Below are 144,179 nucleotides of genomic sequence, written 5' to 3'. Positions count from 1 at the left end.
AGTTTAATCTCACCAATCAGGTTATTCGTACGGGGATATCCCAGGTGCGTCATTCAGGGAGGAACACCATACGTTTACCCACCAATCAAATACAAGGGGCTGTCCCCGGCACATCACCCGGAAACGTCCTCCACCTGTCCACCAATCCAGTGCACGGGGCTGTCCCCGGCACATCCCCCGGAGACACCCTCCATCTATCTGTCAGTCCAATACAAGGGGAGGTCCCCGGCACATCACCAAACAGCTGTTAGTCAGCAAACACCGAACATCCCTGTACTCGCCGCACAACACACCGGGCACAACTCAGTACAACGGAGGTATGCCCCCCTCCTAACACAAACCTCACTTAAATTTACCAAGGCATGGAGATGGCCAGTCGCTCCCTCCCGGCGCCACCTCCCAAGGTTTATGAGAGTACACAACCCCCAGATATAAACCCTATTGTGATTACCTGACGTTTAAACAATAAGTGCCTCCTTCCCGGAAAATGAATGAACATCTCATACCCAGCACCATCCCCGTAATGGGTTACGAATGAAATCACCCTAACACAAACTATTCCTACACATTATACTGCACAAAATGGCAAAGATAGCACAACCCAACGGGGATATAAATGGTATATAAACCTCCATTGGAGGCAAAATATAGCGGGATGGCACCTAAATCCCGATCACACAAAGGATCAGTGAGGTGCATCCGGGACCCCCCTGCAGAAGGGGATGCCAAAAGCACCATCACCTCCTGTGTGATCCAGGGTAATTCCCCCCGAGGAAAACAAGACCTCGTTCCTCATTGAACCACAGAGGACGACCACACTCACAGCCAAAGTGGGGCTATCAAAAAAACACAGCTGACTGCCCTAACAGCCACCCCCCCATCCACAAAAATAACATCAAGCAAACCTTCAAAACCACTTTGAAAAGGAGACACCACTAAGTCCATTGTTCAATCCAAAAGCCTCCATAAAACATGATGGCTTACATTAATCCAATACAATTCTAGCCAGTATCTCCTAGTTCTTCCCCACATGGACCGACCCATCATTATAAATCAACACCAATAGTGTCCAATCAATAAGCAGAGGGGCCAGTTTTTCATCAGTGTCCAGATTGATCCACATTTGTAGTTTGCCGATGAGTCCATTTGTGTCATTCATTTCAAACTGGGAATGCAGTCCATTGTATTTGCAGCTATAAGCTGGAAGGCGTCCCTTGACTGATGATAGCTTTAATCCCATCGAACAAATGGAGAACACCACCAGGATCATAGCAGCCTTCTGATGCTGTCTCCGAGTCACAAATCATAATAGCCTCCTGATGTTGTTTCTGAATCACATCACCTGGTTAGTAATATATAACCCAAAAAGAATACATGTACGAAAACCTGAAAAATAATGCACAAGAATTAAAAACAAGCTACAAAAATAAAAATAATTTTAAAAAAACCTCCACCAAAAAACACGAAATAGATTAAAACGAACGACCATAACACATATCTATATGTACACAAATAGGACATTTTTTGCACACAAATAAGACAAAAATAGGACCAAAGGATCTCACAGGAAGGATCCGAATCCTAAATTCTCATTCAATCCCTGCGGCGCCAGGGTACCTAACCGATAGATCCATCGGCTTTCGACTTGGGCCAGAATTTTTCCCAGATCTCCTCCCCTGGGGCCCAGACTGACAAGATCTATCCCCTTCATGCTCATAAACCGGGGGTTGCAATCATGGAATTTTTTGCAGTGCCTCGGGATTGTCTTGAGACTCGAAATATCCTCCACCGTTCTAGCCCTCTCAATGTCCGAGATATGTTCTCGGACACGAACCCTTAACTCCCTAGTAGTGAGACCAATATATATCTTGCCACACGGACAAGTCGAGTGGTAGATCACCCCTTTAGACGTACATGAAATTAATTTTCTAATTTCGAAGGTTTTAGATCCATCGAAATTAGTGAACTTCTTGCTTTTGACACACTTGGTGCAAGCTTTACAACGGCCACACGGAAAAAAGCCCGTTAGATCGTTGCCAGTGCCTTGTCGCTTATTAGGCTCATAATGGCTATGTACCAAAAGGTCACGAATGTTTCTTGACCTTTTAGCAACTAAGGCAGGTTTGGCCGGTAAAATCCGCTTGAGGACTGAGTCAGTATGTAGAACGGCCCAATGCTTTTCTACAATCTGCTTGAATTCGAACCATTTATTGTGGTATCCCGTAATCAGACGTACCTGGTCCCTGCTGTCATTTCTCATTTTTGGATTATTATTATATAGTAAAGTATTTCGAGGCGTGTTCCTCGCTCTCACCAATCCCCTCCTGATTGTCTTTTGACCATAGCCACGTTGCAAAAACCTCCCAGCCAGTTCTTCCGATTGCGCCTCAAAGTCCGCCTCATTAGAACAAATGCAGCGGACCCGTAAAAATTGTCCGATGGGGATTCCCCTAATAGTAGAGGGCAAATGTGCAGACTGGGCGTGCAGCAGAGAATTCGTTGCTGTTTCCTTGCGGAAAACATTGGTGGTGATCTCCCCCTCAGGGCGGGAACGTATCTGCAAGTCCAGAAAATCCACTGATCTCCCATATTTAAAGGTGAGCTTAATGTTGACATTGTTCCGATTCAGGTCGGCCATGAGGGCATTGAGATCTGTGATGCTCCCCTCCCACACAAACCAGATGTCATCAATATATCTCATCCATTCCTGGATGAGATGACTCTGGGGGATGGGATTGCTCATAAAAATGTCCGTCTCCCATGCCCCCAGAAACAGGTTTGCATAGGAGGGGGCACAGCATGCCCCCATGGCAGTACCCTGTAGTTGCAGATACGTGCCCCGCCCAAAGACAAATACATTGTGCATGAGCACGAACTCCAACAGTTCGAGCAGCAACACAGTTAGCTTCCTATCCAGATTACTCGACTCAAGGTACCAGGCTACTGCTCTAACCCCGTCTGCGTGCCTAATTGAAGTATAAAGCGCCTCTACGTCGGCAGTAACCATAACACTATTGGGACCAAGCTGGAGGTTATCCAATCTATGTAAAGCCGCTGTGGTGTTCTTGATAAAGGATGGCAACTGGCTGACCAAAGGTTTGAGGTAATAATCGAGGACCTGAGTGACGACCTCACATAGACCCCCAATACCTGACACAATGGGTCTTCCCGGGGGGTCTTCGGGATCTTTATGCACTTTCGGCAATAAATATAGTTGTACTAAGTTGTGCCCGGTGTGTTGTGCGGCGAGTACGGGGATGTTCGGTGTTTGCTGACTAACAGCTGTTTGGTGATGTGGCGGGGACCTCCCCTTGTATTGGACTGACAGATAGATGGAGGGTGTCTCCTGGGGATGAGCCGGGGACAGCCCCGTGCACTGGATTGGTGGACAGGTGGAGGACGTTTCCAGGTGACGTGCCGGGGACAGCCCCTTGTATTTGATTGGTGGGTAAACCTATGGTGTTCCTCCCTGAATGATGCACCTGGGATATCCCCGTACGAATAACCTGATTGGTGAGATTAAACTTCAAGTAGTCTACGATGCCTGACCTTAGACACGCCCCCAGGAGGAAGCGGATGCGAAACGCGCATCGGGGTGGTCAAGGTGTAGCGTGCCACATGGCAGGGGAACAGCGAACCTATTCAGGTAATATGTATCGGGCAGTTTTGCTTATAATTCTGTGAGATGCTTCAGATATGGCTGGGGTGTCACTTGTATGGCAGATGCAGTGATCGGCAATTTTGTTCGGAGAGATTACTGTGTTGGTGGGATCTCTTGCCCCAGGCTTCATTGATTTAGTGTGAGGCCATGGGATATGGATTTTGTGCAATAGTCCCATTTTGAGTATCTGATGAAAGGGTCAGCTTTGGGCTGTGAGATATCCCCTATGTGTATGATTATCTGGGGATTAATGATCACCCATTTTTCACATTTCTCTTGCACTGTCACTTTAAAATTTTGAGCATTTATTGTGGGAATAGATGTAGATGTAATAGCAATTGTGCGATGTCACCATTTAATTATGATATAGACAATAAGGAAATGTCTGTCTGGTGACCATCTACAATCGTCTCATTAATTATAGTTGATACATTTGGTGTTTCCGTCGCTTACCTTTGACATCTTAGTTTGATCTGATTTTGAGGCACTGTTTTAACGTTTGTATTATTTATATGTTAATAAAGGTTTAATTTTAGTATTCAACACTTCGTGATCGTGACTAAGTATGGTTTAATAACTCATGGATTAGGACACCGCGCTAACTAGATATAGACACAATCAGAGGGGTGGGTAAACATATGACTAGAACTGTAGATGGAAAATAACCAGCAGTGGAGGCAGCCTGTATAGAAATGGCCGCAACAACCAGCAGAAATAACAACAGTAAAAAGGCGTAGCACAATGAGGGTATCAAAATGCTAATAAATAGATGTTCACAGAACCAGCAAAAATGCCTCCTATTGCCGCAGTATTAAATGTAAGAGAACAATAGCAAAAAGGGAATATAAATGTGTGGCAAATATATAAAAATAATAATTAGAAGACCGCAAACTTACTGGTTGTGGTATGACTGCAGTGGAGGTGCTGGCGCTGTATTGAGGTAGATAGGAGCGGGATCACCAGCGGTCCGGGTATCCGAAAATAGGAAGTCCGAAAAGGCAGCGTGGGGCGGCAGAGACACCTGCTGGTGTGGGGAGCGTCCTCCCTGGTAAGTGCTCAGCCGCCACGCGCCTGGAGCGCCGTTGGCCAGCACACGTGGGCCGGACAAAAGCCGCTACAAAGAGCGGTGAAAGAGAGGGGGAGCGGTGTATTCTGGGTGACGTCACCTAGATAGAAAGGTAAGGAGCAAAGGACGGATGCCGCACAGGACCGAAATGCCTGTGCGGCATCTGTCCTTTGCTCCTTACCTTTCTATCTAGGTGACGTCACCCAGAATACGCCGCTCCCCCTCTCTTTCACCGCTCTTTGTAGCGGCTTTTGTCCGGCCCACGTGTGCCGGCCAACGGCGCTCCAGGCGCGCGGCGGCTGAGCACTTACCAGGGAGGACGCTCCCCACACCAGCAGGTGTCTCTGCCGCCCCACGCTGCCTTTTCGGACTTCCTATTTTCGGATACCCGGACCGCTGGTGATCCCGCTCCTATCTACCTCAATACAGCGCCAACACCTCCACTGCAGTCATACCACAACCAGTAAGTTTGCGGTCTTCTAATTATTATTTTTATATATTTGCCACACATTTATATTCCCTTTTTGCTATTGTTCTCTTACATTTAATACTGCGGCAATAGGAGGCATTTTTGCTGGTTCTGTGAACATCTATTTATTAGCATTTTGATACCCTCATTGTGCTACGCCTTTTTACTGTTGTTATTTCTGCTGGTGGTTGCGGCCATTCCTATACAGGCTGCCTCCACTGCTGGTTATTTTCCATCTACAGTTCTAGTCATATGTTTACCCACCCCTCTGATTGTGTCTATATCTAGTTAGCGCGGTGTCCTAATCCATTTTTTATTTTTTCCTTTTACTACATGACAGATTTAGCACAGTAGCTGTCTAGGCACCTGCAGCTCTCTAGTGTATCCCCCTGGGAGCGCCGGTGTGTTTTAATCCTTTTGTGGTTTAATAACTCTACAGTCAATATGTTTTTATGGAATTTGGAGTGTGGCCCATCCGTTATCTAAGGAAATGGGTTGGTGCGTTATGTTCATCATGTGTAATACAGTGGGCCTGATTTTTTCCTGCATTCTCCCACACATAAAAAGGGAGATTTATATTGCCACTGAGTACATCTGCTTCAGTCCTGTTTGTGGCATATCTGTCAGCCACTTTCTGACACTGAAACTGTGTAGTGTAATACAGTGGGCCTGATTTTCCCAGCAGTCTCCTAGACCTATAAAGGGAAATTTAAATTCACAACAAGTTTACGTACACCTTCTACCTGGTTTTACAGTACCATATAATGGTTGTTAGTTTGGTTACATTTTTCCAAGAATGAGGAAGTCTGGTGGAAGAGGTCGTGGCCGTGGGCGGTCATTGCCAGCTGGTAATGATGGTAGTGATGGTGGTCTTGGAGCAATATAGCACCTAAGTCTCGAGTTGTTGAGCCAGCGTCATCGTCTGGCTACACAAGGCCTCGAACGCTCCCTTTTCTGGGAGTTGAAAAACCGCTTTTAAAGCCGGAGCAGCAGGAAAAAGTTTTGGCTTTCCTTGCTGACTCTGCCTCTAGCTCTTTCGCCTCCTCTTCGGAAAGTGCAAAATTTAAAAGCAGCGCGTCGTCAGTGGATGCTCCCGGTCAGGAACAAGTCGCTTCCTTGTGTCCTTCACCCAGAACAACAGTGAAGGATGTGTCAGGCGACACAACAGGTTACTCAATGGAGCTCTTTACACATACCGTGCCTGGGTTAGAAAGGGAAATTGTTAACAGGCCATGCCCATTACAAGATGAATCGGACATGGAGTGCACAGATGCACAGCCACAGCTATATTGTTATGCTGTTCCATTGACTCAGATCACAACATTGCCCTCGCAGTGTACTGAGCCAGAATCTGACCCTGATAAGACTATGGTGCCCCGTCCCGAACGCTATAGCACCTTACACGGTGACACACAGGAAGGTGCACAGGACATAGAAGAGGAGGTGATAGATGACCCAGTTGTTGACCCAGATTGGCAGCCATTGGGGGAACAGGGTGCCGCTGGCAGTAGCTCTGAAGCGGAGGAGGAGGAGCCGCAGCAGGCATCAACATCGCAACAGCTTTCATCTGGCAGGCCCGTATCTGGCCAAAAACGTGTGTCAAAACCAAAAACAGTTGTAGAACAGCGTGGCCATCCGGTTAAAGTAGCACAGTGTGCAATGCCTGAAAAGGTATTCGATAGTAGGAAGAGTGCAGTCTGGCAATTTTTTAACCAAGATCCGAATGATCAGTGCAAAGTGATCTGTAAGAAATGCTCAAGGACCTTTAGCAGAGGTCAGAATGTCAAAAGTTTAAATACAACTTGCATGCGTAGACATTTAACCACCATGCACTTGCAAGCCTGGACTAACTACCAAACGTCCCGTAACATTGTTGCACCCGCTCACAATGAAGCTAGTCAGCAACGCTACATTCCTTCCCTCACTGTAAGCCCACCGTTTACGACACCACCTGCAGCAAATGTGGAGGTATCGTCGCAAGGCCAAAGCAGTCAGGGAATCACCAGGTTCTTGGTAGGAAACACTGTATGTAGGCCAACAGCAAGAATACCATCACCAACCCTCTCTGTTATGGACCTGGTGGTTAGGTGCACCAGGAATGACCTGATAGTTAAACACGGAATCGGGACGAGCTCTGGGGAAATGGGAACTCTGCTGACCGCAAACCCTACTCCTATCAACACAACTAGAAATAGCCGTGGAGCGTGCCTGACTCTGCCTAGACGCCTCTTCACAGCCTAAGAGCTAACTACCCCTAAAGAAAGGAAACAAAGCCTCACTTGCCTCAGAGAAATTTCCCCAAAGGTAAAAGCAGCCCCCCACAAGTATTGACTGTGAGTTAAGAGGAAATCACAAACACAGGATGAAATAGGCTTTAGCAAAGAGAGGCCAGTCTAACTAAACAGATTGAGGATAGAAAAGGGATCTTTGCGGTCAACACAACAAACTACAAAAACCACGCACGCAGAGTGTGCAAAAAATATCCCCGCACCGACTCACGGTGCGGTGGTGCCACTCTGCACCCCCAGAGCTTCCAGCTAGCCAGGCAGTTTCATGATAGCAAGCTGGACTAGAACTTAGCAAGAAAAACCATAAGTAACAAATGAACAAGCTGGAACTTAGCTTTTGCTGGAGTAGACAGGTCCTCAGAAAGATCCAGGAGAGATCTGAACCAGTACTAGAACATTGACAGCTGGCATGGAGTAATGATCTGAGTGGAGTTAAATAGAGAATCCTAGCCTAGCCCTAAACGAGGGCAGCTGGGGAAGGAATCTCAGAACCAGCAGCTCCACTCACAGCCACCAGAGGGAGTCCAAGGACAGATCTCGCCGAAGTACCATTCATGACCACAGGAGGGAGTTCGAGAACGGAATTCACAACAGTACCCCCCCCTTGAGGAGGGGTCACCGAACCCTCACCAGAGCCCCCAGGCCGATCAGGACGAGCCAAATGAAAGGCACGAACTAAATCGGCAGCATGGACATCAGAGGCAACAACCCAGGAATTATCCTCCTGACCATAGCCCTTCAATTTACCAAGTACTGAAGTTTTCGTCTCGAAATATGAGAATCCAAAATCTTCTCCATCACATACTCCAACTCCCCCTCGACCAACACCGGAGCAGGAGGATCAACGGAGGGAACCATAGGCGCCACATATCTCTGCAGCAACGACCTATGGAACACATTATGGATGGCAAAAGAAGCAGGAAGGGCCAAACGAAATGATACAGGATTAAGAATTTCAGAAATCTTATAAGGACCAATGAAACGAGGCTTAAACTTAGGAGAAGAAACCTTCATAGGAACATAACGAGATGATAACCAAACCAAATCCCCAACACAAAGTCGGGGACCAACACAGCGACGGCGGTTAGCGAAACGTTGAGCCTTCTCTTGGGACAAGATCAAATTGTCCACCACATGAGTCCAAATTTGTTGCAACCTGTCCACCACAGAATCCACACTAGGACAGTCCGAAGGCTCAACCTGCCCTGAAGAAAAACGAGGATGAAAATCAGAATTACAAAAAAAAGGCGAAACCAAAGTAGCCGAACTGGCCCGATTATTAAGGGCGAACTCAGCCAATGGCAAGAAGGTCACCCAATCATCCTGATCCGCAGAAACAAAGCATCTCAGATAAGTTTCCAAAGTCTGATTGGTTCGTTCGGTTTGGCCATTTGTCTGAGGATGGAAAGCCGAAGAAAAAGACAAATCAATGCCCATTTTAGCACAAAAGGACCGCCAAAACCTTGAAACAAACTGGGAACCTCTGTCAGACACGATGTTCTCCGGAATGCCATGCAAACGAACCACATGCTGGAAAAACAATGGAACCAAATCAGAGGAAGAAGGCAATTTAGGCAAGGGTACCAAATGGACCATTTTAGAGAAGCGATCACAAACCACCCAGATGACCGACATCCTTTGAGAAACAGGAAGATCTGAAATAAAATCCATGGAAACATGCGTCCAGGGCCTTTTCGGGACCGGCAAGGGCAAAAGTAACCCACTGGCACGAGAACAGCAGGGCTTAGCCCGAGCACAAGTCCCACAAGACAGCACAAAAGAACGCACATCCCGCGACAAGGAAGGCCACCTAAAGTACCTAGCCACCAAATCTCTGGTACCAAAAATCCCAGGATGACCAGCCAACACCGAACAATGAACCTCAGAGATAACTCTATTAGTCCATCTATCAGGGACAAACAGTTTCTCCGCTGGACAACGGTCAGGTCTATCAGCCTGGAACTCCTGCAGCACCCGCCGCAAATCAGGGGAGATGGCAGACAGAACTACCCCCTCTCTGAGAATACCAGCTGGCCCAGGAACCATAGGAGAATCAGGCACAAAACTCCTTGAAAGGGCATCAGCCTTCACATTCTTAGAACCCGGAAGGTACGAAACCACAAAATTGAAACGGGAGAAAAACAGCGACCAACGAGCTTGTCTAGGATTCAACCGCTTGGCAGACTCGAGATAAGTCAGATTCTTGTGATCTGTCAAGACCACCAAGCGATGCTTGGCTCCTTCAAGCCAATGTCGCCACTCCTCGAATGCCCACTTCATAGCCAACAACTCCCGATTGCCAACATCATAATTACTCTCAGCAGGCGAAAACTTTCTCGAAAAGAAAGTGCATGGCTTCATTACAGAGCAATCAGAACTTCTCTGAGACAAAACAGCCCCTGCTCCAATTTCAGAAGCATCAACCTCGACCTGAAAAGGGAGCGAAACATCTGGCTGACACAACACAGGAGCCGAAGAGAAACGACGTTTCAACTCCTGAAAAGCCTCAACGGCCGCAGAGGACCAATTCACCACATCAGCACCCTTCTTGGTCAAATCAGTCAACGGTTTAACAACACTAGAAAAATTAGCGATGAAGCGACGGTAAAAATTGGCAAAGCCCAGAAATTTCTGAAGGCTCTTCACAGATGTAGGCCGAGTCCAATCATAAATAGCTTGGACTTTAACAGGATCCATCTCGATAGTAGAAGGGGAAAAAATGAAGCCCAAAAAGGAAACCTTCTGAACTCCAAAGAGACACTTAGATCCCTTCACAAACAAGGAATTAGCACGAAGGACCTGGAACACCATTCTGACCTGCTTCACATGGGACTCCCAATCATCCAAAAAGACCAAAATGTCATCCAAATATACGATCATGAATCTATCCAGATACTTTTGGAAGATGTCATGCATAAAGGACTGAAACACAGAGGGAGCATTAGAAAGGCCGAATGGCATCACCAGGTACTCAAAATGGCCCTCGGGCATATTAAATGCTGTTTTCCATTCATCGCCCTGTTTAATACGCACGAGATTATACGCCCCTCGAAGGTCTATCTTGGTGAACCAACTAGCCCCCTTAATCCGAGCAAATAAATCAGACAGTAGAGGCAACGGGTACTGAAATTTGACCGTGATTTTATTAAGAAGGCGGTAATCTATACAAGGTCTCAGAGAACCATCCTTCTTGGCCACAAAAAAGAACCCTGCTCCCAATGGTGACGACGACGGGCGGATATGCCCTTTCTCCAAGGACTCCTTTATATAACTCCGCATAGCGGCGTGTTCTGGCACAGACAAATTGAAAAGTCGTCCCTTAGGGAACTTGCTACCAGGAATCAAATTAATAGCACAATCACAATCCCTATGAGGAGGTAGGGTACTAGACTTGGGCTCATCAAATACATCCCGGTAATCCGACAAAAACTCAGGGACTTCAGAAGGAGTGGAGGAAGAAATTGACAACAATGAAACATCCCCATGTACCCTTGACAACCCCAACTGGACACCGACATTGATTTCCAATCCAATACTGGATTATGGACCTGTAGCCATGGCAAACCCAACACGACCACATCATGCAGATTATGCAACACCAAAAAGCGAATATCCTCCTGATGCGCAGGAGCCATGCACATGGTCAACTGGGTCCAGTACTGAGGCTTATTCTTGGCCAAAGGCGTAGCATCAATTCCCCTCAAAGGAATGGGATGCTGCAAGGGCTCCAAGAAAAAACCACAGCGCCTGGCAAACTCTAAGTCCATCAAATTCAGGGCAGCGCCTGAATCCACAAATGCCATAACAGAATAGGATGACAAAGAGCAAATCAGAGTAACGGACAAAAGAAATTTAGGCTGTACAGTACCAATGGTGACAGACCTAGCGAACCGCTTAGTGCGCTTAGGACAATCAGAGATAGCATGAGTGGAGTCACCACAGTAAAAACACAGCCCATTCTGACATCTATGTTCTTGCCGTTCAGCTCTGGTCAAAGTCCTATCACATTGCATAGGCTCAGGCCTCTGCTCAGAAGATACCGCCAAATGGTGCACAGTTTTGCGCTCACGTAAGCGCCGATCAATCTGTATGGCCAAGGACATTGATTCATTCAGACCAGCAGGCGTGGGGAACCCCACCATAACATCCTTAAGGGCTTCAGAAAGACCCTTTCTGAAAATTGCTGCCAGGGCACACTCATTCCACTGAGTAAGCACAGACCACTTTCTGAACTTCTGGCAATATACCTCCGCTTCATCCTGACCCTGACACAAAGCCAGCAAAATTTTCTCTGCCTGATCCACAGAATTCGGTTCATCATAAAGCAATCCCAGCGCCAGAAAAAACGCATCTACATTACGCAATGCAGGATCTCCTGGCGCCAGGGCGAATGCCCAGTCTTGAGGGTCGCCACGCAACAAAGAAATAATGATTTTCTCTTGCTGAATAGGGTCACCAGAAGAGCGGGGTTTCAGAGCAAGAAACAGTTTACAATTGTTTTTGAAATTCAGAAATTTAGATCTATCCCCAGAAAACAAATCAGGAATTGGAATTCTAGGCTCCAACATAGGATTCTGAACTACATAATCTTGAATGTTTTGTACCCTTGCACCGAGTTGATCTACACTAGAGGACAGACCTTGAATGTCCATATCCACACCTGAGTTCTGAACCACCCAGAGTTTAAGGGGAAAAGAAAGGCCAAACACACTGCAGAGAAAAAAAAAAATGGTCTCAGAACTTCTCTTTTCCCTCTATTGAGATGCATTAACACTTTGTGGGCCAGCTGTACTGTTATGGACCTGGTGGTTAGGTGCACCAGGAATGACCTGATAGTTAAACACGGAATCGGGACGAGCTCTGGGGAAATGGGAACTCTGCTGACCGCAAACCCTACTCCTATCAACACAACTAGAAATAGCCGTGGAGCGTGCCTGACTCTGCCTAGATGCCTCTTCACAGCCTAAGAGCTAACTACCCCTAAAGAAAGGAAACAAAGCCTCACTTGCCTCAGAGAAATTTCCCCAAAGGTAAAAGCAGCCCCCCACAAGTATTGACTGTGAGTTAAGAGGAAATCACAAACACAGGATGAAATAGGCTTTAGCAAAGAGAGGCCAGTCTAACTAAACAGATTGAGGATAGAAAAGGGATCTTTGCGGTCAACACAACAAACTACAAAAACCACGCAGAGTGTGCAAAAAATACCCCCGCACTGACTCACGGTGCGGTGGTGCCACTCTGCACCCCCAGAGCTTCCAGCTAGCCAGGCAGTTTCATGATAGCAAGCTGGACTAGAACTTAGCAAGAAAAACCATAAGTAACAAATGAACAAGCTGGAACTTAGCTTTTGCTGGAGTAGACAGGTCCTCAGAAAGATCCAGGAGAGATCTGAACCAGTACTAGAACATTGACAGCTGGCACGGAGTAACGATCTGAGTGGAGTTAAATAGAGAATCCTAGCCTAGCCCTAAACGAGGACAGCTGGGGAAGGAATCTCAGAACCAGCAGCTCCACTCACAGCCACCAGAGGGAGTCCAAGGACAGAACTCACCGAAGTACCATTCATGACCACAGGAGGGAGTTCGAGAACGGAATTCACAACACCTCTCTGTCTGCCATGTCCACCACCACCCCCGCTAGTTCCACCATATGCAGCTCTCCAGTCCAGCTCACCCTACAAGAGACTCTCGTTAGGAAAAGGAAGTACTCATCCTCTCATCCGCGTACACAGGGTTTGAACGCCCACATTGCTAGACTAATCTCGTTAGAGATGATGCCCTACCGGTTGGTTGAAAGCAAAGCTTTCAAAGCCCTGATGGCCTACGCAGTGCCACGCTATGACCGACCCAGTCGACACTTCTTTGCAAGAAAAGCCATCCCAGCCCTCCACCAGCATGTCAAAGACCGCATTGTCCATGCACTCAGGCAATCTGTCAGTAGAAAGGTGCACCTCACAACCGACGCATGGACCAGTAGGCATGGCCAGGGACATTACATGTCCATCACGGCACACTGGGTTAATGTGGTGGATGCAGGGTCCACAGGGGACAGCCATATTGGGACAGTTCTGCCTAGCCCACGGTCTAGGAAACAGTTGGCTGTAGGCGTTCGCCACCCCTCCTCCTCCTCGTCCTCCAGCAGAAGCGAGAGCTCGTCCACAGACCGCAGTCGCACGACCACTCCATCCGCATCTGCCAGTGTTGCACACAAGGTGTCCCATTATGGAACAGCTAGTGGTAAGTGTCAGCAGGCTGTGTTGAAAATGAAGTGTTTGGGCGACAATAAACACACCGCGGAAGTTCTGTCCTAGTTCTTGCAGCAAGAAACTCAGTCATGGCTGGGCAGTGTACATCTTGAGGTAGGCAAGGTAGTCAGAGATAACGGAAGGAATTTTATGGCTGCCATAGCCCTTTCACAACTGAAACACATTCCTTGCCTGGCTCACACCTTGAACCTGGTGGTGCAGTGCTTCCTGAAAAGTTATCCGGGGTTACCCACCCTGCTCCTGAAGGTGCGAAGACTTTGCTCACACATCCGCCATTCGCCCGTACACTCCAGCCGTATGCAGAACCATCAGTGATCTTTGAAGCTTCCCCAGCACCGCCTAATAATCGACGTTGCAACAAGGTGGAACTCCACACTGCACATGCTTCAGAGGCTGTGCGAACAGAGGCGTGCTGTTATGTATTTGTGGGAGGATACACGTACACGGGCAGGCAGTTGGATGGCAGACATGGAGTTGTCAGGTGTGCAGTGGTCGAAGCTACAAGACCTGTGTCAAGTCCTGTGTCAGTGTTTTGAGGAATGCACACGCCTGGTTAGTGCAGACGACGCCATCATAAGCATGAGCATCCCCCTAATGCGTCTGCTGATGCAAAGTTTGACGCACATAAAGGAGCAGGTGTCTGCAGCCAAGGACGAGGGAAGCCTTGATGACAGTCAGCCATTGTCTGCTCAGGGAAGTCTCCTGGACGAGGTGGTGGACGAAGAAGAGGAGGACGAGGAGGATGATGGGGATGAATATTTATGGGAGGAGGAAGCTTCTCAGGGGGCAATAGAAACTGGTGGCGTTGCAAGGTCAGGTACAGGGTTTTTGAGGGAGACAAGTGATGTTGATTTGCCAGAAAGTGCTCCTCAACCCAGCACAAGCAGTGAATTGACACCTGGAACATTGGCCCACATGGCGGATTATGCCTTGCGTATCCTAAAAAGGGACCCCCGCATTATCAAAATGATGACCGATGACGATTACTGGTTGGCCTGCCTCCTGGATCCACGCTATAAAGGGAATTGCAAAATATCATGCCACATGAGAACCTTGAGCAAATATTGGCTACCAAACAAGCAACTCTTGTAGAGCGCTTGGTTCAGGCATTCTCAGCACACAGCGGCGGTGATGGTTCTCACACGAGCTGCAGGGGGCAACATGGCAGAGGTGTTAGAGGTGCACAAATCAGAAGTGGCGTTGGACAGAGGGGTTTTATGACCAGGTTGTGGAGTGATTTCGCAGTGACCACAGACACGACAGGTACTGCAGCATCAATTCAAAGTGACAGGAGACAACATTTGTCCAGTATGGTTACTAACTATTTTTCCGCCCTTATCGATGTTCTCCCTCACACGTCATTCCTATTTGAATACTGGGCATCCAAAATAGACACCTGGCCTGAATTGGCAGAATATGCTTTACAGGAGCTTGCTTGCCCAGCTGCTAGTGTGCTTATCAGAAAGAGTATTCAGTGCTGCTGGTTCAATACTGACCGAAAAAAGGACTCGTCTGGCTACCCAAAATGTTGATGGTCTAACCTTCATTAAAATGAACCAATCATGGATTTCTAATTATTTTGCGCCACCTTTCCCTTCTGACACCTAGCTTTCCTGTAAAAAGGTCTTGCTTTTGGACTCGTCTTACTGACTGCTCCAATTTCTCCATTTGCAGCTGCTGTATGTCCACCATAGGCCATTTTTGCACCTCCCTAAATGGGCTGACTCCCCCCACGGGGCCGTGGTCACCACTTGGCGCAAGCACCCGTGCGAGTGCCGTTTGGCTGAACAGGTGGGTGTACCCACTTTTGGGCGACCGCACAGGGTCCCTCATATTACAATGAAGTGTCTCTGGCGGTGGTGGTGCACACCCAACGTCAGACACACCGTTGTAACATGAGGGGCCCTGGGCCAGTACTGCCACCCACGAGAGAGTGTTCCTCCCCCCAGCTCAAACAGTGCTCTACCACTTGCAAAATTACCTCTCACTGCTCCACCACTGTTTAGTCTGTGCTGTTAAATCCATCAATGGCACTGCCAATACCAATTTGTTGACATGATTGATGCTAGTAAAAATATTCAGGGGCCCTGTCCTACATTTACACCAGTTAATACTTTGCGCTAACTACCACTGTCTGCAAGTCAGCAGAGGAGCCCACCCCTGTACCTAGGTATGTCACCTGTTTATTTGTGAAATTTTTTTTTTGCCAGACATTAACCTCACTTTATTATTTTGGCCTACTAACTGTGTCAGACACTCCTTACAGTTGTCCTCCACTGAACAAAGCTAGGCCGCCTGCGTACTCCTGTAACCTATTTTTAACTGCATTTTGCCTATTACTTTTTTGGCCCTACTAACTGTGTCTGCCCCTCGGTGCAATCGTGCAATCGTCCTCCACTGAACACACCAATGCTGCCTGTGTACCCCTGTAACCTATTTAAACCTGCATAGAGCCTCCTTTTTTTATTTTAGGCCTAGTAAGTCTGCGCCACTCCTTCCAATTGTCCTCCGCTGACCACACCAATGCTGCCTGTGTACCCCTGTAACCTATTTAAACCTGCATAGAGCCTACTTTTTTATTTTAGGCCTAGTAAGTCTGTCTGCGGTCCCTCCTTCCAATCGTCCTCCGCTGACCACACCAATGCTGCCTGTGTACCCCTTTAACCTATTTAAACCTGCATAGAGCCTCCTTTTTCTATTTTAGGCCTAGTAAGTCAGTCTGCGGTCCCTCCTTCCAATCGTCCTCCGCTGACCACACCAATGCTGCTTGTGTACCCCTGTAACCTATTTAAACCTGCATAGAGCCTACTTTTTTTTATTTTAGGCCTAGTAAGTCTGCGCCACTCCTTCCAATTGTCCTCCACTGACCACAGCAATGCTGCCTGTGTACCCCTGTAACCTATTTAAACCTGCATAGAGCCTACTTTTTTATTTTAGGACTAGTAAGTCTGTCTGCGGTCCCTCCTTCCAATCGTCCTCCGCTGACCACACCAATGCTGCTTGTGTACCCCTGTAACCTATTTAAACCTGCATAGAGCCTACTTTTTTTATTTTAGGCCTAGTACGTCTGCGCCACTCCTTCCAATTGTCCTCCACTGACCACAGCAATGCTGCCTGTGTACCCCTGTAACCTATTTAAACCTGCATAGAGCCTACTTTTTTATTTTAGGACTAGTAAGTCTGTCTGCGGTCCCTCCTTCCAACCGTCCTCCGCTGACCACAGCAAAGCTGACTGTGTACCCCTGTAACCTATTTAAACCTGCAAAGAGCCTACTTTTTTTATTTTAGGCCTAGTAAGTCTGCGCCACTCCTTCTAATTTTCATCCGCTGACCACACCAATGCTGCCTGTGTACCCCTGTAACCTATTTAAACCTGCATAGAGCCTACTTTTTTATTTTAGGCCTAGTAAGCCTGTCTGCGGTCCCTCCTTCCAATCGTCCTCCGCTGACCACAGCAATGCTGCCTGTGTACCCCTGTAACCTATTTAAACCTGCATAGAGCCTACTTTTTTATTTTAGGCCTAGTAAGCCTGTCTGCGGTCCCTCCTTCCAATCGTCCTCCGCTGACCACACCAATGCTGCCTGTGTACCCCTGTAACCTTTTTTAAACTGCATTGAGCCAACTTTTTTGTTTAAGGCCTACTGCCTGTGTCTGTCTGCGCCACTCAATACAGCTGTCCTCCTCTGAAAAAAGCTGAGCTTCAATTGTCAGGTTTTCAGCCTATAGGAATTTGAAAACTGCATTGGGGCTACTAGTTTGGTTGGGCCTACTAACGGTGTCTGCCGCTCCTTGCTTTTCTCCTCCACTGAACAAAGCTGAGCTTCAATCTTCAGGCTTTCGGCCTATATCAGATATTTAACTGCATTTGGCCTACTAGTTTGGTTGGGGCCTACTAATGGTGTTTTCCGCTCCTTGGTGTTCTCCTCCACTGAACAAAGCTGAGCTTCAATCTTCAGGCTTTCGGCCAATATCAGATATGTAACTGCATTTGGCCTACTAGTTTGGTTGGGGCCTACTAACGGTGTCTGCCGCTCCTTGGTGTTCTCCTCCACTGAACAAAGCTGAGCTTCAATCTCCAGGCTTTTGGCCTATATCACATATTTAACTGCATTTGGCCTACTAGTTTGGTTGGGGCCTACTAACGGTGTCTTCCGCTCCTTGGTGTTCTCCTCCACTGAACAAAGCTGAGCTTCAATCTTCAGGCTTTCGGCCTATATCAGATATTTAACTGCATTGGGGCTACTAGTTTGGTTGGGGCCTACGAACGGTGTCTGCCGCTCCTTGGTGTTCTCCTCCCCTAAACAAAGCTGAGCTTCAATCTTCAGGCTTTTGGCCTATATCAGATATTTAACTGCATTGGGGCTACTAGTTTGGTTGGGGCCTACTAACGGTGTCTGCCGCTCTTTGGTGTTCTCCTCCACTGAACAAAGCAGTGCCGCCTGTTTACTCCTGTTACCAATTTTGAACTTTATTTGGCCCACTTTATTATTTGGGCCTACTAACTGTGTCTGCCTCTCATTACAGTTGTCCTTCACTGAACAAAGCAATGCCGCCTGGTTAGTCCTGTTACCAATTTTGAACTGCATTTAGCCTACTTTATTATTTGGGCCTATATCTGTGTTTCCTCCTCATCCTGCCCATTGCCCAGCCAGTGCTACATGACTCTGCTGGTACATTGACCCAGACCACTACATTCCCCTTGCACTCTACACAGCCAGAATCTGACCCTGCTGAAATTCAGGTTCCCCTTCCCGCATACTATACCACCTTACACGGGGACAAAGAGGAAGGCGCAGATGAAAGTTCAGGTTCCTTCATCAGGTGGGGAGGGCATATTCGTTGGCGACGTCACTGTCACATGGCCCCTCATAGTACGCAAAAGTGTCTCTGCCGGTGGGAGGCGCCCCCACTGTCAAACACAACGCCGTACTTTGAGGGGCCCTGTGCCAGTGCCAATGCGAACGAGTGGGCCCCCCTGCTTGCTCAGGATCACAGCACTTGCAAAGTTGAAATACTGACCTCTCTCTGCTCCACCGCCGTACGTAGTCCGCGTTTCCTGGGCCCACGAAAAACTTGAGCCAGCCCTACCCCCCCACAACTTTAGCCAAATGACCCCCAATTTTCAATGCCTAACTATTATTAGAAGGTAAATTAAGATTCACAAGCTTAAGTGACACAAATTGATGTTTTTGACATTAAAATGGGCACTGTAGGTGTTTTCCTGTCCTCCACTCACTCCCGACTTTGCTCCCCCTTTGACTTACATTGGGTTTCGTGTTTCGGTCGATCCCCGACTTTGCGCGATAATCGGACGATTTCACTCGACTCGACTATTGACAAAGTCGGGTTTCGCGATACCCGACTCAATCCTAAAAAAGTAAAAGTCGCTCAACTCTAGTCAGCACTATTTCTAACCTTAAGAATATGGGCATCGTGTTAAAGATAGTGCAGCAAGAAGGCACTCATGTGTTGGGCGCTTTCATGAGTTCCAAGTCCATGATGTGTTGGTTGTGAGGTAACACTCAAGGTTGCTTCCTCCGTCGCCTCCTGCCAACCACGGACAACAGAGAGGAGATCATTATCCTCGTCATCTCCTGACTGTTGCACGCGCATCACCTCTTTCTCCTCATCCTCCTCCATTTGTTCCTTGGCTTCTGCACCTTCACTGTTTGTCTGGTGCCATGAGCCTCCCTCGATCGCTGTAAGCCTCTCTCCCATGGCACCCGCCTGTGTGACAACAGTCCAGAAATTTGAGATATTGTTACTCCTTCCACATCTTCCTCTGTTTCCACTTCGTCCTCTGGGACCACCAACTCCTCACGCAGATTAATCAAAGTGTGCTCCAGCATGTAGATGACTGAAATAGTGATGCTGATGATGACATTATCAGTGCTAACCATCTTAGTAGCTATTTCAAAACTGTGGAGAAGGATCTCCACAAGCATGATTTGCATCACGTCTGTAATGTGCTGGCCCAGGAAATGCAAAAGGTCATACAGCACCAGGGCTCGTCACTGCTGACATAGTCACTGCAACATGTGCAGAGTGGAATTCCACCGTGTTGGAACATCACAAATCAGTTAACTGGTTGGCCAAAAGATCTCTGCAGTATTGCAAGTCGATGACCTGTGGGTTGCGATTCCCGTAACTGAGTACACATCAACTGTGCTTTCTGCAGCAGTGCATCCAGGTCGGGATAGTGGCAGAGAACTTGCTGTACCACCAGGTTGAGGACTTGAGCCATGCAAGGCACATGTGTGAGGTTGCCCCATCATAAGGCCGCTACCAGGTTTGCACTGTTATCGCACACAGCCTTCCCTGACTCCAGGTTCAGTGGAGACAGCCATTGCTCTAACTCGGCCTGGATAGCTGTCTACAACTCTTGAGCTGTATGACTGCAATCTCTGAGCCACATTTGACTTCCCCTGATGAAGCTGCATCCTGCAGCGATACGCGTGGGGCTTTCCCCACACTATTGGGTCCTGGGACCATTCTCTTCTGACTGTATGACGGCTGACGCCACACTCTGGACTGCCTGATACGGTGATGTTCCCTCATATTTAGTCTTTTGGCTTATTTCTCTGACATTGGTCTGCCCTTTTTCCTTCCACTGTGATGGTTTGAGTTGGCGACTTTATCTTATACGCTCCCTATATCACCTTAACAAGCTCGTCCCTCTGTGATACTGGTAGCGTTGCCTTTTATAGGGACTATATTTGGTATTTAAACTCCCCAATTTTTTTTTTTTTAGGGGATTTACACTTATCTCCTCTTGCTGCAATTTAGTAGGCTTATTGAGGCCCCCTTGTTAGCATTAGCCTTTTCATTTATATAGGGGCACTCCTGCACTATATGGTACTCTGGGGACGCCCAGAGTTTACCTGCTACCTTGCTCTGTGCACATAAGCCATTGTGCACGTAAGTCACCGTTTGTGCATATGTGTTGTGCTATTTATGCTACATCTTTGTATCTTACATTTACGAAAGTACCAGCAGTGTGTTGGTGGCGTGACTCACCATATATTATTGTATCTTTAGCTGTCTCCATATATTTACTCTGTATAGGACCATTTGTGTGTTGGTTGTATTTTAATATGTTTTTATTGGTGTTTTCTGTCTTCCTCATTAATTAATAAATAATTTTTTGTATTTTTTCAACTTAATTGTATTCTGGGTGTGCGCCCTATATGCATAGTCTCTTTTCTTGTTTGTTTGGTACAACTCTTGAGCTGTGTGACTGCAATCTCTGAGCCACATTAATTTTTACACTGCCAGATTGCAGTGAACCATGGCTGTGTATTACAGAGGGGAGATTCTAGCTGCACTCTTGGGATGTATATCTGATTATGGGAGAGGTTGAGGGCACAGATGGAGGCCCTAGAGAATGTGGAGGAGCCAGAATTAGTGGAGGAAGTGTTAGATACAGAGGTTTGTCTCACAAGCCTTGGGGATTCAAAGACTTGTGGAGCAGCCCATTGACCGACTGCCCTCACAGCCACCAGAGTCACCCAGTGCCCAGTCAGCGAGATGTAACGCTGCTGCCCATGTTTGCACGTCCAGGTGTAAGTGGTGAAATGCACCCTGGCGGACATAGGTTTTATCAGGGAATGAGTAATTTTTCCTGTGACCTGCTGGTGTATCACAGACACATCTTTCTTAGAGAAGTAATGGTGCCTGGGCAACTGGTACTGGGGGACTGCGACAGCCATCTTTCGGAAACCGACTATATCCACCAGGCGAAAAGGCAGCATTTCGGTGGCCAACAGATTAGAGATGGTGGCGTTCAGGCTCTTAGCTTTGGCATGTGTAGGAGTAAACATTCTTTTATTTGACTATGGAATTGAGGGCTGGCTGCTATGCTGAAAAAGGGTGAAGTAGGGTGAACAGGACAAACTTCTGGAATGTGAGTGTGGTGCAGGGAAGATGTTATGGTGGATTGAGAAAGATGTGTTGTACTAAGTGACACAAAAACAGCAGGCATCTCCACTTCCATAACAGCTGATGGACTCTCACTTACCCCGACTATAGCAGGTAAACGAGTGGATTTTCAGCAGCCGGAGACACTTGGCATAGTGACGGAGGAGGAAGAAGCAGCAGATGTGGTTGATGGAATGGCTGGTGATTGGTGAGGCCCGCTAGTCGACAATTAAGCGCAGTGAGATTCCCATGCTACATTCATGCATGTAGTCGTCAAATTATTGCAATTTTTGCCTCTATTGAGTTTTTTTGGCAAATTTTACAGATAACGTGAGTTGGGTCATCCTTTGCTGTCTCAAAAAAACCCCAGACTAGGCAACCATTGCCACTTTTGTGAATTGAACAGTCGAGACTGGTGCTAGCTACATCCAGAGTTGTGGCTGAGGATACAGTGCTTGCTGTGGTTGCTTTACTTCGTGTCTGCGCGGAAGCCGAAACATAAAATCTTCGTCTTCCTTTTCCACCTTCTCTTCTGAGCTACTCAGCTTTGTACCTCTTTGTTCACACCAAGTGGGATCTACAACCTCATTGTCATCCTCTCTGTTCTCACACTCCTCACCCTCAGAGTCACCTCCTCCTCTTCCGGTCCTGACACCACAATACAGTCTGCATGTGCCCCTTATCTGACTCTCATCAGGATGACCTCCACCCCCAGTGGTTAACATCTGGTGATGAGAGTCTGGATTATGCTCGGACCCTACTTCATCTGGCTCCAGATCAAACATGAAAAGATTTAGGGCATCGATGCAGATGCTTTTATCCTCTGTATTCTGTGAATCTTTAGAGCAGACCTCTGATGCCCATCAAATAGAATGTGTGAACAGTTCTTAAGAATGGCCCATCTGTGGTTCCACACAAACAGTTGGGAATTTGGAAATTTGTGATATGGGGGGAAACAAGGGTGATTGGGGTGCCACCTCTAAAGATTGTGCTGAGTATGATGTTAAAGTGGAGGAAAAGGAGGAGAGGCCACTTGATGCAGCGCTTGCCATCCACTGGAGCACATGCTCTTTCTGGCCCTCATCTACAAGGTGTACTGCTGTGCTGCTGCCAAAGAAAGGGAGTGGAGTAACACATAAAGTAACAGATGTTGTCAGTGGTCTTTGGATAAGACGACACGGTGTTTGTTCAATTTAGCTTTCATTAATATTAACACCTAACCCATGTACATGTTGAACACCAAGCCTATTCTCCCTTGAACGTTGACCTTGCTTTTTCCCACTAGTGTTGTATCTACCCTTCCCCTCTTCTAACCTGTTATTACACAATCTTAGGCCCTGTCAAATTCATGGTTTGTGGAACCACTGTGCCACGGACTGTGGAGAGCCTGGAGGGGCATGACTATGCGATCACCTGACTATTCACTAGAGCCACTGATGGTGAGGTTAGACTTGGCTCCCGATGAACGCCAGGTGCCACTCCAGGACAGACCAATGGTCGAACAGCAGCGTGACCCGAAGGACAGACTGGATGGGGCAGCAGGCAAAGCTTGTATCAGAGTGCAGCTGACCAAGTTCATATCAGAGTGCAACACACAGAGTTTGTGTCAGAGACAGAGTTTGTGTCAGAGTGCAGCGAGCAGGATTTGCTTCAGAGTGCAGCAGGCAGGATTTGCCTCAAAGTGCAGCAGGCAGGATTTGCTTCAGAGTGCAGCAGGCAGGATTTGCTTCAGAGTGCAGCAAGCAGGATTTGTACTTGGAGTACAATGGGCAGGATTTGTACTTGGAGTACAACAGGCAGGATTTGTACTTAGTGTGCAGCAGGCAGGACTTGCACTGGTATGCGACCTTACGCAATATACATTGAAACAGGAAAGTTGCTCAGGCACCTCCGCAGTGAGGAGGAAGCAATATATCATAGTGTTTCATAGCCATTGGCTGGGGAGGAAATAGAAAGTGCACGTGCTGGCCCTTTAAGAGGACAGGAGCTCACGCGTGCGAGACCTAAAGACATGGCTAGAGGAACGGCTGGAAAACATGCTGAGCATGGGGAGAAAAGAACCATCGGCAGCATGGATGAGTGAAGAGACACGCCGCCGACCCTGACTGTCAGAGCACGGACCCGGCTTGGTGCTAACAGTGCCCCACCTTTACGCCCCATCCTCTTCAAGCCATCAAGGAACTTCCGGAGAAGAATCGGAGCGTGAATATTCTCCTTAGGCTCCCAGGACCTTTCTTCAGGACCAAATCCCTTCCAGTCAATGAGGAAGAAGGTCTTGCCTCTCACCTTCTTCATGGCCAAGATGTTCTCCACTTCACAAACATCATTTGAGGCTGTTGACATGGGCTTGGTACTGGGATCCTTTAAGAAGGGACTCAGGATGTCAGTCTTCAATAGAGATACATGAAAGGAATTTGGAATCCGCAGAGAAGGAGGTAGTTTCAATTTATAGAACACCTCGTTGATTCGTGTCAACACCTCGATAAAACGAGGACCCAACTTGTAAGGAGGGATCTTCAGCCGGACGTACCTCAACGAAAGCCATACCTTGTCTCCAGGACGGAAGCACGAAGAATTCAGATGCCTCTTGTCTGCATGTCTCTTTATACGAGCTTGTAACGTGACTCTTGTGTCCTCCCACAACTTCACAAAATCCTTGGAAAGGACATCTGCTGCAGGGACATTAGAAGGAACCGTCACCGGGAGGGGAACCTCGAGTTGCTGACCAAACACAATGTAGAATACAGACTATCCCGAGGCTTCACCAACATGATTGTTGTACGAGAACTCAGCCCAGGGAGTAATTTCACCCAATCATTATGGTGGGCATTGATGAAGTGTCGCAGGTAGTTGCCCAGGACCTGGTTGACACGCTCCACTTGTCCATTGGACTGAGGGTGATAGGCCGAGGAGAAATCCAGGACAATATCCAGATGTTGACAGAGCACCCGCTAGTATCTGGAAGTAAACTGCGAACCTCGATCAGATATGATGGGGCGAGGAAATCCATGCAGGCGGAAAATATGCTTGATGAAGCTGTGGATGGGGAGAGCAGAAAGCAGGGTAAAATGCACCATTTTAGATAAGCGATCCACAACTACCCAGATGATGGTGCAACCTTTCGAAACTAGCAAATTTGTAATGAAGTCCATTGCTATGTGCTGCCAAGGAGTGGATGGTACAGGTAACAGCAGGAGAGAACCGGAAGGAAGTCATCTAGGAACTTTATTGGGGGCACAAGTTGGACAGGCAGCCACATAAGCATAGATCTCCTTCCTCATGGATGGCCACCAGTAATGACGAGAGATCAATTTTAATGTCTTCTTTTGTCCTGTGTGACCAGCCACCTTGGATTAGTGACCCCAAGACCAAACCCGATCCTTCTCAGATTCACCCACAAGGGTCTTTCCTGAAGGAATTTGCGACAGGTAGACAGGGGCGACCGTAACCATCTTAGAGGGTTCAATGATTAATTGACGATCCTCCTCTTTGTCCCCAGACAGAAATGAGCGAGAGAGGTCATCAGCTCTGACATTCCTGTCACCGGATCTGAAATGCAAAAGAAAGTTAAAGCGGGCAAAAAACAAAGACCACCTGGCTTCGTGAGGATTAAGTCTCTGAGGGGACTGTAGATATGCCAGGTTCGTATGGTCCATGTACATCACTACTGGATAAACTGCACCCTCCAGCAGGTATCGCCACTCTTCCAAAGCCCTCTTAACGGTGAGTAACTCCCGGTCACTGATGGAGTAGTTACATTCTGGAGTGGAGAAAGCCTTGGAGAAGAAGCTGCAGGACACGCGGCGACCCGAGGAGGACTTCTGAGTAAGCACAGCTCCGGCCCCTAATGAGGATGCGTTCACCTTCAGGAAAAACTGTTTATTCAGATCTGGACAATGCAGAACGAGTGCCGTGGAGAAGAACTATTTGAGAGAGTGGAAGGCCTCTTCATCCTTGGAGGACTAGTTCTTTGGATCATCTCCCTTTCGGGTCATAGCAGAGCTAAGAGCGGTCAGAGTGGAGAAGTGCGGAATAAATTGCCGATAGTAATTAGCAAAGCCAAGGAATCTTTGAATTGCTTTGACTCCCACAGGCATCGGACATTTAAGGATGGAAGAGACCTTCTCAGGATCCATCCTGAGTCCAGTATCTGAGACAATGTAACCCAAGAAAGGAAGAGATGACTGTTCAAAAACGCATTTCTCATACTTGGCGTAGAGTCGATTCTCCCTAAGATGCTGAAGAGCTTGCCAAACTGCTTTTCTGTGGAAGGCCAGATATGGGGAAAATACCAGAATATCGTCCAGGTACACCACAACGCAGGTATTAAGCAGGTCCCGGAAGATATCATTGACAAACTCTTGGAAAACTTGCTTGATAAAGGTCTGTTGACCGAAACGTCGCTACAGGAGGCAGAATAAATGTAAGCTCCTATTTTTTCACCATCCATTGTGGCGCTGTCTTTTTGTTTTTAAACTCTTGGAAAACGTCCGGTGCATTACTGAGACCAAAGGGCATCACTCGGTATGCATAATGTCCGTCCCTGGTGTTGAAAGCCATCTTCCATTCGTCTCCCCGGCAAATGCGGATCAGATTGTAGGCGCCCCTCAGATCTAATTTGATGAAGATTCTGGCACCTCTTAACTAGTCAAACAACTCAAGAATTAAGGGAAAAGGATATCTATTCTTCACCGTGATCTGGTTATTGACCTCGATAGTCAATATAGGGTCTGAGTGATCCATCCTTCTTAACAAAGAAGAACACATCACCAGCAGAAGAGGACTTCTAAATGAACACATGGGCCAAAATCTCCCAAATGCAGTCTGACATGGCTTGAGTCTCGGATGGGGACAGAGGGTAAATTTGAACCTGGAACTAAGTCAATAGAACAGTCATATAGATTGTGGGGCAGCAAAGTCTCTGCTTCCTTCTTGTCAAAAACATCTGCAAAGAGCCATTATGCAGACGGCAAACCGGGCAGTGTTGCTGGAGAAGGCGGGACCTTAGCTGGACGTACTGGAACCAGACATCTCTCATGACAGAAATTTCCCCAGCGGAGCTCCACTCCAATTGCCCAGTTCAACACAGGTTCGCATTGTCGTATCCATGGCAAACATAAGAGAAAGGAGTGAGACATGTGAGGAAGAACATAGAAGACTATCTTCTACACTATGTGTGAAGCATCCCAATACGGACCACTAGTAGCTCAGTAGCCAAACGAACCGCCTCCTGAAGTGTTCTTCCATCAACAGAAGTTATAGCCAGAGGGTTTTAAAGTGGAAGGACTGGAATTTGGAAGCGATCCACTACAGCATGGAGAACAAAGTTTCCCACTGCCCCGGAATCCACATACACAGTCTCAATAAACTGGGATTCACCAACGGTCATGCCCACAGTATGAGTCAGGGGTTGAGAGGAGACTTTTCTGTCTACTAAGGCCTCTCCTACCAAACCTAGACACTGGAGTTTTCCGGCTTTACTGGACAGGCGCAAATGAAGTGACCTGTGTCACCACAATACAGGCATTGGCCTTTAGAACAGCGATCCCTCTGTCGCTGACTGGCAAGAGCAAAGCGGTCGACCTGCATGGGCTCTCGTTATTCCAACCGAGCTCGGAAACCAGATTATTGAAGAGTACTAGTGATGAGCAAACGTGCTCGCCACTACTTGGTACTCTCCCGAGTATCGCTATTCTCGGTGTTCTCGGTGAGCACCGAGTATTTCCGGGATTATTCTGTGGAAGCTTTGGTCTCCGTCCTGCAATTCTGGCGCTCTTTAGAGCGCCAATGACAATGCAGGGATTGTCAGCCATGCACTGTAATGCCGCAGCCATCTTTGTTGTGGTATTACAGTGATTGGCTGGCCGCACAGCATCATCAGGTCTATAAGAGACCTGGCGCCGCCCTGCTCGCCGCATTCTGCTTCAGACTTAGCGAGTGTAGGGAGAGCTGCTGCTGAGATAGGGTCAGAATCGTCCTTTTAATAGTTAGTGTAGGTCTGCAACTGTTCAGTCCACAACTCCTGAGAAACCAGCAGTCCTTTTTAGGGCTAATTCGGGGGTCCAGAGATTGCAGTGCTAGGTAGGCAGGGGAGTCTATGTGCACATATCCACATCAGTGCAAGGCCTGCAGGCACTGTATGTGAGTACATAGCTCTCACTGCATACCTCCAAAAGCTCCATTACTGTCTGCTGCTGCTGCTTATGTAATATATACCTAGCTGCAGTTTTCTGTGGCTTTTTTGTCTTCACTTTATACCTGCTCCTATTATTCTAAAGCAATCCATAGCCCCTTATTTCAACATTTATTTGCTTGGTCACGCTGCCTATTACAGCCAGGTTATTGTAATCGAAGAACGTGCAAATCTACCTTTTTTTTTGTCCCAGGCACCAGATGTGAGTGTGCCAAAAAATCTTTTTTTTTGTGTGTTTCATAGCCAACTGGTTGACACAATTTAGTTGTGCCCCCAAAAATCAAGGCCACATTTAGATCAGTTTGTTATCTGAGGCTGACGGCTGGTGTATCTGTGGTGGAAAAATTGTAGCTTCGCAGGCATAAGTTTCATAGTTCTGTCTGCTAGCCTTGTTCCACTCTTTTTTTTTTTAATTTTCCAAAAACAAAAAAAAATGTATACTGTCTGTTATGGCAGGCTGAGGCCTGGTGTATCTGTGGTGGAAAAATCGTAGTTTCGCAGGCATAAGTTTCATAGTTCATTCTGTTAGCCTTGTTGTACTCATTTTTCATTTTTTGGCAAACTTCATCTACAACAAAAAAAAATTATACAGTCTGTTATCTGTGGCTGAGGCCTGGTGTATCTGTGATGGAAAAATTGTAGTTTCGCAGGCATATGTATCATATTTCTGTAGCTTAGACTTGTTCTACTTTTTTTTTTTTTTTCAAAATTCACCAAAAAAAAAATATATATTTTCAATTTTTGGCAAGTGTGTCTATGATGCCCATAGTATATTTTAAAAAAATGTATCCCCCTTGGGGAAATGTTTGTCAGCCCATGCACTGCGTGTAAGGGCATTACAAGTCTAGGAGACACACTCCTTTACATTGTGCCTATTTTTTCATGAGGCCTTCAGCAATGTCTCCTCATTCTCCACCACTAGATCACCAGGCTTAACGTCTTCTGTGCCACTACAGGCAGTCCAATTTTTGGCAAGGGTGTCTATGATGCCCATAGCATATTTTAAAAAAATATATCCTCCTTGGGGAAATGTTTGTCAGCCCATGCACTGCGTGTATGGGCATTACAAGTGTAGGAAACACACTCCTTTACATTGGGCTTAGTTTTTAATGAGGCCTTCATCAATGTTTCCTCATTCTCCACCACTAGATCTCCATGGTGAACATGTTGTATGCTGCTACAGCCATTCAATTTTTGGGCATGGGTGTCTATGATACCCCTAAATCATTTTTTAAAACTGTAACCCCTATGGGGAAATGTTTGTCAGCCCATGCACTTCATGTATGGGCATTGCAAGTCTAGGAGACCCGCTCCTTTAACCCCTTCATGACCCAGCCTATTTTGACCTTAATGACCTGGCCGATTTTTGCAATTCTGACCAGTGTCCCTTTATGAGGTAATAACTCAGGAACGCTTCAATGGATCCTAGCGGTTCTGAGACTGTTTTTTCGTGATATATTGGGCTTCTTGTTAGTGGTAAATATAGGTCGATAATTTTTGCATTTATTTGTGAAAAAAATGTAAATTTAGCGAAAAATTAGAAAATTTCGCAATTTTCAAATTTTGAATTTTTATTCTGTTAAACGAGAGAGTTATGTGACACAAAATAGTTAATAAATAACATTACCCACATGTCTACTTTACATCAGCACAATTTTGGAAACAACATTTTTTTTTTGCTAGGAAGTTATAAGGGTTAAAATTTGACCAGCGATTTCTCATTTTTACAACGAAATTTACAAAACCATTTTTTTTAGGGACCACCTCACATTTGAAGTCAGTTTGAAGGGTCTATATGGCTGAAAATACCCAAAAGAGACACCATTCTAAAAACTGCACCCCTCAAGGTGCTCAAAACCACATTCAAAAAGTTTATTAACCCTTCAGGTGCTTCACAGCAGCAGAAGCAACATGGAAGGAAAAAATGAACATTTAACTTTTTAGTCACAAAAATGATCTTTTAGCAACATTTTTTTTATTTTCCCAAGGGTAAAAAGAGAAACTGGAACCCAAAAGTTATTGAACAATATGTCCTGAGTACAATGATACCCCATATGGGGGGGAACCACAGTTTGGGCGCACAACAGGGCTCGGAAGGGAAGGAGCGCCATTTGACTTTTTCAATGAAAAATTGGCTCCAATCTTTAGCGGACACCATGTCGCGTTTGGAGAGCCCCTGTGTGCCTAAACATTGGAGCTCCCCTACAAGTAACCCCATTTTGGAAACTAGACCCCCCAAGGAGCTTATTTAGATGCATAGTGAGCACTTTGAACCCCCAGGTGATTCACAAATTGATCCGTAAAAATGAAAAAGTACCTTTTTTTCACAAAAAATTTATTTTAGCCTCAATTTTTTCATTTTTACATGGGCAACAGGATAAAATGGATCCTAAAATGTGTTGGGCAATTTCTACTGAGTACACTGATACCTCAACCCTAACCACAACCCTAACCCCAACACACCCCTAATCCTAACCATTACCCTAACCACAAGCCTAATCTTAACCCTATTTCCAACCCTAGCCCTAATTCCAACCCTAACCCTAAGGCTATGTGCCCATGTTGCGGATTCGTGTGAGATTTTTCCGCACCATTTTTGAAAAATCCGCAGGTAAAATGCACTGCGTTTTACCTGCAGATTTATAGCAGATTTCCAGCCTTTTTTTGTGCGGATTTCACCTGCGGATTCCTGTTGAGAAACAGGTGTAAAACGCTGCGGAATCCGCGCAAAGAATTGACATGCTGCGGAAAATACAATGCAGCGTATCCGCGTGGTATTTTCCACACCATGGGCACAGCGGATTTGGTTTTCCATAGGTTTACATGGTACTGTAAACCTGATGGAAAACTGCTACGAATCCGCAGTGGCCAATCCGCCGTGGATCCGCAGTCAAATCCGCACCGTGTGCACATAGCCTTAGGGTATGTGCCCACGCTGTGGATTCCATTGCGTAATTTTCCACAGCGGAATTGATAAATCTGCAGTGCAAAACCGCTGTGGTTTTTACTGCAGATTTATCGCGGTTTCTAGTGTGGTTTCCGCTGCGGGTTTACACCTGCAGTTTTCTATTGGAGCAGGTGTAAACCCGCAGCGGAATCCGCACAAAGAATTGACATGCTGCGGAATATAAACCGCTGCGTTTCCGCACGTTTCTGCACGTTTTTTTCCGCAGCATGTGCACTGCGGATTTAGTTGCCCATAGGTTTACATTGTACTGTAAACTTATGGGAAACCGCTGTGGACCCGCAGCTGCGGAAGCGCTGCGGTTCCGCGTTCCACAACGAAATTTGCAGCGTGTGCACATACCCTAATTCTAACCCTATCCCTATCCCTAATTCTAACCCTAACCCTAACCCTAGCCCTAACCCTAGTTCTAACCCTAACCCTAGTGTAAAAATAAAAGTAAATATATTTTCTTTATTTATATTATTGTCCCTACCTATGGGGGTGTTAAATATTAATTATTGAATTATCCTGTACCGAGCATATTGCTTCTTGCTGACGTTACAAAAGCTATTTATGTATATAGGAGCTCAGAGCATAAGTCCACTCCATATACAGGGTAACACGTGGTCTGTAGACCCATATATAAACACCTCTTAGGAGGGTGGTGGGGCCTTTTGTCACATGGGACTGTCACCTCCCATCTTCACCCTCATTCTCCATGGATGTCCGAGAAGGAAGGAACAACAGCTGTTAGCTGCCATCATGACCTTCAAACTTCACACAGAGAGACGACTTCCATTCCGAACTTGGGAAAGATGAGTACCAATGCTGATCTCTACACATGGACAATCTGTTCGTAACTATTTTTATCTGTTTTATGTTTTTTCTGCAAAGTGATTTTTCTATGGACAATCAATAAACCACTATACTTTTTATGAGAATATGACGACATTTTTCTTTTAAGAATAACGCACCTGGTTAAGTCCTGATTTAAATAAATGTGCAAAATAAGCATATTTAACATTGCCGAAGCCAGCCAGTTTTGATTTTTGTGCTATTTTTGCGTGGATTTCCTTCACCTTCCACAGGGGGGAACATAGAAGAAGCTAGATTTTGTGCAAGTTTTCAGGAATTCCACTTCAAAACTTCAAGTCACAAAGATCTCACAAGAAGAACCTACGAATTACAGAGACTAACGGGTGTCAGATGAATTGACAAGTAGTAGGAGTACTACAAGTGCCGGACGTGCTGAAAATAGCCGTGGTGAAGTGAAGTCCGGAGCCCAGCAAAAGAACTACAAGCTGAGATTTCAAGGTAAGACAAATGGATTTGATTAATTCTTATGCTAAATCAAGTCAGATAGAATTTGTAAGTTTGTACAGATCTAGTGTAGAAATATTTTGGCTTTCTTTATTTGCAGAATGCAAAATCGCTAATTTAAAGTTAGATTCTAAGCTAGTATCTAGGAAAAAAGAAAAAGAGCAACTAAAAAATATATTACATATGGTTAATGTATTTCATGAGTTTGTTACAGAGAATTCCAAAAAAGATTGTGTAGAAAGAATTTCTAAGGAAATGGAAATTAATGATGTCCCCAAGATTGACTGTATTGTAAAGCGTGAGGAAGAGGAAGAGGTGACGCACGTGTCTGTAATGACCACCCAAGGTGACTTTGTGCCTCATGATGAAAAACAAGATGGAGGACACGTAGGAGACATGACAACTGACAAAGATGATGTACGAGGGACAGATGTACAAGGGCCACTAAAAATAGAAGACGGCTCAGAGGCCCAACTCCAAACTAAATCTAGAAAGACTTGGTTAAAATTATGTAAAATCATTCCTGCATATGATGACAAAATCTATGTGTGCAGAAATTCAGAAATATTTGAAAGTTTTGCCGATAAGTATGATCTGACTAATCAGGAGAAAAATAAATTGTTTAAAATTTGGCTACCAGTAAGTTTCTCCAGAAAATTCTCATTAAAAATGCAGGATGAAGAATTCCATGAAGAAATGACTGATGTAGAAAGATTAAAAATTTTGATATTTTGTGGACTAAAAAAAAATTATCCAGATCTTGATATTCTTCTAAAATTGAGGATTGGCCGGAAAGAATGTACTTTTACATTCATGTCCATTTTTGAAAGGGTTTACAGACTGATCAGTACAAATTTGAATAAAAAATCAATGATAAATTGTTTTGTAAACAAATTTAGATTCCTAAATCCTGTATCTCGTGTTATTGCTTCACAGAAAGATTCTTTATAAGAATGTGCACAATCCCTTGAATTTTCTAGAAAACATGAGAATCTTGAAAGGAAAACAAATCAAAGTTTTTTAAATCAGACAGAATTATATCTCATGAGAAGCCAAGATCAAAATCTCCAAAACTGACCCAAAATCAAATCTATGAAGTACGAAGAAAATTACATATCTGCTACAAATCCTATGAGTCTTCCACTGAAGCTGCACTGAAAGGGTTAAAAGCTGGAGGATCAGATCTCCCTGTAAAGATGGCGGAAATTGACAAATGGAAACAAGTGGTGAGTATCCCAGCCGGTGCTCAGCTGAACACTCCATTATCTCAGCTCATAAGTCTAAAGATAAGTCTAAAGATGATCTTATTAAATAGTGCTTGCCAACGGATTATTGACAGAGAGGTAAATTTTGGGTTAGGAATTGGCTAAACAAATGTAATCAATTATATGATGTGTAGAGGAGTTATACAATGTATTATTTATTAATATGTAATTATTTTATACAATATAATTTTACAGATATATACATATATATTAATATAGTATACAGTAAATACTGTAGCATATTTGTAAAAGTAGAGATTATAGTAACTGTATTTATATATATATATATATATATATATATATATATATATATATATATATATATGTATAGAGAAATAATTAGAATTTATTCCAGTAATAATACTTAGAATTACATTAAATACATATATTAAATATATACATATGTAACATATTTAAATTATTTTGTTTCTGAATAAATATGAAATTAACCTTTATCTTTTGTTTTTCCTTAGAGCTTTCATTTCAAAACAGGAATTGAACAAAAAACCTTTTTACATGAATTTATGTCTTTATTCACAGGAAGTTATAATAACTGCATGATTGTATATATTTAACACTTAATAAAAAATAATACATAATTAATAAACTAAAAACTTATTTTTTTTCCTTCACTGCATGGCGTGACATGTTACACTTTCTTGTTTTAACTTAGAGCTATAAGAAGAAACTTTAGAAGTTCCAGGCCCTGTATCAGAAATAGCTGTGGAACAGATACCCTTGTTTCTTATAGATGAGTCTTATCTATAAGTTAGATAGAGTTAGATAGTATTTGGGGAATATTCAAATAAATATTAGAATACTAAATTTAATAGATTACAATGCGCATTGATTGATAATTAGGACACAATATTTTGGGTTAATATACATGTTTTTTGTATGTGAAATATATATTGTCAACTTTTATATGAGTCATAGTTTGAGTGACAGATGAGCAGCTGCTAAGTGCATTTAACGTAAGAGTGAAGTTAACGAAGGAGCGTGGAATGTGGAATGTGCTGTATGTGAGAGGCCTCATGACTTATGGTATGTGGAGAGAATGAAAAAAAAAAAAAAAAACCTTGTGTGTAAGAGAAATAAGAATCAGTTAAATTACAATGTTGAGATATATTTAAATATTATTTATTCTATATATATATTTCTTTAGTAATTATTTCTTGATTTAGTTAATAGTGAATAAGTGCAATTACACATCAATAAGGTTTATCAAGGAAAAATCTACATTTAGAATAATTTTTATAAATTATAATTTTATGATATCTAGTGTTTTTTTTAATTACATAAATGGATACCCATTTTCAAACAAATATATGGCACAAGCTGATCTGATAGTTATAAAATTGATTATTTTTAATTTTGTTTTTTACAAATTAAATTTTTTCATAAAATAATATTTTTTGATATTAAGGGGGAAATGTGTTTTTGATCCAGATTACATCATCACATTTCATCAATACCTCTTTTTCACATATTTTAATAAAAAAGAAATATTAATAAGGTATTATTGGGTACAATACAATAAGTATTATAAAAGTCATTTTTTCTCTAATGAAGGATATTATATGCAAAGTTGCATAATTTCAATATTTTGGTAATCCAAGGTTATGACAACATCTAGATTATGGAAATATTAAAGGGAATGTGTTATTGAGACATAACCTCTGCATTTATCATCAACATATAAAGGCCTTATTTTTATTTTTATTTTATTCTCATTTTCATTTTTCACTTTTCATTTTTCCTTCAATTTTTATTCTTAATTCTCATTTTTATTTTTCATTTTTCATTTTTTCTTCAATTTTTATTCTTAAATTTTATTTTTTATCTCAAGAAAAATAAAAATCAATATTTAATAAAGTAATGTCTAATACAAGAATATTGCTTTATCAAATATAATGATCATATGGTTTCATTATATAAGAAATGTTTCAATTCTGAGTTAAATACAACAATTCTTTCACTTATTCATTTATTCATATATATATCCTTATTTTGGTTCATGGCTACACATTCTTACATATTATTGGTTATAGTTTATTAATAAAGTTTTAGTAATATCAGCACTTGTTACATAAAAGACACACTGACATCTATGGGTTCAAAAAGAAATTACACCCATGACATAAAAATGTCCTTTTACATGAAGAATATGGCTAATAATATATTATCATTTATTATTATTATTTTATTTTTCCAAATATAAATTCCATATTAATATTCTGATAATAATTATATGGATATTATTGATTGCTATGGTAAGCTATGATGTTATAAGTTAGGAAAATTACCAGATTTGGTATAGAATAGGGAATGAAGACTTCAATCAAGATACCGAAAGTTACGTTAATAAAGACTTTTCATATTTTTATATTCAATTAAAAGTTACAAGAAGAAAAAAACGTTATCCAGAAGTTCCACAAGGTAACAATGCTATGATTTCTGAATAATAATAGACTGTGTCAAATACAATTCATGTCACCACTCACAACTACAGCATCCATCACTGACAAGTATGAGTATAGTATCCTACCTGCCAACCACGAAGGGGACGATGATGCTATGACGCTAAGATGAACTGTGTTATTACATTCCAGTGGTTTCCTATCACCTATAAGACTTCCATGAAAGCTGGCGAACAATCAGGTAATTGTCAGGACGCTACAACCCTGACATGTGTCCGGTGCACTAAGGACTGGTTATGGTGCTATGTTTAGCAGGGAAGAGTCAATGTATCCCTTGCTGTGCCGACCACAGATGTGACACCTGTTCCAAGACCACTGTGGATGATATGGAGATTCCAGATGATTTCCAAGGCGAGCCAATGTAAGTCCAGGTTTTTAAAGGTGACACTGCACAGATATTACAGCTACATCTCATCTATGAACTTTGTTTTCTTATCAACATTTAAATTTATGGACTTTGATTGACACATGACACACAGTCTCTACAACATCTACATGCTATCATCTATTTCAAAAGAATTATAATAAAGATTGTTTAAAAAGAACCAAGGAGAAGACATCAAGATGAAGACCAGATGACATCAGATGACATCAGACCTGAGATGCTTCAAGTAGATATAGGGAAGTATATATATATATTATATGAATATTAGTCACAGCTTACCATAACATGAATTTACATATCATTATTGTGATGCTGTAAGAATCAGGCTGCACTCAGATGTCATCCGAGTGCAGTCCCATTGGAGAGAGTGGATTCAAACAGGGACAACGGAGAGTGGACCCACTGGACCGTGACGACGAACCCCTCTCGGACGAGCTGACCAGGTGGACCGCCCCCTATACAGGGAGCGTTAGGGGCAGGCCCGTGAGGGACTATCGCCACGGAAGCTGGAGGGTCGACTGAGATAAGAAGGGTACACTGCAGGAACACAGGGACCGAAGGAAACAGCGGAGGAAACAGAGGGAATGGCAAGGAACTACTGAGACGAGGGAGAAGATGGGAATACTACAAAGACACGGAGGCTGACGAGACAATATGGAGACACAGAGGCTGACGGGAGCAAGGAAATGGTAAAGGAGCCGGGCAGGTACCGCAGAGAAACAGGAACTGAAGGAACAAAGCAGGAACACAGGAAAATCAGGCTGGTACTGCAGAGGAAGGAGGAGTCCCAAGGTCAGAGAGCTAGGAATGCACAGAGACCACAGGTGACCAGAAGCACTTGTAAACACAAATGATCATCAGGCACAGAGGAGCAGCAGGAAGCAGCTTATATACCAGCGTGAGAGCTACTTCCGGGTTACAGTCCTCCAGGATGACGGAGAGGACAGGAAGGAGCGCCAACAGAGGAATCAGATGTGCGCACGCGCAGAGCTGAATGCGCCGCGCACGCGCACCCGGCGAGCTGCAGAAGCCGGGGGCGAGCGCTGCATGACAGTACCCCCGTCTTTACGCCCCTCCTTTTTAAGACTTGAAAGAAACCGGGACAAAATGCGAGGGGCCTGAATGTTCTCACGAGGCTCCCAGGACCTCTCCTCAGGACCAAAACCTTTCCAGTCAACCAAAAACAAAGTTCTCCCTCTAAGTTTTTTCATGGCTAAAATGTCCCTAACTTCAAAGACATCATCCTCGGAAACAGGCGAAGGAGAACAAAGGTTAGAAGAATGAAACTGATTAAAAACTACGGGATTAAGGAGAGACACATGAAAGGAATTAGAAATACGCAGAGAGGCAGGCAACTTAAGTTTGTAAGAAACGTCATTAATACGAGACAAAACTTCGAATGGACCGATATAGCGAGGACCCAGCTTATGTGAAGGAATTTTGAGACGGATAAATTTAGAAGAAACCCAAACCTTGTCCCCAGGATGGAATATAGGAGAATCGAGGCGTCTTTTGTCCGCATGTCTCTTCATCCTGACTTGAGCCAACTCAAGGGCAGACTTGGTCTCCTGCCAGACCCTGGAGAACTCTCTAGACAGAAGATCAGCCGCTGGTACAGTAGAGACAGGAGGAACCGGAAGAGGAAGACCAGGATGTTGACCGTAGACGATAAAAAATGGAGATTTGTTAGTAGCTTCGCTGGAATGGTTATTGTAAGAAAACTCAGCCCATGGCAGCAAGTCAGACCAATCATTCTGATGGGAATTGGAAAAATGACGGAGATAAGTTACCAAGGTCTGATTAGTACGTTCCACCTGGCCATTGGACTGCGGATGGTAGGCCGAAGAAAAGTCAAGCGAAATGTTCATAGATTTGCAGAGAGATTTCCAGAAGCGGGCAGTGAATTGAACACCTCGGTCAGAAACAATATGTAAAGGAAGACCATGAAGACGAAAAATATGGTGAACAAAAATCTTTGCCAATTCGGGAGCAGAAGGCAAACCAGGTAGTGCAATGAAATGAGCCATCTTGGAGAAACGATCCATGACCACGAAGATGACGGTACAACCAGATGAAGAAGGCAGGTCAGTGATGAAGTCCATCGATAAATGTTGCCACGGAGTGGAGGGTACCGGTAAAGGATGCAAAAGCCCGGAAGGTAGCTGCCTGGGAATTTTATTCTTGGCACAGGAGGGACAAGAGGCGACAAAACTTTGGACGTCCTTGGACAACGTAGGCCACCAGTAATAGCGAGAGATCAGACGGAGGGTTTTTTTGAGACCAACATGTCCAGCTAATTTGGAGGCATGACCCCAAAGTAAGACGCGTTCTCTGTTCTTTTCAGCAACTAAGGTCTTACCCGGAGGCAACGAGGAAAGAGAGAGAGGAGCAACTGTGATGACTCTTGCAGGATCGATGATGTGCGCAGGTTCTTCCTCCATATCCACCGCCTGGAATGACCTAGACAGAGCGTCGGCTCTGGAGTTTTTATCTCCTGGCAGGAAACGAAGTTCGAAGTCAAACCTGGCGAAAAACAAGGCCCACCTGGCCTGCCGAGGATTTAGTCTTTGCGCAGAGCGGATATATGCCAGATTCTTGTGATCTGTGTAAATTACAAAACGATGTAAAGCCCCCTCCAAGAGGTACCGCCACTCCTCCAATGCCAACCTGATTGCCAAAAGTTCTTTATCACCGATAGAATAATTCTTTTCAGAGGAGGAGAAGATCTTAGAGAAAAAACCACAGGGCACAAGACGACCAGAAGAGGATTTCTGCGAGAGCACAGCTCCAGCTCCAATTGCAGAAGCATCTACTTCAAGGATGAAGGGTTTATTGGCCACAGGACGATGAAGAATAGGAGCGGAGGCGAAGGCCTGCTTGATGGACCGGAAAGCCTCTTCGGCCTCAGACGACCATAGATGAGGATTGGCACCCTTCCGAATCATGGAGGAGATTGGAGCAGAAAGAGAGGAAAAGTGAGGGATAAACTGCCGATAGTAGTTAGCAAATCCAAGAAATCGCTGAATTGCTTTCACTCCAAGAGGACGTGGCCAGTTGAGCACAGCAGAAACTTTTCCTGGATCCATACACAAACCAGCGTCGGAAATGATGAAACCCAAGAAGGGAAGAGATGACTGTTCGAAGACACATTTTTCCAGTTTTGCGTACAGCCGATTCTCTCTCAAACGCTGAAGTACTTGCCGTACATCTCTTCTGTGAGTAGACAGATCTGGAGAGAACACAAGGATATCGTCCAAGTACACTACAACACAGGTGTAAAGTAGATCCCGAAAAACATCATTTACAAACTCCTGGAAGACTGCGGGTGCGTTGCATAAACCGAATGGCATAACCAAATATTCATAATGACCATCTCTGGTATTAAACGCAGTCTTCCACTCGTCACCGGAACGGATACGGACCAAATTATAAGCTCCTCTGAGATCCAATTTGGTAAAGATTCGTGCTCCACGTAGACGATCAAAGAGTTCTGGTATGAGAGGAAGTGGGTACTTGTTCTTGATCGTGATAGTGTTGAGACCCCGATAGTCTATACATGGGCGAAGAGAACCGTCCTTCTTCTTGACGAAGAAGAACCCAGCTCCTGCAGGTGAGGAGGACTTTCGAATGAAGCCTCTGGCCAGATTCTCTTGGATATATTCGGACATGGCTTGAGTTTCGGTAGGAGACAATGGGTAAATACGTCCTCGAGGTGGAGTAGAACCAGGAACAAGGTCTATCGGGCAGTCATAAGAGCGGTGCGGCGGCAAGATCTCCGCCTCCTTCTTGTTAAAGACATCCGAGAAGGCGCAATAGGCTGGAGGAATTCCCGTGGATTCCGAAGCAGACCGAAAGGAGGACGCAGGCTTGACTGGAAGCAGGCACCTGTTCAGACAAGACTGTCCCCACCGTAGAACATCTCCAGTGCGCCAGTCCAGAGTGGGTTCGTGATCTCTCAGCCAAGGAAGACCCAAAAGGAAAGAATGAGACAATGAAGGTAAAACATAAAAGGCCAGTTTCTCACGATGAAGAGCTCCAATCTGAAGTTCAACTTCCTCCGTAACTAAGTTGACGGTCTCCCGCAAAGGCTGACCATCGACGGAAGCTATTTGTCTAGGAGTCTCCAAGGGTCTAACAGGTATCCCAAGCCTGTTAACAACCTCGAGCTGAATAAAGTTCCCAGCCGCTCCTGAATCAACATAAGCCTCCAGAGAAAAGTGACGGGAACCTAAATGTAGAATAACAGACAAAACCAGAGGTGGAGAGGAGTCATAACCACCTAGGAAGGCCTCTCTTACCTGTCCTAGGCGGAGGCGTTTCCCGACCTCTGAGGACAGGCGCGTAAGAGATGAGAGGCACTACCGCAGTAAAAACAGAGACCTTGTGCGAGTCTCTCCTTGCGGCGCTGCTCGGAAGACTCAAAGCGATCGACCTGCATGGGTTCAGGAGAAGATGAAGAAACCACCGGGGCTGTTTGAGAAAAAGAAGTCCCTCGAGCAATAGTGGTCTGGAGAAGAGGTCTCTTTTCTCTGGCAAGCTCGCGAGTGCGCTCCTGAAAGCGCAGATCAATGCGTATGGCCAAGGAGATAAGATCATCCAAAGAGGTGGGAGTGTCCCGTCCTGCCAGCTCATCCTTAATCCGTGAAGACAAACCACGCCAAAACGCTCCAACCAAAGCCTCATTATTCCACCCAAGGTCTGAAGACAGAGTCCGGAAACGGATGGCGTACTGAGCTACAGAGAGAGTGGCCTGGCTAAGGTTAAAGAGGGACTCTGTGGTAGAGACCAGACGTCCAGGTTCATCAAAAACCTTGCGGAAGGTATCCAGGAACGGATTGAGTTGGGAGACCAAAGGATCATTACGCTCCCAGAGGGGATTAACCCACGCCAAAGCCTCACCCTCCAAATGGGATACTATAAAAACAACCTTAGCTCGATCGGTGGGATAAAGTAGCGGAGACAATTCAAAATGCAACTGGCATTGAATAAGAAAGCCGCGGCACGCTTTAGGATCCCCACCATACCGAGGAGGTCTAGCAAGTCGGGGCGAGGGTTGTGGCGCAGAGACAGGAGTGGAGACAGAGGCCACATTCTGGAGGGCGAGAAGCCGATCATTAATAGAGGCCAAAAAATTTGAAATATGGGACTGAGTGTCCCATTGTAGACCTAGCTCCAGCTGAAGGGCAACCAACTGCGGAGCAATACCAGGATCAGAAGGCTGTAAAGCCGCTAGGCGAGACTCCATATTTTTTAAAAACGACATGATCCTAGTCTGGTTTTCACGCAAAAAGAGTAAGTCTTTTTGAGTAGCGGAAGCTCCAGCGGGGTCCATGGCCTGATGATACTGTGATGCTGTAAGAATCAGGCTGCACTCAGATGTCATCCGAGTGCAGTCCCATTGGAGAGAGTGGATTCAAACAGGGACAACGGAGAGTGGACCCACTGGACCGTGACGACGAACCCCTCTCGGACGAGCTGACCAGGTGGACCGCCCCCTATACAGGGAGCGTTAGGGGCAGGCCCGTGAGGGACTATCGCCACGGAAGCTGGAGGGTCGACTGAGATAAGAAGGGTACACTGCAGGAACACAGGGACCGAAGGAAACAGCGGAGGAAACAGAGGGAATGGCAAGGAACTACTGAGACGAGGGAGAAGATGGGAATACTACAAAGACACGGAGGCTGACGAGACAATATGGAGACACAGAGGCTGACGGGAGCAAGGAAATGGTAAAGGAGCCGGGCAGGTACCGCAGAGAAACAGGAACTGAAGGAACAAAGCAGGAACACAGGAAAATCAGGCTGGTACTGCAGAGGAAGGAGGAGTCCCAAGGTCAGAGAGCTAGGAATGCACAGAGACCACAGGTGACCAGAAGCACTTGTAAACACAAATGATCATCAGGCACAGAGGAGCAGCAGGAAGCAGCTTATATACCAGCGTGAGAGCTACTTCCGGGTTACAGTCCTCCAGGATGACGGAGAGGACAGGAAGGAGCGCCAACAGAGGAATCAGATGTGCGCACGCGCAGAGCTGAATGCGCCGCGCACGCGCACCCGGCGAGCTGCAGAAGCCGGGGGCGAGCGCTGCATGACAATTATATTATTGAATACGTAGAACAATATTATTATTATTATTGATATTATCAACACTAAATTATTTTGCCAAAGAAGAAGAAAAAGAAAGAAGATTTTATTAATATATTTTAATTTGAGGGTTTCAATCAATGTCTTTCACCCTCAAAAGGGGGAATTGTTAAATATTAATTATTGAATTATCCTGTACCAAGCATATTGCTTCTTGCTGACGTTACAAAAGCTATTTATGTATATTGGAGCTCAGAGCATAAGTCCACTCCATATACAGGGTAACACGTGGTCTGTAGACCCATATATAAACACCTCTTAGGAGGGTGGTGGGGCCTTTTGTCACATGGGACTGTCACCTCCCATCTTCACCCTCATTCTCCATGGATGTCCGAGAAGGAAGGAACAACAGCTGTTAGCTGCCATCATGACCTTCACATTTCACACAGAGAGACGGCTTCCATTCCGAACTTGGGAAAGATGAGTACCAATGCTGATCTCTACACATGGACAATCTGTTCGTAACTATTTTTATCTGTTTTATGTTTTTGCTGCAAAGTGATTTTTCTATGGACAATCAATAAACCACTATACTTTTTATGAGAATATGACGACATTTTTCTTTTAAGAATAACGCACCTGGTTAAGTCCTGATTTAAATAAATGTGCAAAATAAGCATATTTAACAGGGGGTGATAAACAGGGGGTTCATTTACTATTTTTTTTATTTTGATCACTGTGATAGGTTTTATCACAGTGATCAAAATGTACAAGGAACGAATCTGCCGGCTGGCAGATTCGGCGGGCGCACTGCGCATGGGCCTGCCATTTTGGAAGATGGTGGCGCCCATGGAGCAGACGCACGGACACCGGGAGGCTCGGGAAGTATGAGGGGGGGATCGGAGCACGGGGGGGATCGGAGCACGGGGGGGGCGGGATCGGAGCACGGGAGGAGCGGACAGGAGGACGGGGGATCGGAAAGGCAGACGGAGTGGAGCAGAGCACAGGACGGAGGACTGGGGAGGCGATCGGTGGCGGTGGGGGGGCAGATCAGGGTTTCTAGCCATGGCCGATTATATTGCAGCATCGGCCATGGCTGGATTGTAATATTTCACCATTTTCATAGGTGAAATATTACAAATCACTCTGATTGGCTGTTTCACTTTCAACAGCCAATCAGAGCAATCGTAGCCACGTGGGGGCAAAGCCACCCCCCCCCCCGGGCTAAAGTACCACTCCCCCTGTCCCTGCAGATCGGGTGAAATTGGAGTTAACCTTTTCACCCGATCTGCAGGGACGCGATCCCTCCATGACGCCACATAGGCATCACAGGTCGGATTGGCACCGACTTTCATGACGCCTACGTGGCGTCACAGATCGGGAAGGGGTTAAATTGGGCCTAGTTTTTAATGAGGCCTTCCTTAATCTCTCATCATTTTTCATCACTAGATCACCAAGGTTCACGTGTTCCGCGCTGCTACAGACAGTCAATTTTTTGGCAAGGGTGTCTATGAACCCCATTATATATTTTTTTTTAAATGTACGCCCCATGGGGGAATGTTTGTCAGCCCATGCACTTAGTGTATGGGCATTACGAGTCTAGGAGACCCGCTCCTTTGTAATGGGACAGTTTTTTATGAGGCCCTCCTCCATGTTTCTTCCTAGGGGAGATTGGGGTTCGTGCAAATTTGGGTCAAGGCGGCCATTGCATTCAATGCATAAGAAAACAGTATGGCAGGACCAACTGAAGAATGTGAAGTGGTTTTCCTGTGGCCATCCAGTACCTGGGTTCAAAGGCTTATTGGGGTGCATATGACTTGGTAGCTGGGCAGGCCTTGCAGTTAATACATAAGAAAACAGTATGTCAGGACCAACTGAATAATGTGAAGTGGGTTTTCCTGTGGCCATCCAGTACCTGGGTTCAAAGGCTTAGGCTAGGTTCACATTGCGCTAGGAAAATCCGTCTAACGGACACGTTTTTAAGCAATGAAAACGCAATATAACGGACATTGTAACGCACCCATAGACTTGCATTGTATGACGCATCGTGACGCATGCAAAAATTGGCATGCGTTTTCCACATTACTTTTTTTATGACGGACCTTCGAACGCGGCTTGCAGCGTTCTCGGGTCCGGTCAAGCTAACGCAAGACTAATGGAAGCGTCAATTCTGCCATTGAAGGCTATTGCAAACGCAGCCAGACGCAAATCATGCAAAATTTTTAAAAAAACCAGACGTTTGAATTGCGTTAATGAGGGTGGTCCATGTGGTCATGTGACAGGAAACATGATTTCAGCCATTTTTAGGAGACACTCTGCAACACATTGTCAACACGCCTGCAGCACAGTGAGTGTCTTGCAAGCGATCAGAGGCAATGTAAGTACAATTCTATGTATTATTATATATCTCTGTATACATCATTTGAGTGTGTAGTGCCCGTTGGATGTGTGTGTACTAAAAATGTATTGTTTTGTTTCTACACAGATGTCGGATAGTGAGGGAAGCAGCAGCAGCAGCAGTGTGTCTGTGGTATTCTCCTCCCAATCGGTAGGCTTTAACTTTAAAAAGCAACAATAATGTTGTGTGTCGCTCCAGTGTATTGAGGTAATAACGTGTAATAATGTTTTTATTGCAAATAGGAGTCTTCGGAGCCCGAACCTGTTAGGCCACCCCCCAAGAAACAGGCCAAGGTTACAAAGGTATATGCCACACATTTTGTGTATTTCTCCCATAAATTTATTGATACAAGAATTTTAATTTTTTTTGTTTTGTTTAACTACACCATAGGTTGTTGAACAAGGTCAACACAAGAAAAAAAAACAGCCTCACCGCCTGTCGTCGCCTCACCTACCAGCGGTAAATATCACGCTATTAATGTTCCTTTTTGACCCCCCCAAAAAACAAAAAAACGTCTCCCTATTTTTTTTTTTTTATTAAAAAATCTAACCTACTAATCAAACATAATACAAGAAACATATATCTAAACATATATCTAAAAACAACGTCTAAACCCCTGGTTAACAAACTGTAAAATCATATATGAAAAGTTTAAAGTGTTTTAAAAAAGGGTAAAATGTAGGATAAAATGAATAATAAAATATTTTTTTCCGATGAGATACTATTTCTATACAAACCAAACTGAACGTATACTTTGTAATATTACGTTTTGTGTTTACATAGTCCAAGCAGCCCACCAAAAAGAAAAGAAACATTGTTGTTGACGAAGAGCCCTTGGACATACACAATGAGACGCTGATCACTCTAGTGGAAGCCAATCCGTCCATATGGGACCAAAGTGACAGCTCCCACCACGATATAATTAAAAATAGGAAGCTGTGGGATAAAATCATATGCCATTTTGACCCACGATATATGGATAAGTCGGCATATTCTAAGAAAAAAATTGGTAAATATTTGCGCAAGTTATAACTTGCGGAATGTAAAGATTGCAAGCTGTCAAAATTTTTTTTTTTTTTTAATATTTTTTTACTTTAAAACCGATGCTGTCCATACCCGGTGGAGATCTATTAGAGATCATTTTGTAAGGGACTTCCGCAACAGCCAAAACACCCCCAGTGGATCTGGTGGCAAACGGGTCACCCCTTATGTGCATTATGACCAATTGCAGTTTCTACAAAAAACGATGTCACAGCGCTCGTAAGTAAAAAGCTTTGGGTGTGAGAGACTAACTAGTATTAATAATTATTTTTTCTTTTTTTTATGTGTTATAGAACGATATGCAGTACCGCTGCGCCTAGAGGGGCCGAGGAACCGGAGCCATCTCAACTGGATGGGCAGACGAGCGCTGAAGATGTGTCGGGCATGAGCGAGCCACGATCTATGGAGAGAAGTACTGTGGCTTCTGCTGTCAGTGCCCGTTTGCAAGCACAGCGCGGACGCAAGCGAGCATCCAAAAAAGATGAAGTTGATGACATAATTGTAGATGGACTCCAACGGGTAGAGGATCTGTGTCACAGTGAACACAGAGACCTGAGGCGGGAAATTACGGACTTGCAATCCCGCGAATCTGTATATGCAGCCAATGAGTGGAAGCTCCTGCTTTTGTCTTATGTGCCAGTAGTTCAAAATATCCCGGCGCACAGAAATATCATGTTTAGGCGAAGGCTAAATGACCTAGTTGAGGAATTTTTGAGCCCACAGGAACCCACTTCCTCGACATCAAGAAGCATGAACATGCCGGCCTACAACCCACAATACAGAGGCCAGGGTGAACCGAGCATGGAACAGCAGAGGCAATGTAGAAGTCGTACAGTTGGGCAGACAATACGCCCGCGCAATATCACAGTCTATAAGTACTGTTTCCTTTCACCAACCTGTTGCAATTACAGCGTTTACACTTTTTGGGTTAAATTTTAATTCACCAAAGTTTTTTGTGTATGGTTTTGTTCATCCCTATGGGATATCATATGTTAAAAATGTCTACCAACACTGAGGTTGGAATATTTTCTATGGTTTTTAGTAAACAGTTACTATAAAATGTCATATTCTTGTTTGACTTTAACTTTTTACACTACGGATATATAAAATCAAACAAAAAAAAATTGCAACACACATTTCACCAATATCAACAGATTTCAACATTTTTACACGTGTATGTCTTGCCATGGAACAAGGCCTTCATGTGTGAAGTAATTTGCAAATTTATCACGAATCCTCATAATTTCAACTGTAGACTGAACAGCAGTCGAATCTATGCTGATGAGGTTCGAATCACAGTCATCGGGGTCAATCAACTGGGGTTCATGCCTGGAAACAAAATTATGCAGACAGATGCATGCCTTCACTACATGGTCCACATTTTCAGGTTGCAGTTGCATGCAAGTTAGTAATATACGCCATTTTAAGGTCAAAATACCAAAGGCACACTCAACACAACGTCTTGCCAGGCTCAAGCGATAATTAAAAATGCGTCATGGTAGTTTAGACTACAGCTTGAGTACGGCTTTAATAGATTGCATTTGAAAAAACTGACCGTCACATCCAAACATAGATTAAGTGTGAACAGGTGCTGAACCTTAGAGTCACCAACTCCTATACAGTCAAGATAAAAAAGGCAGCACACTGCAGCGCTAACACATGCAAACATGAAACACAGAAATTGAACTGCATTACTGCACTAGAAATATGAAAAATGAGAGCGTTTAGCGCATAAAAAAGGCCAATTTTATGTGTATCTGGTAGCCACTTTACGGCATCTCTCTTATACCAGGTCCTACGCTTTCCTTCCTCGCTGAGAATAAACATCTCCATGTGAATGGGTACCTATGAAAACCTCACATAACACATAAAATTGGCCTTTTTTATGCGCTAAACGCTCTCATTTTTCATATTTCTAGTGCAGTAATGCAGTTCAATTTCTGTGTTTCATGTTTGCATGTGTTAGCGCTGCAGTGTGCTGCCTTTTTTGCTTGACTGTATAGGAGTTTTTGACTCTAAGGTTCAGCACCTGTTCACACTTAATCTATGTTTGGATGTGACGGTCAGTTTTTTCAAATTTATTATTTAGCCTTCTGACCGAGCACTCCGCCTCCTAGTCACAGGTGTCTTAATTGCAGCAGGTCCAGTACCCCTCCACAGAGAGAATGTTGTCTACGAAGAGTTTTTCATAGGTGCCCATTCACATGGAGACGTTTATTCTAGTCTATTCTGTCCTTTAAAATTGTTAGGATTTTAAAGGACAACTAATAAAAAGGCAAGTTAGAATGGAATGCTATAATTGCCTTAATGTACATAATAATGCCCCACTATACATTACATATTGTCTTTGTCTATAGAAGAATGTTACAAAAAATATAATTACCTCAGAGTCACCACTAAATGTTGCGCCGCACAAATGCTTTAACGGAAAGTGCTGCGATGATGATGTATCTCATCCTTCACATGCGAGAGCAGAACATCAAAGGTCTCAATGGACATCCGAAGATAGCGTTGAAATTTAAATGGATGATCCCAAAGCTGAACATACAGGGTGTGAAAGGCACCATATGCATTCCGTAACAAATTCACTTCATGGATCCAATATCTCCTTTGAGAAATACGCTTCCTCTGCCGAAGTCGCAACTGCATCAAGCGAAATCTAACGAGCTCAGACACAAACATATTGCTAGCAGAATTTCACTCAATGCCTTCAAAATGGAGAATGTGTATGCACCCACACCCGACGCAGACAAAAGGAACAAAAAAAAAAAAAAAAAAGAGAACAACTTTATTGACAGTGCCTAACGCAGACAAACGGATGCTTCGCGAACGGACATCAGAATGACCTAAACGCAGTCACGTGTGTGTTTTCAACAAATTTGGCTCTTTTCTGTACATGCGTTTAACGGATCCGTTTAATGGTATGTACTTAACGCAATGTGAACCTAGCCTTATTGGCGTGCATATGACTTGGTAGCAGGGCAGGCTTTGCAGTTAAGGCTTCTTTCACACTTCTGTTTTTACAATCTGCACAGGATCCGTCAAAATGTTGAAATGATGGATCCTGTGAAGATTGTAAAAAACGGGTGCACTGGGCCTGTTTTTCTGACGGACCCGTTGAGGCTATGTGCACCTGTTGTGTATCCGTCTTACACAGCACAACACAACCCAGGTTTAAAAATAATTTAAAAAATAAAAAATCGCAATATTCTTACCTTCCGGTGTCCCGCGCAGCGTTACCGATGCTCCCGGCAGCTGGCGTTCCCAGGAAGGGGAAGATGTTACACTTCTTTAAATACACAGATTATTTCACTGTGGTATTGATATGTTCTTAATGTTATGTGAAGTGTTGCCCACTCCTTAAGGGAATATGGGCTTGGGTATTATGCTTACAACCCCTAAGGAACTTATCTAAATGCGTGGTGAGCACTTTGACCCACCAAGTGCTTCATGGAAGTTTATACCGCAGAGCCATGAAAATAAAAATTATTTTTTCCACAAATATTATTTTTTAGCCCCCAGTTTTGTATTTTCCCAAGGGTAACAGGAGAAATTGGACCCCCAGTGTTCTTGTCCAATTTGTCTTGAGTACGCTGATACCCCATATGTGGGGGGGAACCACCGTTTGGGCGCATGGCAGAGCTCGGAAGTGAAGGAGCGCCGTTTGGAACGCAGACTTAGATGGATTGGTCTGCAGGCATCACGTTGCATTTGCAGAGCCCCTGATGTACCTAAACAGTGGAAACCCCCCATAAGTGACCCCATATTGGAAGCTAGACCCCCCAAGGAACTTGTATAGATGTGTTGTGAGAACTTTGAACCCCCAAATGTTTCACTACAGTTAATAACCCAGAGCCGTGAAAATAAAAAATCTTTTTTTTTCACAAAAATTATATTTTAGCCCCCAGTTTTTTATTTTCCCAAGGGTAACAGAAGAAATTGGACCCCAAAAGTTGTCCAATGTGTCCTGAGCACGCTGATACCCCATATGTTGGGGTAAACCCGATTGGGCGCACGGAAGAGCTTGGAAGGGAAGGAGCACTGTTTTACGTTTTCAACGCAGAATTGGCTGGAATTGAGATCGGACACCATGTCGCATTTGGAGAGCCCCTGATGTGCCTAAACAGTGGAAACCCCCCAATTCTAACTGAAACCCTAATCCAAACACATCCCTAACCCTAATCCCTAAGGTAACCCTAACCACACTCCTAACCCTGACACACCCCTAACCCTATTCCCAACCTTAATCCCAACCGTAAATGTAATCCAAACCCTAACTTTAGCCCCAACCCTAACCCTAGCCCCAACCTTAATCCTAGCCCTAACCCTAATGGGAAAATGGAAATAAATACATTTTTTAATTTTTTTAATTTTTCCCTAAGGGGGTGATGAAAGGGGGTTTGAATTACTTTTATAGCGGGTTTTTTAGCGGATTTTTATGATTGGCAGCCGTCACTCACTAAAAGACGCTTTTTATTGCAAAAAATAGTTTTTGCGTCTCCACATTTTGAGAGCTATAATTTTTCCATATTTTGGTCCACAGAGTCAAGTGAGGTCTTGTTTTTTGTGGGACGAGTTGACGTTTTTATTGGTACCATTTTTGGGCATGTGACATTTTTTGATCGCTTTTTATTCCAATTTTTGTGAGGCAGAATGACCAAAAATCAGCTGTTCATGAATTTCGGGGGGGGGGGGGGGGGTTTATACTGTTCCGCATTTTGGTAAAATTGGTAATGCAGTTTTATTCGAGCGATACCTCATTTATATCATTTTTTAATGGTTTGGCGCTTTTATACGATAAAAACTATTTCATATAAAAATTATTTTTGCATCGCTTTATTCTGAGGACTATAACTTTTTTATTTCTTCGCTGATGATGCTGTATGGCAGCTCGTTTTTTGTGGGAGAAGATGACGTTTTCAGCGGTACCATAGATATTTATATCCTTTTTTTAATCGCGTTATTCCACTTTTTGTTCGGCGGTATGATAATAAAGCGTTGTTTTTTGCCTCATTTTTTTTTGTGACGGTGTTCACTGAAGGGGTTAACTAGTGGGAAAGTTTTACAGGTCGGGTCGTTACGGACGCGGCGATACTAAATATGTGTACTTTTATTGTTTTTTTATTTAGATAAAGAAATGTATTTATTGGAACAATATATTTTTTTTCTTTATTTTTATTAATTTTTTTTTTTAGTTTTTTTTTTACACATGTAAATATATATATTTTTTACTTTTTTACATTGCCCCGGGGGGGGATATCACACTATAGCGTCAGATTGCTGATGACACTTTGCACAGCACTGTCAGATCAGCGATCTGACAGGCAGTGAAGGAGGCTTGCCTGCGCCTGCTCTGAGCAGGCGCTGGTAAGTCACCTCCCTGCAGGACCCGGAAGCAGCCCTGCGGCCATTTTTGATCCGGGGCCTGCAGGGAGGAGGTAGGAGACCCTCAGTGCAACGCCATCACATCGCGTTGCTCCAAGGGTCTCAGGGAAGCACGCAGGGAGCCCCCTCCCTGCGCGATGCTTCCCTATGCCACTGGAACACTGCGATCATGTTTGATCGCAGTGTTTTGGGGGTTAATGTGCCAGGGGCGGGCCGTGACCGCTCCTGGCACATAGTGCTGTGATAGTCAGCTGACACCTGGCCGCGATCGGCCGCGCTCACGGGGGGAGCGCGGCCGATCGCATATGACGAACTATCCCATCGGTGGTCATACGGGCCCACCCCACCTCGATGGGATAGTATGTCTAATGTCAGAAAGGGGTTAATACATAAGGAAACAGTATGGCAGGACCAACTGAAGAATGTGAAGTGGATTTTCCTGTGGCCATCCAGTACCTGGGTTCAAAGGCTTATTGGGGTGCATATAGCTTGATACCAGGGCAGGCCTTGCATACAATGCAAGACTTTTTCAGGAAGCCCTCCTGTACCTCTCGTAAAAGGGGTATTGGGTGCGTTGTAATTGCTGGCAGCCCAGCCACTCACAGCATAGGCAATAACAGCATAGGAGACCCACTGTTTAATAATGGCCCTTTAAGAATATTAATGCCGCCTGATGCCCCTCTAAAAATAGGCTCTGTGACTTTAAGAGTCCCTCCTTCATAAATGAAACAAGATGTGTCTCCTCATGTGTCACACAACACATGGCCAGCTAGGGTTGTTAAATGTTACAATGACATTTCCCAGTGAATGCATTTGTAGTGGTTGAAAGCAATGTTAAAGTTGAAAAATGCATCAAGAACGCTGCGTGTGAACTAAGCCCAAGTGGTGGAGGAACATTTTGGTCTGGGGTTAATTATTTTGCCTTATATATGTCATTAGCCTGGAAAGGATGTACCTTAACATATTTCCCAGCAAAATCCATTTTGGTTTAGTTTTTGTATGTTTTTTGGTGCATCTGTAAAAATGGCGTGAAACTGACAACATTGTTTACAGCTGTGACCTGGGAGCAGAGGCGTAGCTAGGGTTTTGGTTCAGGGGGGCAAAGCTTCTGAGTGGGCCCCTAACCAGGTAACCTTGATTACAACTCGGTGATGCCCCCTAATACTGGAGAAGTACCTCAGCAGATGACCGCGCTATTACTGAAGATAATCTCTATATAAAGACCAACATGGATATTACCGCCATATAGTTAGTGGTAGATACCAGTACTACAGAACATAGATCACAGCACAGTTACAGATAATGTCTTACCGCTGACGTTCTTTATGATGGAGTCGTCACTTTTCCCGTCTTTTTATCTGGCCCAGACCGACATGACAACTTCTTCCAGCAACGACTCGGCTGCAGAGAATACAACAATGACACATTTCACATCTCATATTCCAGCCATCACCATCTATTCCCAACCTGCACAAACTCCTCATCCTGCTGATACCCCAATACTGAGCCGCTGCTGCCGTATGTGTCCCTATTACTGCACCTGATACCCCAATACTGAGCCGCTGCTGCCGTATGTGTCCCTATTACTGCCCCTGATACCCCAATACTGAGCCGCTGCTGCTGTATGTGTCCCTATTACTGCACCTGATACCCCAATACTGAGCCGCTGCTGCTGTATGTGTCCCTATTACTGCACCTGATACCCCAATACTGAGCCGCTGCTGCCATATGTGTCCCTATTACTGCACCTGATACTCCAATACTGAGCCGCTGCTGCCATATGTGTCCCTATTACTGCCCCTGATACCCCAATACTGAGCCGCTGCTGCTGTATGTGTCCCTATTACTGCCCCTGATACCCCAATACTGAGCCGCTGCTGCTGTATGTGTCCCTATTACTGCATCTTATACCCCAATACTGAGCCGCTGCTGCCGTATGTGTCCCTATTACTGCCCCATACCCCAATACTGAGCCGCTGCTGCTGTATGTGTCCCTATTACTGCATCTTATACCCCAATACTGAGCCGCTGCTGCCGTATGTGTGCCTATTACTTCACCTGCTGTATGGTTCTGTTTGCCCTCTAAATTCTAAGGCACCCCTCTATAATATAGTAATGCCGGGTGCAAGTGCCCTAGAAAGCAGTGCCCACATTTTGCCCCCTAGAAAGTAATATTGCCCTGTGTGCCCCTTTGATAGTAACAGTAACCTGAGTTCCCCTATAACAATAAGTGCCCACTTTACATTTTATAATGTCCAGAGTCTCCCCCTGTACAGCTCCCCTATACACAGTATGATGCTCTCTTATACACAGTATACTGACCTCTTAGTAGGCTCCAAACTGTTTGATGGCTCCAACACTGTAATCCCCATACTGTATGATGCCCCTCTAGATGGCCTCCATATAGTATAATGCACCAGATCGTCCTCAATATATTATAATGGACCAGATAGTCCTCAATATAGTGTAATGCACCAGATAGTCCTCAATATAGTATAATGTACCAGATAGTCCTCAATATAGTATAATGCACTCCCCATAGGCAGACTCTATAGCACAAGGTAGCACCCCGCAGTCAGACCCTGTAGTATAAAGCAGCACCCCTATAGGCTGACCCTGTAGTATAAAGTAGCACCCCTAGTAGCACCCCTATAGGCAGACCCTGTAGTATAAGACAGCACCCCTATAGGCAGACTCTGTAGTATAAGGCAGCACCCCTATAGGCAGACCCTGTACTATAAGGCAGCACCTCCATAGGCAGACCCTGTAGTATAAGGCAGCACCCCTATAGGCAGACCCTGTACTATAAGGCAGCACCCCCATAGGCAGACCCTGTACTATAAGGCAGCACCACCATAGGCAGACCCTGTACTTTAAGGCAGCACCCCCATAGGCAGGCCCTGTACTATAAGGCAGCACCCCCATAGGCAGACCCTGTACTATAAGGCAGCACCCCCATATGCAGACCCTGTAGTATAAGGCAGACCCCCCATAGGCAGACCCTGTAGTATTAGGCAGACCCCCCATAGGCAGACCCTGTAGTATTAGGCAGACCCCCCATAGGCAGACCCTGTACTATAAGGCAGCACCCCCATAGGCAGACCCTGTACTATAAGGCAGCACCCCCATAGGCAGACCCTGTACTTTAAGGCATCACCCCCATAGGCAGGCCCTGTACTATAAGGCAGGACCCCCTTAGGCAGACCCTGTACTATAAGGCAGCACCCCCATATGCAGACCCTGTAGTATAAGGCAGACCCCCATAGGCAGACCCTGTAGTATTAGGCAGACCCCCCATAGGCAGACCCTGTAATATAAGACAGACCCCCCACAGGCAGACCCTGTAGTATTAGGCAGACCCCCCATAGGCAGACCGTGTAGTATTAGGCAGACCCCCGACATCGCCGTCAGACGCTGACAGCGGGATGATGGGGGAAGGAGCGCAGCGCTAAATGCCGGTATAGCTGACCCTGCGATGACAGGCGGGGGCCTACTGCTGGCACCGGGCGCCCCCGCCTGCTCAGGAGCCCAATAGTGGCAGAGCAGGGAGATCGATTCTCCCTGCTCTGCCGCAGAAGGTAACAGTTACAGTAGCGTAGCTTCGGGTGGGTCCCCTCTGACCACCGGGCCTGGGGCGCCCGCACCCTCTGCCCCCCCCCGGTAGCTACGCTACTGCCTGGGAGTCAGGAATGCTTCCAGGGGCGATCCCCATGATGTTCCCGTGTCATTACTGCAGTGTTTGCATCATTTTCAGTTGTTGTTAGACCCTAAAAGGACCCCCCGGGGGGATCGCGGTAAAAATACTCGGGTCTCCCATAGACTTACATTGGGCTCATTGCTCGGGCCGAGTACTCGAGTATTCCAACTTGCTCGACCCGAGCAACTGAACATTTTAGTGCTAGCTCATCACTACTTCTCAGCTGAGAATGTGCCAAACGGATCACACATGAACAGCACACGGATCAATGGAAGGAACTGTGGCCTGATGTCCCAACGCAAAAAATGCCACAATGTACGGGACGCTCTTGTGATCCATTGTACAGATCAGACACGTCCATTACGCTCTTGTCCGAGTAAGAAAAGCAGATCCCTATAGATTTGTAAAGGATCCACTGCACCTAATAGAAAAATGTATTTGGCTTTGTAGCATTTTTCATTGTTGACTTGAAATGGATACTATATACAAGCATAAAAGGGACAGACAGATGAAAAGCCATTTTAATAGGACAGAAATGGACAATTTTTCACACTGTGTCTGGACCTGACCGATATCTGGTCATTAGGTGTATGACCGTCATAGTCTGACAGTCCAATCCATAGATGGGGGGAGTCTGGAAGAAAGTCGCCATTAGTATTTCCTCTAAAGCCACTCCTTACCAGGAGGTAATAGGCATGGTGGCTGCTCCTCCTTTATGAAATCGTCTATACATCACAGAACAGATGTATTATTATTACACCTGGCTGAATCTCATGGGGCTTACAGCTACATACCATGCACTAACTCGATGGCCGATGCCCTCAACAAACATGGCTCCTGCAGCCTCAGGACGCACATTATAGATTCATGACGTGGCGGAAGTGACGTTATGCAGCGTGCTGGAAAGATGTCCGACGAAAAGCTGAGAAGAGATCTGATAGCTTTGGGCTTTACACCGGGGCCCATCACAGACGGCACCCGCAAAGTGTTGGAGAAGAAGCTTGTGAAGTTACGCGCCGAGGCGAAGAAAGAGCAAAACAGGAGGCGAAGCCGGCGCCAGGAGACCCCAAGTGACAGTGACGAGGGGGACGGTGACATCCCTGACAGCAGGTCCGTAGGGTCTAGCAGGCACACGAGCGACATCCAGGAGAGCAGGTCACAATATACCAGTGACATCCAGGAGAGCAGCTCTTTTGGATCTATTAGGTATACAAGTGACATCCCTGAGGGCAGGTCCTTAGGGTCTCACAGGTACACAAGTGACAACCCTGAGAGCAGGTCCTTAGGATCTCACAGGTACACAAGTGACAACCCTGAGAGCAGGTCCTTAGGACTTCACAGGTATACAAGTGACATCCCTGAGAGAAAGTCCTTAGGGTCTCACAGGTATACAAGTGACATCCCTGAGGGCAGGTCCTTAGGGTCTAGCAGGCACACGAGCGACATCCCTGAGAGCAGGTCCTTAGGATCTCACAGGTATACAAGTGACATCCCTGAGAGCAGGTCCTTAGGATCTCACAGGTATACAAGTGACATCCCTGAGAGCAGGTCCTTAGGGTCTCACAGGTATACAAGTGACATCCCTGAGAGCAGGTCCTTAGGATCTCATAGGTATACAAGTGACATTCCTGAGAGCAGGTCCTTAGGGTCTCACAGGTATACAAGTGACATCCCAGAGAGCAGGTCCTTAGGGTCTCACAGGTATACAAGTGACATCCCAGAGAGCAGGTCCTTAGGGTCTCACAGGTATACAAGTGACATCCCTGAGGGCAGGCCCTTAGGGTCTCACAGGTATACAAGTGACATCCCTGAGAGCAGGTCCTTTGGATCTTCTGATGGCAGGTCTTTAGGATCTCAGAAGTACACAAGTGATATCCTTGGCTTTTGTAGCTATCCAGTTGATGAGCTGAGGTACAGACACTTAGGTGACAGCAGCAGAGACACAAGTGCATATATCTCCAATAGTAGGACTGCTATTGATGCCCTGTCTCACAAGTCTCCTCTTGACCTACGGCAAGAAAATGCTTTACATCTGAAACCACTTTGGTCCAAAAATTTGGAGTATTACCTGTCAAGACTGTTGCGGGTGCTGTGTGTGATCCTGGTTCTGGTCTTCACTGGTATCCTAATTGTTAAGAGTGGCGTCTTGTCTACATCACAGGACAATGGCGGTAAGTTCAGTGGTGGAAAGAAACACGGTTTTGTACCCAGCAATGCTCATGTTTCCTTGCATGCAATTTTCATTTACAGAATGTTTAATTTACAGCCATGTAAGGTATGTAGCCCTTATAAAAATTGCACCATTTAATTACGGAGCTCGGGGCACCCTTGGTGTGGCCAAGAGACTGGGTGCATCGCTCTGCCCACTGCTTTAGCAGGCCCTCGCCTCTGTCACTGGTGATTGATAGTACTGGCTTGCCAGAGTGTTTTCTGCCGCCATTGCTTTCTCCAGGTAAGCTGCTATGGTCAGTCAGCATTGACGTAGGCAGGGGAATGCCAAACCAGGGGGCAGAAGGGTGCGCCAAGCAGCCTAATTAGCATATCTAAGTAAACTTCGCTTTCTGTAGAATGGAGACAGCAAGTGGAACATTAAGGGTGTTATTTGGGGCTATGAGCACAGTTTATACTGCCAGTTTGGACTCCCCTTAAAGAGGCTCCAGCGTTTTTCACAAGTAGTGCACAATGGAGCATTTGTCTAGGCCTGGTGTAGCCGCAGCACTAGAATCTCTCACACCCATAGGCCTGTGTTCTAGAAACAGACGCTTTAATCCAGTAACTGAACGATGGCTTGAAAACTAATTGTGACCACGATATCCAATGGAGCCGTATTTTCAGCGGTTCCCCTCTGGCTAGTCTGCCATCTTATGTCTCCCCACTGCTGCCCAGATGACATCACAGCGAATGTGACTGCTGCTGCCAATCACTACACTCAGGAGATCTGGAAGTTGCTTGATACCATGCAGTGAGTGACTCACAATTGGAATCCATTGGAAAAAAAAGCAAATAAATGTGAATTTGTACTGGAAACCACTGCTTGGAATAGCTCAGTGGACTGCAGTTTCCAAACGGCAGTATTTGCTTAACGCATAATTTTTTCTTAATTGTATGATTTTTTTTTTTTTTATCTGGATTCCTATGGGGACAAGCACTGCTCCAGCGATGTCGGTGCTGGCTGCCGGTGTTCACATGTTGTAACAATCAGCGGCTGCTGACTGGGTGCAGCTCTCACAAGACATCACTATGACTTAGTGCCAACATCGTTGGGACACCGCTGGTCCGGGAGGTGAGTATAGGCTGTTCTTATTTCACATGGGACATGGTTTCATTTAAGTAGGCGTTGTCCAAGAAAAGGGCATCATCTTTAAAGGGAATCTGTCAGCAGTTTTTTGCTTTGTAATCTGAGAGCAACCTGATGTAAGGGACCTTGATTTACACTGACATAACTTATGAGGCTGTGTCGCTGTTTCATTAAAGTCAGTGTTTTATCAGCAGGAGATTATCCCTACCGGACTAGGTGACAAGTGCTTCTTAGTCAACTGCTCTGTGTAACCCCTTCCCAACCAATGATTACAGCTTTCTGTTAATGTACAGTGTACACTGAAAGCTGTCAGTGCTGTACAGAGCCCCACATACCGAGAACTGCTAGATCTGTAGCAGGTTAGACAGTGATTGCATCAAAATGACATAAAAAAGATCAGAATTGGGGTCTCTGCACTCACTTCATGCTGCTCTTAGATTACATAGCAACAACCTGCTGGTAGATTCCCTTTAAAGGGTTAGCTAAATTGAGGTGTGAACATGGCCTACGTAGCAAACAGGCCTCTCCTCTAGCCGCCAGGCACCACTGACCTGGATGCTGGGCCAGAGACATAGGAATCGATCCGCTCATCTCTACTTAGTACTTTTCTGTTATGTTTTTGTCCTCCTTCAAACATCTGTTTTTTTTCGTAGATGCCACACGTAGCCATTCTAACCTATGAGGCTGCTCACATGTCTGTGTTTTTACATCAATGTCAGCTGCAGGCCCCTGATTGGCTGGTATTGGTACTGCGGTGCAGAGACATGGCCTCTGCGCCGCGGTACATTTCAATTGAATGTGCGTCCAAGGATGCACATTCTGCTGAAAGCTGAAACGAAGCAATGGTATTGGTGGCCCCTGGACCAGGCCACGACTGTTACAGGGAGCTGCGATTCCTTTGGGCCACTTGTTTCAGACTTCTGATGTAGACCGCTAGGGAAAGACAGCTAACTGCATGTGTTCATTGGCCAAATAACCATGTCTCTAAATCTTTTGGCATTTGAACGATGGGTGCCATTTTAGATGCATGCAGTTAGATACTTTTGCTTGCAGTTAACTTTGACCAAGGTTTCAGAGTTATGACTTGTTCACTATCCTCATTAGGAAAGGAAAGGTGATGCAAATTTTCCATCTTTATAAAAACCCAGCCTCCTCTAACCTTGTGCCAAAAAACTGCATCCATGGGTTCTTCTAAGCAGCTGCCTAATATACTGAAAATGAAAATTGTGCAGGCCCACAAATCAGGAATGGCTATAAAAGGATGGCAAAGTGTTTTCAAGTTGCCCTTTCCTCAGTTTGAAATGTAATTAAGAAATGGCAGTTACCTGCAACCAGGAGGTCAAGATAAGGTCTGGAAGACCAAGCATAATCTCAGTGGGAGCTGCTTGTAGGTTTGCTAGAGGGGCAAATCAGAACCAAGGCTGTGGAGTCTGAGTTGGTGTCCATTTTGGTGGAGTCGGTATAAAATGGACTGACTTAGACTCCTAAAGTATGTAATAAAATGGGTACAGGAGTTCAATGCAGTATGTGCTTGTGAAGAATATGGGAGATATAATTTCATGTTAATCATTTGTATCTTATCTGGCGTTCAGATGTATGAACACCTAGCTCAGCAGGGGGGGTGGTCAAGCCTCAGAAGACTGAGTGACAGATCTCACACCTTGAGTGAGCCAGCTAAGAGCAGGACAATCAGTTGTTTGCAATATCATCATGCTGGAGCTGCCAAAGAACATTCGTGAAACATAACTCCATAAGGCGTTATGGATATACTATACGTCCTAGCCATACATCGTGTATATATCAGAGATCTCCAGAACATGGTGAACGCCTTCCAGGGTCTTGATCCGTTCTAGCATGTCAGGGAGGGGAGATACGTACAATGGCTAATAGTAACCAGGCGGTCAAGATATGTTTAGTCTCATTACGTAGGGCCTGGTTGGATGCGATGTCGCCACAACCGCCTTCCTAGGACCATCCATCAGAGTTATGACTCATCTTAGATTTTGGAGTTTTTAGCTGCTACAGGCAAGGGAAGTGGATTTAGGTTTAGGGCAGGAAGGGAGTGACGCAAAGGAGATAAAGGCTAGTGTAAGGCCATGTGGTCTTTCTGTTATGCATGAAAGGGGGTCACATGGAGTAACGTGCTCTGAAAGACATAGGAGCCAGTTGGTGGCCCATGCCCACTACAGCCCATGATCCATCTGCTTATATCTTTAGTCCTACCGCTGGTTCATTGTTGTAATCAAGTGTGGTGGTATGTCAGTGACTGCGTGGGCCACATCCTCTCACTCCTCATGCTTCTGGGACCGTGTGGACAGTCGATGTCTGTGTGAGACTGCACCAAGCTGACTGTACATATCCTCAGGGGGTGCGGAAGGTCACGTTGGTGAGAGTGGGGAGACAGCATTACATGATCCATCTGACGTAATAGTAACATCAGGGAGGGTGGCGAGGAGATTTGGGAAAGTTATGAAATGATTTATAAATTCCTGTTCAATTTCTGATCTAAGGAGCTAGGACTTTAGTTGAGATGAATCTGTTCTACACTTTAGGCCTTCTTCACAAGTCCGTTTTGTATGTCAATATGCAGTCCATTTTTTACGGACCGCAAATAATGAGATGCGCACACCCATTGTATTCAATGTTGGTGCGCACATGTCAGATTTTTCAAAACCACAGTTTGTGTTTGTGTGAAAAACCGGTAGACACATCAGGTTTTTTGTCGCAGCACGGACAAAATGCGTGCTGCACACGTGCTCACTGATGACACATGGACGACATCCGTATGTCATCAGCATGACAAGTACCAGCGCCTGGAAACAAGCTGTATAGTTCACCTTGCTTCCTTGCGCTGACCGGCTGCTTAAGGCAGCTCTCATGATTGTCTCCTGGTCGCACTGATGTCAGCGCGACCAGGAGACATTGACATAAGTTGTACTCAGCAGCAGCTGTGTACCTCGTGTATAAAATAATTAAATTAAAAAAAAAAAAAATGCCGTGGGCTCCCACCGGTAAATGGCAAGTGGGAAGAGCAAGGCTAAGTGCCAGATTTGGCGCATCTTATGGATGCGCCATTTCTAGGGCAGCTGAGGGCTGATGTTGGTAGTCTGGCTGGGGGCAATACATCTGACCTTTTCCCAGGCTATTAATATCAACCCACAGCTGCCTAGCCTTTGCTGGTTTGAATTTAAAGGGGGATCCTGCATATTTTTTTTTTCTCTGGGGTCAACCATAAATTCACCGGGAAAGGCTAAGCAATCAGCTGTAAGTCGTTCACAATAGCCTGAAAACCTTTGAGGTAAAGCCCTTTGCCTCAGGTTATTAACATCAGCCTGCAGCCGTGGGCTTTCCCTCTGCTGGTTATGAAAATTGCACAGGAGCTCATGCTGTTTTTATTTAATTATTTATTTTACACAGCTATTGGTGAGTTCAACTCCCATCATTGTCTCCTGGTCAGACTGAGATCAGCGACCGAACTATGCCACTTATTCTGTGGCGCTGGTGCGTGTCACACGGATGGTGCATGGATATAACATACTGACACAAGGACAGTAAACATGGACAAACGGACTGCACATGGATGTCACATATGCACGCACGGACCACGGATCTTACCAGTACTGGTTTTTCCTGTGCATGAATCATCAGAATGTGTGAAAGAGGCCTTAAGTACATGCTCAGAAGTGAAGCATGTATGATGGAGTTGGAGTCAGCGGTTTGTCTTAGAGACTCCACAGCCCTGATCAGAATCCCTGATTGACTGCAAAAGACCTTCAGAAAGCTTTAGGAGACTCTGGAATTGAAAAGAGAATGGCTTCTACAAATGGATAATGGTCATAAACCCAAGTCCAGAATAGACTACCTCAAAAGGCGCAAGCTGAAGCTTTTACAATGGTCTTCACAGTCCCCTGATCTGAACATTATTGAAAATTTGTCGCCAGACCGCAAAATATCAGTGCATGCAAGATGACTCTAGAATCTCACAGAACTGGATGAATTTTCCAATGAAGAATGGATGAAAATCTCTCGAACAAGAATTGAAAGACTCCTGTCTGGCTATAAAAGTGTTTACAAGTTTTCATCCTTTAAAAATGAGGGCACAATTAGGTACTTACAATGCAGGGTTACACACACACACACACACACACACACACACACACACACACACACACACACACACACACACACACACACACACACACACACACACACACACACACACACACACACACCGGCAAAAATTAAGAGACCACTGCACGGTTTTATAAAAAATCAGCTTCTCTACATGTCTGACAGCCATTCCATTCCAGTGTCAGTTGAATTCCAATCAGTGCACCTTATTCTACTTAATGTGCTTCTGATTAGGAGATCACCTGAACCAAATCTTACTTAACAAATGAAAGTATAAAAACCCTGCTGTGTTGTTCTCAATCCTCTTGCAATAGGACAAGCTGGATGGCAAAACAAGTGCTAGTAATATCCCAAAAGTAATAGGAATGCAAAAATAACTTTTAACCATGCCAAAGGCGTTGAAAAGAAAAGTCTTGAGTGAGCAAAAGAAGGGCTCAGTTCTGGCTTTACTAGCAGAGGGACACTGTGAGCGTCATGTTACCCTCCAAGAACAGTTCATAACAGGCTCCTAGAGGCGGGACTCAAGTCATGTAAAGCTAGAAAAAAGCCTTTTGTCAATGAGAAGCAAAGGAGAGCCAAGCTGAAGTTTGCCAAAGACCATAAGGATTGGACCATAGAGGACTGGAGTAAGATAATCTGAGTCTAATTTTCAGCTTTGCCCAACACCTGGTCATCTAATGGTTAGACGGAGACCTGGAGAGGCGTACAAGGTACAGTGTCTTGCACCCACTGTGAAATTTGGTGATGATCTGGGGATGCTTCAGCAAGGCTGGAATTGGGCACGTTAATCTTTGCAAAGGACGTATAAATCAAGCTGCATACAAGGTTATCCTGGAAAAATAGTTGATTCCTTCTGCTCAGGCAATGTTCCCCAACCCTTAGGACAGTTTTTTCCTGCAGGACAAGGCGCCATGCCACACAGCTAGGTCAATCAATGTGGTGATGAAGGACAACCACATCAAATCCCTGTTATGGCCAGCCCAATCTCCAGTCCTGAACCCCATTGAAAACCTCTGGAATGTAATCAATAGTCACAAGCTATCAAACGAAGAACTGCTTAAATTTTGGGACCAGAAGTGGCATAAGGTCACCCAAAAGCAGTGTGAAAGACTGGTGGAAAGCATGCTAAAACGCATGAAAGCTGTGATTAAAAATCATGGTTAGTCCACAAAATATTGATTTATGAACTCTTCCTGAGTTAAAGAAATTGTCCACTACATTAAACTTTTTTTTTTTTTCATAAATCTTGCTATTATGTGCCACTGAAAACATCCACTGTCTTTATTTTAGCAATATTACCTTTTATCATGCTGTAGCAGCACATCTTCAGTGCTGGATCCAGCTCTCATGGGGTTAATCGACAACTTCCTTTCTCCTGACTTACTGTGCTCTAAGGCCGGCCTCACACTCAGCGTATGTAAATACGGTCCGTTTTTTGCGGCCGTAATACGCAGAAAAGTCCCCAAAATAGTGATCCATATGTCATCCGTAGGCAAGGTGTGTCAGCGTATTTTGCGCATGGCATCCTCCGTATGTAATCCGTATGGCATCCGTACTGCGATATTTTCTCGCAGGCTTGCAAAACCGACATCTAATGGATTTATGTGCTCAAATGTTCGTTAAAACATATATACAGTGTGTGTGTGTATATATATATATATATATATATATATATATATATATATATATATATATATATATATATATATATATATATATGTGTCTCAATGATATATATATATATATATATATTCTGTATTTATATTTAATTCAGCGTGAGATATGTGAAAATCCAATAATTCAATAGTCGGCTTTTCATTTCTCCTTCCCAAACCCGACAGGATATGAGACATGGTTTACATACAGTAAACCATCTCATATCCCCTTTTTTTTTTTTTTGCATATTCCACACTACTAATGTTAGTAGTGTGTATGTGCTAAATTTGGGCGCTGTAGCTGCTAAAATAAAGGGTTAAATGGCGGAAAAAATTGGCGTGAGCTCCCGCGCAATTTTCTCCGCCAGAGTGGTAAAGCCAGTGACTGAGGGCAGATATTAATAGCCTAGAGAGGGTGCATGGTTATTGGCCCCCACTGGCTGCAAACATCTGCCCCCAGCCACCCCAGAAAAGGCACATCTGGAAGATGCGCCTATTCTGGCACTTGGCCACTCTCTTCCCACTCCCATGTAGCGCTGGGATATGGGGTAATGAAGGGTTAATGTCACCTTGCTATTGTAAGGTGCCATTAAGCCAGATTAATAATGGAGAGGCGTCAATTGACACCTATCCATTATTAATCCAATTGTATGAAAGGGTTAAAAAAAACACACATTATTAAAAAGTATGTTAATTAAATAAACACACAGGTTGTTTTAATATTTTATTGCTCTCTCAATCCACCTGAAGACCCTCGCTCTGAAAAATAATAAACCAACAATATACATACCTTCAGATGATCTGTCACGTCCCACGAAGTAAATCCATCTGAAGGGGGTAAATCATTTTACAGCCAGGAGCTGTGCTAATGCACTCGCTCGTGCCTGTAAACCCCGGGTACTGAAAGGAAAGCAGGATGATCTGTACTTACCTTGAGTTGCGGTGATGCGCATTCTGCTGGATGTCCTCATGAACTGGAGCCTTGGAAAAGTTCCCACGCTCGAGTTCATATGAGGACATCCAGCAGAGGGCGCATCACCGCAACTCAAGGTAAGTACAGATCATCCTGCTTTCCTTTCAGTACCCGGGGTTTACAGGCACGAGCGAGTGCATTAGCACAGCTCCTGGCTGTAAAATGATTTAACCCCTTCAGATAGATTTACTTCGTGGGACGTGACAGATCATCTGAAGGTATGTATATTGTTGGTTTATTATTTTTCAGAGCGAGGGTCTTCAGGTGGATTGAGAGAGCAATAAAATATTAAAACAACCTGTGTGTTTATTTCATTAAAATACTTTTTAATAATGTGTGTGTTTTTTTAACCCTTTCATACAATTGAATTAATAATGGATAGGTGTCATAATTGACGCCTCTCCATTATTAATCTGGCTTAATGTCACCTTACAATAGCAAGGTGACATTAACCCTTCATTACCCCATATCCCACCACTACATGGGAGTGGGAAGAGAGTGCCAGAATAGACGCATCTTCCAGATGTGCCTTTTCTGGGGTGGCTGGGGGCAGATCTTTGTAGCCAGTGGGGGCCAATATCCATGGACCCTCTCTAGGCTATTAGTATCTGCCCTCAGTCACTGGCTTTACCACACTGGCGGAGAAAATTGCACGGGAGCCCACGCCAATTTTTTCCGCCATTTAACCCTTTATTTTAGCAGCTACAGCGCCCAAATTTTGCACATACACACTACTAACATTAGTAGTGTGGAATATGCAAAAAAAAAGGGATATGAGATGGTTTACTATATGTAAACCATGTCTCATATCCTGTCGGGTTTGGGAAGGAGAAATGAAAAGCCGGCAATTGAATTACCGGCTTTTTACTAACACCGCTGCGTATTTCTCGCAAGTCACACTGCTGGTCCGTGTGGAATCCGTATTTTTCTCGCCCCCATAGACTTTCATTGGCGATTTTTTTTTTTGCGCAATACGGTGACAAAGGCAGCATGCTGCGATTTTCTACGGCCGTACAAGACCGTATATTACAGATGCGTAATATACGGCAGATAAGAGCTGGACCATAGAGAATCATTGGGCCGTGTGTAATGCGTATTTTACGGATGTAGTTTATGCGCTCATACGTCCGTAAAACTCGCTAGTGTGAGGCCGGCCTTATACTACAAGTTCCAATGATGCATTGCACTCGCCTGTAAGGGTATGTTCACACGTTCCTGATTTCAATCCTTTTTTTTTGAGGACTAAAACCGCAGCTCTTGGCAGAAAACGCAGGTGCGTTTTTGGTGCGTTTTTTGGTGCGGTTTTTGATGCGGTTTTTTATGCAGTTTTCTCTGCAGATTGTCTGTGTTTGACACAAATAAAGCTTTAACTGCAGTGGGGGGGGGGGGGGAAAGAAATGATGTCATTTCCTTGTCCAACCCTTTTCTTCTTCCATCCTCCATTTTGGGACTAAACACCAAAATGAGTTGGACGTGTTTTGAATGACAGCGCTCCGCAGAGTGCTGAGCGTAGGCCAGATCACAGCCCGCGGATCCAGCTCTATCCAGCTATTTAAGTCTACGTTCACATTTGCGGTGTGCGCCGCAGCGTCGGGCGCCGCAGCGTCGCCGCATGCGTCATGCGCCCCTATATTTAACATGGGGGCGCATGGACATGCGTCGCACTTGCGTTTTGCGCCGCATGCGTCACTGCAGCGCACGCATCCGGGTGCAGAGGACGCAGCAAGTTGCATTTTTGCTGCGTCCAAAATCAATCAAAAAAAGACGCATGCGGCGCAAAACGCAGCGTTGTGCATGCGTTTTGCTGCGTTTTTGTTTGCGTTGTGTGTTGCGGCGCCGACGCTGCGGCGCACAACGCAAATGTGAACATAGCCTAAGTGCCACGTATTTAAGTGCCACGTATTTAAGTGCCACGTATTTAAGTGCCACGTATTTAAGTGCCACGTATTTAAGTGCCACGTATTTAAGTGCCACGTATTTAAGTGCCACGTATTTAAGTGCCACGTATTTAAGTGCCACGTATCACGTATTTAAGTGCCACGTACCACGTGCCACGTATCACGTATTTCAGTGCCACGTAAGTGCCACGTATCACGTATTTAAGTGCCACGTACCACGTATCACGTATTTCAGTGCCACGTATCACGTATTTAAGTGCCACGTATCACGTGCCACGTATCACGTATTTAAGTGCCACGTATCACACATATATATAACGTATAACACACTGACAGGAGCCATAGTTCCTGTCGGTGTGTCACTGCGCATGTGCGAGCGAGTTTACCGGCGGTCATTGACCCCGGCACTCTCGCTTAACGGCAGTGCTGCGTGGGAAAGTTCAACGCAGCTGTACTGCCGTTAACCGAGACGCCGGAGCCATTGAACTCCGGAACAGTACGCGATACACTGCTAGGAGCTTCGCTCCTGGCAGTGTATCGCCGGAGAGCAGCCGATCGGCGTGGGACACTCGTTTTATGGATTCTGCGGACAGGGAGTATGGATTTGATTTTTTATTTTGGGATTTTATCTAGGGGCTCGAGGGCTTCGCCTACCAGTGTGCTGTTGGTGAGTATATACTCTATGTTATGTGTTGTATGTACTGTACTGTGTGTCATGTATGTGTATTGTGTGTAGGTGTTTTGTGTAACTTTACAATTGTGCTAAGTCGCCGGACACAGGGACAACTCTCCCATCCTAATACCGGATGGGAGTAGTAGTCCCATACGGCGACTTAGCACAGTGGTGGCACTAGCGTCGCATGGGGACACACACGCAGACACACACACACACACATACACACACACATACCAAATCAATCAAACGGCCGACACGATCCCCATGCGACGGTACGCTTCCATGTCTCTCCGCCCAAGCACTTCCGCCCATGCACTTCCGGCCGCTTCCCCGCACTTCCTGCTGCAGCAGTTCTGCACCACAAACCGCAATAAAACCCGCAGATATATTTTTGATCTGCGGGTTTTACTGCGGGTTTGACCTCACAATGGAGGTCTATGGGTGCAGAACCGCTGCTGTTCTGCACAAAGAAGTGACATGGTCCTTCTTTTTTTCCCGCAGCTATTCAGCGCGGCTTTTTTTTGGAAATTCAGGATCGTGTGCACAGTGGTTCCCGTTTTCCATAGGGTACATTGTACTGTACCCTGCATGGAAAAAAGCTGCGGTAAAAAAACGCACTGTGTGAACATGGCCTAACTCTGTACCTGGCACATCCACTCCAAAACACATCCCAACCCCTCCCCCCTCTATCTTCAAAAAGATTTGTGATGTCATTTCTGTCCAACCTCCTCTTTTACATTTGTCCAACCCACACTCCATTACACACAGATAGATAGATAGATAACAAATAGATAGATAGATGAATACATACAGATATATCTATATCTATTTCCAGAGATATGTCCATATCCATGTTTCTAAACCCCATCACCCCTGGGGCTTTTTTGTTTTCGTTTATCGCTCCCCTTCTTTCCAGAGCCATAATTTTTCCGTCAATATGGCCATGTGAGGGCTTATCTTTTGCGGGACAAGTTCTACTTTTGAACGACACCATTGGTTTTAGCATGTCGTGTAACAGAAAATGTGAACAAAATTCAAAGTGTGATGAAATTGCAAAAGAAGTGCAATCACACACTTGTTTTTTGCTTGGCTTTTTTGCTAGGTTCACTAAATACTAAGGCTGTGTGCACACGTTGCGGATTTGATTGCAGATCCGCAGCGTTTTTTGCCGCACAGAATTGCATCAAATCCGCAGTGTAGTGCACAACCAATGTAAGTCTATGGGAGCTGCAGACTTGTTGTGCACATGCTGCGGAAAAAGCCGCACCGAAACGCATCTTTTTTTTTCCGCAGTATGTCACTCCTTTTGTGCCGAACTGCAGCGTTTATGCACCCATAGATTTGCATTGAGTCGGGCACATCCACAGCAATACCGCAGATATAAAAAAGATCTGCAGTTTAGATGCGGATGTGGGTTCGAGAAACGCTGCAGTTCGGGAGGAGGGAAGTGTGTGGGCGGTGACGGTGTGCGTGTATGTGTGTGCGGACGGGGTCTGCGGACTGTTCAGGTGTGTGCGGGGTCTGCGGGCTGTTCGGATGTGTGCGGCGCTGTTCAGGTGTATGCGGGGTCTGCTGACTGTTCAGGTGTATGCGGGGTCTGCGGGCTGTTCGGATGTGCGCGGCGCTGTGCGAGGCTGTTCAGGTTTGTGCGGGGTCTGTGGGCTGTTTGGATGTGTGCGGGCTGTTTGGATGTGTGCGGGCTGTTTGGATGTGTGCGGGACTGTTTGGATGTGTGCGGGACTGTTTGGATGTGTGCGGGGCTGTTTGGATGTGTGCGGGGCTGTTCGGGTGTGTGCGGGACTGTTCAGGTGTGTGCGGGGCAGTACGGGGGGGTCTTTTGGGGTGTGTGTGCGGGCATCATCCGATGGGACTACAAGTACGCAGCATCCAATCTGCAGCTAATTCGGATGTAATCCAGACAGTGAACACACACCCTACACTATCCATACATCTATCAATAGATCTATCTATCTATCTATCTATCTATCTATCTATCTATCTGTGTGTAATTGAGTGTGGGTTGGACAAATGTAAAAGAGGAGGTTGGACAATAATGACATCACAAATCTTTTTTCTTTTTTTTTTGTTCAATAGTACACCTTTATTTAGCTTTCAAAAACGCAAACAAAAACGCACAAAAAACATGCAAAAACTGCAACTAAAACCGCACCAAGAACTGCATCAAAACCACACAAAACACCTGCATCAAAACCGCGCAAAAAAAATGAAAAAAACGTGAACAAAATGCATCCAAAACGCAGCAGCGTTTTCTGCTAGGAGATGCAGATTTTGTGCAGAAAATTCTGCAACCAAATCTGCAACGTGTGCACACAGCATAAAACTGACCTGCCATTATGATTCTCCAGGTCATTACGAGTTCATAGACACCTAACATGTCTAGGTTATTTTTTATCTAAGTGGTGAAAAAAAATTCCAAAGTTTGCTAAAAAGAAATAAAATTATTGCGCCATTTTTTGATACCTGTAGCGTCTATATTTTCTGAGATATCGTGTCGGGTGAGGGCTAATTTTTTGCGCGCCGAGCTGACGTTTTTAATGATACCACTTTTGTGCAGATACGTTTTTTTGATCGGCCATTATTGCATTTTAATGCAATCTTGCGGCGACCAAAAAAACATAATTTTGTCTTTGATTTTTTTTTCTTGCTACGCCGTTTAGCGATCATGTACATTTTTTTTTGTTGTATTGAAAACAGCTGACATGTTGCGGCTTTGAAGTGGGCTCACCGCTGAAGCCCACCTCAAAGCGGGGGATACTGCCAGCTGACGTACTATTCCGTCAGCTGGCAGAAAGGGGTTAATGAACAATATGTTTCAGTTAAAAAAAAAAAAATAAAAAAAAAATAATGGCGTGGGCTCCCGCGAAATTTTCTGCACCAGAGGGGGAAAGCCGACGGCCAGGGGCCAATATTTGTAGCCTGCTATGAATATCCGCCCTCAGCTGTCTGCGTAGCCTTTACTGGCTATTATAATAGGGGGACCCCACAAAAAAAAATGACGTGGGGTCCCCCTATATTTTATAGCCAGAAAGGCTACGCAGACAGCGCTGATATTCATAGCCTAGAGAGGGGCCATGGGTATTGGTCCCCCCCCCCCCCCGGCTACAAATACCAGTCCGCAGCCGCCCCAGAAATGGTGCATCTGTAAGATGCGCCAATTCCGGCACTTAGCCCCTCTCTTCCCACTCCCGTGTAGCGGTGGGATATGGAGTAATAAGGGGTTAATGTCACCTTGCTATTTTACTCTGACTCTGAGTCTGGAAATTGACGTGACGTCGGCGGAAATTAGCGGTGGCTGCAGCCTGGGGGTCATGTGACCCGGACTCAGCTGCCGCCATAGCCGCCGCTCACAGGCGAAAACGGCAACAGAAGGTATTTATAAAATTAATTAGGGGCCTCGGGGGGGATACATTGGGGGGTTAACTGAAAGTAGTGGACAACCCCTTTAAAACATTAGTATTGTTGTTTCTAAATGATTATGACCTTGTTTTCCAGGTCACCACCTGACAGCACCATGGAGGACGTCCTTCTTATCCATAGTGGGACAGGAAACCACGAGAGTTTAAAAGGACCCTCCCCATTCCACCCTTCAGTGTTTTTCCTGTCCCACTGTGGATGGGAACAACGAGAGTTTGTCTGTCCCGTGCAGGGTGTGTGAGGATCGGGGGGGCTCGGCCTCTTCCTTCCCACTATCCGGTCTCTGCGTTGCTGACACCCGAGTAATAGGGTCCCTCAGCATCACCAGTGCAGCGCTGCTCCTGGTAAAAGAAGGTCGCTTCCCCCAGGGGGGGGGCTCTCGACCTCGGAGGATGTCCCCGATAGTACCTGTTGCTCGCACCTGCAAGGGTGCACCCTTCGCAAGCGATTCCGGAGTCGGAGGTACGCTGACAGCTCAGGACGCCGGCTGGAACATGGCGGCAAGTAACTTCCGGTTCGCCGGCCGCGCGTCACTTCCGGGTTGTGGCCGGGAACAGGAGCGGTCATCCTCTTCCTCCTGCGGCGGTATTTTGGGACAAGCAGCTTCGGATAAAGGTAGGTAGTGCGCAGCGATTGCAGCAGCGGTTAGAAGGGGAAAAAGTACTTATTTTCTTCTAATGATATTGATGAGCTTCTGGGGGCGGTGATACAAACTATGCAGGTTGAAGAGCCTTCAACTACCCAGTCCGTCCAGGATGAGATGTTCGGGGGCCTGCGGTCTCAGACATCAAAGGTCTTCCCCGTTAATGCACACATTCGGTAAGTCCCAGCCACCGGTCTCTCACTCGGCTCACAGTTAGCAGCTGTTAACCTCTTCATCACCTCTTCCCGCAGCTCAATGATATTGGAGGAGTGGGAAGAGGCAGAAAAAAGGATTTCTATTCCGAGAGACTTTAGGCTACGCCTCCCTTTTGACCATGAGGAGGTCAAGGATTGGGAGGATATACCGAAAATCGACATCCCTTTAGCGAAGGTGTCTAAAAGAACTGCCATACCATTCGAAGACTCCTCGAACTTAAAGGAGCCTATGGACAGGAAGGCTGATGGTCTCCTAAAGAGAGCAAGGGAAAGTTCGGCCGCAGTGATCCGCACAAATATAGCGGCAACATCTGTAGCGAGATCAATGCATCTATGGCTTGACGATTTGAAAGAACAGTTGTCAGCCAAAACCTCTAGGGAATCTATTGTAAATGCTATCCCTTTATTAAAACTAGCGACGGGGTTTCTGGCAGATGCTACTGCAGAGTCCGTGAGATTCACTGCTAGAAGCCAGTCATTATCAAATGCAGCCCGAAGGGCCATATGGTTAAAGAGTTGGTCAGGGGATGTCCATTCAAAAAATAAATTATGTTCCATTCCCTTTTCAGGAGTCAGAGTCTTCGGGCCTATATTAGATGACATTCTGGAAAAGGCTTCTAATGAAAAGAAGGGGTTTCCAGAAGAGAAAAAGAAAAAATTCCAGCCCTTTCGTAGGCCCTATTACAGTCAGAGATCAGACTATAGGGGTAAAGGTAAACAAGGGAAATGGAGCTACCAGAAAGGGGGAGATAGGAACCGAAGTAGAGATCCAGGTCCCTCAAATCCTAGATCAGAGTTCCGGAAAAAATGACGCCACCAGGATAGGGGGACGGTTGCTGAACTACCTGGGGGAGTGGGAGGAGATTACCAAAAGCCCGTGGGTCCTGCAGGTTATATCTCAGGGATACAGGATAGAATTTGAATCCCTTCCCCCAGAAAGATATTTTGTATCCAACGTCCGTCTCTCTTCAGCCTCTCCAATGTGGTCGGACGTACAGGATCTCCTCCGGATGGGGGCGATATCTCCTGTTCCTCCTCACCAAGTAGGAACAGGTCACTACTCGGGTCTCTTTTCCATAAAGAAACCTTCAGGAGAATCCCGAACCATTATAAATCTCAAGCCTCTAAACAGATGGCTACAGTACAAAAGGTTCAAGATGGAGTCCATCCGCTCCACAATTCCCCTTTTAGGAAAGGACGTGGTAATGTGCACTTTGGACTTAAAAAGTGCATATTACCACATACCAATATTCCCACATCATCAAAGATACCTAAGATTTGCAGTAGAAAAGGGAAGGGTCAATCTTCCATTATCAGTTCCGTTGCCTCCCATTTGGTTTAGCGTCGGCTCCAAGAGTTTTCACAAAACTCGTCATAGAAATCGTGTCTTATCTCAGGAAACGAGATATCACGATAATACCATATCTCGACGATTTCCTATTAGTAGCAGACTCGGTGGGGCAACTCAGGGTCGATTCTCAGTTGGTAATCTCCACACTGCAGAAGTTAGGTTGGGTGTTGAACTGGGAAAAATCACACCTAACTCCAAGATCAAGAAGACAGTTTTTAGGCGTAATACTGGATTCGAAGACCAGAAAGTCATTTCTTCCGGAGGGAAAGCGATCCGGCCTGATAAACAAAATTCGATGGTTCACAAGAAGTCGAGTGACAATAAGAGATGCAATGAAGATCCTAGGCAGCATGACAGCCTGTATCCCATGTGTCAGCTGGAGTCAATTCCATTCCCGTTAGTTACAAAAAGTGGTTCTAACATCATGGGACAGAAGACAGTCTTCGTTGGACAGAGAATTTCTACTATCCCACCGGGTCAGACAATCCCTACAATGGTGGATGGTGTCGGAAAACCTCCAGATGGGTGTCCCTTGGGTCCAAACTCCAGCAGTCACGGTAACTACGGACGCAAGTCAACAAGGTTGGGGTGGCCAGGTACTCGGAAGATACTACCAGGGACAATGGAATCTGGAAGACAGCAGCAATTCTTCAAACCACAGAGAGCTTCATGCGGTTTGGAGGGTCTTGCGTTCAGCCCAGACCTTGTTGAAAAACAAACACCTAAAAATCCTATCGGACAACGTGACGACGGTGGCTTTCCTTCGTCATCAGGGAGGTCCAAGGCACCCGAAACTACAGCACCTGGCGAATCAGATTTTCGCCTGGGCAGAGAGATCGGTACTTTCGATTTCAGCGGTCCACTTAGAAGGCTCAAGAAACCAGATTGCGGACTTACTGAGCAGAGAAAAATTATCACCCACAGAGTGGGAATTGAACAGCAAGATTTTCGATACCCTGTGTCGACGCTGGGGAACTCCGATAGTCGACCTATTCGCAACCAGAAGAAATGCAAAGGTAACATTTTATTCCTTGAACCCTCAGGAGAACCCGGCAGGGATAGATGCCCTCTCTGTCGTGGAGCAGGGGTCTGCTGTATGCCTTTCCCCCTCTGGCTTTAGTACCGAGGGCCCTCAGGAAGATATGCGAGGACAGAGCTCAAGTGATCTTGGTGGTTCCCTTCTGGCCCGGAAGAAGCTGGTTTCCTCTCCTAAGGAAACTAGTAGTAGACGACCCGTACCATATTCCAGAATTGAGGGACTTACTCTCCCAGGGTCCAGTCCTTCATCAGAACCCAGGAAATCTGCAATTAACTGCGTGGATCCTGAGCGGCAGATCCTAAAAGCTAGAGGCTTGTCAGAGGGAGTAATTTCTATCCTACTAGCAAGTAGAAAACCAGTGACTTCAATGATATATCTTAAAATCTGGAAAAAATTCTGCAGCTTTTGTGGAGATACAACAATCGATGTTGATTGCCCTAACATACCCAAAATTCTTGACTTCTTACAACAGGGTCTCAGGAAAGGGCTTAGACCGAGTACCTTAAGAGTTCAGATATCAGCCCTTAGCGTGTTTTATGATACCTCCCTGGCTGCCCACCCATGGATCGCTCGATTTTCTAAGGCAGTTATGAGGTTAAGACCCATAATTAGGAAAATTATTCCTCCCTGGGACCTTAACTTAGTCCTTAATGAATTATGTAAGGAGCCCTTTGATATAAAAAAGGATATAAGCATTACCAATCTTTCCCTAAAAACGGTTTTCTTGGTAGCCATCACTTCGGCCAAAAAGTTGGGGGAACTTCAGGCCCTGTCCATTCAGAACCCTTATCTACAGGTATTCGATGATAGGCTGGTATTAAGGCTTGACCCAGGATTCCTTCCCAAGGTGGCTTCAGTTTCAAACATAAACCAGGAAGTTATACTTCCGTCCTTTTGCCAGTTCCCTAGGAACCACAAAGAATCTTTCTTCCATAACCTAGATGTCAGGGAAACGGTACTGAAATACTTGGATATGACGAGGGCTTGGAGGCGAGATAGCAATCTCTTCATCCTCTACGGGGGTCCTAATAAGGGGAAAAAAGCCTCAAAATCCACAATAGCTAGGTGGATTAGATCCGCTATTAGCGTAGCCTATCAGGCACAGGGAAAGAATCCTCCAGAGGGCCTTAAAGCTCACTCATCCAGGGCTATGTCCGCGTCTTGGGCAGAGAAAGGGGGGGGCCTCGGTAGATCAAATTTGCAGAGCAGCATCTTGGTCTAATATTAGCACCTTTTCAAAACATTACAAATTAGACGTAGTCTCTTCCCAATTGGCTTTCGGCAGGAAGGTGCTTCAGGCAGTAGTCCCACCCTAGAACAGGAAGTTTCCTTTGGTACTTCTCCATGGTGCTGTCAGGTGGTGACCTGGAAAACGGTAATTAGTCTTACCGATAATTGTATTTCCAGGAATCCATCCTGACAGCACGGTTAGTTCCCTCCCTAATGTAAATATGTGATATACTTATGTGAAGTAACATTTGTATTAAATCTGTTATGTTTGAAATAAAATTTCTGTTTGCATCCATCCAGATGTGTTACTTTGGAAGATCACTGAAGGGTGGAATGGGGAGGGTCCTTTTAAACTCTCGTGGTTTCCTCTCCCACTATGGATAAGAAGGACGTCCTCCATGGTGCTGACAGGATGGATTCCTGGAAATACAATTATCGGTAAGACTAATTACCGTTTTCTTTGCATTATTTGAGATCTGCAAGCAATGCATTTTTTATTTTGAACATTTCTCATTTTCTGAAACTAAATACAAAATTTAGTTCTTGGAAATTCGAAGACATGTTGTCAGTAGAGTTTTTAGAATAAAATAATAATTTACATTTTACCCAGATATACCTAGAAAGATAAAAATCAGACAAACTGAAAATTTTGCAGTGGTCTCTTAATTTTTGTGTATGTATATGTGTATATATATATATATATATATATATATATATATATATATATATATATATATATATATATATATATATATATATATATATATATATATATATATATATATATATATATATATATATATATATATATATATATATATATATATATATATATATATATATACACATATACACACACATTATATATATATACACACACATGCATACATACATACACATATATATATACACACACACACACACACACACACACACACACACACACACACACACACACACACACACACACATATATATATACACATATATATATATACACACACACATATATACATATATATATATACACACACACACACACACACACACACACACACACACACACACACACACATATATATATACACACACACACACACACACACACACACACACACACACACACACACACACACACACACACACACACATATATATATATATATATATATATATATATATATATATATATATATACACACACATACATATATATATATATATATATATATATATATATATATATATATACACACACATACATATATATACACACACACACACACACACGTATATATATATACATACACACACACACATATTTATATATTTATATATATATATATATATATATATATATATATATATATGTATGTGTGTGTATATATATATACACACACATATATATATATATATATATATATATATATATATATATATATATATATATAAATATGTGTGTGTGTGTATGTATATATATATATACGTGTGTGTATGTATGTGTATGTGTGTGTATATATATATATATATATATATATATATATATATATATATATATATATATATATATATATATATATATATATATATATATATATATATATATATATATATATATATATATATACATACACACACACTCACCGGCCACTTTATTAGGTACACCATGCTAGTAACGGGTTGGACCCCCTTTTGCCTTCAGAACTGCCTCAATTCTTCATGGCATAGATTCAACAAGGTGCTGGAAGCATTCCTCAGAGATTTTGGTCCATATTGACATGATGGCATCACACAGTTGCCGCAGATTTGTCGGCTGCACATCCCAAAGATGCTCCATACAAGGCAGGATGGATCCATGCTTTCATGTTGTTTACGCCAAATTCTGACCCTACCATCCGAATGTCGCAGCAGAAATCGAGACTCATCAGACCAAGCAACGTTTTTCCAATCTTCTACTGTCCAATTTCGATGAGCTTGTACAAATTGTAGCCTCAGTTTCCTGTTCTTAGCTGAAAGGAGTGGTACCCGGTGTGGTCTTCTGCTGCTGTAGCCCATCTGCCTCAAAGTTCGACGCACTGTGCGTTCAGAGATGCTCTTAGGCCTACCTTGGTTGTAACGGGTGGCGATTTGAGTCACTGTTGCCTTTCTATCAGCTCGAACCAGTCTGCCCATTCTCCTCTGACCTCTGGCATCAACAAGGCATTTCCGCCCACAGAACTGCCGCTCACTGGATTTTTTTTCTTTTTCGGACCATTCTCTGTAAACCCTAGAGATGGTTGTGCGTGAAAATCCCAGTAGATCAGCAGTTTCTGAAATACTCAGACCAGCCCTTCTGGCACCAACAACCATGCCACGTTCAAAGGCACTCAAATCACCTTTCTTCCCCATACTGATGCTCGGTTTGAACTGCAGTAGATTGTCTTGACCATGTCTACATGCCTAAATGCACTGAGTTGCCGCCATGTGATTGGCTGATTAGAAATTAAGTGTTAACAAGAAGTTGGACAGGTGTACCTAATAAAGTGGCCGGTGAGTGTATATATATATATATATATATATATATATATATATATATATATATATATATATATATATATATATATATATATACAGTGTCATGGCCAAAAGTATTCACACCCCAGCAATTCTGTCAGATAATACTCAGTTTCTTCCTGAAAATGATTGCAAATACAAGTTCTTTGGTATTATCTTCATTTAATTTGTCTTAAATGAAAAAAACACAAAAAGAATTGTTTTAAAGCCAATTTGGATATAATTCCACACCAAACATAAAAAAAGGGGGTGGACAAAAGTATTGGCACTGTTCGAAAAATCATGTGATGCTTCTCTAATTTGTGTAATTAACAGCACCTGTAACTTACCTGTGGCACCTAACAAGTGTTGGCAATAACTAAATCACACTTGCAGACAGTTGACATGGATTAAAGTTGACTCAACCTCTGTCCTGTGTCCTTGTGTGTACCACATTGAGCATGGAGAAAAGAAAGAAGACCAAAGAACTGTCTGAGGACTTGAGAAACCAAATTGTGAGGAAGCATGAGCAATCTCAAGGCTACAAGTCCATCTCCAAAGACCTGAATGTTCCTGTGTCTACCATGCGCAGTGTCATCAAGAAGTTTAAAGCCCATGGCACTGTGGCTAACCTCCCTAGATGTCGACGGAAAAGAAAAATTGACAAGAGATTTCAATGCAAGATTGTGCGGATGTTGGATAAAGAACCTCGACTAACATCCAAACAAGTTCAAGCTGCCCTGCAGTCCGAGGGTACAACAGTGTCAACCCTTACTATCCGTCGGCGTCTGAATGAAAAGGGACTGTATGGTAGGAGATCCAGGAATACCCCACTTCTTACCCCGAGACATAAAAAAGCCAGGCTGGAGTTTGCCAAAGCTTACCTGAAAAAGCCTAAAACGTTTTGGAAGAATGTTCTCTGGTCAGATGAGACAAAAGTAGAGCTTTTTGGGCAAAGGCATCAACATAGAGTTTAAAGGAGAAAAAAAGAGGCATTCAAAGAAAAGAACACACGGTCCCTACAGTCAAACATGGCGGAGGTTCCCTGATGTTTTGGGGTTGCTTTGCTGCCTCTGGCACTGGACTGCTTGACCGTGTGCATGGCATTATGAAGTCTGAAGACTAGCAACAAATTTTGCAGCATAATGTAGGGCCCAGTGTGAGAAAGCTGGGTCTCCCTCAGAGGTCACGGGTCTTCCAGCAGGACAATGACCCAAAACACTTCAAAAAGCACTAGAAAATGGTTTGAGAGAAAGCACTGGAGACTTCTAAGGTGGCCAGCAATGAATCCAGACCTGAATCCCATAGAACACCTGTGGAGAGATCTAAAAATGGCAGTTTGGAGAAGGCACCCTTCAAATATCAGGGACCTGGAGCAGTTTGCCAAAGAAGAATGGTCTAAAATTCCAGCAGAGCATTGTAAGAAACTCATTGATGGTTACCGGAAGCGGTTGGTCGCAGTTATTTTGGCTAAAGGTTGTGCAACCAAGTGTTAGGCTGAGGGTGCCAATACTTTTATCTGGACCATTTTTGGAGTTTTGAGTGAAATGATCAATGTATTGCTTTTTGCTTCATTCTCTTTTGTGGTTTTTCATTTAAGACAAATTGAAGATAATAATACCAAAGAATTTGTGTTTGCAATCATTTTCAGGAAGAAACTGAGTATTATCTGTCAGAATTGCAGGGGTGTGAATACTTGTGTGTGTGTGTGTGTGTATATATATATATATATATATATATATATATATATATATATATATATATATATATATATATATATATATAATGTGTGTGTATATATGTATGTATATATGTATGTATATGTGTATATGTATATATATGTATATGTATATATACACTCACCGGCCACTTTATTAGGTACACCTGTCCAACTTCTTGTTAACACTTAATTTCTAATCAGCCAATCACATGGCGGCAACTCAGTGCATTTAGGCATGTAGACATGGTCAAGACAATCTACTGCAGTTCAAACCGAACATCAGTATGGGGAAGAAAGGTGATTTGAGTGCCTTTGAACGTGGCATGGTTGTTGGTGCCAGAAGGGCTGGTCTGAGTATTTCAGAAACTGCTGATCTACTGGGATTTTCACGCACAACCATCTCTAGGGTTTACAGAGAATGGTCCGAAAAAGAAAAAAAATCCAGTGAGCGGCAGTTCTGTGGGCGGAAATGCCTTGTTGATGCCAGAAGTCAGAGGAGAATGGGCAGACTGGTTCGAGCTGATAGAAAGGCAACAGTGACTCAAATCGCCACCCGTTACAACCAAGGTAGGCCTAAGAGCATCTCTGAACGCACAGTGCGTCGAACTTTGAGGCAGATGGGCTACAGCAGCAGAAGACCACACCGGGTACCACTCCTTTCAGCTAAGAACAGGAAACTGAGGCTACAATTTGTACAAGCTCATCGAAATTGGACAGTAGAAGATTGGAAAAACGTTGCTTGGTCTGATGAGTCTCGATTTCTGCTGCGACATTCAGATGGTAGGGTCAGAATTTGGCGTAAACAACAAGAAAGCATGGATCCATCCTGCCTTGTATGGAGCATCTTTGGGATGTGCAGCTGACAAATCTGCGGCAACTGTGTGATGCCATCATGTCAATATGGACCAAAATCTCTGAGGAATGCTTCCAGCACCTTGTTGAATCTATGCCACGAAGAATTGAGGCAGTTCTGAAGGCAAAAGGGGGTCCAACCCGTTACTAGCATGGTGTACCTAATAAAGTGGCCGGTGAGTGTATATAGATAGATAGATAGATAGATAGAGATATAGATAGATAGATAGATAGAGATATATATAGATATATATAGATTCAAGATTCAAAGAAGCTTTATTGGCAGGACCAAATACACATCAGTTTTGCCAAAGCAAGTGTATAAAGGCAATAGGAATAGGGACTGTGGGGATGTTGGGTAGGAGCTGTAGGGGAGGTGGATGGGGGCAGATCCAGGGTGGGGGCTATAGTCCATGGCATAGGGGAGGTGGATGGGGCAGATCCAGGGTGGGGGCTATAGTCCATGGCATAGGGGAGGTGGATGGGGGCAGATCCAGGGTGGGGGCTATAGTCCATGGCATAGGGAAGGTGGATGGGGGCAGATCCATTGTGGGGGCTATAGTCCATGGCATCATAGTTCTCTTTCCCGCAGTCTATGACATTCGCTCACATACTGCGCTGCTATCTCCACTGCTCTCTCTTCTTCTCCCAGCAGGATATATGTTTTCTCTTCCTCCTTCATGGTGATGAAGTCCGGGAAGAGATGTGAGAGTCTCCTGAAGTGAGTGTCCCTCACTGCTGAGTATTTGGGGCAGTGTAGCAGGAAGTGGGTTTCGTCCTCTATGGCCTCCTGATCACAGTGTTGGCACAGTCTTTCCTCCCTGGGCTTGTAGTTCTGCCTGTGTCGGCCACATTCGATGGCCAGACTGTGGGCACTGAGTCTATATCGGCTCAGGATCTTGCGATCTCTGGGGTCCGGGAGTTTCTCCAGATATGGGGCCAGTCTGTAGTCTCTCTGTAGACTCCGGTACGTGTTAAGTTTCTGTGAGTTGTTGATATCATTCTTCCAGTCACTGACATACCTCTCCTGGCCTTCTTCTGCCGTCTTCCTGATTCCGGCTTTTGTCAGGTTGTTGTGATTGGTGTTCTGGTCCGGTTGGGTTTGGCTGGGCTGTTCCGAGGGTTCTGGTTTTTCTGTTTCACCTACATGTATCAGGGCTTTATAGTGATGGGAGCTTGGATTGCTCCTATGCAGGTGAGCCCGGAATGACAGCGCCCTCTTTAGAACTGTTAGGTGTAGAGGGAATCTGCCCAGCTCGGCCCGACAAGCACTGTTGGAGGTGCTCCGATGGACCTGGAGAAGGTGCTTGCAGAATTCCAGGTGGAATATTTCTGTTGGACTGGAATCCCACCTTGACCAGTCTGGGTAGGTGTGAGGACCCCAGACTTCGCTGCCATACAGGAGGATTGGGGCGATGATGGAGTCGAAAATTTTTAGCCAGACCCTCACTGGTGGCTTCAGATGGTAGAGTTTCCTTTGGATGGCATAGAAGGTTTTGCAGGCCTTGTCTTTCAGGGTCTCTATGGCTTGTTTGAAGCTCCCTGACCGGTGAATCTCTAGGCCCAGGTAGGTATATTTGTCCGTTCCTGTGAGGTCGCAGTTGTTGAGGACAAATGATGGGTGCTGGTCTGATTTTCTCTTTCTCCTCTGGAACACCATGGTGTGGGTTTTCTTTAGGTTGACCGGTAGAGCCCAGGTGGAGCTGAATTTCTCTAGGATTTTCAGGTTGTCCTGGAGGCCTTTCTCGGTTGGTGACAGCAGCAGCAGGTCATCTGCATACAGCAGGAATTTCACCTGCGTGTCGTGGAGGGTGAGACCTGGTGCTGAGGAGGATTCCAGGACGGTAGCCAGCTCGTTGATGTAAATGTTGAAGAGTGTTGGACTTAGGCTGCAGCCTTGTCTGACCCCGCGGTTCTGCTGGAAATAAGCCGTTCTTCTGCCGTTCACACTCACGCTGCAGCGGTTCTCGGTGTAGGAGCTTTTAACCCCTTCCTGACATCAGACGTACTATCCCGTCGAGGTGGGGTGGGCCCGTATGACCACCGACGGGATAGTACGTCATACGCGATCGGCCGCGCTCACGGGGGGAGCGCGGCCGATCGCGGCCGGGTGTCAGCTGCATATCGCAGCTGACATCCGGCACTATGTGCCAGGAGCGGTCACGGACCGCCCCCGGCACATTAACCCCCGGCACACCGCGATCAAACATGATCGCAGTGTACCGGCGGTATAGGGAAGCATCGCGCAGGGAGGGGGCTCCCTGCGGGCTTCCCTGAGACCCCCGGAGCAACGCGATGTGATCGCGTTGCTCTGAGGGTCTCCTACCTCCCTCCTCGCCGCAGGTCCCGGATCCAAGATGGCCGCGGCATCCGGGTCCTGCAGGGAGGGAGGTGGCTTACCGAGTGTCTGCTCAGAGCAGACACTTGGTAAGCCTGCAGCCCTGCACAGCAGATCGTCGATCTGGCAGAGTGCTGTGCACACTGCCAGATCAATGATCTGTGATGTCCCCCCCTGGGACAAAGTAAAAAAGTAAAAAAAAATTTTTTCCACATGTGTAAAAAAAAAAAAAAAAAAATCCTAAATAAATAATAAAAAATATATATATATTATTCCCATAAATACATTTCTTTATCTAAATAAAAAAAAAAAAAACAATAAAAGTACACATATTTAGTATCGCCGCGTCCGTAACGACCCAACCTATAAAACTGCCCCACTAGTTAACCCCTTCAGTAAACACCGTAAGAAAAAAAAAAAAAAAACGAGGCAAAAAACAACGCTTTATTACCATACCGCCGAACAAAAAGTGGAATAACACGCGATCAAAAAGACTGATATAAATATCCATGGTACCGCTGAAAACGTCATCTTGTCCCGCAAAAAACAAGCCGCCATACAGCATCATCAGCAAAAAAATAAAAAAGTTATAGTCCTGAGAATAAAGCGATACCAAAATAATTATTTTTTCTATATTTTAGTTTTTATCGTATAAAAGCGCCAAAACATAAAAAAATGATATAAATGAGATATCGCTGTAATCGTACTGACCCGACGAATAAAACTGCTTTATCAATTTTACCAAACGCGGAACGGTATAAACGCCTCTCCCAAAAGAAATTCATGAATAGCAGGTTTTTGGTCATTCTGCCTCACAAAAATCGGAATAAAAAGCGATCAAAAACGGTCACGTGTCCGAAAATGTTACCAATAAAAACGTCAACTCGTCCCGCAAAAAACAAGACCTCACATGACTCTGTGGAGCAAAATGTGGAAAAATTATAGGTCTCAAAATGTGGAGACGCAAAAACTTTTTTGCTATAAAAAGCGTCGCTGGTTTCACACTTGCGTTTTTGTCTGCAGCGTTTTTTGCACAAAAAAACGCATGCGTTTTTTCCCTATATTTAACATTGAAAACGCATGCGGTTTTTTTGTACGCGTTTGGTCGCGTTTTCAAACGCATGCGGTTTTTTTCTGCATGCGTTCATTTTCAGAAATACAACCTGCAGTATTTTCTTGCGTTTTTAAGCACATGCGTTTGTTTGCGTTAAAAACGCATGCATTTTTATCGAAAAAAAAACAGAAAACACACTGAAAAGCCACCCACCACCATCAAGGTGATAAAGGGATCCAAACCCTAACCCTAACTCTACCCCTAACCTCACCCCTAACCGTTTAATGAACATTTTCTGACAGTCATAGTGCCACGTATTTCAGTGCCACGTATTTCAGTGCCACGTATTTCAGTGCCACGTATTTCAGTGCCACGTATTTCAGTGCCACGTATTTCAGTGCCACGTATTTCAGTGCCACGTATTTCAGTGCCACGTATTTCAGTGCCATGTATCACGTAGTTCAGTGCCACATGTTTCAGTGCCACGTATTTCAGTGCCACGTATCACGTATTTCAGTGCCACATATTTTAGTACCACGTATTTCAGTGCCACGTATTTCAGTGCCACGTATTTCAGTGCCACGTATTTCAGTGCCACGTATTTCAGTGCCACGTATTTCAGTGCCACGTATTTCAGTGCCACGTATTTCAGTGCCACGTATTTCAGTGCCACGTATCACGTATTTCAGTGCCACGTGTTTCAGTGCCACGTATTTAAGTGCCACGTATCACATATTTAAGTGCCACGTATTTAAGTGCCACGTATTTAAGTGCCACGTATTTCAGTGCCACGTATTTCAGTGCCACGTATTTCAGTGCCACGTATTTCAGTGCCACGTATTTCAGTGCCACGTATTTCAGTGCCACGTATCACGTATTTCAGTGCCACGTGTTTCAGTGCCACGTATTTAAGTGCCACGTATCACGTATTTCAGTGCCACGTATTTCAGTGCCACGTATTTCAGTGCCACGTATTTCAGTGCCACGTATTTCAGTCACGTTTAGGGTTAGGGGTAGGGTTAGGGCTAGGGTTGGAGGTAAAGTTAGGGTTGGGGCTAAAGTTAGGGTTTGGGGCTAAAGTTAGGGTTAGGGTTTGGATTACATTTACGTTTGGATTAGGGTTGGGATTAGAATTATGGGTGTGTCAGGGCTAGGGGTGTGGTTAGGGTTACCGTTGGGATTAGGGTTAGGGGTGTGTTTGGGTTAGGGTTTCAGGTAGAATTGGGGAGTTTCCACTGTCCAGGCACATCAGGGGCTCTCCAAGCGCGACATGGCGTCCAATCTCAATTCCAGCCAATTCTGCGTTGAAAAAGTAAAACAGTGCTCCTTCCCTTCCGAGCTCTCCCGTGCGCCCAAAAAGGGGTTTACCCCAACATATGTGTTATCAGCGTACTCGGGACAAATTGAACAACAACTTCTGGGGTCCAAGTTCTCTTGTTATCCTTAGGAAAATAAAAATTTGGGGGGCTAAAAATCATTTTTGTGGGAAAAAAAAGATGTTTTATTTTCACGGCTCTGCGTTATAAACTGTAGTGAAACACTTGGGGGTTCAAAGTTCTCACAACACATCTAGATAAGTTCCTTGGGAGGTCTAGTTTCCAATATGGGGTCACTTGTGGGGGGTTTGTACTGTTTGGGTACATCAGGGGCTCTGCAAATGCAACGTGACGCCTGCAGACCAATCCATTTAAGGCTGCATTCCAAATGGCGCTCCTTCCCTTCCGAGCTCTGTCATGCACCCAAACAGTGGTTCCCCCCCACATATGGGGTATCAGCGTACTCAGGACAAATTGGACAACAACTTTTGGGGTCTAATTTATCCTGTTACCCTTGTGAAAATACAAAACTGGGGGCTAAAAAATCATTTTTGTGAAAAAAAAAAAGAATTTTTATTTTCACGGCTTTGCGCTATAAACTTTAGTGAAACACTTGGGGGTTCAAAGTTCTCAAAACACATCTAGATAAGTTCCTTGGGAGGTCTAGTTTCCAATATGGGGTCACTTGTGGGGGGTTTGTACTGTTTGGGTACATCAGGGGCTCTGCAAATGCAACGTGACGGCTGCTGACCAATCCATTTAAGTCTGCATTCCAAATGGCGCTCATTCCCTTCCGAGCTCTGTCATGCGCCCAAACAGTGGTTCCCCCCCACATATGGGGTATCAGCGTACTCAGGACAAATTGGAAAACAAATTTTGGGGTCCAATTTATTCTGTTACCCTTGTAAAAATACAAAGCTGGGTGCTAAAAAATCATTTTTGAGAAAAAAAATAAAAATTATTTTCACGGCTCTGCGTTATAATCTGTAGTGAAACACTTGGGGGTTCAAAGCTCTCAAAACACATCTAGATAAGTTCCTTAGGGGGTCTACTTTCCAAAATGGTGTCACTTGTAGGGAGTTTCAATGTTTAGGCACATCAGGGGCTCTCCAAACGCAACATGGCGTCCCATCTCAATTCCAGTCAATTTTGCATTGAAAAGTCAAATGGCGCTCCTTCCCTTCCAAGCTCTGCCATGCGCCCAAACAATGGTTTACACCCACATATGGGGTATCATCGTACTCAGGACAAATTGCACAACATTTTTTGGGGTCCAATTTCTTCTCTTACCCTTGGGAAAATAAATAATTGGGGGCAAAAAGATCATTTTTGTGAAAAAATATGATTTTTTATTTTTACGGCTCTGCATTATAAACTTCTGTGAAGCACTTGGTGGGTCAAAGTGCTCACCACACATCTAGATAAGTTCCTTAGGGGGTCTACTTTCCAAAATGGTGTCACTTGTAGGGAGTTTCAATGTTTAGGCACATCAGGGGCTCTCCAAACGCAACATGGCGTCCCATCTCAATTCCAGTCAATTTTGCATTGAAAAGTCAAATGGCGCTCCTTCCCTTCCAAGCTCTGCCATGCGCCCAAACAATGGTTTACACCCACATATGGGGTATCAGCGTACTCAGGACAAATTGCACAACATTTTTTGGGGTCCAATTTCTTCTCTTACCCTTGGGAAAATAAAAAATTGGGGGCGAAAAGATCATTTTTGTGAAAAAATATGATTTTTTATTTTTACGGCTCTGCATTATAAACTTCTGTGAAGCACTTGGTGGGTCAAAGTGCTCACCACACATCAAGATAAGTTCCTTAGGGGGTCTACTTTCCAAAATGGTGTCACTTGTAGGGGGTTTCAGTGTTTAGGCACATCAGGGGCTCTCCAAACGCAACATGGCGTCCCATCTCAATTCCAGTCAATTTTGCATTGAAAAGTCAAATGGCGCTCCTTTCCTTCCGAGCTCTGCCATACGCCCAAAACAGTGGTTTACCCCCACATATGGGGTATCGGCGTACTCAGGACAAATTGTACAACAACTTTGGGGGTCCATTTTCTCCTGTTACCCTTGGTAAAATAAAACAAATTGGAGCTGAAATAAATTTTGTGTGAAAAAAAGTTAAATGTTCATTTTTATTTAAACATTCCAAAAATTCCTGTGAAACACCTGAAGGGTTAATAAACTTCTTGAATGTGGTTTTGAGCACCTTGAGGGGTTCAGTTTTTAGAATGGTGTCACACTTGAGTATTTTCTATCATATAGACCCCTCAAAATGACTTCAAATGAGATGTGGTCCCTAAAAAAAAAATGGTGTAAAAATGAGAAATTGCTGGTCAACTTTTAACCCTTATAACTCCGTCACAAAAAAAAATTTTGGTTCCAAAATTGTACTGATGTAAAGTAGACATGTGGGAAATGTTACTTATTAAGTATTTTGCGTGACATATGTCTGTGATTTAAGGGCATAAAAATTCAAAGTTGGAAAATTGCAAAATTTTCAAAATTTTCGCCAAATTTCCATTTTTTTCACAAATAAACGCAAGTTATATCGAATAAATTTTACCACTAACATGAAGTACAATATGTCACGAGAAAACAATGTCAGAATCGCCAAGATCCGTCAAAGCGTTCCAGAGTTATAGCCTCATAAAGGGACAGTGGTCAGAATTGTAAAAATTGGCCCGGTCATTAACGTGCAAACCACCCTTGGGGGTGAAGGGGTTAATGACATCATAGGTCTTTCCTCCTATTCCGCTCTCCAGCAGTTTCAGGAGTAAGCCCGGGTGCCACACTGAATCAAAGGCCTTTTTAAAGTCCACAAAGCAGGCGTATATCTTCCCATTCTTTGTATTGTAGACGTGTCTCTGAATGAGGCTGTGCAGAGTGTAGATGTGGTCAGTGGTTCGGTGGTTCGGCATGAACCCTGCTTGGCTCTTGCTGAGGACGTTGTGCTCGGTGAGGAAGGTGAGGATCCTCTTGTTCAGGATACTGTTGAACAGTTTTCCCAGGTTGCTGCTGACACATATGCCTCTGTAGTTGGCTGGGTCATACCTGTCCCCACTCTTGTGGATGGGTGTGATGAGGCCTTGGTTCCATTTACAAGGGAAGTAGCCGGCACTCAGCACAATATTGAAGAGTTTGACCATTGCAGCCTGTATTTCTGGTGGTCTGTACTTCAGCATTTCTGGTAGGATTCCGTCCAGGCCACTGGCTTTTCTACATCTTATGGAGGAGAGTCTCTCGGCTACTTCCTGTAGTGTTATAGGTGTATCCACCGGGTTTTGGAAGTTTTTGATTTTTTCCTCCATTGCTTTTAGTTTCGCCATTATGTTTTCCTGTTCTTGGCTTAGCTCTTCCTTTGGAATGTCTTTATAGAGGTCTCTGAAGTATTGGAGCCAGAGGTTGCCATTTTGGATATGGGTGTTGTTTTTCTTGTCTTTGGTGCCCATGTGGTTCCATAGTTCCCAGAAGGAGTTGTCCTGGAGGGCGTCTTGGAGTTGGTTAAGCTTGGTAGAGATGTAACTCTGCTTCTTCCTCCTGAGGAGGGTTTTGTACTGCCTTTGTATGGAGTCATAGGCTTCCCTCAGACCAAGGTGGTTGGGGTCTCTGTGTTTCTTGTTGGAGGCTGTTCTCAGGGTCTTCCGTACAGCTTTACATTCTTTGTCAAACCAGCCATTGACCTGTGTTTCTTTTGGTCTCTTGTAGTCGACTTTTTTAAGGTCGGACAGTCTGGCCATTGCGTAGAATATATTGTTGAGGTCCTTTGCGGCTTGGCTCACTCCCTCTGGGTTTGGCTTGTACTCGAGGTTGTAGAAGTGGTGCAGCATCCGCTGTATTTCAGGTCTGTTGGAAGCTTCTTTATACTTTAGTGCCGACATTTTGGACCATTTATAGGATGGAGGCCGGGTAAAGAGACCGCTCTGCTGTGGCTTCTGAGTGGATGGTTTCTCTGTAGATTTCATGTACAGAAGAAGTTGGCTGTGGTCTGACAGGTGCGTTTGTGGGGTGACTATGAGGGCGCTGACATCTGCCAGGTTCAGATCTGTAATGGCGTAGTCTACTACACTCCTCCCTACATGGGAGTTTAGTGTATACCTTCCTAAGGAGTCACCCTTGCTTCGTCCATTAAGGATATGAAGTCCTAGACTTCTACATACGTTCAGGAGCTTTCTGCCACTTTTGTTGACTGTAGTGTCATAGCTGTTTCTCTCAGTGTGTACAGGGTCTTGGTCGTCATTCTCTGCTCCAGGTATGTAGATGTTTCCATCCGTGGTCAGGAAGTCTCTCTCTCTCCCTGTTCTTGCATTGAGGTCTCCAAAGATGAGAACTTTGCCCAGGGCCTGATAATGGGCGGCTTCTCTTTGTAAGATCTCGAAGCAGTCTGGATTGAAGTAGGGGGACTCTGGCGGTGGTATATAGGTGGCACAGAGGTGGACATCAGACTGGCAGGTGAGGATGGAGCTGCTGATTCTGATCCATATGTGGCTGCCTCCTTTCTTCACCGGTTTGATGTAATGGTGAAGCTCCTCTTTATACCAGATCAATACTCCTCCTGAGCCCCGGCCCTGTTTGATGTTTTTATTTTTCTGGGCATGGACCGAGAATTCCTTGTATCCAATAGGCACCAGGGATTCGTTTTCGGCTCTGGTCCATGTTTCCAGGAGGATCTGAATGTCTATATTTTTCAGTCTTTGTATAAAATCAGGGTCCTTTGTTTTAGATCCAAAGGTTGAGGCGTTGAGACCCTGAATATTCCAGCTGCTGATTGTAAGTGAAGACATTCTTCAGTGTATTTTGTGTGTTTATACCTTGTAATGAGTATAGCTGTGTGGGACAAACTGGATTTCTGACTGTTTTATAGAAGTGCTTGGTTCCATCCAGTCACATTAGAATTCTGCACAGTGCATTGAGCAGGTTCTTTATCTCATCCCTATCTCTGCTCTGCATGTGTCTGTGCGGGCTCGGTGGTCTCCTCCATGGAGGTCTCCTCCTCTGATGGTCTGACACTGGGTGAAGAGCTTTGTTTCCAGCTTCAGGAGGTAGCGTTGGGGTTTTCTGCTCTTTCGTTCTCGGGGGTCTTTCAGTGTGATTATGGCCACTGTTGGATCCAGCCCTGGGGTCTCTGTTTAGCACAATGTCCTTCAGCTCTTTGGCCAGGAGGCTGACCCCTTGTTTGTTGAGATGTTTATTATCGTGCAGGTGACTGCTGTTTATGGAGAGGTGTGGTGCCAGGGTCACGTTTGGCACAGTCTTGATCCTTTCAGTCAGTTCTGTATTGATGGTTTGGGTGGTTTGCCTGGGTGTGTCCTTTCTTGGGAGCAGCGATGACAGAATGATTTTACTGTCCGGGAATTTTTGTTGTGCCATCTTTGCCAGGTTGATCAGTTGTTCTGCGATCTGCTGGTGCTGGTCTGGCAGATTGTTTGTACCCGTGTGTATAATAATATGCTTTGGGTTGGTAAACCGTGGTTTACTGATGACCTCTGCCACCTGTTCAATATTCGCACAGCGGATTGTACGGACCTGTTTTCCTGGGAATAGCCGTTGTGTATTTAGGTACTTCCCATTTGAGTCCATTATTAGGACAATGTCAGGACTTTGTGATGTCTTGGGTGGGCTACGGTGCTGCTGTCGGGGGTCTGTGATGCTGGTGGCTGGTTCTCTTCTCTCTTCCATCTCTCTGGTTTCAGGATCAGTCGTATTGTTGGTTATTATTTTATTGCTAGTAGGTGTCCCTACATTCTGTTCAGTGGTGGCCATGTTGTCTGCTCTCTGGCTGGTTTCCATTGCCCCCTGCGGGTTCAGATGCCCAGGGCTATGGGCTTTTAATTCTGCAATCTCCTTTCTGAGTTCATCATTGTCTTTTTTCAGTTCCCCCATTTCCTGTAGAGCTGCCTGGTGTTGACATTTCAGTTCACACATTTCTTCCCTTATTTTCTGTAGGGCTGTGTCATTTGTTGCTTGGTAATTTGCATTCCCTTGTGCGTTTCTTTCACATTCTAATTTCAGTTGGACCAAGTCTCTTTCTAATTGAGATAAGAAGTCTCTGATGTTATCCTGCGAGAGGTGTGAAGTGTCGGGGGATAGGCAGCTCTGTCTGGGAATCTCTATGTGAGCATTAGAGGTAGCATTAGAGGTAGCTGCTGGGGCTTGTAGTCCTTTAAAGGTTTGTGCCTGCTCTTTGATATCAGAAAAACACTTTTCAAATTGCTGCAGAATCTCCTCCGTCCCCTGCACCATGACTGTGCCATTGTTGTACAGGCTTATGGTGAGCACATTGGTGTTGTCATCGGCTTGGCTGGTAATTTTCATCCGCTGGGCATTATTGGTGTTGGATTTAGATACATGTTTATATATATTGCACAGGGCAGTGTGCCAGGCTGAGAGGTGGTCTGTATAGAATAATACATTGGTTTTTCTTTTTGGTTCTTCCTTTGTGAAATCTGCGTAGAGAGTCTCTGGATTCTCTCTAATATAGTCCTTCTTGGATTTATTGCCCCACTGCCCCTGTATTATCTCTAGATCTGACCCCAAGCATTCCTGTGTCTCTGGCTCTGGGCTTTGTTCTTTTACTTGTTCCAAATTTGTGTTTTCCATTTTGTAGTTATGTTAATTATAATCCTTATTTCTAAGAAGATTAATTTGTAACAAGTCTATAGGTTGTGTTGTAGTTAAGGAATTCTCCTACCTTTTATAGGTCCAGGTATCAGGAGGTCAGATGTATGATGCCAGCTGTTTCCAGTCTGCTTCCTCCAGGGGATTCTTGTTTTGTCCTTTAAATCCTCCAATTCTTCCTTTTTTCATAAAATTTAAGGTCCAGTTCGGTCCAGATCACTTTTATGTTCCACGGAGTTGAGTTTTTCCAGGTTTTGTCTTACAGTTGCCTCATTACAAGGTATAAATTGATGGAAATTCAGGAGCTCATGTTCAGTGCTGCTTACTCCTAGGAATGGTGGGCGTATATATATATATATATATATATACATACACACATTACTGATGTCACTGGTTGTTTTTCAATCAAAGTGCTCAGCACTATGCCTGATCAGCTCTGCGATCAGGGTAGTAAGTTTCTTTGTTAATCCTGTATAGTTTATGTAATTGTATATGCAGTATTGTTTTGTCCCATTTGTAAGATCTTTTGTTTATTTATTTTTTATTAATACTGTCTTTTGTTCTGGCTTAAAAATAAAATGTAAGTTCTGTTCCTTTTGTTTTGTAAACCGCACCCCGAAGCCATACGCTACCAAATCCAGGTGCCCTGTCTGCCTGTATAAAAATGACTTCTCTGAGACTTAACCAGTACTGCCCTCTCCCAGTGACTGAGGCGGGAACACTGCTAGGAGAATAAAGCTCATTTTCTCCCTGCAATGTTAGGCTACTTGCAGGCATCAGGCAGCATAATAACTCTTACTAACCTGCAAATAAGCATAATATCTGCAGGTTAGTAGCGTTTTTCTGCTGACAGGTTCCCTTTAATTACGTGGTTAGCGAAAAAGGAGATTTTGCATTCCAGAGTATTCCACGCTGCTGTGTGAAGGATGCCTTTCCACAGTACAGTAGCAACTTCATAGTTTTTATTTGTACGAGTTTCATTCTCGTACCAAGCTTTTTTCAAAATCAAACTACTTAGCATAATTAGTATGACAGGGAAAGTGTTTAAGTACTGAGGGAAAAAAAACACCCAACACTTAAAGGGGAACCTCCCACCTGGGTGTGATCAACTGGTTAACATTGTAAAAAGACTAATATTTGGACAAAAAAATATAGTTACGACATAAATGTGCTATGTAGTGTGTTTTTTTTTTTTTTTGGGGGGGGGGTTTATGAGAGCACAAAACGCTTAAAAGTAAACTAGGAAATTGCTATTCCACTCTCGACCAGCTTCCTTCATACAGCAGCGCGGTCCACTCTGAAACGTCAATCTACTTTTTCTACTACTCGATATGCAAAAGGGTTCGCCGTCCTCTGCTGACTGGACTGCAGCGGCGGTAATATCCATGGGCAGTCATTAGCCAGGACCCTTGCAGGCAACCACCCCCATAACTCCCTTCTCATCTGTACTTTTCAAGATCCCCCTATGTGCGCTTGTCCCCCCCACCCCGCATCCTTCCTCTCCTTTTTTTTTCTTTAATCACATGATGTCATAGACCTAATGGAAGAGAGGCAAAATGAGCAATTGTAAGTACACAGTGCTGTATAATACGGTGATTGCAATATACATTCTTCCTGCATATGACATAGACATTGTTGAATGTTGAGGATGTGATGTGACCCGGCTGTATAGTGTTTGGCATGTCCGCCTTCCAGGGCCTTCTCCGGGGACAATTGTTAGGGTAGGAGAAAATATGTATGAGAAAGTAAAGCGCAAGTAAAGCTTGTGTAAGGTGTTATCCGAGTATTTTGGGTGTGCTTGAATATGATGAGCGAGCCCACGCAGCTGCATGTCTGGTGGCTGTTAGACAGCTGCAACACATGCAGGGATTGCTGAACAACAGGTGTTGTGGCTGTCTAACAGCCGCCAGACATGCAGCTGCGTGGGCTCGCTCCTCATATTCAAGCACACCCAAGATACTTGAATAACACCTTAGGTCTCTTTCACACTACCGTCTTTTGTCTCACATCGAAATCTGTTGAGTTTTGAAAAAACAGGATCCTGCAAATTTTTCTGCAGGATCCTGTTTTTTCCTATAGACTTGTATTAACGACAGATTGTGACGGACGGCCATCCGTTTCATCCGTCGTGCACTGGATCAGTCGGAAAATAGCGGTCTGTCGTGGAGAGAAAATGTTCAGAGGAACGTTTTTTTCTGCATGTTGGAAAATCGGTCAGCGACGGGTCCTGCGCTGTCCGTCAGCTATAATGGAAGCCTATGGACGCAGGATCCATCGCTGACCGTCACACACAGGAATCCAGCGACGTATCACGTTTTTACCTCTAAGCATGCCCGGAGGGATTTTCAAGTTCGGGAAAAAGTCACTCTCTCTCTATCTCTATCTCTCACTCCCTCTTTCGCTCTCTCTCTCTTTCGCTCTTTCTCTTTCTTTCTTTCTCTCTTTCTCTCTCTTTTTCTCTTTTCCTCTCTCTTTCTCTTTTTCTCTTTTTTTCTTTCTCTTGTCCCTGGAATACCAAGTCCCATATCTACACCGGGAAAGCTCAACCGACGCATCCCTCATAACACTGGATGCGTTGCATCCGTTGTATCACTATTTTATCAGCATCCGTCGGCACGTCTTCCCGAAGCATTAGGACAGGACACTGCCGACGGAAGTGTGAAAGAAGCCTTACCCGAGCACGTTCGCTCATCACTACTTGCAAAATTTCTTCTATTGCATGTGGAAAAATTCACATGTAAGATATGTAGAAAGTTTGTAGTTTTTATGTGGATGTTAGCACAGAATCTTAACCAAAATTTGCATACAAATTCTAAACCTTTAACAGCCCCCTTTGTTTCGATGTTTATCCTAGCCATTAATGCAAAGATCTAATTGACAGTCTAGAAGGGAGGAAACATAAGGTTTCTTGGTGTGAGGCTATGTTCACATGTCCAGCAATGAGCCGTTAGAAGGGATTCTGCAGAAATTCATTAGGAAAAAAGCTATGCTGACACCTTTTTTTAGTCCATTATTCACAAACTGATCTATTTTTTTTTTTTTTTTTAATTGGTGTCAATGCGCAATAGAGCCATTAATGCGTCATCCGTTGACATCTATTTTCAACAGATTCAGCAAGAGAACACCTACCGTACCTACCGTACATAGATGGCATCTAATAGACATTAATCCTTATATATTTTGTTTTGCAGCAAAACTTCTTCCTGCTGATTGCGAAGGCAAAAAAGATCTGGTAACTGTATTATTTTATGGATTTCTTCTTTATTTAGTTTCTATGAGAACGTATGTAATTTGTATCTATCTGCACATCTTTGCAAATTATTGCCTGTCCAAGTATAGCCTGTGTAACAGTGATGCATTCACAATAAATTCTAATACCCATACTTTATGCCAGTGTTTTGTGTACTGGTGGTTTCTGCTATGTAAATGGCATTAGGGTGTTGTCGTCTTTTTTCACAAGCAGCTATTATCCGTGAAGGAACAACTTTATTTTTCCTTAGCTATTTAATAGAAGTTGAAACTTGACACCCATCATTTAGCTTTATTGTACACCAAATTACGGTACTTTACTTCTCTTTTTAAGCCAAGCCCACTTCCCATGAAAGCAAATCCTATTTATTTTGTTTTAAACACACTTATAGGTTTAAAACTAGATGAAACGTTATTTGGCACCATTTTTGGCTGAAGTTGCGCCCCAATATATGAAATTTGCCCCTTTTGTGCCATTATCTTAACACTATTTTTGCATGACTATACAGTTACGTGGAAACACAGGGTAATGACGAAATCTCTGTACAATACAAAATCTAATATAGATCTGTATTATAAAGTAGTAGTGATCAGTCTGGGACACAAAACCAGCAGCAGAGGACAGAGTAAAAAAATAAAAATGGGTTACAAAAAAACTATTTTCCTTGCAAAGTTTAACATGTTAATTTTTCATAGCTGTCCAGTAATCCAAAATACTTTATAATCCATCATCTATCAATGTCTGTCAGTGCCAGATTTTAAGGCTATGTGCACACGTTGAGTATTTGCTTGCAGACGTTTCTGCAAGGTTTCTGCATCTCTTGATGGGAAAAACGCTACAGAAAAAAAACGCACGTTTTTGCCACATTTTTTGTATGCCTTTTGCATGTGTTTTTGTACAGCCATGAATGCTTTTTTGAGCTAAATAAAGATATTTAAAAAAAGTTTTGTGATGTAATTTCTTGTTTCAATACCACCTTTTTCATGCTGATGCAGTAGTAGGGCTTGGTTTCAGCAGCTGGCATTGACACCTAGCTTGTAGGCATAGTAATGAAAAGGTTTCAACCCAATACCCTCGTTACTAAGCCGATAAGTACACATAAACACACACATTGTCACCAGCCTATGTAGGATCGTTAACAGAACTAACGTACATAGACTGTAACCAGACAGCAACTGTTAATTTTAAAGAAAAAATGGAAAAAAAAAATTGGTCTCCTGCGTAATTTTAATAACCAGCAGAGGGAAAGCTGAGGACTGATGTTAATATTCTGGGAAGCAGCAAATTGCCATAAAGGTTCCCAGGCTATTAATATCAGCTCACAGCTGCTTGCTCAGCCTTTACTGGATAGTTTACAGGGGGACCCCAGAAAAAAATTGACAGTCCCCCAATAAAATCTAACCAGCAAAGGCTAAGCAGACAGCATGGCATGGATATTGGCCCTTGCCAGACTGAAAACATCAGCTCTCAGCGCCCCAGAAAAGGCGCATCTATAAGATGCGCCAATTCTGGCAGTTAGCCTCTCTCTTCCCACTTGCCCTGTAGTGGTGGCAAGTGGGGTCCATATTTGTGGGGTGTATGTCACCTTTGTACGGTCATGTGACATCAAGCCCATAGGCTAGTAATGGAGAAGCGTCTATTAGACACCTATCCATTAGTAACCCCATAGTGATATTATATAAAAGCACAGACACACAGAATAAAGTCCTTTATTTAAAATAATGACAGACTCCTTTAATAATCTTAATTAAACCAAACTCACCGAATGCCTAATCCACCGAAGCCAATGTCTCTTGCAACAAAAATAAAATAATAAACCACAATATTCCTCACATGAGAAGATAATCCATCATGTCCCACGACGATCCTGATCACTTTGAGAGTCGTCGCATCAGTGATGTGACTGATCTCAAAGACAGCCAGCGATACACTGACAGGAGGTAATCGCTCCCGCAGTGTATCACTGATCTGCCGTGAGAGTTCAGCAGAGTTCATCAGCTGATCAACTCCGGTGATCTCCATTACAGCATTGCTGCATGGGAAAGTTCTCACGCAGCGGTGCCGTAAGTGAGAGCACCGGAGCTGATGAACTCCGGTGAATTCTCAAAGCTGCTCAGTGATACACTGTGGGAGCGATTACCTCCTGTCAGTGTATTGCCGGTGGCCGGGTAGAGCGGTCACATCTCCCAATGTTACTGTTCTACACGTGAGATCGCCGTGGGACACTCGGATTACCTGGACTACGATGGAGAGGTGAGTATATGTTGGTTTATTATTTTACATTATTTCCAGGAGACGAGGGTGTTGGGGATTGGGCGTTAAGGTGAGTGTTTTTTTTTTTAAATTTGAATGTGTATGTAATTTTACTTTTTTTTTTTTTCTTTTAAAGGGAACCTGTCACCCCGTTTTTTCCGTATGAGAGAAAAATACTGTTAAATAGGGCCTGAGCTGTGCATTACAATAGTGTATTTTGTGGACCCCGATTCCCCACCTATGCTGCCGAAATACGTTACCAAAGTAGCCGTTTTCGCCTGTCAATCAGGCTGGTCTGGTCAGATGGGCGTGGTGTCTTCCCCCAGATCTTGCTTATTTTTCCGTTGGTGGCGTAGTGGTTTGCGCATGCCCAAGTCCAGAATCCACTGCACAGGGGAGGGAAAAGAGCGCGATCTGCGCTATTCCCCTGGTGATCGGTGGGGGCGGCCATCTTCCTGTGGCCGCGCGTGCGCAGATGGAGCGCTCTGCTGCCCGGGGCTTCAGGAAAATGGCCGTGGGATGCCGCGCGTGCGCAGATGGAGATCGCGGCGGCCATTTTCCTGAAGCCGAGTTCGCATCTGGGGGAAGACACCACGCCCATCTGACCAGACCAGCCTGATTGACAGGCGAAACCGGCTACTTTGGTAACGTATTTCGGCAGCATAGGTGGGGAATCGGGGTCCACAAAATACATTATTGTAATGCACAGCTCAGGCCCTATTTAACAGTATTTTTATCTCATACGGAAAAAACGGGGTGACAGGTTCCCTTTAACTGTGAGCACAGGCGTCAGCAGATGATACTACATCTCTCATCAGCGGCACCTGCTGTCACTGTTATCAGTGACAGCAGACGTAGCCCGATGGGAGCAGTAGTCTCATCAGCCCACACCAGCAGGTCACAGTCACAGCTGCGGGATCACGCTGACATCTGCCAGCATGATCCTGCAGCACTGTGACCGACTGTCTTACTGGCAGTAGCGTTATTGCCGACAAGAACCACCGTGTCGGTGCTTTACACTCTGTCACAAATGTGACAATGTGGGAAATACCATAGCAAGCCGATAAAACGCAAAACAAAAACTCAGCAAAGCCACAAACCTTTTTATACCTGCGTTTTTGCTGCGGATTTGACTGACTCAATTGAAGTCAATGGGTCCAGAAATGTAAAAAGAATTGACATGCTGCAGAAAAAAACACACTGCAAATACTCAAAGGAAATTTACTGATCATGTGCAGAGAACTTCAGGATTGTCATTGAATTACCTTGCATAAGGATTCCATTGCGTTTTTGGCCCATTTCCGCATGGAAAAAGCACAGCAAAAATGCATTGTGTGCACATAGCCTAAACCTTATGTCTATTGTTAACCCCTTAACGACCACCGATACGCCTTTTAACGGCGGCCGCTAAGGGTACTTAAACCACTGTGGAAAAAGTGAATAGCGCCCCCCAGAGTCGGATTTTCTCTGGGGTCTCGGTTGTCGAGGGTAGCCGAGACCCCAGAGAACATGATTCGGGGGGTTTTTACTGACCCCCGAGTTGCGATCGCCGGTAATTAACCGTTTACCTGCGGTCGCAACAACAACAAAAAAAACGCGATTTGCCATTTAATTTCTCTGTCCTCCGATGTGATCGCACATCGGAGGACAGAGAAATAGTGTCCCCGATGGCCCCCAATAGCCCCCCAATACTCGCCTATCTCCCCCGGTGCTCCTCGTGGCTCCCGATGGGCGCCGCCATCTTTTTTCCGGGAACAAATGGCGGGCGCAGTGCGCCTGCCGCCCGGCACCCGGAAGATCTTTGGGGTCTCGGCTGCCGGAACTCCGCCCCCGCACCTCACAATGGGGCAGCGGATGTGTTGAAAAAACAGCATCCGCTGCACCCGTTGTGCGGCGCTTACAACGCAAGCGTCGGTACGTCGGCCCGACACACTGCGATGGGCCGAGTACGACGCTAGTGTGAAAGTAGCCTTAGGCTTCTTTCACACTTGCGTCGGTTCGGGGCGGTCGCAATGCGTTGGCCCGACGTACCGACGCACGTTGTGAAAATTGTGCACAACGTGGGCAGCGGATGCAGTTTTTCAACGCATCCGCTGCCCAGTCTATGTCCTGGGGAGGAGGGGGCAGAGTTACGGCCATGCATGCGTGGAAATGGCGGACGCGACGTACAAAAAAAAAAAAAAAAGGTTACATTGAACTTTTTTTGTGACGACGGTCCGCCAAAACACAACGGATCCAGTGCACGATGGACGCGACGTGTGGCCATCCGTCGGTAATACAAGTCTATGGGCAAAAAAGGCATCCTGTGGGCACATTTGCAGGATCCGTTTTTTGTCCAAAACGACGGATTGCGACGGATACCACACGACGCAAGTGTGAAAGTAGCCTTAGGGTTAGGGTTGGGGCTAAAGTTAGGGCTAGGGTTAGGGTTAAATTTAGGGTTAGGGTTGGGGCTAAAGTTAGGATTAGGGCTAGGGTTGGGGCTAAAATTAGGGTTAGGGTTGGGGCTAAAGTTATGGTTAGGGTTGGGGCTAAAGTTAGGGTTAGAGTTGGGATTAGGATTAGGGTTGGTATTAGGGTTACGTTTGGGATTAGGGTTGGGATTAGGGTTACGTTTGGGATTAGGGTTACGTTTGGGATTAGGGTTGGGATTAGGGTTAGGGTTGGGTTTAGGGTTAGGGGTGTATTGTGATTAAGGTTAGGTTTGAGGTTAGGGTTGAGATTAGGGTTAGGGGTGTGTTGGATTTAGGGTTTTGATTAGGGTTATGGTTAGGGTTGGGGTTAAGGTTGTGATTATCGTTAGGGTTGTGATTAGGATTATGGATCGTGTGGAGATTAGGGTTAGGGGTGTGTTGGAGTTAGGGTTGGAGTTAGAATTGGGGGGTTTCCACTGTTTAGGTACATCAGGGGGTCTCCAAACACGACAGCCAATTTTACGCTAAAAAAGTCAAATGGTGCTCCCTCCCTTCTGAAATCTGCCGTGCGCCCAAACAGTGGTTTACCCCCACATATGGGGCATCAGCGTACTCGGGATAAATTGGACAACTTTTGGGGTCCAATTTCTCCTGTTACTCTTGTGAAAATAAAAACTTGGGGGCTAAAAATCTTTTTTGTGGGAAAAAAAAATATTTTTTTATTTCCACTACTCTGCATTATAAACTTCTGTGAAGCACTTGAGCATTCAAAGTTCTCACCACATATCTAGATAAGTTCCTTAGGGGGTCTAGTTTCCAAAATTTGGTCACTTGTGGGGGGTTTCTACTGTTTAGGTACATCAGGGGCTCTGCAAACGCAACATAACACCCACAGACAATTCTATCAAAGTCTGAATTCCAAAATGGCGCTCCTTCTCTTCCGAGCTCTGCCGTGTGCCCAAACAGTGGTTTACCCCCACATATGGGGTACCAGCATACTCAGGACAAATTGGAGAACAAATATTGGCGTCCAATTTCTCTTGTTACCCTTGTGAAAATAAAAGTTTGGGGGCTAAAATATCTTTTTTGTGGGAAAAAAATATATTTTTTATTTTCACTACTCTGCATTATAAACTTCTGTGAAGCACTTGGGCATTCAAAGTTCTCACCATATATCTAGATAAGTTCCTTGGGGGGTCTATTTTACAAAATGGGGTCACTTGTTGGGGGTTTCTACTGTTTAGGTACATTAGGGGTCTGCAAACGCAACATAACGCCCGCAGACAATTCTATCAAAGTCTGCATTCCAAAACGGCGCTCCTTCCCTTCCAAGCTCAGCCATGCACCCAAACAGTGGTTTAACCCCACATATGGGGTACCAGCATACTCAGGACAAATTGGACAATAACTTTTGGGGTCCAATGTCTCTTGTTACCCTTGTGAAAATAAAAACTTGGGGGCTAAAAAATCTTTTTTGTTAAAAAAAAAATAAATATTTTTTATTTTCACGACTCTGCATTATAAACTTCTGTGAAGCACCTGGGGGTTTAAAGTGCTCACCACACATCTAGATAAGTTCCTTAAGGGGTCTAGTTTCCAAAATGGTGTCATTTGTGGGGGGTTTCCACTGTTTAGGCACAACAGGGGCTCTCCAAACGTGACATGGCGTCCGATCTCAATTCCAGCCAATTCTACATTGAATAAGTAAAACGACACTCCTTCTCTTCCAAGCTCTGCGGTGCGCCCAAGCAGTGGTTTACCCCCACATATGGGGTATCGACGTACTCAGGACAAATTGCACAACAACTTTTGTGGTCTAATTTCTCCTGTTACCCTTGTGAAAATAAAAATTTGGGGGCAAAAGATCATTTTTGTAGAAAAAATGCGATTTTTTTTTTATTTTCACGGCTCTACGTTATAAACTTCTGTGAAGCACTTGGGGGTTTCCACTGTTTAGGCACAACAGGGGCTCTCCAAACGTGACATGGCGTCCGATCTCAATTCCAGCCAATTCTACATTGAAAAAGTCAAACGGTGCTCCATCACTTCCAAGCTCTGCGGTGCGCCCAAACAGTGGTTTACCTCCACATTTGGGGTATCGGCGTACTCAGGAGAAATTGCACAACAAAATTTGTGGTTAAATTTCTGTTTTTACACTTGTGAAAATTAAAAAAAATGGTTCTGAAGTAAAATGTTTGCAAAAAAAAGTTAAATGTTCATTTTTTTCTTCCACATTGTCTCAGTTCCTGTGAAGTACGTAAAGGGTTAATAAACTTCTTGAATGTGGTTTTGAGCAGCTTGAGGGGTGCAGTTTTTAGAATGGTGTCACACTTGGGTATTTTCTATCATATAGACCCCTCAAAATGACTTCCAAGGTGATGTGGTCCCTAAAAAAAACATGGTGTTGTAAAAATGAGAAATTCCTGGTCAACTTTTAACCCTTATAACTCCCTAACAAAAAAAATTTTGTTTCCAAAATTGTGCTGATGTAAAGTAGACATGTGGGAAATGTTATTTATTAACTATTTTTTGTGACATATCTCTCTGATTTAAGGGCATAAAAATACAAAGTTTGAAAATTGCAAAATTTTAAAAATTTTCGCCATATTTCCGTTTTTTTCATAAATAATCGCAAGTAATATCGAAGAAATGTTACCACTAACTTGAAGTACAATATGTCACAAAACAACAATCTCAGAATCAGCGGGATCCGATAAAGCGTTCCAGAGTTATAACCTCTTAAAGTGACTGGTCAGAATTGTAAAAATTGGCTCGGTCATTAAGTACCAAATTGGCTCTGTCACTAAGGGGTTAATGTTCTTCATTTGAGAATTTAAATTCCCCATTGTTTTTGTTTCCTATTTATTAAAGCTAATTCTTTATTCTATTTATTCTCCATTCTTTCTAGTTTTGCAAAGCCAAGCAAAAGGAAATTACTCTCCAAATCTTGTCAGAATTGTATGATTTTTTGTCCTTAGAGGCCGGTACGTGTTTGTTTCTTTTGTTAAAAAGAACCTTTTATGATGTGCCATAGCAGCAGGCGATCTAGATCTGTAGCAGGAAGTTGCTGTAATGCGAAGTCTTGTATGTGCTATTTATTGTATGTGCTATTTAATGAGCAGTTACACCCCGAGCCCCTGCCAAATCTGAAATGGTGTAGTCACCATTGTACATGTAAAGTTTACAATAAAGTCTTACTTTGTGCTGATCTTTGAGCAGACTATACAGGGGTTGTCCACTACTTTCAATTAACCCCCCAATGTATCCCCCCGGGGCCCCTAATGAATTTTGCAAATACCTTATATTGCCGTTTTCGCCTGTGAGCGGGGCTATGCCGGCGGCTGAGTCTGGGTCACGTGACCCCCAGGCTGCAGCCGCCGCTAATTTCCGCCGACGTCACGTCAATTTCCAAACTCTGGAAATTGACGTGATGTCAGCAACAGGTGTAACCCCCCAGCCTCCACAGTCAGCGGTCACTCATCAAGAGTGACTGGGCTGTGGGCGGTGCTGGGGTCAGACTGCGGGGCTGTGCTGGGGGCGGGGCGGTCTGCTGTGCTGGAATGTGCGGCCGGTGCCGGGATCTACATGCGGTGGGGGGGGGGCTGCGCAGTGGGTCTGCGGCTGGCGCTGGGATGTGTGGGCGGGGCAAGGGGGTCTGCGGGGCTGTGCGGTGGGGTCATTGGTGTGTGTGTCTCTGTGTGACTACAAGTCCCACCGGGCTATGCCTGCTACAATGACAGTGACACATTAGCCAATGATGGGACAGTAGTAGTTCCATCATCCGGCTAATGTGTTGAATGTATAAAAAAACACATACATACAACATACTACATATATGCAACATACATACAACGTGCAACATACAACATGCAACATACATACAACATACATACAACATACATGCAACATACATGCAACATACTCCATACATGCAACATACATGCAACATACATGCAACATACATGCAACATACATGCAACATACATGCAACATACATGCAACATACATGCAACATACATGCAACATACATGCAACATACATGCAACATACATGCAACATACATGCAACATACATGCAACATACATGCAACATACATGCAACATACATGCAACATACATGCAACATACATGCAACATACATGCAACATACATGCAACATACATGCAACATACATGCAACATACATGCAACATACATGCAACATACATGCAACATACATGCAACATACATGCAACATACATGCAACATACATGCAACATACATGCAACATACATGCAACATACAGTACATACTCATCATCACTTGTCAGTTTGATTCCCGAAGCCAGTGTCACCTGTAAAAAATATTAAAATAATAAACACTATGCTCCCTGATCCGCAGAAATTCCAATTAAAACGAGTGTCCCACGATGATCTCCCGTGGAGAGCAGCAGGGTCAGCTGATGCGACCGCTCTCCAGAGGCTCCAGGAATACAATGACGGAAAGTATCCTCCCGCACTGTATCCCTCCGCCACTGTAAAAAATAGTCCCTATTCTCACTTGTGGCACTGCTGTGTGAGAAAGTTCCCACGCAACAATGCCATAAAGTGAGACCAATGAACTCGGGTAACCTCAGTGATACACTGCAGGAGCCATTGTCTCCTGTCAGTGTGTCACTAAGGGTCCTATAGAGCAGTGACATCACCCGATGTCACTGTTCTATAGGGGAGATCGTCGTGGGACACTCGTTATTAATTGGTCTGCGTCGGACAGGAAGTATACGGTTTATTATTTTTAATTTTTTGCAGGCGATCGAGTATGGTAAGTATGGTTAAATTGAGAATATTAAAATACTTTTTTCTGGCTGTCTCTTTTTTTTTAACCCTTTCACTACTCTAGGATTAATAATGGGTAGGCGTCTTATTGACGCCTCTCCATTATTAACCCGACTTAATGTCACCTTACAATAGCAAGGTGACATTAACCCCTTATTACTCCATATCCCACCGCTACTCGGGAGTGGGAAGAGAGGGGCTAAGTCCCGGAATTGGCGCATCTCATAGATGCGCCATTTCTGGGGCGGCTGGGGGCTGGTATTTGTAGCCGGTGGGGGGGGGTCCTATATCCATAGCCCCTCTCTAGGCTATTAATATCAGCCCGCAGCTGTCTGCGTAGCCTTTCTGGCTATAAGATATAGGGGGACCCCACGTCATTTTTTTTTTTTGGGGGGGGGGGTCCCATTATTTTAATAGCCAGTAAAGGCTACGCAGACAGCGGGCTGATATTCATAGCCTAGAGAGGGGCAATGGGTATTACCCCCTTCCCAGGCTACAAATATTGGCCCCTGGCCGTCGGCTTTCCCCCTTTGGCGCAGAAAATTGCGCAGGAGCCCACGCCATTTTCTTTTAATTTTTTTAAATTAAACGTTCAGTAAGAAACATAGGCCTCGCTATTATGTATATATGGATATATCTATAGATATATCCATAGATAAACCTATATATCTATACATGGATAACTATGGATATATCTATAGATGGATAACTATGGCTATATCTATAGATATATTTATAGATAGATATATCTGTAGATACATAGATATATCTTTCTGGCTACTTTCACACATCAGATTTTTGCTGTCAGGCACAATCCGGCGAGTTTTGAAAAAACGGATCCGTGATTTTTTTTCCACCGGATCCGTTTTTTTTCTCAGAGTTGAATTAGCGCCGGATTACGCCTGATGGCCTCACGTTTCATCTGTTTTTTGACGGATCCGGAGAAAACGTACAGAAAAACGTTTTTTTCTGTCCAGCGAAAAAACGCCCAGCAACTGATCCGGCAAAAAATGTATGAAGCTGAGATGTGAAATGATGAATCCGGCCTCCGAATCCGGTTTTTCATGCATTTTTCCATTGAAATCATGCACATTTTCCGTTCTCTCTCAAAAAAAACGGATCAGTTGCATCAGTTTTTCACTATTTGCAACGGATCCGTTTTTTTCAAAAATTCACCCTGACACACCCGCACAGCCCTGCACAGACCCGCACACATCCGAACAGCCCGCAGACCCCGTCCGCACACACATACACGCACACCGTCACCGCCCACATTCCGCCCACACACTTCCCTCCTCCCGAACTGCAGCGTTTCTCGTACCCACATCCGCAGCAAAACTGCAGATCTTTTTTACATCTGCGGTTTTGCTGCGGATGTGCCCGACTCAATGAAAGTCTATGGGTGCAGAAACGCTGCAGTTCGGCACAAAAGAAGTGACATGCTGCGGGAAAAAAAAGCTGCGTTTCGGTGCGGCTTTTTCCGCAGCATGTGCACAACAAGTCTGCGGCTCCCATAGACTTACATTGGTTGTACACTACAGTGCGGATTTGATGAAATTCTGTGCAGCAAAAAACCCTGCGGATCTGCAATCAAATCCGAAACGTGTGCACACAGCCTTAGCATTTAGTGAACCTAGCAAAAAAGCCAAGCAAAAAACAAGTGTGTGATTGCACTTCTTTTGCAATTTCATCACACTTTGAATTTTGTTCACATTTTCTGTTACACGACATGCTAAAACCAATGGTGTCGTTCAAACGTAGAACTTGTCCTGCAAAAAATAAGCCCTCACATGGCCATACTGACGGAAAAAATATGGCTCTGGAAAGAAGGGGAGCGATAAACGAAAAAAGCTCCAGGGGTGAAGGGGTTTAGAAACATGGATATGGACATATATATGGAAATAGACATAGATATATACAGTAGACATATCTCTGCATCTATCTATTTGTTATCTATCTATCTATCTATCTCTATCTATCTATCTATCTATCTATCTATCTATCTATCTGTCCATTTATCTGTGTGTAATGGAGTGTGGGTTGGACAGATGTAAAAGAGGAGGTTGGACAGAAATGACATCACAAATCTTTTTGTAGAGGAGGGAGGGGTTGGGGTGTGTTTTGGAGTGGGTGTGCTAGGATCGGGCTTACAGGCCAGTGCAATGCATCATGGAACTTGTAGTATTAGAGCACAGTAACTCAGGAGAAAGGAAGTTGTCGATTAACCCCATGAGAGCTGGAGCCAGCACTGAAGATGTGCTGCTACAGTATGATAAAAGGTAATATTGATAAAATAAACAGTGGATGTTTTCAGTGGCACATAATAACAAGATTTATGAAAAAAAAAAAAAAAGTTATAGTAGTGGACAACTTCTTCAGATCTTCAGATTTTGGTTCAAAAGGCCAACCATCCTGTGTGTATAATGGCCACAAGACAATCCCTCCTATTGGCCGATTTTTTTGTCCTGTATTGATATTTTATAAATTTATATACTAAAAAAAGTCCAATATATTACATTTTAACTGTAAATTAAACAGTATAGAAAAAATGTACATTTTTTTTCAGCTACTGCGCGTTAAAAAAAAAATTGCGTAAAAAGCATTGTACATCTCATATATACCCTAAAATGTTACCAATGAAAAATTCAGCTCAAGATTCAAGAAAAAAACAAGCGCTCACATAACTCCATTTATGGTAAAATAACAAAAAAAGTTAAGGGCCTCAAAAACTGCAACTTCCCTTTTTTAAAAAAGAATATTTTTTTTATTCTGGACAATTTTTTGTTTGGATGTTTTGGGGTTGCAGAATTTTTGCACCATTTCTGCACTTATTTAAATTGGGTTTCTTGCGTTTTTTTATTGCCCGTTAGCTTTTTTTCTACATGTGTGTTTATCGCATTTTTTACTTTTATTTGTTTATTGTTGGTGTGTCAGGCTTGAAATAAAGTTGCTTTGTTTTTACTACATCCTGGTATTTGGCTTTGATAACATCTTGATACACCTAGGTACGGATTACGTGCTCTTTTTGTTTTCTACACCTAATGCAAGTCTATGGGGAAAATCTGCACATAAGCCTCTGCGTATCCACAATTGAATAGACATGTTGTGGATCTGAAATGCGCACTGCAGGTCACTTTACTCTTAGTAAAATAAAGCAAAATGGGCAGGAGTTTTCTATAAATCCCATCCACTTTGCTGGGTCTGTAAGACTGTGTTTTCAAGGCAACAAAAATATGCTCATCGTGGGAATGTAGCCCAGTGCATTTTTTCCATGTTTCAGTTTTGCTATTTTTATTTTTTCAGTTTTTTCAGTCATTGTACAGGGTAGAAGGTCTTAAAAGACTGTTGGGTAGTGTTTTAACATATCAATAAATTCCCTTTTTGTGGCTGATTTACCTTTTAACTGGGGCTGGTATATTTTTGGATTGTTCTGTGTTGCAATTGGGTCTTGTTCATGCTTCCAAGTTATGTGGGCAGGATATTCAATCTACTATATAATTGTCTAAGGGTCACTTCCGTCTGTCTGTCACGGATTTTCATTGGTCGCGGCCTCTGTCTGTCATGAAAATCCAAGTGGCTGATTGGTCTCGCCAGCTGCCTGGTCGCGGCAGCCATGACAATCAGCGACGCCCACATTCCGATTAGTCCCTCCCTACTCCCCTGCAGTCAGTGCCCGGCGCCCGCTCCATACTCCCCGCAGTCAGTGCCCGGCGCCCGCATACTCCCCTCCAGTCACCGCTCACACAGGGTTAATGCCAGCGGTAACGGACCGCGTTATGCCGCGGGTAACTCACTCCGTTACCGCCGCTATTTACCCTGTGTGACCAAGTTTTTACTATTGATGCTGCCTATGCAGCATCAATAGTAAAAAGACCAAATGTTAAAAATAATACAAAAATGCAAAAAACCTGCTATTCTCACCTTCCGTAGTCCAACGTTGTGCTCGCGCCTGCCGCCAGCTTCCGTTCCCAGAGATGCATTGTGAAATTACCCAGAAGACTTAGCGGTCTCGTGAGACCGTTAAGTGATCTGGGTAATTTCGCAATGCATCCTGGGAATGAAAGATGGCGGCAGCCGCTCACGCATCGCTGGATCTACGCTGGATCCTGGCGGGTGAGTATATAACAATTTTTTTTTTTTTAACACGGATATGGTACCCACACTGCGAAATACTACGTGGGCTGTGTTAGATATCGCGTGGCTGCTATATACTACCTGGTCAGTGTTAGATACTATGTGGGCTGTGTTCTATACTGCGTGGGCTGCGTTATACACTGCATGGCTGCTATATACTATGTGGGCAGTGTTATATTCTATGTGGCTGTGTTCTATACTGCGTGCTATATACTACGTGGCCACTGTTAGATACTATGTGGGCTGTGCTATTTATTACGTGGGCTGTGTTATATACTGCGTGGCTGCTATATACTGTGTAGGCTGTGTTATATACTACGTGGGCTGTGTTATTTACTGCGTGGCCTTTATTAACGCATCGGGAATTCTACAATATGTACGGTATGTATATAGCAGCCACATGGTATTTACCACAGGCCACGTAGTACTCCTTTATACTACGTGGCCTGTGCTATATACTATGTGGCTGCTATATACATACATACATATTCTAGAATACCCGATGCGTTAGAATCGGCCCACCATCTAGTTAGGTATAAGAATCTAAGCTAGCGTCCTGACTTTAATCTTGTGAAGCTAACTTCCAGTCATTTTAGCTGAACTTGTTTTCTTACATTCTTCTGTTAGGCCGTTTTGAGTGTGGAAATCCATCTGGTCTGAGTAGTAAGTGTATCCCGATCAACACAGCAAAAGAGCATGTGATGGTAAGTAGCAATACAGATTGGCGTCGCCTTACTGTAATCACTGGATCGTCAAGGCTGTCCCTGGTCTTATGTCTCCTCCCTAGAATGTGAGTGGATATGCTGCCGACAGATTTGAGGCTGCCCTGGACTGGTTGCTGAGTAATGACACCCATCTTGGCATATGGTGAGTGGACGTGAATACTGAAGCTTCTCTGAAGAAACTGAACCTTTTTGTTAGGGCCCTTTCACATGACCGTATTTACATCAATATTTTGCATAGTCATTTGTAAGTAAGCCATACCAGGACTGAAACAGAAACCCGAGAACTTTAATAAGATTTGCAACTCCTCCATATTTTGGACAAAATACTGCTGTGTGAAAGAGGTTCACTTTGAGGCCTGTCATCAGGATTTTGATAAGTAAACTACAGACAGTGTCAGCTATACTGATTAAAATGATATCTTGGTTGAAGAAATCTGTCTTGTGGTTGTTTAGTCTTTTTCAGTTAATGAGATTCTCGTGCTTGGGATGGGCTTGTGGGGAGGCTCTATTTGGTGCTCTGGTCCCATCTTATTACCGTGTGACAGGCCATTGATCCTTCAGTGACCTGCCTCCTATTTAAAACACTGCGTTTGTGCGGGTTATATTGTGGTCATTACAAAAAAAAAATTAACTCCAGCAAAATGCAGCGGGAGGCACGTGCACGGTAGCATCTATCGCTTGCCAATAGGTGCTTCTGCGCATGCACCAGAGCCATTTTGCTGAAGCCAATTTTTTTTTTGCTAAAACAAAATGTCTCCGGCGCAGTAGCATCTTATCAGCAAGCACCACCAAAACCATTTTGCTGGAGTTAATTTTTTTTTAAAGACTAGAATATAAACTGCACAAGCACAGTATTTTAAATAGAAGGCATGTCACTGAAGGATCAGCGGCCTGTCATTTAAGCCTGGTAGGGTTATCAGTTACCCTTGCAGGTTGTCTAGCACACATTCCACGCTGATGTGAATGGTTTCTACTGGTCTGATGTGACACTTGGGTGCATCTCACCTCCCTTAATCCCATATGACGTACTATCACGTCAAGGTGACCTGGGACTTAATTCCCAGTGACGGGATAGTATGTCATATGCGATCGGCCGCGCTCACAGGGGGGAGCGCGGCCTGGTGTCAGCTGACTATCGCAGCTGACATCCGGCACTATGTGCCAGGAGCGGTCACGGACCGCCCCCGGCACATTAACCCCCGGCACACTGCGATCAAACATGATCACAGTGTTCCGGCGGTATAGGGAAGCATCGCGCAGGGAGGGGGCTCCCTGCGGGCTTCCCTGAGACCCTCGGAGCAACGCGATGTGATCGCATTGCTCCGAGCGTCTCTTACCTCCTCTCCCTGCAGGCCCCGGATCCAAAATGGCCGCGGGGCTGCATCCGGGTCCTGCAGGGAGGTGGCTTACCAAGCGCCTGCTCAGAGCAGAGCAGAGTGCTGTGCAAACTGTCAGATCAGCGATCTGTGATGTCCCCTCCTGGGACAAAGTAAAAAAAAAAAAAATTCCTAAATAAAGAATAAAATATATATTTTCCTATCGCCACGACAGCACCCACAACGAGAGAGAGGATCCGCCCACCTTCCGGACAGGAACCTACAGGTTAAAAAGGGGCGGTCCCCCTCGCCCTCCAGTTTGGGTTCCTGTCCGGACGGCGGGAGCCTACAGGTTCGATCGTCTTACCCGGGTCCGCCAAGCCTCTGTGCGGTGTCCAGGGAGAACGGCAGAGTCGGGGGCCCGGAAGCAGCGTCGGGGGAAGTCCTGTGTCCAGCTTCTCCCCTCGTCTGACAAGGATGGCATGACCGGGCGGTCGAGGTGGCGTTCCTGGGGGAAGGCACGCCGCCCCGGGTCGTCCACACGCGCGCGACGCTGCAGGAGCAGGTCGGCGCTTATAACCCGGAAGTGATTTGAGGACTTCCGGAGGAGGCTGGGAGGAGGAGCGCGGGACTTTTAAAAAGCAGACAGCGCTTGGTGAGTGGTGTGCGGCAACATGTCTTCCACAGGAGACGCCGAACACTGACAATCGGGAGAAAGGAGCAGCAGCAGATCTCGTGGTGGAGAAGTGACACGCGGGCAGCAGGACCCTGGCACGTCACGTCACACCTCACCCCCTCAGAAACCGGTACTCTAAGTTCATCAGCAGTGGTGAGTTAATATCTGAGACCATTGGCTGATACTACTGTCTTCTATACTATGTTTTGTTATAGGGAAAAAAGGTCTCAAAGACAAAGCATAAGCAGTGTGCGTTATGCACGGAGCCACTACCTGACACCTATGTAAAGAAGTTATGTCAGACGTGTATATGCCAGACGCTAGAGGAAGAGGCCCCCCTCCGTGTATCGGATTTGAGGGAAGTAATTAGGGAAGAAATTAAATCATCCCTTAAATCTAGACGGCATGAGAAAGATAGTGTGGAAATAGTGTCTGATTCCAGCCCTTCGTTGCAAGAGGGCGAGTGCTCAGAGAGCCCATCACCATCCTCCTCAGATGAGGAAGGAAGGCCTTGCTTTTCCACCGAAAATATGGAGACTTTAATTAAGGCTGTCCGTACAACTATGGGTATGGCAAAAAGTAAAGAGCCGAAAACAACCCAGGAGATCATGTTCGCAGGGCTGAGCCAGAGAAGTCGAAAAACTTTCCCAGTGGTAGATACTGTTAAAGATCTGGTCAGACGGGAGTGGGACAAGCTGGATAAAGGGTTCTTACCTTCGGCCGCAAAAAGAAGGTACCCCTTTGAGGATGACACCTTATCCCAGTGGATGAAAATCCCAAAGGTAGATGCGGCAGTGGCCTCTACCTCGAAAACAGCCTCGCTACCATTGGAAGATGTGGGACTCCTTAAGGATCCTTCAGACAGGAAGGCTGACATGCTTCTTAAGAAAGTATGGGAAGCGTCATCTGGAGCCTTTAAGCCTGCAATAGCAGGCACCTGTATGGCGAGATCGGTTATGGTCTGGGTAACTCAGATGGAAGAACAGCTTAAGGCTAAAGTACCCAGGGATAAATTGTTAAACTCCCTGTCTCAGGTCAGAGAAGGAGCAGCTTATCTAGCAGATGCATCGATTGACTCCCTGAAATTGGCTGCAAGATCGGCGGGTCTCTCAAATGCAGCCCGACGGGCGCTTTGGCTAAAGACCTGGAAAGGTGATGCTCAGGCAAAAGCCAAATTATGCTCCATTCCATGTAGGGGTGAGTACCTATTCGGCCCAGTGCTGGATGACATCCTTGCAAAGGCAGAAGACAGAAAGAAGGGATTTCCTAAAATATTTAATCCCACTATTAGGAATGCTTTCCGGAGACGCATGCCCTTCAGAAAATTCCAGTCAGACCAGCAGGGATATAATCGTGACTGGGAGACGTCGGATCAAAAGAAGAAAGGTGGATACTATAAAAACCCTTCATCTTTCTCGAGACGTAGACGTAATTACAGATAGAATAGGTCTACCAGTAGGAGGAAGACTAAGATTCTTCTCAGCGGAATGGAAAAAGATAACATCTAGTGCCTGGATAATGGGGGTAGTCGAGTCAGGTTTAAAATTAGAATTTTTGAGAACTCCCCCAAATCATTTTGTTGTAACATCGCTGGACACTCCGGCCCAACAACAGGCCTTAGAATTAGAGATTCAACAATTGCTTACAAAGCGAGTTATTGAAGAAGTACCAAAACATCAGGAGAAGACGGGCTTTTATTCTCCGCTGTTCTTGATCTCTAAGCCTGATGGGTCCTTTAGGACTATCATAAATTTACGTAAATTGAATGAATATCTTCAGTACCGCGCTTTTAAGATGGAATCCATTAAATCAACAACTAAGCTTTTGTTTCCTAGGTGCTACATGTCGGTTTTGGATCTAAAAGATGCGTACTACCATCTTCCAGTTCACAGAAATCACCAGCGATTTCTCAGGATGGCAGTATGGGTAAACCATCAGATTAAACATTTCCAATTTTTAGCAATGCCCTTTGGCCTGTCCATGGCTCCTAGAATGTTTACAAAAGTTGTTTCGGAAGTAATGGCCCATATCAGGGAAAAGGAAACCCTTGTGGTGCCCTATCTAGACGATTTTTTAATAGTTGGGAATTCGATTGCTCAGTGTTCGTCTAGGGTAAATGCCGTAATATCGTCCCTACAGGAACTCGGATGGTTAGTCAACTGGGAAAAGTCAAAACTGGAACCCACAAGACGTCAGGTGTTCCTAGGAGTTCTTCTAGACTCGGAAAATCAGTCATCCTTCCTACCAGAAGACAAGAAGCTGAAGGTCATTCAAAGGATCACGGCCGTAAGGAAAGCTCCAAACTTAAGTTTAAGAGACGCAATGTCTCTGCTAGGATCTTTGACGGCATGTATATCGGCAGTGAGATGGGCTCAAGCTCATACCCGAATGCTTCAATACGAAGTTCTTCAAGCAGAAAGAGATCTTCACGGTGCTCTGAGCAGAAGGTTGTCTATCAACCGCCACTCTTCACGATCTGAGATGGTGGCTCAATCTGGCACATTTATCAAAAGGAGTTCTCTGGAACATCACTGCGGACAACGTAGTTACGACAGATGCCAGTCCATTCGGTTGGGGAGCCCATATGGGAGACAGTCTAACCCAGGGACGTTGGTCGACTCAGGAGTCCCAGAATTCCTCAAACCTAAGAGAGCTTGCTGCAGTCGGTCAAGCTCTTCTTTGCTTCCTACCATCCCTGAGGAACTCGCATGTACAAATACAAACAGACAATATGACTGTGGTGGCCTACATCAATCATCAGGGAGGGACAAGATCACGATCCCTAATGATCACTACAGCACAAATATTGTGTCTGGCCGAGAATCATCTACAATCCCTGTCGGCAGTTCATATAAAAGGGGAGTTCAATGTACAGGCGGACTACCTCAGTCGCCATTCCCTTCGTCAGGGAGAGTGGGCCTTAGACCGACACATATTCGATCAGATAGTCAATCTGTGGGGATTACCAACAATAGATCTATTTGCTACCAGAGAGAACAGGAAGGTCAGGCGGTTCGCATCCCTACAGATAGCAGACCAACTATTCATAGTGGATTCCCTTCGTGTCCGTTGGGACTTCCAGCTGGCGTATGCTTTTCCCCCTATGTGTCTACTTCCGATAGTTCTCAGGAAGATCCGGGAGGAAAGAGCCAGAGTGATTTTAATTGCTCCCTTCTGGCCCAGGAGGCCTTGGTTTTCTCTCCTCAGGACAATGTCGGTGACCGATCCCTGGGTGTTGCCAGTGGGTCCGGAACTCCTTTCTCAAGGTCCATTTCGTCATCCAAATTTGGAGACTCTTCACTTAACGGCTTGGAACTTGAGAGGGAGCTTCTGAAGGAGAGGGGGTTCTCTACTGCTTTAGTAGCTACCTTATTGAAAAGCAGGAAGGAGGTTACTACAAAGATCTATACAAAAATTTGGAAAAAATTTCTTATGTTTCATCGGCAACCATTAGGAGATAATGCTCCAATTTCAGCTATTTTGGAGTTTCTCCAGAAAGGCTGGGAATTGGGTTTAGCGGTCAACACTCTAAGAGTTCATGTTTCAGCCTTGGGAGCTCTATATAACAGTGATATAGCTGGTAATAGATGGGTTGCTAGATTTATTAAGGCATGTCAGCGTTCTAACCCAATCCATATTGTAAGAATACCCCCTTGGGATCTAAATTTGGTGCTTGAGGCATTGACCGAACCTCCCTTTGAGCCTTTAGACTCTATTTCGATAAAAAATTTAACCTTAAAAACAGCACTACTTTTAGCATTAACGTCTGCCAGGAGGGTCAGTGATATACATGCGTTATCTGTAGATCCTCCCTACCTAATAATTCTCCAGGATAAGATTGTCTTAAAACCTGATCCTGCATACTTGCCAAAAGTGGCAACTAAATTTCATAGAAGTCAGGAGATTTATTTACCATCTTTCTATGGAAATCCAGTTTCAGAAGAGGAGAAAAAATATAATTCCCTAGATGTTAAGAGGGCAATATTAGAATACCTGGATAGGACACAAAGCTGGAGACAGAGTAGGGCTCTGTTTATTTCTTTCCAGAATCGGAAAAAGGGTTCTGGTGTCACGAAAAGCTCTATCACCAGATGGATTAGAGGAGCGATATGTCTTGCCTACTCTGCCAGGGGAGTAATACCACCAGAAGGCATCAGGGCGCACTCCACTCGGGCCATGGCTTCATCCTGGGCGGAGAAGGCAGATGTCCCCATTGAAAAGATATGTAAGGCGGCAACTTGGTCATCACCTTCCACCTTTTATAAACACTATCGCCTTGATTTATCTGCCAATTCCAGCTTACAGTTTGGCCGTTCAGTACTTAGTGCTGTGGTCCCTCCCAGTTAATAGTCTTTGAAAGTCTCTCGTTGTGGGTGCTGTCGTGGCGATAGGAAAACCGGTTTTTACGTACCGGTAATAGGATTTTACAGAGTCCACGACAGCACCCGTACATTCCCTCCCCGTATTTAGTTACTTATTCCTGCACTCTGTTGGAAGGTGTGCCTTAGAGATCACTCTATAGGGGTGGTGGTATTTAGTAATGTTTAAGATAATATTGTCATGTACTGATTCATTGGCGGTATCCCTTGTACTCTGGAACACAAACTGGAGAGCGAGGGGGACCGCCCCTTTTTAACCTGTAGGTTCCTGTCCGGAAGGTGGGCGGATCCCCTCTCTCGTTGTGGGTGCTGTCGTGGACTCTGTAAAATCCTATTACCGGTACGTAAAAACCGGTTTCTTTATCGCTTCATTGGGGGACACAGGACAACCATGGGTGTATGCTGCTGCTAGGAGGCTGACACTATGCACAAAAAGGAAAAGGCGTAGCTCCTCCCTCTCAGTATACACCCACCGACAGGCACCAAGTACCTCAGTTTGTGCTTAGTGTCTGTAGGAGGCGGACCTGGATCTTCAGATCTGCTGCTAATCTTGATTCCTTTACAGGTTTTGTTGTTTTTATTAACATTTTGGCTTTTCTTTTTCAGATACAGCATTCAGGGATTCAGGGTGTAATCTTTCACCCTGCCTCCCCAGGAGGGCGGCTGAGCGAGCAGTGTGGTGTCATCTGCATCGCAGCTCTGACCGCCGGCAGGACATTATCCCCTGTCACCCTCTCAGGTGCTCCAGGGTCTTTATGGTGGCGGTCCTTGCCAAACAGTCCCCCTCACCCCTCTCCTCGGAGAGGGCTGAGAGGAAGACGGTGGTCACCAGTGGTGACCCTCCCCCTTGTTTTGGGGTCGAGGCCGTCTTCTGGATGAAGGATTCTGTTTCAGCGACCCCTCTCTCATCGGGTCCCTGGTCGATCCTCTCTCCCTCTACCTGTGGAACCGGAACATGTAGGTACCAGCACTTCAGCAGCCGCTCCCCTGCAGCAGTATTTCCCTGTCTAAATGTACAGTACTTTCACACAGTCACTGCCGTTTTTACTTTCACTTTCACAGCTGCGGTAGGCCACGCTCCTCCGATAGGCCACGCCCCCTCCTTTTTCGGCGCTCTTTTCCTTCTCCACTCAGAGGGGTTTTTACATCCCGGGCACACCCTTCCCTTTCAGTGCAGCCCTATCAGGAGCCTTGGCTTATTCCTCTCAGTACAGCACCGCCCCTTTCTCTCTGCTGGCACTTCCTGCTTTAGCAGCTCCGTGCACAGGAGACATCGTGTGTTGGGGGACACGGACAACTCTGCTCTGCGGTGCGGTAGGATTGCAACGCTATATTGGCCCCTCCCTGGTATTATCCATACCACTGTAGGCCCTTTAGCCTTTTCTGTAGTATAGTGCTGCAGAATATCCTTATGTCCAACTCTTCTGGAGCCTTCTTTACCAAACCTACCATAACTCCACTACGCCTGTGCTCGTTATAAGATAAAGTAGTCTGTAGGCCAATCGTCGCCTCTCTGCCAGTCCTGCAGTCCTCCTGCCATGTCTGCCCCGCAGGAAGCTTCCGAATCTCGGGATGGGGGCGCTCTCCCTCCCCCTGAGTGGGCCGTTGCTATCTCGCAGTCGGTCTCTGATTTGACTAAGGTATCTCAGTCCCTGGTCCAGGCACTTGAACGTCTTCCACAGCCTTCAGCCACCAGCGCTCCGACCGTCTTCCATGGCGAGTCGGCCGCACCTGACCCTGAACCACAGGGAGACAAATCAGCCAGCCGCTCTAGAAAGAGGACTGTCTGGCTCTTCGTCTGGTTCTCCAGGTCCCTCCGCAGCGCTCAAGCTGCTCTCCTCCTCCCAATTCCCCTCTTCGGAGGAGGACATTGGGTCTGATGTGGATTCCCAGTCCGGTTCTGACTCCGATTCAGACCAGGCTTCTAGCATGCAGGCTGTCGTAGATAGTCTTATTTCGGCTATATCGCTAACCCTCAAACTAAAACAAGACGAGGTTTCCCCCCAGGATTCCTCTGTCTCCTTTAAGCGGGTGAAGCGTCCCTCTCGCTCCTTTCCTACCCATGAGGAGTTTGAGTCTACCCTGTCTAAACACTGGGAACATCCTGAAAAACGTTTTTCGGGTAGAAAACATCTGGACGTGCTCTATCCCTTTAGCGCCGATCTTCTCTCCAAGTGGGCTGAATCTCCCAAGGTCGATCCACCGATCTCCCGTCTTTCCTCCAAGACTGTTCTCTCCTTACCGGACGGTGCGTCGCTTAAGGATGCATCGGACAGACAAATTGAGGCGCTGGCCAAATCAGCTTTTGAGGCAACGGGTGCTTCCCTCTGCCCCAGCTTTGCTTCCACATGGGTGGCTAAGGCCATATCTGCCTGGGCCAAGATTCTCCGCCGAGGCATTTTGGCTTCGGCCTCCCCTACAGAGCTGGCTGACCTCGCCGACCAGATTAACCACGCAGGGAAATACCTTCTCACTGCCTCCTTAGATGCAGCAGCCTGTTCAGCCAGGGCAAGCAGCAACATTGTCGCTATGCGCCGCATTCTCTGGCTCAAAGCATGGAATGCAGATGCTACTTCCAAAAAGTCTCTCACCAACTTGGCGTTTCAAGGTTCCAGGCTTTTTGGTGCTCGTCTGAATCAAATTATCTCAGACGCGACTGGGGGCAAGAGTACCTCTCTCCCCCAGTCCAAGCCAAAACGCTTCTTTAACCCAAAGGCTCCTCGAACATTTCGCCCCTTTCGTCCGTTTGCAGCCTCAGATTCCTCTTCGCAACAAGAGCGACCCGCTACCACGGGTGAACGTAGAAAACCCTCTTACAAGCCAGCTCCCATGTGGAGATCCTGGGCTCCACCTCCCAGGTCTTCCGGACCTCGTTCCAACAGATACCGTTCCAAGTGACGGGTCGCCCCCACCTGGGAGTCTTTCCAGGGTGGGAGGCAGGCTTCTTCTCTTCAAAGACACCTGGCTGTCAGTGATCAGCCATGCCTGGGTCAGAGAGATTATCACCTCCGGGTACAAGATCAAATTTTCTACCCTCCCGGAAAATCGCTTCTTTCTCTCTCGCCCCCCAAAGCAACCGTCCCATTTACCCGGCTTGCTTCAAGCCGTAACGTCTCTGGTCGCCGCCGGAGTCGTAATTCCTGTTCCTTCCGAAGACCGTTTTTGCGGGTTCTACTCGAACCTTTTTGTAGTCCCAAAGAAGGACGGGTCTCTTTGCCCTATCCTGGATTTGAAGCTTCTGAACCGCCACATCCGACCTCGCCACTTCAGAATGGAATCCCTGCGGTCAGTGATCGCCGCCATGGAACCCGGGGAGTTCCTCTGCTCGGTCGACATCCAAGATGTGTACCTTCATGTCCCCATCTGCGTACGGCATCAGAGATTCCTTCGGTTTGCTGTCGGGGACAATCACTACCAGTTCACGGCTCTCCCCTCCGGTTTAGCGTCTGCCCCCAGGGTCTTCACCAAAATCATGGCGGCGATCATGGCCCTCCTTCGTTCCAGGGGGATCCTCGTTATCCCCTACCTGGACGATCTGTTGATCAAGGGGTCCTCTCGTCTAGATTGTGCCCACAGTCTCCAGGTCTCCCTGGACACCCTGACCCGTCTCGGCTGGATTATCAACCGGACCAAGTCCTCTCTGATTCCATCCCAACGACTGTCCTTCCTGGGCATGGTGTTCGACACGAACTTAGCTCGGGTCTTCCTCCCAGAGGACAAGTTCTCAGTACTCCTCAAGGCGGTCCGCCTTCTCAAACGCCCAGCCCCTCAGTCACTTCGTTTCTGCATGGGAGTCCTGGGAAAGATGGTGGCCTCCATGGAGGCTGTTCCTTTCGCCCAGTTCCACACCTGCCCCCTCCAACTATTCCTCCTATCCACCTGGAACAGGTCCTTGGACTCCCTGGACCGTCCCATCCACCTTCCTCTCCAGGTCCGTCAGTCCCTAACCTGGTGGACGTTGTCCTCCTCTCTCCTGAGAGGAAGATCATTTCTTCCCCTTCAGTGGCAGGTCATCACCACCGATGCCAGCCTTCTCGGGTGGGGAGCAGTCTTCCGACAACACACGGCTCAGGGCCGTTGGACCACCCTTCTGGAGATCAGGGCAATCTTCCTTGCGTTAATCCGCTGGCAGTCTCTTCTGTCGAATCTTCCCGTCCGCATCCAGTCGGACAACGCCACGGCCGTGGCGTACTTAAACCACCAGGGCGGGACTCGCAGCGGCCAAGTAATGGCAGAAGTGGCAAAGATTCCACGTTCCGGCCATATCAGCCGTTCATATCCCCGGGGTCGAAAACTGGGCAGCCGACTTTCTCAGTCGCCAGGGCCTAGCAGCAGGCGAGTGGTCTCTCCACCCCGCAGTCTTCAATCAAATTTGCCTCCGCTGGGGTACGCCAGACGTCGATCTTATGGCGTCCCGGATGAACCACAAGGTCCCTCAGTTTGTCGCCAGGTCCCGGGATCCTCTTGCCGTCGGCCACGACGCCCTGGTAATTCCATGGTCCCAGTTTCGGTTTCCCTACCTGTTCCCACCCCTCCCCTTGATTCCAAGGGTGGTAAAGAAGATCAAGTTGGAAGGGATTCCAGTCATACTGATAGCGCCGGACTGGCCAAGGCGGCCGTGGTACGCCGAGCTCGTAAACATGCTCGCGGACACTTCTTGGAGACTTCCGGATCGGCCAGATCTCCTCTCGCAGGGACCTCTCTACCACCAGAGTTCTCAGTCGCTGAGTTTAATGGCATGGCCGTTGAGGCCGGAGTCTTGAAAAACTCTGGTCTCTCCTCCCAGGTCATACAGACCATGATCAGAGCCAGAAAACCGGCTTCTTCCCGTATCTACCATAGGTACTGGAAAGCATTCTTTCGCTGGTGCGAAACCAATGAAGATTTTCCAAGTCCTTTTCTCTTCCGGATCTTCTCGGTTTCCTCCAGTCTGGTCTCTATTCGGGCTTATCCCTCAGCACACTCAAGGGACAAGTGTCCTCTCTGTCTATTCTCTTCCAGAGTGACCTTTCTTCCATTCACCAGGTTCAGACTTTTCTACAGAGAGTTGCGCATATCGCCCCTCCTTTCCGTCCTCCCTTCGGACCTTAACCTGGTCCTTGGCGCTCTTCAGGCTGCTCCCTTTGAGCCTCTTCATGACGTGCCCTTTTCCCTTCTCTCTTGGAAGGTCGCCTTCCTCATTGCCATTACATCCATCAGGAGGGTCTCCGAGTTGGCAGCCCTGTCATGTCGTTCCCCTTTCCTGATTCTTCATCAGGATAAGGTCGTTCTTCGACCGGTTCCCGAATTCCTTCCCAAGGTGGTCTCGGCTTTCCACTTCAACGAAGACATTGTCCTTCCATCATTTTGCCCTTCTCCGGCTCATCCTTTGGAGAAGTCCCTTCACAAGCTTGACGTGGTCAGGGCCGTTCGGGTCTATCTTTCTAGAACCGCTCCTTTCCGTCAATCCGATTCTCTCCTTGTCGTTTCTGAGGGTCATCGGAAGGGCTTTCAAGCGTCTAAATCCACCATTTCGCGCTGGATCCGCTCGGCAATTTCAGAATCGTACCGTGTTCATGAGGCACGTCCTCCTCCGGGGGTGCGAGCTCACTCCACCAGAGCTGTCGGAGCTTCTTGGGCCTTTCGCCACCAGGCCTCCGCCTTACAAGTTTGCAAGGCCGCAACCTGGTCGTCTTTGCACACGTTTACGAGGTTTTATCGGGTTCATACCCAAGCCTCGTCCGATGCAGGTCTTGGTAGGAGGGTACTGCAGGCGGCAGTCGCACACCGGCCGACCTGAGACCTTTTCTCATTTCCTTTCTACCCACCCTTTTCCGGGACTGCTTTTGGACGTCCCATGGTTGTCCTGTGTCCTCCAATGAAGCGATAAAGAAAGAGGGATTTTTGGTACTTACCGTAAAATCTCTTTCTTGGAGCCTTCATTGGGGGACACAGCACCCTCCCTACTTGTTTGTTCTAGTACCGTGTTTGGGGCCTGGAGGCCCTAGTTTAGTTGGTACTTTTACTATTATGAGTTCTGTCGCTTCTCCTACTGCTTTTTGCACTAACTGAGGGTCTTGGTGCCTGTCGGTGGGTTTATACTGAGAGGGAGGAGCTACGCCTTTTCCTTTTTTTGCATAGTGTCAGCCTCCTAGCAGCAGCAGCATACACCCATGGTTGTCCTGTGTCCCCCAATGAAGGCTCCAAGAAAGAGATTTTACGGTAAGTACCAAAAATCCCTCTTTTATTATTCCCATAAATAAATTTAATAATTTCTTTATCTAAATAAAAAAAAAACAAAAGTACACATATTTAGTATTGCCACGTCCGTAATGACACGACCTATAAAACTGTCCCACTAGTTAACCCCCTTCAGTGAGCACCGTAAAAAAAAAAAGGCAAAAAACAACGCTTTATTATCATACTGCCAAACAAAAAGTGCAATAACACGCGATCAAAAAGACAGATATAAATAATCATGGTACCGCTGAAAACGTCATCTTGTCCCGCAAAAAACGAGCCGCCATACAGCATCATCAGCGAAAAAATAAAAAAGTTATAGTCCTCAGAATAAAGCGATGCCAAAATAATTTTTTCTATAATTAGTTTTTATCGTATGAAAGCGCCAAAACATAAAAAAATGATATAAATGAGGTATCGCTGTAATCATACTGACCCATAGAATAAAACTGCTTTATCAATTTTACCAAACGTGGAACGGTATAAAGGCCCCCCCCCCCAAAAGAAATTCATGAATAGCTGGTTTTTGGTCATTCTGCTTCACAAAAATCCGAATCAAAAGCGATCAAAAAATGTCACGTGCCCGAAAATGTTAACAATAAAAACGTCAACTCGTCCCACAAAAAACAAAACCTCACATGACTCTGTGGACCAAAATATGGAAAAATTATAGGTCTCAAAATGTGGAGACGCAAAAACTTTTTTGCTATAAAAAGCGTCTTTTAGTGTGTGACAGCTGACAATCATAAAAATCCGCTATAAAACGCTATAAAAGTAAATCAAACCCCCCTTCATCACCCCCTTAGTTAGGGAAAAATAATAAAATTAAAAAAATGTATTTATTTCCATTTTCCCATTAGGGTTAGGGTTGGGGCTAAAGTTAGGGTTTGGATTGGGGCTAAAGTTAGGGTTGGGGCTAAAGATAGGGTTAGGGTTTGGATTACATTTACGGTTGGGATTAGGATTGGGATTAGAGTTAGGGGTGTGTCAAGTATAGGGGTGTGGTTATGGTTACCGTTGGGATTAGGGTCAGGGGCGTGTTTGGATTAGGGTTTCAGTTAGAATTGGGGAGTTTCCACTGTTTAGACACATCGGGGGCTCTCAAAACGCGACATGGCGTCCGATCTCAATTCCAGCCAATTCTGTGTTGAAAAAGTAAAACAGTGCTCCTTCCCTTCCGAGCTCTTCCGTGCACCCAAACAGGGGTTTACCCCAACATATGGGGTATCAGCGTACTAGGGACAAATTGGACAACAACTTTTGGGGTCCAAGTTCTCTTGTTACCCTTGGGAAAATAAAAATTTGGGGGGCTAAAAATCATTTTTGTGGAAAAAAAAAAAAAGATTATTTTCATGGCTCTGCGTTGTAAACTGTAGTGAAACACTTGGGGGTTCAAAGTTCTCACAGCACATCTAAATAAGATCCTTTGGAGGTCTAGTTTCCAATATGGGGTCACTTGTGGGGGTTTCTACTGTTTGGGTACATCAGGGGCTCTGCAGATTCAACGTGACGCCTGCAGACCAATCCATCTATGTCTGCATTCCAAATGGCGCTCCTTCCCTTCCGAGCTCTGCTATGCGCGCAAACGGTGGTTCCCTCCAACATATGGGGTATCGGCGTACTCAGGACAAATTGGACAACAACTTTTGGGGTCCAATTCATCCTGTTACCCTTGTGAAAATACAAAACTGCGGGCTAAATAATCATTTTTGTGAAAAATGTTTTTATTTTCACGGCTCTGTGTTATAAACTGTAGTGAAACACTTGGGGTTTCAAAGCTCTCAAAACACATCTAGATAAGTTCCCTGGGGGGTCTAGTTTCCAAAATGGTGTCACTTGTGGGGGGTTTTAATGTTTAGGCACATCAGGGGCTCTCCAAACGTGACATGGTGTCCCATCTCAATTCCAGTCAATTTTGCATTGAAAAGTCAAATGGCGCTCCTTCCCTTCCGAGCTCTGCCATGCGCCCAAACAGTGGTTTACACCCACATATGGGGTATTAGCGTACTCAGGACAAATTGTACAACAGCTTTTGGGGTCCATTTTCTCCTGTTACCCTTGGTAAAATGAAACAAATTGAAACTGAAATAAGTTTTGTGTGAAAAAAAGTTATAAATGTTCATTTTTATTTAAACATTCCAAAAATTCCTGTGAAACACCTGAAGGGTTAATAAACTTCTTAAATGTGGTTTTGAGCACCTTGAGGGGTGCAGTTTTTAGAATGGTGTCACACTTGGGTATTTTCTATCATATAGACCCCTCAAAATGACTTCAAATGAGATGTGGTCCCTAAAAAAAAAAATGGTGTTGTAAAAATGAGAAATTGCTGGTCAACTTTTAACCCTTATAACTCCCTAACAAAAAAATTGTTGGTTCCAAAGTTTTGCTGATGTAAAGTAGACATGTGGGAAATGTTACTTATTAAGTATTTTGTGTGACATATCTCTGTGATTTAAGGGCATAAAAATTCTAAGTTGGAAAATTGCGAAATTTTCAAAATTTTCGCCAAATTTCCGTTTTTTTTTCACAAATAAACGCAAGTTATATTGAAGAAATTTTAGCACTATCATGAAGTACAATATGTCACGAGAAAACAGTGTCAGAATCGCCAAGATCCGTTGAAGCGTTCCAGAGTTATAACCTCATAAAGGGACAGTGGTCAGAATTGTAAAAATTGGCCCGGTCATTAACGTGCAAACCACCCTCGGAGCTTAAGGGGTTAAATGTGCCGCCTGGAGTTGTGTGCCATTCATCATCCCATTCCGAAAGGCATTGTTCACAATGAAGCGGTCATCAGTGTGGGATGTGACCAAAGGACGTCCACTTCTCTGCCTTTCCGTGACTCTTCCAGTCTCTGTATCTCTGTTGCAACCTGCTCATGACACTCTGAATCTCTAAGCTCAGTGCCCACTTCCATCTGAAAACATCCTGCCTGAAGCCTCCCAATGACAAGGTACTGTTGATCAATTAGGTGTCCTCTTGGTCTCGTGATGTCAAAAACCAGCATTGATGTGGAGGGCTGTTTAAACACCAATTCTAATTGAACCCTGAAAAGTATTTACCGATTCATGGATCAAACACCTGTTGTGAATTTTGCCATCAAGCTCCTTGTAAGACAACAAGTTGTGCAAAAAATGCTGAAACATTGAACAGTTGAACATTTGCATTCCATTCAAAAGTTTAGAAACGGTCACAGTAAGTTCACCTGCAGACTAGAGTGCATTTTAGGTTCATCCTGAATTTTGCTCAAAAGCCAAATATCCCTAACTTTTTTGAGTAGTGTATAGCTGTCAGCTGACAGCGTTCTCTCTTGACCACATGCATGGCCAGTTCAGATGAACGTCTGTTTTTCATGGGAGGATGGAATAATAAGGCACTGCCAAAGGATCAGCGGAACATGCATTGATATTGGGTTTTTTTTCTGACTGATTAAGGAGACCTCCATACACAGCTGATTTGTCTTCTTTAATACACACTGGATTTGTTGTGGAGAAATTAATTTTAAAAATACACGATGCGCACAAGTGGATGTAGCCATTTGCAATTGTAAGGTTGTAAAAGCTCAATTAAATCTTCCTCAGTTTCTCCACAAAATGGAGCATGCTGGGGATTTAAAAGGGATCTATCACAAAATGAACAGTGGCCAGTTTTTTGTTATTTTGTTCCTGCTACTCCCAGTAAGCCATTAAAAAAAAAAAAAAAAAAAAAAAAATCTGCCACAATGTTCCAGAGATTTTTATTTGCTGCAAATTTTTTTGTGTCTTCCAAGGGTGTGCTTGGCCCACAAGGTAGAAAGGAACTCTACGGCACCCAAGATTAGTTGGTACCTAAAATGGTGTGGAATATTTATTTATTTTACTCCCTTATATAGTGCCATTAATTCCCATCGCTTTGCACACATTATCATCACTGTCCCCATTGGGGCTCACAATCTAAATTCCCTATCAGTATGTTTTTGGGGTGTGGGAGGAAACTGGAGACCCGGAGGAAACCCACGCAAACACGGGGAGATCATACAAACTCCATGCAGATGTTGTCCTTTGGTGGGCTTTGAACCCAGGACCCCAGCGCTGCAAGGCTGCAGTGCTATCCACTGAGCCAATATTGGGTGTTTATTGGGTGTTTATCCTTTATTAAAGCATAAATCCAAATTTCTACTGCATGAAGGAGTCCTTTGCTAAATGACATGTGCATATCAAATAGCATGTATGTCATAAGTGGATAAACGCCTTATCTTCTGTTAGGGCAAAGGCTGAAGACACTGAAGAACTCGTCGCCGTGAGGGCAGACGTCTTTTGTGTTGAATCTTCTCGTCCAAGGCTTGGAATTGTTTGCCGACTGAGAAATGCGCTTTACACGGCAATATCTAATCTCTTCTTGGCTCTTCTAGGTAAAGTAACTAAACTTTATTTGTTAACCCTTAAGGCTATGTGCACACGCTGCGGACTGCTGTGCGGATTTTTCCGCACTGATTTTGATAAATCCGCAAGGCAAAAACACTGCGTTTTTCCTGCGGATTTATTGCGGTTTTACCGCGGACTCACCGCGGATTTTGTGCTGATTCTACTGCGGTTTTACACCTGCGGTTTTTTAATATGGAGCAGGTGTCAAACCGCTGCGGATTCCGCACAAAGAATTGACATGCTGCGGAAAATAAACCGCAGCGTTTTCGCGCGTTTTTTTCCACAGCATGTGCACAGCGGTTTTTATTTTCCATAGGTTAACATGGTACTGTACACCGCATGGAAAACTGCTGCAGATCCGCAGCTTCAAAAACACTGCGGATCCGCAGTAAAAGCCGCAACGTGTGCACATGGCCTAACTGTACATGGTGTCTGGTACTGTGATACTGCTTGTGCTCCATTTTATACATATGACTCGATTGTGCTGGAAGCAAGGGTTCCGCTGTACAGAGAAGTTCATTTATTGTTGTAAAGCAGCCTCAGTTATGTAAAAGAAAAGGCAACAAAGGGCTCTTGCATGCAGTTAGGAGCTTGTGTTTTAGGCTTGGTTCATAGAATTTAATTTTTGGTGAATGGATTGTAATGTGAAGGAAAGGAGTAAGGGAATCTTTATCTCGTCCCCCTCTTTGTGGCATTAACTTATTCTATTACTAAGTGACACCTTAAAACTTAATCTGGCAGATGGTTTGAAAAAAAAAAAAACATGTAAAAAGAAAATAATAAAACGCCACAAAAGTTTTTCAAAAAGTGATGGCATGTGACCAAATAGTGCAGCAAAAACTGCATGTGGTTTCATGACGGATTTGCTTTCTGCTATTGGTGCAGCTGGAGCTCCGATAAACCAGATCTCCGAGCATAAAAACAGTGCAATACATCCATAAACAGCTGACCATGTATTAATTATATAGCGATTTGTGAAAAGGTAAAAATCCCAGGATAGTAAGGTGGCTCAGTGGCTGGCATTGATGCCTTGGGGAAGTTAATTTGCGTCCATTGAAATTGGTCTTAGTTTCATGTGTGTGAATAAAACTTGGTAATAGATTGTGATTCCACTGGGCAAAGGAACTGCATTTCTGAACAGCGCTTAGGACCAAGTCAATACTATTTTTGCAACAGCAGCCGATGATTGGTTGCAGCGGTCATGTCACACAGCAGGAAAAACAGTGTCAACATCGCGTAGAATGCATTGTTTTTATTTTCTATGAGGCCCTGAATTGATTAAAGGAGTAATCCGGAGAGGTGAAACTCCATAGAAGAAGCTGTTATCATGGAGTTGGCTTATGTTGGGGATCAGCACTGCGCATTGATCACTTTATAGTTTATCTCCCCGCATTAATCCTTTCTGTAGGGAAAGGCCTGTCAGTTTCTATTTAAAGTGTTGATAACTTTAAGTTGCTAACTATATGGTTGTGTGACATCGGACATTATTCCTATTAAATGTCCTTTCACTTGTTGGAAATGGCAAGTCCTAATAATTTTCTCATGTCTTGTGTTCAGAGGAAGCTCGACTTTCCATTGTTCTTAAGTAAGCTTGCAAAGATGGCAATTTAATGTAATGATGTAATTATATTTTTCTCTTTTGCTTTTCCTAGGTATCTTTCTTCTGTGGTTAATATTGATTTTTCTGAGATATCATTGGCAAAGTTTGGAGGAAGAGGAGAAGCAAATGTTTGTGTTGGTGGATAAGATCATTGGTATGCTATATATATATATATACAGATACACTAGCCCTTGTAGTCAATTCTAACAGTGTTTAAGAGCACGGAAGGAATTAGGCTGCGTAGATATGTCCATTAAGTAGCAAAGCTCGTAAGTGTTCTTTGCTTTTTAAGGTATTGTGAAACATCACCACATGGATTGGATATTGCAAAGAGAACAGAACCCGTATCTGGTAATCTCTCATGTCAGAGATTCATTGATAGAGCCTAAAGACAGGTGAGCAGCATTCGGGATTAATCCCTCCAAAGATCTCCAACCTTAAAGGGAATGTTTTATCCTATAATTACCGTTGCCAGATTTTATGTTAAAAATCTTTTTTACAATCTTTTATTTTCCCATGATACTATGAATGTAAAAAAAAAAGTCCTGAAATCTAGCAGTTTTCACTCTGACCTTTGAGGCCCATAATAGGCTTAAGCCACATGTACACGCTCCGTATTTTACATCAGTATGTGTAATCCAACATCAGGAGTGGAGCAATCAGAGGAAAAGTATAGTAGAAACATATGCACCACTTCTGGATTTATCATCCACTCCTGGTTTTGGCTTATAAATACTGATGTAAAATACTGAACGTTGATAGAGTGGAGCGAATTTTTTAAAAGTCGGTTCCAATGATTAATATTTAATAATTCCAATGTCATAAGAGTCGAAGGGTATAGAAATGAATGAATATGTTAGGAACCAATCATTAAACATAAATTCGGCACGAATAGGGTACCAATATGGCACGAATATGGCAAATTCAGATTTGGCGATCGATTCCGAACATATTTGCACAACTCTACACATGGCCTCACACTTCCAATTTTGGAGAGATCCGTTTTATATAAGCATCTAATTGTCACAGACAGAATTATATCACTTCTGTATGGATAACAGAGAATCACACCACAATAGGTGATGGTCACAACACATCTCTTCCCCCTTAATAATGTTAATGACCTAAATTGATGAAATCTACAAAAACTGAAAATAGAATATATATTCAAATTTCACTTTACTTTATTCTAGTTAAATCTAGGGGAAGCCAAGCCAGTCCCTTGACCAAGCCTCATGTCTGGTGTGCTTGTTTCTGCTCTGTCATGGCTGGTTTTTTTTCACTGCCTCCTTGATTCTCTTTATACTCCAAGCCTGCTACTTCAGAGCTTTGTATGTGGTCTTCAACTCCAGTACAAGCTGTAAAATTCCAGGCTGAGAGCGCTGGTCAAGCCATGACAGTGCATAATGTGTAATGGCATGGCTTGCTCTGCGCTGCCAACGTGCTCCTTCACAGCTTGTGGGTGACATGTCATGGCTTCCACAGTTCTCACACCACACTGCTTGACATGTCTCATTCTTCCTGCAGCCGTGCCACAACTGTATCTTGTAGTCTGGTAATGCAGGCCTGCACCATTGTAGTGGAAGGGGCTGAGCTGTAATTCCACACACAGTCTGTTTGGACTCATGTGGCTACTGCTTTTGGGGAATAGTAGCCATGTCTTTCGAATGCTAGTCAACCAGCATAGAAATAAGTTAAGGCAAAAGGAAATTTGCTGCTATTTCCGTTTTCTGACAGCTAATGTAAAAGAAATGAAATGCCTTGTTTTGTACAACTGCAGTGGTTCAGCTTTGTTCCATGAACCTGACCTTGTCCACATGTGCAGGAAACATTTAAAGAGAATCTGGGACCGTGCAGTGCAGTTTGTTGAAAATGACTCCCGTGTCCGCACAGAATCACAGCGCGTAGCCGGAGCGGATTTGATGGTGTGGCGATGGACACAATCACGGAAGGAATATCCAAGATAAACTGTTTAATCGTGTGTGCTGTGAAGGTGGAATGATGGACTTCGGTGTCGGTGTTCTGCTATAGCTGGACTTTACCGTGCACAGATGTCAATGCTTGGTTTTAGGGCGCAGTCAGACGGCCGTATAAATCGGACCACCATGTACAGACTAGCCGGTGTCTCTCCTGACCAGAGCATGACCACTTCATGGATTTCTATGCAGCTGCCATAGTTGGTTCGGCAGACCGGCCGGCCAGTCCGTACACTGTGGTCCGATTTGTACGGCCATCTGACTGAGCCCATATAAGCAGTGGTTAAACCGAGCTAAGGTAAATGTTGTAAATCTCCATGCTTTTGTATAACATACACCTTTTGATGTAGATTTTTTACAGACTATTTTTTTCCACTGCAGAAAATGCATACATTTGTTGAATGATTTTTTAAAGATTTTGTAATGTATAAGTCATTAAGTGTTCATTTAGCAAGAGTGAAATATTTCCGTCCTCCTTCCTATGGCTACTGTGGGTATTGCCAGGCTTTTTACATCCATTGCACTGCCCGAGCCTCTTTCTGTAATGCATGGTGCCAACCCCTTCACTAGCCCCTCTGCTGCCTTGTAAGTGTAATTGCTTTCTGAATAAGAAGGGGGCTGGGGGAGGGGCAGGTGGGGAGATGTTGTAATTTGTTGTTGCAGGGGCTCATGGGAGATCTAGACACTTGCTGTCTCCTCGCTTGGCTGCCCCTGTTCTGGACGCTGGTTCTTCTCCTGCACAGCAGAGATGTTGTTTATAAGCAGCAGCAGAGAGGCAGAAAATTCAATTATTACAGAATAACACAACACCTGCAGTACTCGGGGTTAACTCTTGCAGTGCCAATGCTCTTTCTATTTAAGAAGTTTAAATGCACCTTTTTCATCCTTTAATAAAAATGAAGCTGCATGGAAAGACCCTTCTTCCAACACTTCTTTCCTTCCTGTTTAGCATTAAATAAATGAATGAAGTTATACATCAGTCTGTGCATTGATTATTCCAGTGCATATATTTTTATTTTGTATTGTATTCGATTCTAAGTACGGTATGTATTGAGAAATGGTTAGAGGGTGTTTTTGCTTTTGCTGCGATTGGCATGTAAGACACATTCCAAATTTGCCGTTGCCAGCTGCTCCAAACTCCTCCATGAGCATACATATTCGGAACTGCCAAATGTGGTCAACATTTTCTAGTGTCGTAACACTGAGGTCAGCCAACATTAATGCAATGTGTAAGGCACATATGTCGCCCAGAAGGTGTGCACATCATAAAGTGGTACAGTAACCTGTACAGTGGTTTCTCAACCGCACCGTGACCACCAAACAGCTCGCCTAATTGTAGGAAATAATGAATGTTATCTGTGGGTGAGTTCTTAATGAGACCCGCAGTTTGATGATCGCTATGTAAATTAATTTTGAAGTAAACGCTTTACGAAGATGTGAAACTCCTATGTATCTAATGATAAATGCTGACTGTCAAACTGAAAATGAACACCCTGTGCTGCATTAAAGAGCTGAGTGTCTATGCAACTAAGTTAGTGTTGGATAAGAGCCTTGCGTACCACTCTGCTCGGTCCATTTCCCTCCATATGATGCATCCTCCAGGCAAATATCTTTAAAAGGCAGAATCAGTGAACCACAGCAAATGTGCTTTTCTGAGTATTTATGAGGGCTGGAAAGGGGACAGAATTTCAAATTGCACATAGCAGCTATTGTTACTAGAGATAAACCTCACCATACTGTTGATTATCTTTGTGTGCTTAATCAATATGCAACTTAATGTAGTGTTGGCTAATTATAGGGTATGCAAGCCTATGGAGAAGCGCTGTTTTATTCACTTTGTTAATTCATTATTGTTCCCATGGATTTTTACACACAATAGCTCAGTGCAGCGCAATGGTTTTAGCAAAGGACTAGACAGGACACAGTTATAGGCATGATAAACCGTAAAGCCAACTAATGGGAAAATTGAATACATGGCAAGAAAAATCAAGAAGTACATTACATAAATGATCATTGTGCCAATACTGTTCTTGGAGAAAAACCTATATATCAATATTAAATACAATGCCTAATCCTAAACAGATTTTTTTTTATTAAAGATTATTAGTCAAATCCCATTCTACCCTCAAGATAACCTGCTGAACGCTGGAGGACTGACTGCATTATCCCCCACCAATCCTGAGTACTGGGTTCCACGGCCCTGTCTTGAACGGAGCAGAAGTGTGCATGCTCTGCCTCCGCTCCATTCATTGTCAATGGGAGTGCTGAAAATAGCAGATTATAATGCTCTGTTTAGCTCTGTTTAATGCAGCCTTGCAGCACTGGGGTCCTGGGTTCAAATCCCACCCAGGACTTCATCTGGAAGGAGTTGGTATATTCTCCCAATTTTGCATGGGTTTTCAGATACTCTGATGTATTTCCACACTCAAAAGATATAAAGATGTGAGTCCATAGGGGATATTGAAAATGTTTGTAAAGTGCTGTGGAATTAATGGTGCTGTATAAGTGAGTATAATACTGTAAATAACTCGTTCACGAAATTGCCATACATGTAAGACGGTAGCGGGTGCATAAAAATAATGGCTGTGTTGCAGCCAGGACCTACCTCCAACAATTGCGAGTGCTGCGATTGTTAACCCGATGAATGCCACTGTCAAACTGACAGTGGCATTAACAACACACCAGCATGGGGTGCGCATCATTCTACGCACCCTTCAGTGCCACTGTGACATGATTGCACGGTGTCTTGATCGGTTGCTATGACAGTTGGCTTGTCATTACAGGTTCACTAATAAAAATAAAAAAAACAGTGAAAGGTAATTTTTTTTAAAACTCCTTCACAACCCAGGTTTAATGTATCATCATGCCACCCCACTCCCCTTGCAACTATGATTGCTGTGATTGTTCAATTCTAAGCAGCAAATCACAGCAATTTCAGTGTTTTAGGCAATTAACTGCATCAGTCATAGGCTGGTGCTAGGTATCGCCAGTCCCAGCACTGATTGGTGTGATTGGATGATGATGTCGATCGCAGCAAACATTTGGCAGAGACACGGTCTGAACTCTGTGACCACTCTTCGCTTCCTCATTTTTTTTTTTGAGACATTGCAGAGCGGTCACTGTGTCATTCTGTTGCAAGTTGCTGGGCCTGGTGGTGCCACAGACTTTTTCAAACCTGTGCCACGTCTATTGGTGCTGCTGCTGTTTCTGTAGAAGAAAAAAAGTTCCTGATCTGTTTTTTTACTCTTCGCCACGACAGCACCCCACTGGAGAGAGGGATCCGCCCCGCAGGAACAGGAAACCTATTGAGAAATAAAAGAGGGCGGTCCGCCTCTCCTCCTCAGTTTAGGTTTCCTGTTCCTGCAGGAACGACAGGATTTCTATGAAGGAAAAATACCTGGGCATGCACGCCGCCTGTGCGGTGTCTTTTAAGAACGGCAGGGGCTGCAGTCCAGAGGCAGCGTCGGGGGAGATCTGTTTGACGGCTCCCTCCTCGCCTGACAGAAGCCCGGATGATGACCTGGTCCGGGTAAGGCCGCCGGGCATCATTTCCGAAGCAGGTGGCAATAGCAGGCGCCGGAATCCTCGCTGAGCAGGTGAGGACAGCGTTCCGGAAGTGAGTCCGGGGCTCGGACTGCGCACGCGCCGACCACCACCAAGGATTACCCGGAAGTATAGTTTGAACTTCCGGAGTATCCAAGCTGCGGCCGGCGGCGGGGGGGAAGGTGCGGTCCTTGCGCATGCGCAAGATGGAGGACGCTTAGGCGCCATATTTAAATCAAATGAGCGCTACTATCTGGCGATGTAAGATGTCATCCCCAGGTGCCATGGACCCTGAAACAGGAGACCAAGTACCCCCTGCCAAAGATCGTCCCAGCAAAGGATCTTCAGACACCGGTCATAAGAGCGGTTCGGTGATCAGATCCAGGACAGGATCTCGGGCTTCTGATCCGGTATTATCAGCTTCACTGGGTGAGTGTGAGTGACTCTACCTATTAAGCTAATGCTATTTCCCCTCTCTCTTTCTCTCCCTCCTCCTTCTCTCATCAGCGCACGGGTCAGGGTGAAAAAACAAAACATAAAGAATGTGCTCTATGTAGCCAGCCCCTACCCGACTCATACCCCAAAAAACTTTGTCAAGGCTGTATATCTGAGACCACACAAGGAGCGGCAATGTCCATTACGGACTTGCGTACCATTATCAGGGAAGAATTAAGAGCCATATCCCAAGATAAACCGCATAAAGCCAAACCCAAAATACCGACACCCTCGTCAAATTCAGACAGTGACCAGGTTGTGTGTTCAGACGCCTCCCTGTCGTCATCATCATCTTCATCGTCTGAAATTGAGGGACGTCCTTGCTTCCCGGTGGAAAGTGTGGACAATTTAGTGAAATCAATACGAGACACTATGGGGTGTGAAGAGACAAAAGGAGCACAAACCACGCAAGATATAATGTTTGCGGGTTTGGCAGAGAGAAAAAGGAGATGCTTTCCGGTCATACCGGCAGTGAAAGCGTTAATAAAAAGGGAGTGGGAAAAGCAAGATCAGAGAAGCTTTTTACCCTCATCGTCAAAACGAAAATACCCGTTTAGTGACGACGAGCTTCTCACATGGACAAAAGTCCCTAAAGTTGATGCTGCTGTAGCCTCTACCTCGAAGCAGTCAACTCTGCCTGTAGAGGATGCGGGACTGCTCTCGGATCCTCTAGATCGCAAAGCCGAGTCCTCCCTAAAAAGATCCTGGGAGGCAACTACGGGAATATTTAAGCCAGCAGTAGCAAGCACTTGCACAGCCAGATCAATGCTCATATGGATAGATCAATTGGACCAACAAATTGAGAATAAAACCCCAAGAGAGAAATTACGGGCAGCCATCCCCTTAATACGGGGTGCAGCAGCCTTCATGGCGGACGCATCCGCGGACTCCCTTCGGTTAGCGACAAGGTCTGCAGGTCTGGTAAACAACGCAAGGCGTGCACTATGGATGAAAAGCTGGAAGGTCGATGCGCAGTCAAAATCTAAAATATGCGCCATCCCATGTGAGGGTGAGTTCCTCTTTGGCAAAACTCTAGATGACATACTAAAGAAGGCGAAAGACAGGAAAAAAGCTTTTCCTGACTCTTCCATTCCTTTTTATAGGAGAGCCTTCAAAAGGAGACCGTTTGGCAAAAGAAAGCAAACGGATAGGTCTACAACATGGACCGCTAAAGATGAAAAGCAGAGAGGTACCATGTTCAGAAGACCCAACCCCTCAAAAGATAACAAATACTGAGGATATACCAGTTGGGGGTAGATTGAAGTTTATCGCCACTCAATGGGAAAAGATAACATCTAGCTCGTGGGTTTTAAATATCATCCGAGATGGAATTAAATTAAAATTCTCTCGTGTCCCCCACGAGTCTTATATTATAACATCTTTCAGCTCGCCTATACAGCAACAGGCGTTAGAGCTTGAAATTCAAACCCTATTATCAAAACGGGTCCTAGTCCAAGTTCCGGTGGGACAGGAGGGTAGGGGGTTCTACTCTCCCCTATTCCTAATCTCTAAACCCGACGGTTCTTTCAGGACAATCATTAACCTTAAAAAACTCAACTTATTTATCGAAAATTATACCTTTAAAATGGAGTCCATTAGATCCACCATAAAGCTCCTCTTCCCAAATTGTATGATGGGGGGCATTGATCTAAAAGATGCATATTATCATCTCCCTATTCATAACAGATACCAGAAATTCCTCAGGGTGGCGGTAAAAATCAACAACGAGGTTCATCATTTTCAATATGTGGCCCTGCCCTTCGGCCTCTCAACAGCACCGAGGATCTTCACCAAGATAATGCTAGAGGTGATGGCCTACCTTCGCCAGAAGGAAACCTTGATTGTGCCCTATCTGGATGATTTTCTGGTAATAGGAAATTCAGCTACTCAATGTACTGACCGTTTAGCTCACACAATTTCCTCTCTACAGGGCCTGGGCTGGATAATCAATACCGACAAATCCAGACTCACTCCACTTTCCCGTCAAGCGTTCTTGGGGTTCCATTTAGACTCTATATCTCAAAAGTGTCTTCTGCCACAGGTAAAAATTTCACTGATCAGACACAAAGTCCTAGCCGCAATAAACAATCCACGTATGTCCCTAAGACAGGCTATGTCATTATTAGGGTCTCTAATCTCTTGTATACCTGCAGTAAGATGGGCTCAACACCACACTAGAACACTGCAACATCAAGTTTTACAAGAGGATAAACGGTTATTGGGTCATCTAAATGCAAAAATAACCTTATCTCAGGAGGTTTTAACTTCCTTAGAGTGGTGGCTAGACTCAGACCATTTGATGAGTGGGGTTCCATGGGTAATAACGCCATCTCATACCATAACCACTGACGCCAGTCCTCATGGATGGGGCGCTCATATGGGGAATGATTATTGCCAGGGATCATGGAGCATAGAGGAAAGCTGCAGCTCCTCTAACTTCAAAGAACTAAATGCTGTAAAGTACGCCTTATACCATTTCCTCCCACAGCTTCGGGGGAAAAACGTCAGAGTCCTGTCCGACAACACCACCACCGTGGCGTATCTAAACCGTCAAGGAGGTACGCGATCAGAGACTCTGATGTCTTCTGCTACGGAAATTTTAAATCTAGCAGAAAATCATCTAGCATCCCTTACTGCGTTGCACATAAGAGGAGCAAGCAATCAGCAGGCGGACTTTCTAAGCCGACACACCCTAAAACAAGGGGAGTGGTGTCTAAACCAACAAATTTTCCTGGACATAGTATCTCTTTGGGGCCGTCCTCAGATAGATCTCTTCGCCACAAGAAGAAACAGAAAAGTTCAGAGATTCGCCTCCCTATCACCAGCGGATCATCCGGACATTCTGGACGCTCTCCAAGCCCCTTGGCAGTTCAGTCTGGCGTACGCGTTTCCTCCGATCATATTGCTACCTCAAGTCATACGCAAAATCAGGGAGGAAGGGGCGAGAGTTGTACTGATAGCTCCATTCTGGCCCAAGAGACCATGGTTCTCATGGCTACAGACTATGTCGATCTCAGATCCTTGGGTCCTCCCCTCAACGCCCAATCTTCTCTTCCAAGGTCCGTTTTTCCACCCTCAGGTGGACAATCTTCACCTGACGGCCTGGAACTTGAGAGGCAGATGCTAAGGTCAAGAGGGTTCTCGGGGGGTTTGGTTGATACACTTCTCCATAGTAGGAAACCCTCCACCACAAAAATCTATACGAGAGTATGGAAAAAATTCCTGCAATTCCATACATCTACCAATACATCAGAAATTCCTATATACTCTATCTTGGAATTTCTTCAAAAAGGGAGAGAACTGGGTCTAACTGTAAACACCTTAAAGGTTCATGTTTCAGCACTAGGAGCCCTCTATGGCCATAACATCGCGGGGGATAGATGGGTATCCAGATTTATTACGGCCTGCGAAAGAATGAATCCAGTTAACATACCTAGGATTCCACCCTGGGATTTAAATTTAGTCTTACAAGCCCTAACAGACTCTCCATTCGAGCCAATAGACTCAATATCAATTAAATGTCTATCACTAAAGACGGCCCTCTTGGTAGCACTGACTTCAGCTAGGAGAATCAGTGACATCCAAGCACTCTCCATAGATCCACCTTTTTTGTTAACCTTTCAGGATAAACTAATTCTTAAACCAGACCCTTCCTATCTACCCAAAGTAGCGAAAAAATTCCACAGGTCACAAGAAATAATCTTGCCCACTTTCTTCAGTAATCCATCCACTCCTGAAGAACAAAAATATCACACTCTAGACGTTAAAAGAGTAGTGTTAAAATACATTGAAAAGACCAGCAGCTGGCGACAGAGTAGGGCTCTGTTTATTTCCTTCCAGGGTGTCAAGAAGGGTCATGGAGTAACAAAAAGCACCTTATCCCGGTGGATCAGAGAATCTATCAGACTGGCTTACTCCGCGAGGAAAGAAATCCCTCCGGAAGGCATAACGGCACACTCCACCAGAGCGATGGCATCCTCCTGGGCAGAGAGGGGAGACGTCCCGATTGAAACTATATGTAAGGCGGCAACGTGGTCAAATCCTTCTACATTCTATAACCACTATAGGCTAGACCTATCGTCAACTTCTGACCTAGACTTTGGCAGGACTGTCCTCAGCACGGTGGTCCCCTCCCTAGGTGATGGTCTCTGAAAGATCTCCAGTGGGGTGCTGTCGTGGCGAAGAGTAAAAAGCCGGATTACTCACCGGTAATGCTCTTTTAATGAGTCCACGACAGCACCCTCTTACATCCCGCCCTAGATCAATATAATACGGATTGAGTAAATTCCTTTTAATCATAAGCAAATAAGTTTAAAGAATGAAATAAATGATATTTGCCTAATACTGGCGGTCCTCCGGGTACTCTGAAATCAAAACTGAGGAGGAGAGGCGGACCGCCCTCTTTTATTTCTCAATAGGTTTCCTGTTCCTGCGGGGCGGATCCCTCTCTCCAGTGGGGTGCTGTCGTGGACTCATTAAAAGAGCATTACCGGTGAGTAATCCGGCTTTTCCTATTCCACCCCAATCTGCCTTTTCTGCCCCTCTCCATAACCTTCCCCACCCCCCACTTCTGCCACGAAAAGGTGATCAGTACTTGATCACTTGATTTTTGGCAGTTCTTTCTTGTTTGTGCATCCTGCAGTTGCGAAGCGCTGATGAATTACATAAATCGCTGGTCAGTAGTGATGAGCGAACGTGCTTGCCACTACTCGTTACTCGCCCGAGTATCACTCTGCTTGGTGTACTCTGCAATCACTGAGCATTTCCAGGATTATTCAGCGGTAACTGGTGTCTCCACCCAGCATTTTTGGCAGACTTTAGAGACCCAATCACACTGCAGGGATTGTCTGCCAGGCCATGAAACGGCATCATGCTGAGTATGAGACCTGGCGCCGCCCTGCTCGCCGTATTTTTCTCTGGATTCAGCGAGTGTAGGGAGAGCTGTTGCAGAGATAGGGTCAGAATCGTGCTTTTAATGGTTAGTGTAGGTCTGCAACTGTTAATTCCACAGCTCCCGAGAAACAAACAGTCTTTTTTAGGGCTAATTCGTGGGTCCCGAGATTGCAGCTCTAGGTAGGCAGGGCACAGCAGACATAGCTCCCACTGCATCCCTTTTTTTTTTTTTTCCCCAAAAAATTCACCCCCCAAATAAAAAATATACAATCTCTTGTGTCATACTGAGTCCTGGTGCATCTGAGAAAAATCATAGTTTGTCAGACATACGTAGCATAGTTGTGTGTGCTAGCCTCGTTCTAATATAGATATATATATATATTATATATTTCACCCAAAAGCAAAAAAAAAAATCGTATTTCCGCAGTAGCATAGTTCTGTGTGGTAGCCTTGTGCCAAAAAACAAAAAAGGCCTCATATATCGTCGTGCTCCAAGTTTTGGGCATTTTAGGCCAGTGATCCACTGTTTTTGCTGTCTGTGACATTACTTATATACAGCACTATTTTGCATTAAAAAAAAATACAGGCCACATATTTGGCAGTGTTGTATTTCCGTGACAGGCCTCATAAATCTGCGTGCTCCAAGTTTGGCCATTTTAGGCTGATTTCCCACTGTTTTTGTGGTCTGTGACTCTACTTATATATAGCACTATTTTTCATTTAAAAAAAATACATCCCACATATTTGGCTGCGTGTTATTTCTGTGACAAGCCTCCTATATCTGCATGCTACAAGTTTGGACATTTTAGGCCGGTTTTCCACTGTTTTGGTGTATGTTACTCTGCTTATATACAGCACTATTTTGCATTTAAAAGAATTCTACAAACCCCCCAAAAAAATTTAAGACCATCTGTTATGTCAGACTGAGGCCTGTTGAATCTGTGATTGAAAAATCGTAGCTTGACAGGCATAAGTTTCATAGTTCTGTCTGCTAGCCTTGTTCTATTTTATTTTTTTTTAATTATACAAAACCCTAAAAAAATAGTTAATACAGTCTGTTATGTCAGGCTGAGTTCTGTTGTATCTGGTTTAGAAAAATTGTATTTCAGCAGGCATATGTACCATAGTTCTGTGTGCTAGCCTTGTGCCACTTTTTTTTTTTTTTTTTTTGAGGGGGGGGGGGTTAAAGTCAGCAAAATGCCCCAAAATAATTTAATACAGTCGGTTATGTCAGGCTGTGGCCAGGTGTTTGTGTTTGAAAAATCATAGCTTTGCAGGCATACTGATCAGATATCATTTAGCTCCAAATAAATACATGTGTTGAGCTGTTGAAATACTGCAGTAGTCCATTTAAAATGGGCAAGGCAAGGGACGGGGAAGTGGATGTGATGCTGCTGGTGCATACAGAGGACGAGGCCGTGGCCAAGGTGAAAGTGGGCCACAACAAAGACCCACATCGTCTCCCTCGACCTTCCTGTCCCAGTTTCTAGGGGACCGCAGCACACCACTATTGAAGCCAGAGCAGTGTGAAACTTGTTGGTTGGATAGCGGATAATGCTTCCAGTCACTTAGCCACGACCACCACCATTTCTTCCACACGGTCAAGTCTGAGTAGCCATGAGTGTGGCCCAGATATTCCTCACCCTAATCCTCCTTCCTCCCACCATGCCGAGTGCCCTGAAACAACTGATCCCACACTTGGACACTCTGAAGAGCTGTTCAGTTTTCCATTTCAAGGTTCTGGACTCTCGGACGGTCAACTTGAAGTGGGGACAGATGAGATCGCATGTACAGCTGCCCAAAACTTTGACCAGCCTCTTTCACAGGGAGGCGATGGTTAGTAAAGTGTCACAAGAGGTGGATGATGATGAGACACAATTGCCAGAAAGTCAGGAGGAGAAGCAGGGTGCGGATGTGGAAGACGAGGTGGTGGATGACATAGTGACTGACCCAACCCGGCAGGAGGACATACATAGCGAGGAAGAAGGCACATCCCTTCAACAGGCAGGAAGAAGTAGTGTGATGGCCACAGACAGAAGGTGTGCATCCGTTCCCCGTAACACCAACATGAGTGAAGTTGCCATTTCAACTGTTAGATCTCCCCGAGTATGGTTATTTTTTAAAAACTCTGCCGATAACCCCAAACAGGCCATTTGCAGCAACTGCCGTGCCCACATCAGCAGGGGTAGCAAAACTACCAGCCTGACCACCCCCAGCAGGATCAGGCACATGGCAGCAAAGCACCCGACTTTGGGCCGAACCCCAGGCTTCAGGAACACTGTCTGCAGGTGACACCACTGCTTCTTCCACTGTTTTGCGTGGAAGGCGAAGCCAAACCCCAGGCCACTGTGCATGTGAAGATGACTCTAGCCCTGCACCTGTTGTTGCCCACATTCAAGCAGCACCATCATCAAGCCCTTCCACGTTCTTGTCCCAGCACAGCCTTCAGTTGTCTATACCCCAGTCTTTGGAACGCAAGCGGAAATACCGAGCCAACGCCTCACAGGCCACAGTCCTAAATTCTAACATTTCTCTTCTGCTTGTGCTCAAAATGTTGCCTTTTAGGCTCGTTCAGTCAGACGTTTCCGCAACCTGATGCTGGCCGTCCCAAGGTACTTGGTTCCCAGTCGCCACTATTTCTCCAGGTGTGCCATACTGGCATTACACCAGCATGTGTCCCACAACATTATCCGTTCCCTCGGCAATGCTGTTACAGGGAAAGTCCACCTAACCACAGACATGTGGACAAGTGTTTGTGGGCAGGTATGGTACATCTCACTGACGGCACACTGGGTTAACATAGTGGGAGCCGGGACCCAGACGAACCTTGGGATGGAACACATCCTCCCCATGCCAAGGATTGCTGGCCCTACGTCAGTCAGGTTTGCCCCCACAGTCTACAGCTCCTGCACCTCTTCATCCTCCATCTCTGAAATCAACACATCAGTCAGAAGCTGGAAGCACTGCCTCAGCCAAGCGGCAATAGGCTGTGCTGCAGCTAATCTGCATAGGTGACAAACCGCACAATGCAGAAGAGTTGTGGACAGCGCTGAAAGAGCAGTCAGATATTTGGATGACACCACTGAACCTACAGCCAGGCATGGTCATGTGTGAGAATGGCCGTAACCTGGTGGTGGCTCTGAGGCAAGGTGAGCTCACACACGTTCCTTGCTTGGCCCATGTGCTTAACCTCGTGGATCAACGTTTTCTGAAAAGCTATCCAGAGCTGCCGTATCTGCTAGTGAAAGTACACCATCTGTCTGCCCATTTAGAAAGTCAGCTACAGCTTCAGCCGCCCTTGCCATGCTTCCAGCTCACTGACTGGTGTTTGATGTTCCCATGCGCTGGAACTCTACGCTGCATATGTTGGAAAGGATTTGTGAGCAAAAGAGGGCAATTGTTGACTACCAACATCAACAAGGCCGTAGATATTCAGTTCAGACTACACACATAAGACCTTAGGAGTGGACATGGATGTCAGACATGTTCCATTCTACAAAACTTTGTGGACTGCACCAAGATGGTGAGCTGCGATGACGCCATAATTAGCATCACCATCCCGCTTCTCAGCATTCTGAAAACCTCTCTGCTCACAATTAAAGAGGATGCATTGCAGGCAGAGCATGAGTACATGGAGCAAGGAACCATACTGGGGGATTACACTCAGCCCAGCCTCATGTCTTCTCAATGTGGATTGGTAGGCAATGAGGAGGAGGAGGAAGAGCAGAAGCTACTTTCATGCGCTAGAGACGGTACAACAAGCACAGCTGTCTGTTCAGTGTGGATGGCCTGAGGACAGGGAGGAGGTGGACAGCATGGTCAGCCGTCCTGTTGGTGAGGACATGGAAGTCTTGCCTGTTAGCAGTCTGGCATGCATGGCTGACTTTATGTTGCACTGCGCTTCACTTGACCCTCGCATTATAAAACGTTTGGGTGACACTCATTACCGGATGGTGACACTTCTAGACCCACGGTACAAGGAGAACTTTCAATCTCTTCTGCCAGAGGTAGAGAGGTGTATTAAAATGTTGCAGTACCAGAGGGCCCTTGTAGAGGAATTACTTAGAAAATTTCCATGTGAGAATGCTAGCAGCAGATGTCAGAGTTTGTTGTACAACCAAGGAGTCCAAGCGAGAGAGACAGAAGTACAATCCAGCTCAGGCAGGGGAACAAAGCAAAGTTCTGGGACAGTTTTCTCAGACCCTCCCATTGTGACGGCACAGAGGCAAGGGGTGCTGTCACAAGAAGTGCAATGTTTGGGAAGATGGTGAGGGAGTACCTTGCAGATCGTACAAACATCCTCCGTGATTCCTCTGTGCTTTTTAATTATTGGGTATCCAAGCTGGACACATGGCATGAACTGGCTCTCTATGCCTTGGAGATCCTGGCCTGCCCTGCAGCTAGCGTTCTGTCAGAGCGGGATTTTAGTGGCGCTGGTGGAATTATAACAGCTAAGTGTATCCACCTGTCAACTGAAAATGCTGACAGGCTGACTCTTATAGAAATGAACAAGGGCTGGATTGGGAAAGACTTCTCTACACCACCAAGTGAAAACAGCGAAACATAACCTCAAATACATTCTCTGTTTTGGTGAGGTGCATTCCCATGCACCTCTTCACAACCACACATGGGTATATGCTTCCAGATTTGGTCTGTTTCTTCTTATCCTCCTTATCATCATCCAGAACCACTAAATGACCAGGGTGAACGTGCTCTGTATTGTTATAGGCCGGTGCAAGGGGGCTGTGATGGCACTATTTTATTTGGTAAAAAAAGGTCCCCACATTGGGGAATTGTTTGTCAGCTCATGCCCAACATTACAAGGCTCAGAGACCCACACCCCTACATTGGGCCTACTTCTTAACTCTGTCTCCTGCAATGTCTCCTTTAACTGCCACTAGATAACCAGGGTTAACATGCTCTCTACTGTTATAGGTCACTGAATTTTGGGCAAGGGGGTTGTGATGGCACTAGTTTATTTAGTAAAAAAGGACCCCACATTGTAGAATTGTTTTTCAGCTCATGCCCTCCATTGGAAGTCTCAGAGACCTACACCCCTACATTGGGCCTACTTCTTAACTCTGTTTCCTGGAATGTCTCTTCCTTATCTCCGACGACATGACCTGGATGAACATGTTCTGTACTGTTATAGGCCACAGAATTTTGAGCAAGCGGGCTGTGATGGCAATAGTATATGTTTTAAAAAGGTACCCCCCATTGGTGAAACCACATCCTTGTTGGCAAAGACTTC

The 144,179-nt window shown here is 45.0% G+C and overlaps 1 protein-coding gene across 4 annotated transcripts; it reads left to right on the top strand.

Moving 5' to 3' along the window:
* The first annotated feature begins 55,719 nt into the window (after nucleotides 1-55,719).
* On the top strand, nucleotides 55,720-130,971 carry LEMD2 (LEM domain nuclear envelope protein 2). 4 transcript variants are annotated; one of them, XM_077295494.1, is made up of 10 exons: nucleotides 55,726-56,274; nucleotides 56,320-57,032; nucleotides 95,032-95,072; nucleotides 102,666-102,741; nucleotides 109,331-109,407; nucleotides 109,491-109,570; nucleotides 126,263-126,408; nucleotides 128,074-128,175; nucleotides 128,314-128,416; nucleotides 129,847-130,971. In XM_077295494.1, exons 1-10 carry the CDS (start codon nucleotides 55,751-55,753, stop codon nucleotides 129,986-129,988), a joined length of 2,004 nt encoding a protein of 667 aa, XP_077151609.1. In that variant the 5' UTR covers nucleotides 55,726-55,750; the 3' UTR covers nucleotides 129,989-130,971. The 4 variants fall into 4 exon arrangements, 3 of the variants coding, with proteins under 3 accessions (XP_077151610.1, XP_077151609.1, XP_077151608.1); XM_077295493.1 differs by having other exon boundaries at nucleotides 55,726-57,032; XR_013223813.1 differs by lacking the exon at nucleotides 126,263-126,408 and having other exon boundaries at nucleotides 55,720-57,032.
* Nucleotides 130,972-144,179: the final 13,208 nt, after the last annotated feature.

Source organism: Ranitomeya variabilis, chromosome 3 (assembly GCF_051348905.1).
Source record: "Ranitomeya variabilis isolate aRanVar5 chromosome 3, aRanVar5.hap1, whole genome shotgun sequence".
In the NCBI taxonomy this organism is placed as follows: Eukaryota; Metazoa; Chordata; class Amphibia; order Anura; family Dendrobatidae; genus Ranitomeya; species Ranitomeya variabilis.
The sequence above is the reverse complement of the archived record's forward strand: the minus strand, read 5'-3'. Positions and strand labels throughout refer to the sequence as shown.

What these genes read in the sequence shown, in the direction of transcription:
- LEMD2 (XM_077295493.1), top strand. Translation starts at nt 55,751, where the DNA reads ATGCAGCGTGCTGGAAAGATGTCCGACGAAAAGCTGAGAAGAGATCTG. An exon ending in CAGCAAAAGAGCATGTGATG is followed by an intron (nt 109,408 to 109,490) that starts GTAAGTAGCAAT and finishes TCTCCTCCCTAG; the next exon opens with AATGTGAGTGGATATGCTGC. An exon ending in TCTCTTCTTGGCTCTTCTAG is followed by an intron (nt 126,409 to 128,073) that starts GTAAAGTAACTA and finishes TGCTTTTCCTAG; the next exon opens with GTATCTTTCTTCTGTGGTTA.